Source organism: Lissotriton vulgaris, unplaced genomic scaffold (genome assembly GCF_964263255.1).
Source record: "Lissotriton vulgaris unplaced genomic scaffold, aLisVul1.2 SCAFFOLD_627, whole genome shotgun sequence".
Classification (NCBI taxonomy): domain Eukaryota; kingdom Metazoa; phylum Chordata; class Amphibia; order Caudata; family Salamandridae; genus Lissotriton; species Lissotriton vulgaris.
In genome coordinates, this window is record NW_028244603.1 from 736,224 (window position 1) to 880,402 (window position 144,179).

Genomic DNA, 144,179 nt, shown 5'->3' on the forward strand with positions numbered 1-144,179 from the left:
TGTTGTGTAATGATGTAACAATGGTTGCAAAATGACACAGCCTAGTTGTGTAATGGTGTAACAATGGTTGCAAAATGACACATCCTTGTTGTGTAATGATGTAACAATGGTTGCAAAATGACACAGCCTCTTGGCGTAATGGTGTAACAATGGTTACAAAATGACACAGCCTAGTTGTGTAATGGTGTAACAATGGTTGAAAAATGACACAGCCTAGTTGTGTAATGATGTAACAATGGTTTGTAAAATGACACAGCCTAGTTGTGTAATGATGTAACAATGGTTGAAAAATGACACAGCCTTGTTGTGTACTGATGTAACAATGGTTGCAAAATGACACAGCCTAGTTGTGTAATGGTGTAACAATGGTTGCAAAATGACACAGCCTAGTTGTGTATTGGTGTAACAATGGTTGCAAAATGACACAGCCTAGTTGTGTAATGATGTAACAATGGTTGCAAAATGACACAGCCTGGTTGTGTAATGGTGTAACAATGGTTGCAAAATGACACAGCCTAGTTGTGTAATGATGTAACAATGGTTTCAAAATGACACAGCCTAGTTGTGTAATGATGTAACAAAGGTTGAAAAATGACACAGCCTAGTTGTGTAATGATGTAACAATGGTTGAAAAATGACACAGCCTTGTTGTGTAATGATGTAACAATGGTTGCAAAATGACACAGCCTAGTTGTGTAATGGTGTAACAATGGTTACAAAATGACACATCCTTGTTGTGTAATGATGTAACAATGGTTGCAAAATGACACAGCCTCTTGGCGTAATGGTGTAACAATGGTTACAAAATGACACAGCCTAGTTGTGTAATGGTGTAACAATGGTTGAAAAATGACACAGCCTCTTGGCGTAATGGTGTAACAATGGTTGCAAAATGACACACCCAAGTTGTTTAATGGTTTAACAATGGTTACAAAATGACACAGCCACGTTGTATAATGATGTAACAATGGTTGCAAAATGACACAGCCTAGTTGTGTAATGATGTAACAATGGTTGAAAAATGACACAGCCTTGTTGTGTACTGATGTAACAATGGTTGCAAAATGACACAGCCTCTTGGCGTAATGGTGTAACAATGGTTGCAAAATGACACACCCAAGTTGTTTAATGGTGTAACAATGGTTACAAAATGACACAGCCACGTTGTATAATGATGTAACAATGGTTGCAAAATGGCACAGCCTAGTTGTGTAATGGTGTAACAATGGTTGCAAAATGACACAGCCTAGTTGTGTAATGATGTAACAATGGTTGCAAAATGACACAGCCTAGTTGTTTAATGGTGTAACAATGGTTGCAAAATGACACATCCTTGTTGTGTAATGATGTAACAATGGTTGCAAAATGACACAGCCTCTTGGCGTAATGGTGTAACAATGGTTACAAAATGACACAGCCTAGTTGTGTAATGGTGTAACAATGGTTGAAAAATGACACAGCCTAGTTGTGTAATGATGTAACAATGGTTGCAAAATGACACAGCCTAGTTGTGTAATGATGTAACAATGGTTGCAAAATGACACAGCCTAGTTGTGTAATGGTGTAACAATGGTTGCAAAATGACACAGCCTAGTTGATTAATGATGTAACAATGGTTGCAAAATGACACAGCCTAGTTGTGTAATGATGTAACAATGGTTGCAAAATGACACAGCCTAGTTGTGTAATGGTGTAACAATGGTTGCAAAATGAAACAGCCTAGTTGTGTAATGATGTAACAATGGTTGCAAAATGACACAGCCTAGTTGTGTAATGATGTAACAATGGTTGAAAAATGACACAGCCTTGTTGTGTACTGATGTAACAATGGTTGCAAAATGACACAGCCTAGTTGTGTAATGGTGTAACAATGGTTGCAAAATGACACAGCCTAGTTGTGTAATGATGTAACAATGGTTGAAAAATGACACAGCCTTGTTGTGTAATGATGTAACAATGGTTGCAAAATGACACAGCCTAGTTGTGTAATGGTGTAACAATGGTTACAAAATGACACATCCTTGTTGTGTAATGATGCAACAATGGTTGCAAAATGACACAGCCTCTTGGCGTAATGGTGTAACAATGGTTACAAAATGACACAGCCTAGTTGTGTAATGGTGTAACAATGGTTGAAAAATGACACAGCCTAGTTGTGTAATGATGTAACAATGGTTGCAAAATGAAACAGCCTAGTTGTGTAATGATGTAACAATGGTTGAAAAATGACACAGCCTAGTTGTGTAATGATGTAACAATGGTTGAAAAATGACACAGCCTTGTTGTGTAATGATGTAACAATGGTTGCAAAATGACACAGCCTAGTTGTGTAATGGTGTAACAATGGTTACAAAATGACACATCCTTGTTGTGTAATGATGCAACAATGGTTGCAAAATGACACAGCCTCTTGGCGTAATGGTGTAACAATGGTTACAAAATGACACAGCCTAGTTGTGTAATGGTGTAACAATGGTTGAAAAATGACACAGCCTAGTTGTGTAATGATGTAACAATGGTTGCAAAATGACACAGCCTAGTTGTGTAATGATGTAACAATGGTTGCAAAATGACACAGCCTAGTTGTGTAATGGTGTAACAATGGTTGCAAAATGACACAGCCTAGTTGTGTAATGATGTAACAGTGGTTGCAAAATGACACAGCCTAGTTGTGTAATGATGTAACAATGGTTGCAAAATGGCACAGCCTAGTTGTGTAATGGTGTAACAATGGTTGCAAAATGACACAGCCTAGTTGTGTAATGATGTAACAATGGTTGAAAAATGACACAGCCTTGTTGTGTAATGATGTAACAATGGTTGCAAAATGACACAGCCTAGTTGTGTAATGGTGTAACAATGGTTGCAAAATTACACATCCTTGTTGTGTAATGATGTAACAATGGTTGCAAAATGACACAGCCTCTTGGCGTAATGGTGTAACAATGGTTACAAAATGACACAGCCTAGTTGTGTAATGGTGTAACAATGGTTGAAAAATGACACAGCCTAGTTGTGTAATGATGTAACAATGGTTGCAAAATGACACAGCCTAGTTGTGTAATGATGTAACAATGGTTGCAAAATGACACAGTCTAGTTGTGTAATGGTGTAACAATGGTTGCAAAATGACACAGCCTAGTTGTGTAATGATGTAACAATGGTTGCAAAATGACACAGCCTAGTTGTGTAATGATGTAACAATGGTTGCAAAATGACACAGCCTAGTTGTGTAATGGTGTAACAATGGTTGCAAAATGAAACAGCCTAGTTGTGTAATGATGTAACAATGGTTGCAAAATGACACAGCCTAGTTGTGTAATGATGTAACAATGGTTGAAAAATGACACAGCCTTGTTGTGTACTGATGTAACAATGGTTGCAAAATGACACAGCCTAGTTGTGTAATGGTGTAACAATGGTTGCAAAATGACACAGCCTAGTTGTGTAATGATGTAACAATGGTTGCAAAATGACACAGCTTAGTTGTGTAATGGTGTAACAATGGTTGCAAAATGACACAGCCTAGTTGTCTAATGATGTAACAATGGTTGCAAAATGACACAGCCTAGTTGTGTAATGATGTAACAAAGGTTGGAAAATGACACAGCCTTGTTGTGTAATGATGTAACAATGGTTGCAAAATGACACAGCCTAGTTGTGTAATGATGTAACAAAGGTTGAAAAATGACACAGCCTAGTTGTGTAATGATGTAACAATGGTTGAAAAATGACACAGCCTTGTTGTGTAATGATGTAACAATGGTTGCAAAATGACACAGCCTAGTTGTGTAATGGTGTAACAATGGTTACAAAATGACACATCCTTGTTGTGTAATGATGTAACAATGGTTGCAAAATGACACAGCCTCTTGGCGTAATGGTGTGACAATGGTTACAAAATGACACAGCCTAGTTGTGTAATGGTGTAACAATGGTTGAAAAATGACACAGCCTAGTTGTGTAATGATGTAACAATGGTTGCAAAATGACACAGCCTAGTTGTGTAATGATATAACAATGGTTGCAAAATGACACAGCCTAGTTGTGTAATGGTGTAACAATGGTTGCAAAATGACACAGCCTAGTTGTGTAATGATGTAACAATGGTTGCAAAATGACACAGCCTAGTTGTGTAATGATGTAACAATGGTTGCACAATGACACAGCCTAGTTGTGTAATGGTGTAACAATGGTTGCAAAATGACACGGCCTAGTTGTGTAATGATGTAACAATGGTTGCAAAATGACACAGCCCTGTTGTGTACTGATGTAACAATGGTTGCAAAATGACACAGCCACGTTGTGTAATGGTGTAACAATTGTTGCAAAATGACACAGCCTAGTTGTGTAATGATGTAACAATGGTTGCAAAATGACACAGCCTAGTTGTGTAATGGTGTAACAATGGTTGCAAAATGACACAGCCTAGTTGTGTAATGATGTAACAATGGTTGCAAAATGACACAGCTTAGTTGTGTAATGGTGTAACAATGGTTGCAAAATGACACAGCCTAGTTGTGTAATGATGTAACAATGGTTGCAAAATGACACAGCCTAGTTGTGTAATGATGTAACAAATGTTGGAAAATGACACAGCCTTGTTGTGTAATGATGTAACAATGGTTGCAAAATGACACAGCCTACTTGTGTAATGATGTAACAATGGTTGAAAAATGACACAGCCTAGTTGTGTAATGATGTAACAATGGTTGAAAAATGACACAGCCTTGTTGTGTAATGATGTAACAATGGTTGCAAAATGACACAGCCTAGTTGTGTAATGGTGTAACAATGGTTACAAAATGACACATCCTTGTTGTGTAATGATGCAACAATGGTTGCAAAATGACACAGCCTCTTGGCGTAATGGTGTAACAATGGTTACAACATGACACAGCCTAGTTGTGTAATGGTGTAACAATGGTTGAAAAATGACACAGCCTAGTTGTGTAATGATGTAACAATGGTTGCAAAATGACACAGCCTAGTTGTGTAATGATGTAACAATGGTTGAAAAATGACACAGCCTAGTTGTGTAATGATGTAACAATGGTTGAAAAATGACACAGCCTTGTTGTGTAATGATGTAACAATGGTTGCAAAATGACACAGCCTAGTTGTGTAATGGTGTAACAATGGTTACAAAATGACACATCCTTGTTGTGTAATGATGCAACAATGGTTGCAAAATGACACAGCCTCTTGGCGTAATGGTGTAACAATGGTTACAAAATGACACAGCCTAGTTGTGTAATGGTGTAGCAATGGTTGAAAAATGACACAGCCTAGTTGTGTAATGATGTAACAATGGTTGCAAAATGACACAGCCTAGTTGTGTAATGATGTAACAATGGTTGCAAAATGACACAGCCTACTTGTGTAATGGTGTAACAATGGTTGCAAAATGACACAGCCTAGTTGTGTAATGATGTAACAGTGGTTGCAAAATGACACAGCCTAGTTGTGTAATGATGTAACAATGGTTGCAAAATGACACAGCCTAGTTGTGTAATGGTGTAACAATGGTTGCAAAATGACACAGCCTAGTTGTGTAATGATGTAACAATGGTTGAAAAATGACACAGCCTTGTTGTGTAATGATGTAACAATGGTTGCAAAATGACACAGCCTAGTTGTGTAATGGTGTAACAAGTGTTGCAAAATGACACATCCTTGTTGTGTAATGATGTAACAATGGTTGCAAAATGACACAGCCTCTTGGCGTAATGGTGTAACAATGGTTACAAAATGACACAGCCTAGTTGTGTAATGGTGTAACAATGGTTGAAAAATGACACAGCCTAGTTGTGTAATGATGTAACAATGGTTGCAAAATGACACAGCCTAGTTGTGTAATGATGTAACAATGGTTGCAAAATGACACAGCCTAGTTGTGTAATGGTGTAACAATGGTTGCAAAATGACACAGCCTAGTTGTGTAATGATGTAACAATGGTTGCAAAATGACACAGCCTAGTTGTGTAATGATGTAACAATGGTTGCAAAATGACACAGCCTAGTTGTGTAATGGTGTAACAATGGTTGCAAAATGAAACAGCCTAGTTGTGTAATGATGTAACAATGGTTGCAAAATGACACAGCCTAGTTGTGTAATGATGTAACAATGGTTGAAAAATGACACAGCCTAGTTGTGTACTGATGTAACAATGGTTGCAAAATGACACAGCCTAGTTGTGTAATGGTGTAACAATGGTTGCAAAATGACACAGCCTAGTTGTGTATTGGTGTAACAATGGTTGCAAAATGACACAGCCTAGTTGTGTAATGATGTAACAATGGTTGCAAAATGACACAGCCTAGTTGTGTAATGGTGTAACAATGGTTGCAAAATGACACAGCCTAGTTGTGTAATGATGTAACAATGGTTGCAAAATGACACAGCCTAGTTGTGTAATGATGTAACAAAGGTTGAAAAATGACACAGCCTAGTTGTGTAATGATGTAACAATGGTTGAAAAATGACACAGCCTTGTTGTGTAATGATGTAACAATGGTTGCAAAATGACACAGCCTAGTTGTGTAATGGTGTAACAATGGTTACAAAATGACACATCCTTGTTGTGTAATGATGTAACAATGGTTGCAAAATGACACAGCCTCTTGGCGTAATGGTGTAACAATGGTTACAAAATGACACAGCCTAGTTGTGTAATGGTGTAACAATGGTTGAAAAATGACACAGCCTAGTTGTGTAATGATGTAACAATGGTTGCAAAATGACACAGCCTAGTTGTGTAATGATATAACAATGGTTGCAAAATGACACAGCCTAGTTGTGTAATGGTGTAACAATGGTTGCAAAATGACACAGCCTAGTTGTGTAATGATGTAACAATGGTTGCAAAATGACACAGCCTAGTTGTGTAATGATGTAACAATGGTTGCACAATGACACGGCCTAGTTGTGTAATGGTGTAACAATGGTTGCAAAATGACACAGCCTAGTTGTGTAATGATGTAACAATGGTTGCAAAATGACACAGCCTAGTTGTGTAATGATGTAACAATGGTTGAAAAATGACACAGCCTTGTTGTGTACTGATGTAACAATGGTTGCAAAATGACACAGCCACGTTGTGTAATGGTGTAACAATTGTTGCAAAATGACACAGCCTAGTTGTGTAATGATGTAACAATGGTTGCAAAATGACACAGCCTAGTTGTGTAATGGTGTAACAATGGTTGCAAAATGACACAGCCTAGTTGTGTAATGATGTAACAATGGTTGCAAAATGACACAGCTTAGTTGTGTAATGGTGTAACAATGGTTGCAAAATGACACAGCCTAGTTGTGTAATGATGTAACAATGGTTGCAAAATGACACAGCCTAGTTGTGTAATGATGTAACAAAGGTTGGAAAATGACACAGCCTTGTTGTGTAATGATGTAACAATGGTTGCAAAATGACACAGCATACTTGTGTAATGATGTAACAATGGTTGAAAAATGACACAGCCTAGTTGTGTAATGATGTAACAATGGTTGAAAAATGACACAGCCTTGTTGTGTAATGATGTAACAATGGTTGCAAAATGACACAGCCTAGTTGTGTAATGGTGTAACAATGGTTACAAAATGACACATCCTTGTTGTGTAATGATGCAACAATGGTTGCAAAATGACACAGCCTCTTGGCGTAATGGTGTAACAATGGTTACAAAATGACACAGCCTAGTTGTGTAATGGTGTAACAATGGTTGAAAAATGACACAGCCTAGTTGTGTAATGATGTAACAATGGTTGCAAAATGACACAGCCTAGTTGTGTAATGATGTAACAATGGTTGAAAAATGACACAGCCTAGTTGTGTAATGATGTAACAATGGTTGAAAAATGACACAGCCTTGTTGTGTAATGATGTTACAATGGTTGCAAAATGACACAGCCTAGTTGTGTAATGGTGTAACAATGGTTACAAAATGACACATCCTTGTTGTGTAATGATGCAACAATGGCTGCAAAATGACACAGCCTCTTGGCGTAATGGTGTAACAATGGTTACAAAATGACACAGCCTAGTTGTGTAATGGTGTAGCAATGGTTGAAAAATGACACAGCCTAGTTGTGTAATGATGTAACAATGGTTGCAAAATGACACAGCCTAGTTGTGTAATGATGTAACAATGGTTGCAAAATGACACAGCCTAGTTGTGTAATGGTGTAACAATGGTTGCAAAATGACACAGCCTAGTTGTGTAATGATGTAACAGTGGTTGCAAAATGACACAGCCTAGTTGTGTAATGATGTAACAATGGTTGCAAAATGACACAGCCTAGTTGTGTAATGGTGTAACAATGGTTGCAAAATGACACAGCCTAGTTGTGTAATGATGTAACAATGGTTGAAAAATGACACAGCCTTGTTGTGTAATGATGTAACTATGGTTGCAAAATGACACAGCCTAGTTGTGTAATGGTGTAACAATGGTTGCAAAATGACACATCCTTGTTGTGTAATGATGTAACAATGGTTGCAAAATGACACAGCCTCTTGGCGTAATGGTGTAACAATGGTTACAAAATGACACAGCCTAGTTGTGTAATCGTGTAACAATGGTTGAAAAATGACACAGCCTAGTTGTGTAATGATGTAACAATGGTTGCAAAATGACACAGCCTAGTTGTGTAATGATATAACAATGGTTGAAAAATGACACAGCCTTGTTGTGTAATGATGTAACAATGGTTGCAAAATGACACAGCCTAGTTGTGTAATGGTGTAACAATGGTTGCAAAATGACACATCCTTGTTGTGTAATGATGTAACAATGGTTGCAAAATGACACAGCCTCTTGGCGTAATGAAGTAACAATGGTTACAAAATGACACAGCCTAGTTGTGTAATCGTGTAACAATGGTTGAAAAATGACACAGCCTAGTTGTGTAATGATGTAACAATGGTTGCAAAATGACACAGCCTAGTTGTGTAATGGTGTAACAATGGTTGAAAAATGACACAGCCTAGTTGTGTAATGATGTAACAATGGTTGCAAAATGACACAGCCTAGTTGTGTAATGATATAACAATGGTTGCAAAATGACACAGCCTAGTTGTGTAATGGTGTAACAATGGTTGCAAAATGACACAGCCTAGTTGTGTAATGATGTAACAATGGTTGCAAAATGACACCGCCTAGTTGTGTAATGATGTAACAATGGTTGCACAATGACACAGCCTAGTTGTGTAATGGTGTAACAATGGTTGCAAAATGACACAGCCTAGTTGTGTAATGATGTAACAATGGTTGCAAAATGACACAGCCCTGTTGTGTACTGATGTAACAATGGTTGCAAAATGACACAGCCACGTTGTGTAATGGTGTAACAATTGTTGCAAAATGACACAGCCTAGTTGTGTAATGATGTAACAATGGTTGCAAAATGACACAGCCTAGTTGTGTAATGGTGTAACAATGGTTGCAAAATGACACAGCCTAGTTGTGTAATGATGTAACAATGGTTGCAAAATGACACAGCTTAGTTGTGTAATGGTGTAACAATGGTTGCAAAATGACACAGCCTAGTTGTGTAATGATGTAACAATGGTTGCAAAATGACACAGCCTAGTTGTGTAATGATGTAACAAATGTTGGAAAATGACACAGCCTTGTTGTGTAATGATGTAACAATGGTTGCAAAATGACACAGCCTACTTGTGTAATGATGTAACAATGGTTGAAAAATGACACAGCCTAGTTGTGTAATGATGTAACAATGGTTGAAAAATGACACAGCCTTGTTGTGTAATGATGTAACAATGGTTGCAAAATGACACAGCCTAGTTGTGTAATGGTGTAACAATGGTTACAAAATGACACATCCTTGTTGTGTAATGATGCAACAATGGTTGCAAAATGACACAGCCTCTTGGCGTAATGGTGTAACAATGGTTACAACATGACACAGCCTAGTTGTGTAATGGTGTAACAATGGTTGAAAAATGACACAGCCTAGTTGTGTAATGATGTAACAATGGTTGCAAAATGACACAGCCTAGTTGTGTAATGATGTAACAATGGTTGAAAAATGACACAGCCTAGTTGTGTAATGATGTAACAATGGTTGAAAAATGACACAGCCTTGTTGTGTAATGATGTAACAATGGTTGCAAAATGACACAGCCTAGTTGTGTAATGGTGTAACAATGGTTACAAAATGACACATCCTTGTTGTGTAATGATGCAACAATGGTTGCAAAATGACACAGCCTCTTGGCGTAATGGTGTAACAATGGTTACAAAATGACACAGCCTAGTTGTGTAATGGTGTAGCAATGGTTGAAAAATGACACAGCCTAGTTGTGTAATGATGTAACAATGGTTGCAAAATGACACAGCCTAGTTGTGTAATGATGTAACAATGGTTGCAAAATGACACAGCCTACTTGTGTAATGGTGTAACAATGGTTGCAAAATGACACAGCCTAGTTGTGTAATGATGTAACAGTGGTTGCAAAATGACACAGCCTAGTTGTGTAATGATGTAACAATGGTTGCAAAATGACACAGCCTAGTTGTGTAATGGTGTAACAATGGTTGCAAAATGACACAGCCTAGTTGTGTAATGATGTAACAATGGTTGAAAAATGACACAGCCTTGTTGTGTAATGATGTAACAATGGTTGCAAAATGACACAGCCTAGTTGTGTAATGGTGTAACAAGTGTTGCAAAATGACACATCCTTGTTGTGTAATGATGTAACAATGGTTGCAAAATGACACAGCCTCTTGGCGTAATGGTGTAACAATGGTTACAAAATGACACAGCCTAGTTGTGTAATGGTGTAACAATGGTTGAAAAATGACACAGCCTAGTTGTGTAATGATGTAACAATGGTTGCAAAATGACACAGCCTAGTTGTGTAATGATGTAACAATGGTTGCAAAATGACACAGCCTAGTTGTGTAATGGTGTAACAATGGTTGCAAAATGACACAGCCTAGTTGTGTAATGATGTAACAATGGTTGCAAAATGACACAGCCTAGTTGTGTAATGATGTAACAATGGTTGCAAAATGACACAGCCTAGTTGTGTAATGGTGTAACAATGCTTGCAAAATGAAACAGCCTAGTTGTGTAATGATGTAACAATGGTTGCAAAATGACACAGCCTAGTTGTGTAATGATGTAACAATGGTTGAAAAATGACACAGCCTAGTTGTGTACTGATGTAACAATGGTTGCAAAATGACACAGCCTAGTTGTGTAATGGTGTAACAATGGTTGCAAAATGACACAGCCTAGTTGTGTATTGGTGTAACAATGGTTGCAAAATGACACAGCCTAGTTGTGTAATGATGTAACAATGGTTGCAAAATGACACAGCCTAGTTGTGTAATGGTGTAACAATGGTTGCAAAATGACACAGCCTAGTTGTGTAATGATGTAACAATGGTTGCAAAATGACACAGCCTAGTTGTGTAATGATGTAACAAAGGTTGAAAAATGACACAGCCTAGTTGTGTAATGATGTAACAATGGTTGAAAAATGACACAGCCTTGTTGTGTAATGATGTAACAATGGTTGCAAAATGACACAGCCTAGTTGTGTAATGGTGTAACAATGGTTACAAAATGACACATCCTTGTTGTGTAATGATGTAACAATGGTTGCAAAATGACACAGCCTCTTGGCGTAATGGTGTAACAATGGTTACAAAATGACACAGCCTAGTTGTGTAATGGTGTAACAATGGTTGAAAAATGACACAGCCTAGTTGTGTAATGATGTAACAATGGTTGCAAAATGACACAGCCTAGTTGTGTAATGATATAACAATGGTTGCAAAATGACACAGCCTAGTTGTGTAATGGTGTAACAATGGTTGCAAAATGACACAGCCTAGTTGTGTAATGATGTAACAATGGTTGCAAAATGACACAGCCTAGTTGTGTAATGATGTAACAATGGTTGCACAATGACACGGCCTAGTTGTGTAATGGTGTAACAATGGTTGCAAAATGACACAGCCTAGTTGTGTAATGATGTAACAATGGTTGCAAAATGACACAGCCTAGTTGTGTAATGATGTAACAATGGTTGAAAAATGACACAGCCTTGTTGTGTACTGATGTAACAATGGTTGCAAAATGACACAGCCACGTTGTGTAATGGTGTAACAATTGTTGCAAAATGACACAGCCTAGTTGTGTAATGATGTAACAATGGTTGCAAAATGACACAGCCTAGTTGTGTAATGGTGTAACAATGGTTGCAAAATGACACAGCCTAGTTGTGTAATGGTGTAACAATGGTTACAAAATGACACATCCTTGTTGTGTAATGATGCAACAATGGTTGCAAAATGACACAGCCTCTTGGCGTAATGGTGTAACAATGGTTACAAAATGACACAGCCTAGTTGTGTAATGGTGTAACAATGGTTGAAAAATGACACAGCCTAGTTGTGTAATGATGTAACAATGGTTGCAAAATGACACAGCCTAGTTGTGTAATGATGTAACAATGGTTGCAAAATGACACAGCCTAGTTGTGTAATGGTGTAACAATGGTTGCAAAATGACACAGCCTAGTTGTGTAATGATGTAACAGTGGTTGCAAAATGACACAGCCTAGTTGTGTAATGATGTAACAATGGTTGCAAAATGGCACAGCCTAGTTGTGTAATGGTGTAACAATGGTTGCAAAATGACACAGCCTAGTTGTGTAATGATGTAACAATGGTTGAAAAATGACACAGCCTTGTTGTGTAATGATGTAACAATGGTTGCAAAATGACACAGCCTAGTTGTGTAATGGTGTAACAATGGTTGCAAAATTACACATCCTTGTTGTGTAATGATGTAACAATGGTTGCAAAATGACACAGCCTCTTGGCGTAATGGTGTAACAATGGTTACAAAATGACACAGCCTAGTTGTGTAATGGTGTAACAATGGTTGAAAAATGACACAGCCTAGTTGTGTAATGATGTAACAATGGTTGCAAAATGACACAGCCTAGTTGTGTAATGATGTAACAATGGTTGCAAAATGACACAGCCTAGTTGTGTAATGGTGTAACAATGGTTGCAAAATGACACAGCCTAGTTGTGTAATGATGTAACAATGGTTGCAAAATGACACAGCCTAGTTGTGTAATGATGTAACAATGGTTGCAAAATGACACAGCCTAGTTGTGTAATGGTGTAACAATGGTTGCAAAATGAAACAGCCTAGTTGTGTAATGATGTAACAATGGTTGCAAAATGACACAGCCTAGTTGTGTAATGATGTAACAATGGTTGAAAAATGACACAGCCTTGTTGTGTACTGATGTAACAATGGTTGCAAAATGACACAGCCTAGTTGTGTAATGGTGTAACAATGGTTGCAAAATGACACAGCCTAGTTGTGTAATGATGTAACAATGGTTGCAAAATGACACAGCTTAGTTGTGTAATGGTGTAACAATGGTTGCAAAATGACACAGCCTAGTTGTCTAATGATGTAACAATGGTTGCAAAATGACACAGCCTAGTTGTGTAATGATGTAACAAAGGTTGGAAAATGACACAGCCTTGTTGTGTAATGATGTAACAATGGTTGCAAAATGACACAGCCTAGTTGTGTAATGATGTAACAAAGGTTGAAAAATGACACAGCCTAGTTGTGTAATGATGTAACAATGGTTGAAAAATGACACAGCCTTGTTGTGTAATGATGTAACAATGGTTGCAAAATGACACAGCCTAGTTGTGTAATGGTGTAACAATGGTTACAAAATGACACATCCTTGTTGTGTAATGATGTAACAATGGTTGCAAAATGACACAGCCTCTTGGCGTAATGGTGTGACAATGGTTACAAAATGACACAGCCTAGTTGTGTAATGGTGTAACAATGGTTGAAAAATGACACAGCCTAGTTGTGTAATGATGTAACAATGGTTGCAAAATGACACAGCCTAGTTGTGTAATGATATAACAATGGTTGCAAAATGACACAGCCTAGTTGTGTAATGGTGTAACAATGGTTGCAAAATGACACAGCCTAGTTGTGTAATGATGTAACAATGGTTGCAAAATGACACAGCCTAGTTGTGTAATGATGTAACAATGGTTGCACAATGACACAGCCTAGTTGTGTAATGGTGTAACAATGGTTGCAAAATGACACAGCCTAGTTGTGTAATGATGTAACAATGGTTGCAAAATGACACAGCCCTGTTGTGTACTGATGTAACAATGGTTGCAAAATGACACAGCCACGTTGTGTAATGGTGTAACAATTGTTGCAAAATGACACAGCCTAGTTGTGTAATGATGTAACAATGGTTGCAAAATGACACAGCCTAGTTGTGTAATGGTGTAACAATGGTTGCAAAATGACACAGCCTAGTTGTGTAATGATGTAACAATGGTTGCAAAATGACACAGCTTAGTTGTGTAATGGTGTAACAATGGTTGCAAAATGACACAGCCTAGTTGTGTAATGATGTAACAATGGTTGCAAAATGACACAGCCTAGTTGTGTAATGATGTAACAAATGTTGGAAAATGACACAGCCTTGTTGTGTAATGATGTAACAATGGTTGCAAAATGACACAGCCTACTTGTGTAATGATGTAACAATGGTTGAAAAATGACACAGCCTAGTTGTGTAATGATGTAACAATGGTTGAAAAATGACACAGCCTTGTTGTGTAATGATGTAACAATGGTTGCAAAATGACACAGCCTAGTTGTGTAATGGTGTAACAATGGTTACAAAATGACACATCCTTGTTGTGTCATGATGCAACAATGGTTGCAAAATGACACAGCCTCTTGGCGTAATGGTGTAACAATGGTTACAACATGACACAGCCTAGTTGTGTAATGGTGTAACAATGGTTGAAAAATGACACAGCCTAGTTGTGTAATGATGTAACAATGGTTGCAAAATGACACAGCCTAGTTGTGTAATGATGTAACAATGGTTGAAAAATGACACAGCCTAGTTGTGTAATGATGTAACAATGGTTGAAAAATGACACAGCCTTGTTGTGTAATGATGTAACAATGGTTGCAAAATGACACAGCCTAGTTGTGTAATGGTGTAACAATGGTTACAAAATGACACATCCTTGTTGTGTAATGATGCAACAATGGTTGCAAAATGACACAGCCTCTTGGCGTAATGGTGTAACAATGGTTACAAAATGACACAGCCTAGTTGTGTAATGGTGTAGCAATGGTTGAAAAATGACACAGCCTAGTTGTGTAATGATGTAACAATGGTTGCAAAATGACACAGCCTAGTTGTGTAATGATGTAACAATGGTTGCAAAATGACACAGCCTACTTGTGTAATGGTGTAACAATGGTTGCAAAATGACACAGCCTAGTTGTGTAATGATGTAACAGTGGTTGCAAAATGACACAGCCTAGTTGTGTAATGATGTAACAATGGTTGCAAAATGACACAGCCTAGTTGTGTAATGGTGTAACAATGGTTGCAAAATGACACAGCCTAGTTGTGTAATGATGTAACAATGGTTGAAAAATGACACAGCCTTGTTGTGTAATGATGTAACAATGGTTGCAAAATGACACAGCCTAGTTGTGTAATGGTGTAACAAGTGTTGCAAAATGACACATCCTTGTTGTGTAATGATGTAACAATGGTTGCAAAATGACACAGCCTCTTGGCGTAATGGTGTAACAATGGTTACAAAATGACACAGCCTAGTTGTGTAATGGTGTAACAATGGTTGAAAAATGACACAGCCTAGTTGTGTAATGATGTAACAATGGTTGCAAAATGACACAGCCTAGTTGTGTAATGATGTAACAATGGTTGCAAAATGACACAGCCTAGTTGTGTAATGGTGTAACAATGGTTGCAAAATGACACAGCCTAGTTGTGTAATGATGTAACAATGGTTGCAAAATGACACAGCCTAGTTGTGTAATGATGTAACAATGGTTGCAAAATGACACAGCCTAGTTGTGTAATGGTGTAACAATGGTTGCAAAATGAAACAGCCTAGTTGTGTAATGATGTAACAATGGTTGCAAAATGACACAGCCTAGTTGTGTAATGATGTAACAATGGTTGAAAAATGACACAGCCTAGTTGTGTACTGATGTAACAATGGTTGCAAAATGACACAGCCTAGTTGTGTAATGGTGTAACAATGGTTGCAAAATGACACAGCCTAGTTGTGTATTGGTGTAACAATGGTTGCAAAATGACACAGCCTAGTTGTGTAATGATGTAACAATGGTTGCAAAATGACACAGCCTAGTTGTGTAATGGTGTAACAATGGTTGCAAAATGACACAGCCTAGTTGTGTAATGATGTAACAATGGTTGCAAAATGACACAGCCTAGTTGTGTAATGATGTAACAAAGGTTGAAAAATGACACAGCCTAGTTGTGTAATGATGTAACAATGGTTGAAAAATGACACAGCCTTGTTGTGTAATGATGTAACAATGGTTGCAAAATGACACAGCCTAGTTGTGTAATGGTGTAACAATGGTTACAAAATGACACATCCTTGTTGTGTAATGATGTAACAATGGTTGCAAAATGACACAGCCTCTTGGCGTAATGGTGTAACAATGGTTACAAAATGACACAGCCTAGTTGTGTAATGGTGTAACAATGGTTGAAAAATGACACAGCCTAGTTGTGTAATGATGTAACAATGGTTGCAAAATGACACAGCCTAGTTGTGTAATGATATAACAATGGTTGCAAAATGACACAGCCTAGTTGTGTAATGGTGTAACAATGGTTGCAAAATGACACAGCCTAGTTGTGTAATGATGTAACAATGGTTGCAAAATGACACAGCCTAGTTGTGTAATGATGTAACAATGGTTGCACAATGACACGGCCTAGTTGTGTAATGGTGTAACAATGGTTGCAAAATGACACAGCCTAGTTGTGTAATGATGTAACAATGGTTGCAAAATGACACAGCCTAGTTGTGTAATGATGTAACAATGGTTGAAAAATGACACAGCCTTGTTGTGTACTGATGTAACAATGGTTGCAAAATGACACAGCCACGTTGTGTAATGGTGTAACAATTGTTGCAAAATGACACAGCCTAGTTGTGTAATGATGTAACAATGGTTGCAAAATGACACAGCCTAGTTGTGTAATGGTGTAACAATGGTTGCAAAATGACACAGCCTAGTTGTGTAATGATGTAACAATGGTTGCAAAATGACACAGCTTAGTTGTGTAATGGTGTAACAATGGTTGCAAAATGACACAGCCTAGTTGTGTAATGATGTAACAATGGTTGCAAAATGACACAGCCTAGTTGTGTAATGATGTAACAAAGGTTGGAAAATGACACAGCCTTGTTGTGTAATGATGTAACAATGGTTGCAAAATGACACAGCATACTTGTGTAATGATGTAACAATGGTTGAAAAATGACACAGCCTAGTTGTGTAATGGTGTAACAATTGTTGCAAAATGACACAGCCTAGTTGTGTAATGGTGTAACAATGGTTACAAAATGACACATCCTTGTTGTGTAATGATGCAACAATGGTTGCAAAATGACACAGCCTCTTGGCGTAATGGTGTAACAATGGTTACAAAATGACACAGCCTAGTTGTGTAATGGTGTAACAATGGTTGAAAAATGACACAGCCTAGTTGTGTAATGATGTAACAATGGTTGCAAAATGACACAGCCTAGTTGTGTAATGATGTAACAATGGTTGAAAAATGACACAGCCTAGTTGTGTAATGATGTAACAATGGTTGAAAAATGACACAGCCTTGTTGTGTAATGATGTTACAATGGTTGCAAAATGACACAGCCTAGTTGTGTAATGGTGTAACAATGGTTACAAAATGACACATCCTTGTTGTGTAATGATGCAACAATGGCTGCAAAATGACACAGCCTCTTGGCGTAATGGTGTAACAATGGTTACAAAATGACACAGCCTAGTTGTGTAATGGTGTAGCAATGGTTGAAAAATGACACAGCCTAGTTGTGTAATGATGTAACAAAGGTTGAAAAATGACACAGCCTAGTTGTGTAATGATGTAACAATGGTTGCAAAATGACACAGCCTTGTTGTGTAATGATGTAACAATGGTTGCAAAATGACACAGCCTAGTTGTGTAATGGTGTAACAATGGTTACAAAATGACACATCCTTGTTGTGTAATGATGTAACAATGGTTGCAAAATGACACAGCCTCTTGGCGTAATGGTGTAACAATGGTTACAAAATGACACAGCCTAGTTGTGTAATGGTGTAACAATGGTTGAAAAATGACACAGCCTAGTTGTGTAATGATGTAACAATGGTTGCAAAATGACACAGCCTAGTTGTGTAATGATATAACAATGGTTGCAAAATGACACAGCCTAGTTGTGTAATGGTGTAACAATGGTTGCAAAATGACACAGCCTAGTTGTGTAATGATGTAACAATGGTTGCAAAATGACACAGCCTAGTTGTGTAATGATGTAACAATGGTTGCACAATGACACGGCCTAGTTGTGTAATGGTGTAACAATGGTTGCAAAATGACACAGCCTAGTTGTGTAATGATGTAACAATGGTTGCAAAATGACACAGCCTAGTTGTGTAATGATGTAACAATGGTTTAAAAATGACACAGCCTTGTTGTGTACTGATGTAACAATGGTTGCAAAATGACACAGCCACGTTGTGTAATGGTGTAACAATTGTTGCAAAATGACACAGCCTAGTTGTGTAATGATGTAACAATGGTTGCAAAATGACACAGCCTAGTTGTGTAATGGTGTAACAATGGTTGCAAAATGACACAGCCTAGTTGTGTAATGGTGTAACAATGGTTACAAAATGACACATCCTTGTTGTGTAATGATGCAACAATGGTTGCAAAATGACACAGCCTCTTGGCGTAATGGTGTAACAATGGTTACAAAATGACACAGCCTAGTTGTGTAATGGTGTAACAATGGTTGAAAAATGACACAGCCTAGTTGTGTAATGATGTAACAATGGTTGCAAAATGACACAGCCTAGTTGTGTAATGATGTAACAATGGTTGCAAAATGACACAGCCTAGTTGTGTAATGGTGTAACAATGGTTGCAAAATGACACAGCCTAGTTGTGTAATGATGTAACAGTGGTTGCAAAATGACACAGCCTAGTTGTGTAATGATGTAACAATGGTTGCAAAATGGCACAGCCTAGTTGTGTAATGGTGTAACAATGGTTGCAAAATGACACAGCCTAGTTGTGTAATGATGTAACAATGGTTGAAAAATGACACAGCCTTGTTGTGTAATGATGTAACAATGGTTGCAAAATGACACAGCCTAGTTGTGTAATGGTGTAACAATGGTTGCAAAATTACACATCCTTGTTGTGTAATGATGTAACAATGGTTGCAAAATGACACAGCCTCTTGGCGTAATGGTGTAACAATGGTTACAAAATGACACAGCCTAGTTGTGTAATGGTGTAACAATGGTTGAAAAATGACACAGCCTAGTTGTGTAATGATGTAACAATGGTTGCAAAATGACACAGCCTAGTTGTGTAATGATGTAACAATGGTTGCAAAATGACACAGCCTAGTTGTGTAATGGTGTAACAATGGTTGCAAAATGACACAGCCTAGTTGTGTAATGATGTAACAATGGTTGCAAAATGACACAGCCTAGTTGTGTAATGATGTAACAATGGTTGCAAAATGACACAGCCTAGTTGTGTAATGGTGTAACAATGGTTGCAAAATGAAACAGCCTAGTTGTGTAATGATGTAACAATGGTTGCAAAATGACACAGCCTAGTTGTGTAATGATGTAACAATGGTTGAAAAATGACACAGCCTTGTTGTGTACTGATGTAACAATGGTTGCAAAATGACACAGCCTAGTTGTGTAATGGTGTAACAATGGTTGCAAAATGACACAGCCTAGTTGTGTAATGATGTAACAATGGTTGCAAAATGACACAGCTTAGTTGTGTAATGGTGTAACAATGGTTGCAAAATGACACAGCCTAGTTGTCTAATGATGTAACAATGGTTGCAAAATGACACAGCCTAGTTGTGTAATGATGTAACAAAGGTTGGAAAATGACACAGCCTTGTTGTGTAATGATGTAACAATGGTTGCAAAATGACACAGCCTAGTTGTGTAATGATGTAACAAAGGTTGAAAAATGACACAGCCTAGTTGTGTAATGATGTAACAATGGTTGAAAAATGACACAGCCTTGTTGTGTAATGATGTAACAATGGTTGCAAAATGACACAGCCTAGTTGTGTAATGGTGTAACAATGGTTACAAAATGACACATCCTTGTTGTGTAATGATGTAACAATGGTTGCAAAATGACACAGCCTCTTGGCGTAATGGTGTGACAATGGTTACAAAATGACACAGCCTAGTTGTGTAATGGTGTAACAATGGTTGAAAAATGACACAGCCTAGTTGTGTAATGATGTAACAATGGTTGCAAAATGACACAGCCTAGTTGTGTAATGATATAACAATGGTTGCAAAATGACACAGCCTAGTTGTGTAATGGTGTAACAATGGTTGCAAAATGACACAGCCTAGTTGTGTAATGATGTAACAATGGTTGCAAAATGACACAGCCTAGTTGTGTAATGATGTAACAATGGTTGCACAATGACACAGCCTAGTTGTGTAATGGTGTAACAATGGTTGCAAAATGACACAGCCTAGTTGTGTAATGATGTAACAATGGTTGCAAAATGACACAGCCCTGTTGTGTACTGATGTAACAATGGTTGCAAAATGACACAGCCACGTTGTGTAATGGTGTAACAATTGTTGCAAAATGACACAGCCTAGTTGTGTAATGATGTAACAATGGTTGCAAAATGACACAGCCTAGTTGTGTAATGGTGTAACAATGGTTGCAAAATGACACAGCCTAGTTGTGTAATGATGTAACAATGGTTGCAAAATGACACAGCTTAGTTGTGTAATGGTGTAACAATGGTTGCAAAATGACACAGCCTAGTTGTGTAATGATGTAACAATGGTTGCAAAATGACACAGCCTAGTTGTGTAATGATGTAACAAATGTTGGAAAATGACACAGCCTTGTTGTGTAATGATGTAACAATGGTTGCAAAATGACACAGCCTACTTGTGTAATGATGTAACAATGGTTGAAAAATGACACAGCCTAGTTGTGTAATGATGTAACAATGGTTGAAAAATGACACAGCCTTGTTGTGTAATGATGTAACAATGGTTGCAAAATGACACAGCCTAGTTGTGTAATGGTGTAACAATGGTTACAAAATGACACATCCTTGTTGTGTCATGATGCAACAATGGTTGCAAAATGACACAGCCTCTTGGCGTAATGGTGTAACAATGGTTACAACATGACACAGCCTAGTTGTGTAATGGTGTAACAATGGTTGAAAAATGACACAGCCTAGTTGTGTAATGATGTAACAATGGTTGCAAAATGACACAGCCTAGTTGTGTAATGATGTAACAATGGTTGAAAAATGACACAGCCTAGTTGTGTAATGATGTAACAATGGTTGAAAAATGACACAGCCTTGTTGTGTAATGATGTAACAATGGTTGCAAAATGACACAGCCTAGTTGTGTAATGGTGTAACAATGGTTACAAAATGACACATCCTTGTTGTGTAATGATGCAACAATGGTTGCAAAATGACACAGCCTCTTGGCGTAATGGTGTAACAATGGTTACAAAATGACACAGCCTAGTTGTGTAATGGTGTAGCAATGGTTGAAAAATGACACAGCCTAGTTGTGTAATGATGTAACAATGGTTGCAAAATGACACAGCCTAGTTGTGTAATGATGTAACAATGGTTGCAAAATGACACAGCCTACTTGTGTAATGGTGTAACAATGGTTGCAAAATGACACAGCCTAGTTGTGTAATGATGTAACAGTGGTTGCAAAATGACACAGCCTAGTTGTGTAATGATGTAACAATGGTTGCAAAATGACACAGCCTAGTTGTGTAATGGTGTAACAATGGTTGCAAAATGACACAGCCTAGTTGTGTAATGATGTAACAATGGTTGAAAAATGACACAGCCTTGTTGTGTAATGATGTAACAATGGTTGCAAAATGACACAGCCTAGTTGTGTAATGGTGTAACAAGTGTTGCAAAATGACACATCCTTGTTGTGTAATGATGTAACAATGGTTGCAAAATGACACAGCCTCTTGGCGTAATGGTGTAACAATGGTTACAAAATGACACAGCCTAGTTGTGTAATGGTGTAACAATGGTTGAAAAATGACACAGCCTAGTTGTGTAATGATGTAACAATGGTTGCAAAATGACACAGCCTAGTTGTGTAATGATGTAACAATGGTTGCAAAATGACACAGCCTAGTTGTGTAATGGTGTAACAATGGTTGCAAAATGACACAGCCTAGTTGTGTAATGATGTAACAATGGTTGCAAAATGACACAGCCTAGTTGTGTAATGATGTAACAATGGTTGCAAAATGACACAGCCTAGTTGTGTAATGGTGTAACAATGGTTGCAAAATGAAACAGCCTAGTTGTGTAATGATGTAACAATGGTTGCAAAATGACACAGCCTAGTTGTGTAATGATGTAACAATGGTTGAAAAATGACACAGCCTAGTTGTGTACTGATGTAACAATGGTTGCAAAATGACACAGCCTAGTTGTGTAATGGTGTAACAATGGTTGCAAAATGACACAGCCTAGTTGTGTATTGGTGTAACAATGGTTGCAAAATGACACAGCCTAGTTGTGTAATGATGTAACAATGGTTGCAAAATGACACAGCCTAGTTGTGTAATGGTGTAACAATGGTTGCAAAATGACACAGCCTAGTTGTGTAATGATGTAACAATGGTTGCAAAATGACACAGCCTAGTTGTGTAATGATGTAACAAAGGTTGAAAAATGACACAGCCTAGTTGTGTAATGATGTAACAATGGTTGAAAAATGACACAGCCTTGTTGTGTAATGATGTAACAATGGTTGCAAAATGACACAGCCTAGTTGTGTAATGGTGTAACAATGGTTACAAAATGACACATCCTTGTTGTGTAATGATGTAACAATGGTTGCAAAATGACACAGCCTCTTGGCGTAATGGTGTAACAATGGTTACAAAATGACACAGCCTAGTTGTGTAATGGTGTAACAATGGTTGAAAAATGACACAGCCTAGTTGTGTAATGATGTAACAATGGTTGCAAAATGACACAGCCTAGTTGTGTAATGATATAACAATGGTTGCAAAATGACACAGCCTAGTTGTGTAATGGTGTAACAATGGTTGCAAAATGACACAGCCTAGTTGTGTAATGATGTAACAATGGTTGCAAAATGACACAGCCTAGTTGTGTAATGATGTAACAATGGTTGCACAATGACACGGCCTAGTTGTGTAATGGTGTAACAATGGTTGCAAAATGACACAGCCTAGTTGTGTAATGATGTAACAATGGTTGCAAAATGACACAGCCTAGTTGTGTAATGATGTAACAATGGTTGAAAAATGACACAGCCTTGTTGTGTACTGATGTAACAATGGTTGCAAAATGACACAGCCACGTTGTGTAATGGTGTAACAATTGTTGCAAAATGACACAGCCTAGTTGTGTAATGATGTAACAATGGTTGCAAAATGACACAGCCTAGTTGTGTAATGGTGTAACAATGGTTGCAAAATGACACAGCCTAGTTGTGTAATGATGTAACAATGGTTGCAAAATGACACAGCTTAGTTGTGTAATGGTGTAACAATGGTTGCAAAATGACACAGCCTAGTTGTGTAATGATGTAACAATGGTTGCAAAATGACACAGCCTAGTTGTGTAATGATGTAACAAAGGTTGGAAAATGACACAGCCTTGTTGTGTAATGATGTAACAATGGTTGCAAAATGACACAGCATACTTGTGTAATGATGTAACAATGGTTGAAAAATGACACAGCCTAGTTGTGTAATGGTGTAACAATTGTTGCAAAATGACACAGCCTAGTTGTGTAATGGTGTAACAATGGTTACAAAATGACACATCCTTGTTGTGTAATGATGCAACAATGGTTGCAAAATGACACAGCCTCTTGGCGTAATGGTGTAACAATGGTTACAAAATGACACAGCCTAGTTGTGTAATGGTGTAACAATGGTTGAAAAATGACACAGCCTAGTTGTGTAATGATGTAACAATGGTTGCAAAATGACACAGCCTAGTTGTGTAATGATGTAACAATGGTTGAAAAATGACACAGCCTAGTTGTGTAATGATGTAACAATGGTTGAAAAATGACACAGCCTTGTTGTGTAATGATGTTACAATGGTTGCAAAATGACACAGCCTAGTTGTGTAATGGTGTAACAATGGTTACAAAATGACACATCCTTGTTGTGTAATGATGCAACAATGGCTGCAAAATGACACAGCCTCTTGGCGTAATGGTGTAACAATGGTTACAAAATGACACAGCCTAGTTGTGTAATGGTGTAGCAATGGTTGAAAAATGACACAGCCTAGTTGTGTAATGATGTAACAATGGTTGCAAAATGACACAGCCTAGTTGTGTAATGATGTAACAATGGTTGCAAAATGACACAGCCTAGTTGTGTAATGGTGTAACAATGGTTGCAAAATGACACAGCCTAGTTGTGTAATGATGTAACAGTGGTTGCAAAATGACACAGCCTAGTTGTGTAATGATGTAACAATGGTTGCAAAATGACACAGCCTAGTTGTGTAATGGTGTAACAATGGTTGCAAAATGACACAGCCTAGTTGTGTAATGATGTAAGAATGGTTGAAAAATGACACAGCCTTGTTGTGTAATGATGTAACTATGGTTGCAAAATGACACAGCCTAGTTGTGTAATGGTGTAACAATGGTTGCAAAATGACACATCCTTGTTGTGTAATGATGTAACAATGGTTGCAAAATGACACAGCCTCTTGGCGTAATGGTGTAACAATGGTTACAAAATGACACAGCCTAGTTGTGTAATCGTGTAACAATGGTTGAAAAATGACACAGCCTAGTTGTGTAATGATGTAACAATGGTTGCAAAATGACACAGCCTAGTTGTGTAATGATATAACAATGGTTGAAAAATGACACAGCCTTGTTGTGTAATGATGTAACAATGGTTGCAAAATGACACAGCCTAGTTGTGTAATGGTGTAACAATGGTTGCAAAATGACACATCCTTGTTGTGTAATGATGTAACAATGGTTGCAAAATGACACAGCCTCTTGGCGTAATGGTGTAACAATGGTTACAAAATGACACAGCCTAGTTGTGTAATCGTGTAACAATGGTTGAAAAATGACACAGCCTAGTTGTGTAATGATGTAACAATGGTTGCAAAATGACACAGCCTAGTTGTGTAATGGTGTAACAATGGTTGAAAAATGACACAGCCTAGTTGTGTAATGATGTAACAATGGTTGCAAAATGACACAGCCTAGTTGTGTAATGATATAACAATGGTTGCAAAATGACACAGCCTAGTTGTGTAATGGTGTAACAATGGTTGCAAAATGACACAGCCTAGTTGTGTAATGATGTAACAATGGTTGCAAAATGACACAGCCTAGTTGTGTAATGATGTAACAATGGTTGCACAATGACACAGCCTAGTTGTGTAATGGTGTAACAATGGTTGCAAAATGACACAGCCTAGTTGTGTAATGATGTAACAATGGTTGCAAAATGACACAGCCCTGTTGTGTACTGATGTAACAATGGTTGCAAAATGACACAGCCACGTTGTGTAATGGTGTAACAATTGTTGCAAAATGACACAGCCTAGTTGTGTAATGATGTAACAATGGTTGCAAAATGACACAGCCTAGTTGTGTAATGGTGTAACAATGGTTGCAAAATGACACAGCCTAGTTGTGTAATGATGTAACAATGGTTGCAAAATGACACAGCTTAGTTGTGTAATGGTGTAACAATGGTTGCAAAATGACACAGCCTAGTTGTGTAATGATGTAACAATGGTTGCAAAATGACACAGCCTAGTTGTGTAATGATGTAACAAATGTTGGAAAATGACACAGCCTTGTTGTGTAATGATGTAACAATGGTTGCAAAATGACACAGCCTACTTGTGTAATGATGTAACAATGGTTGAAAAATGACACAGCCTAGTTGTGTAATGATGTAACAATGGTTGAAAAATGACACAGCCTTGTTGTGTAATGATGTAACAATGGTTGCAAAATGACACAGCCTAGTTGTGTAATGGTGTAACAATGGTTACAAAATGACACATCCTTGTTGTGTAATGATGCAACAATGGTTGCAAAATGACACAGCCTCTTGGCGTAATGGTGTAACAATGGTTACAACATGACACAGCCTAGTTGTGTAATGGTGTAACAATGGTTGAAAAATGACACAGCCTAGTTGTGTAATGATGTAACAATGGTTGCAAAATGACACAGCCTAGTTGTGTAATGATGTAACAATGGTTGAAAAATGACACAGCCTAGTTGTGTAATGATGTAACAATGGTTGAAAAATGACACAGCCTTGTTGTGTAATGATGTAACAATGGTTGCAAAATGACACAGCCTAGTTGTGTAATGGTGTAACAATGGTTACAAAATGACACATCCTTGTTGTGTAATGATGCAACAATGGTTGCAAAATGACACAGCCTCTTGGCGTAATGGTGTAACAATGGTTACAAAATGACACAGCCTAGTTGTGTAATGGTGTAGCAATGGTTGAAAAATGACACAGCCTAGTTGTGTAATGATGTAACAATGGTTGCAAAATGACACAGCCTAGTTGTGTAATGATGTAACAATGGTTGCAAAATGACACAGCCTACTTGTGTAATGGTGTAACAATGGTTGCAAAATGACACAGCCTAGTTGTGTAATGATGTAACAGTGGTTGCAAAATGACACAGCCTAGTTGTGTAATGATGTAACAATGGTTGCAAAATGACACAGCCTAGTTGTGTAATGGTGTAACAATGGTTGCAAAATGACACAGCCTAGTTGTGTAATGATGTAACAATGGTTGAAAAATGACACAGCCTTGTTGTGTAATGATGTAACAATGGTTGCAAAATGACACAGCCTAGTTGTGTAATGGTGTAACAAGTGTTGCAAAATGACACATCCTTGTTGTGTAATGATGTAACAATGGTTGCAAAATGACACAGCCTCTTGGCGTAATGGTGTAACAATGGTTACAAAATGACACAGCCTAGTTGTGTAATGGTGTAACAATGGTTGAAAAATGACACAGCCTAGTTGTGTAATGATGTAACAATGGTTGCAAAATGACACAGCCTAGTTGTGTAATGATGTAACAATGGTTGCAAAATGACACAGCCTAGTTGTGTAATGGTGTAACAATGGTTGCAAAATGACACAGCCTAGTTGTGTAATGATGTAACAATGGTTGCAAAATGACACAGCCTAGTTGTGTAATGGTGTAACAATGGTTGCAAAATGAAACAGCCTAGTTGTGTAATGATGTAACAATGGTTGCAAAATGACACAGCCTAGTTGTGTAATGATGTAACAATGGTTGAAAAATGACACAGCCTAGTTGTGTACTGATGTAACAATGGTTGCAAAATGACACAGCCTAGTTGTGTAATGGTGTAACAATGGTTGCAAAATGACACAGCCTAGTTGTGTATTGGTGTAACAATGGTTGCAAAATGACACAGCCTAGTTGTGTAATGATGTAACAATGGTTGCAAAATGACACAGCCTAGTTGTGTAATGGTGTAACAATGGTTGCAAAATGACACAGCCTAGTTGTGTAATGATGTAACAATGGTTGCAAAATGACACAGCCTAGTTGTGTAATGATGTAACAAAGGTTGAAAAATGACACAGCCTAGTTGTGTAATGATGTAACAATGGTTGAAAAATGACACAGCCTTGTTGTGTAATGATGTAACAATGGTTGCAAAATGACACAGCCTAGTTGTGTAATGGTGTAACAATGGTTACAAAATGACACATCCTTGTTGTGTAATGATGTAACAATGGTTGCAAAATGACACAGCCTCTTGGCGTAATGGTGTAACAATGGTTACAAAATGACACAGCCTAGTTGTGTAATGGTGTAACAATGGTTGAAAAATGACACAGCCTAGTTGTGTAATGATGTAACAATGGTTGCAAAATGACACAGCCTAGTTGTGTAATGATATAACAATGGTTGCAAAATGACACAGCCTAGTTGTGTAATGGTGTAACAATGGTTGCAAAATGACACAGCCTAGTTGTGTAATGATGTAACAATGGTTGCAAAATGACACAGCCTAGTTGTGTAATGATGTAACAATGGTTGCACAATGACACGGCCTAGTTGTGTAATGGTGTAACAATGGTTGCAAAATGACACAGCCTAGTTGTGTAATGATGTAACAATGGTTGCAAAATGACACAGCCTAGTTGTGTAATGATGTAACAATGGTTGAAAAATGACACAGCCTTGTTGTGTACTGATGTAACAATGGTTGCAAAATGACACAGCCACGTTGTGTAATGGTGTAACAATTGTTGCAAAATGACACAGCCTAGTTGTGTAATGATGTAACAATGGTTGCAAAATGACACAGCCTAGTTGTGTAATGGTGTAACAATGGTTGCAAAATGACACAGCCTAGTTGTGTAATGATGTAACAATGGTTGCAAAATGACACAGCTTAGTTGTGTAATGGTGTAACAATGGTTGCAAAATGACACAGCCTAGTTGTGTAATGATGTAACAATGGTTGCAAAATGACACAGCCTAGTTGTGTAATGATGTAACAAAGGTTGGAAAATGACACAGCCTTGTTGTGTAATGATGTAACAATGGTTGCAAAATGACACAGCATACTTGTGTAATGATGTAACAATGGTTGAAAAATGACACAGCCTAGTTGTGTAATGATGTAACAATGGTTGAAAAATGACACAGCCTTGTTGTGTAATGATGTAACAATGGTTGCAAAATGACACAGCCTAGTTGTGTAATGGTGTAACAATGGTTACAAAATGACACATCCTTGTTGTGTAATGATGCAACAATGGTTGCAAAATGACACAGCCTCTTGGCGTAATGGTGTAACAATGGTTACAAAATGACACAGCCTAGTTGTGTAATGGTGTAACAATGGTTGAAAAATGACACAGCCTAGTTGTGTAATAATGTAACAATGGTTGCAAAATGACACAGCCTAGTTGTGTAATGATGTAACAATGGTTGAAAAATGACACAGCCTAGTTGTGTAATGATGTAACAATGGTTGAAAAATGACACAGCCTTGTTGTGTAATGATGTTACAATGGTTGCAAAATGACACAGCCTAGTTGTGTAATGGTGTAACAATGGTTACAAAATGACACATCCTTGTTGTGTAATGATGCAACAATGGCTGCAAAATGACACAGCCTCTTGGCGTAATGGTGTAACAATGGTTACAAAATGACACAGCCTAGTTGTGTAATGGTGTAGCAATGGTTGAAAAATGACACAGCCTAGTTGTGTAATGATGTAACAATGGTTGCAAAATGACACAGCCTAGTTGTGTAATGATGTAACAATGGTTGCAAAATGACACAGCCTAGTTGTGTAATGGTGTAACAATGGTTGCAAAATGACACAGCCTAGTTGTGTAATGATGTAACAGTGGTTGCAAAATGACACAGCCTAGTTGTGTAATGATGTAACAATGGTTGCAAAATGACACAGCCTAGTTGTGTAATGGTGTAACAATGGTTGCAAAATGACACAGCCTAGTTGTGTAATGATGTAACAATGGTTGAAAAATGACACAGCCTTGTTGTGTAATGATGTAACTATGGTTGCAAAATGACACAGCCTAGTTGTGTAATGGTGTAACAATGGTTGCAAAATGACACATCCTTGTTGTGTAATGATGTAACAATGGTTGCAAAATGACACAGCCTCTTGGCGTAATGGTGTAACAATGGTTACAAAATGACACAGCCTAGTTGTGTAATCGTGTAACAATGGTTGAAAAATGACACAGCCTAGTTGTGTAATGATGTAACAATGGTTGCAAAATGACACAGCCTAGTTGTGTAATGATATAACAATGGTTGAAAAATGACACAGCCTTGTTGTGTAATGATGTAACAATGGTTGCAAAATGACACAGCCTAGTTGTGTAATGGTGTAACAATGGTTGCAAAATGACACATCCTTGTTGTGTAATGATGTAACAATGGTTGCAAAATGACACAGCCTCTTGGCGTAATGGTGTAACAATGGTTACAAAATGACACAGCCTAGTTGTGTAATCGTGTAACAATGGTTGAAAAATGACACAGCCTAGTTGTGTAATGATGTAACAATGGTTGCAAAATGACACAGCCTAGTTGTGTAATGATGTAACAATGGTTGCAAAATGACACAGCCTAGTTGTGTAATGGTGTAACAATGGTTGCAAAATGACACAGCCTAGTTGTGTAATGATGTAACAATGGTTGCAAAATGACACAGCCTAGTTGTGTAATGATGTAACAATGGTTGCAAAATGACACAGCCTAGTTGTGTAATGGTGTAACAATGGTTGCAAAATGAAACAGCCTAGTTGTGTAATGATGTAACAATGGTTGCAAAATGACACAGCCTAGTTGTGTAATGATGTAACAATGGTTGAAAAATGACACAGCCTTGTTGTGTACTGATGTAACAATGGTTGCAAAATGACACAGCCTAGTTGTGTATTGGTGTAACAATGGTTGCAAAATGACACAGCCTAGTTGTGTATTGGTGTAACAATGGTTGCAAAATGACACCGCCTAGTTGTGTAATGATGTAACAATGGTTGCAAAATGACACAGCCTAGTTGTGTAATGATGTAACAAAGGTTGGAAAATGACACAGCCTTGTTGTGTAATGATGTAACAATGGTTGCAAAATGACACAGCCTACTTGTGTAATGATGTAACAATGGTTGAAAAATGACACAGCCTAGTTGTGTAATGATGTAACAATGGTTGAAAAATGACACAGCCTTGTTGTGTAATGATGTAACAATGGTTGCAAAATGACACAGCCTAGTTGTGTAATGGTGTAACAATGGTTACAAAATGACACATCCTTGTTGTGTAATGATGTAACAATGGTTGCAAAATGACACAGCCTCTTGGCGTAATGGTGTAACAATGGTTACAAAATGACACAGCCTAGTTGTGTAATGGTGTAACAATGGTTGAGAAATGACACAGCCTAGTTGTGTAATGATGTAACAATGGTTGCAAAATGACACAGCCTAGTTGTGTAATGATGTAACAATGGTTGCAAAATGACACAGCCCAGTTGTGTAATGGTGTAACAATGGTTGCAAAATGACACAGCCTAGTTGTGTAATGATGTAACAATGGTTGCAAAATGACACAGCCTAGTTGTGTAATGATGTAACAATGGTTGCACAATGACACAGCCTCTTGGCATAATGGTGTAACAATGGTTACAACATGACACAGCCTAGTTGTGTAATGGTGTAACAATGGTTGAAAAATGACACAGCCTAGTTGTGTAATGATGTAACAATGGTTGCAAAATGACACAGCCTAGTTGTGTAATGATGTAACAATGGTTGAAAAATGACACAGCCTAGTTGTGTAATGATGTAACAATGGTTGAAAAATGACACAGCCTTGTTGTGTAATGATGTAACAATGGTTGCAAAATGACACAGCCTAGTTGTGTAATGGTGTAACAATGGTTACAAAATGACACATCCTTGTTGTGTAATGATGCAACAATGGTTGCAAAATGACACAGCCTCTTGGCGTAATGGTGTAACAATGGTTACAAAATGACACAGCCTAGTTGTGTAATGGTGTAGCAATGGTTGAAAAATGACACAGCCTAGTTGTGTAATGATGTAACAATGGTTGCAAAATGACACAGCCTAGTTGTGTAATGATGTAACAATGGTTGCAAAATGACACAGCCTACTTGTGTAATGGTGTAACAATGGTTGCAAAATGACACAGCCTAGTTGTGTAATGATGTAACAGTGGTTGCAAAATGACACAGCCTAGTTGTGTAATGATGTAACAATGGTTGCAAAATGACACAGCCTAGTTGTGTAATGGTGTAACAATGGTTGCAAAATGACACAGCCTAGTTGTGTAATGATGTAACAATGGTTGAAAAATGACACAGCCTTGTTGTGTAATGATGTAACAATGGTTGCAAAATGACACAGCCTAGTTGTGTAATGGTGTAACAAGTGTTGCAAAATGACACATCCTTGTTGTGTAATGATGTAACAATGGTTGCAAAATGACACAGCCTCTTGGCGTAATGGTGTAACAATGGTTACAAAATGACACAGCCTAGTTGTGTAATGGTGTAACAATGGTTGAAAAATGACACAGCCTAGTTGTGTAATGATGTAACAATGGTTGCAAAATGACACAGCCTAGTTGTGTAATGATGTAACAATGGTTGCAAAATGACACAGCCTAGTTGTGTAATGGTGTAACAATGATTGCAAAATGACACAGCCTAGTTGTGTAATGATGTAACAATGGTTGCAAAATGACACAGCCTAGTTGTGTAATGATGTAACAATGGTTGCAAAATGACACAGCCTAGTTGTGTAATGGTGTAACAATGGTTGCAAAATGAAACAGCCTAGTTGTGTAATGATGTAACAATGGTTGCAAAATGACACAGCCTAGTTGTGTAATGATGTAACAATGGTTGAAAAATGACACAGCCTAGTTGTGTACTGATGTAACAATGGTTGCAAAATGACACAGCCTAGTTGTGTAATGGTGTAACAATGGTTGCAAAATGACACAGCCTAGTTGTGTATTGGTGTAACAATGGTTGCAAAATGACACAGCCTAGTTGTGTAATGATGTAACAATGGTTGCAAAATGACACAGCCTAGTTGTGTAATGGTGTAACAATGGTTGCAAAATGACACAGCCTAGTTGTGTAATGATGTAACAATGGTTGCAAAATGACACAGCCTAGTTGTGTAATGATGTAACAAAGGTTGAAAAATGACACAGCCTAGTTGTGTAATGATGTAACAATGGTTGAAAAATGACACAGCCTTGTTGTGTAATGATGTAACAATGGTTGCAAAATGACACAGCCTAGTTGTGTAATGGTGTAACAATGGTTACAAAATGACACATCCTTGTTGTGTAATGATGTAACAATGGTTGCAAAATGACACAGCCTCTTGGCGTAATGGTGTAACAATGGTTACAAAATGACACAGCCTAGTTGTGTAATGGTGTAACAATGGTTGAAAAATGACACAGCCTAGTTGTGTAATGATGTAACAATGGTTGCAAAATGACACAGCCTAGTTGTGTAATGATATAACAATGGTTGCAAAATGACACAGCCTAGTTGTGTAATGGTGTAACAATGGTTGCAAAATGACACAGCCTAGTTGTGTAATGATGTAACAATGGTTGCAAAATGACACAGCCTAGTTGTGTAATGATGTAACAATGGTTGCACAATGACACGGCCTAGTTGTGTAATGGTGTAACAATGGTTGCAAAATGACACAGCCTAGTTGTGTAATGATGTAACAATGGTTGCAAAATGACACAGCCTAGTTGTGTAATGATGTAACAATGGTTGAAAAATGACACAGCCTTGTTGTGTACTGATGTAACAATGGTTGCAAAATGACACAGCCACGTTGTGTAATGGTGTAACAATTGTTGCAAAATGACACAGCCTAGTTGTGTAATGATGTAACAATGGTTGCAAAATGACACAGCCTAGTTGTGTAATGGTGTAACAATGGTTGCAAAATGACACAGCCTAGTTGTGTAATGATGTAACAATGGTTGCAAAATGACACAGCTTAGTTGTGTAATGGTGTAACAATGGTTGCAAAATGACACAGCCTAGTTGTGTAATGATGTAACAATGGTTGCAAAATGACACAGCCTAGTTGTGTAATGATGTAACAAAGGTTGGAAAATGACACAGCCTTGTTGTGTAATGATGTAACAATGGTTGCAAAATGACACAGCATACTTGTGTAATGATGTAACAATGGTTGAAAAATGACACAGCCTAGTTGTGTAATGATGTAACAATGGTTGAAAAATGACACAGCCTTGTTGTGTAATGATGTAACAATGGTTGCAAAATGACACAGCCTAGTTGTGTAATGGTGTAACAATGGTTACAAAATGACACATCCTTGTTGTGTAATGATGTAACAATGGTTGCAAAATGACACAGCCTAGTTGTGTAATGATGTAACAATGGTTGCAAAATGACACAGCCTAGTTGTGTAATGGTGTAACAATGGTTGCAAAATGACACAGCCTAGTTGTGTAATGATGTAACAATGGTTGAAAAATGACACAGCCTAGTTGTGTAATGATGTAACAATGGTTGCAAAATGACACAGCCTAGTTGTGTAATGATGTAACAATGGTTGAAAAATGACACAGCCTAGTTGTGTAATGATGTAACAATGGTTGAAAAATGACACAGCCTTGTTGTGTAATGATGTTACAATGGTTGCAAAATGACACAGCCTAGTTGTGTAATGGTGTAACAATGGTTACAAAATGACACATCCTTGTTGTGTAATGATGCAACAATGGCTGCAAAATGACACAGCCTCTTGGCGTAATGGTGTAACAATGGTTACAAAATGACACAGCCTAGTTGTGTAATGGTGTAGCAATGGTTGAAAAATGACACAGCCTAGTTGTGTAATGATGTAACAATGGTTGCAAAATGACACAGCCTAGTTGTGTAATGATGTAACAATGGTTGCAAAATGACACAGCCTAGTTGTGTAATGGTGTAACAATGGTTGCAAAATGACACAGCCTAGTTGTGTAATGATGTAACAGTGGTTGCAAAATGACACAGCCTAGTTGTGTAATGATGTAACAATGGTTGCAAAATGACACAGCCTAGTTGTGTAATGGTGTAACAATGGTTGCAAAATGAAACAGCCTAGTTGTGTAATGATGTAACAATGGTTGAAAAATGACACAGCCTTGTTGTGTAATGATGTAACTATGGTTGCAAAATGACACAGCCTAGTTGTGTAATGGTGTAACAATGGTTGCAAAATGACACATCCTTGTTGTGTAATGATGTAACAATGGTTGCAAAATGACACAGCCTCTTGGCGTAATGGTGTAACAATGGTTACAAAATGACACAGCCTAGTTGTGTAATCGTGTAACAATGGTTGAAAAATGACACAGCCTAGTTGTGTAATGATGTAACAATGGTTGCAAAATGACACAGCCTAGTTGTGTAATGATATAACAATGGTTGAAAAATGACACAGCCTTGTTGTGTAATGATGTAACAATGGTTGCAAAATGACACAGCCTAGTTGTGTAATGGTGTAACAATGGTTGCAAAATGACACATCCTTGTTGTGTAATGATGTAACAATGGTTGCAAAATGACACAGCCTCTTGGCGTAATGGTGTAACAATGGTTACAAAATGACACAGACTAGTTGTGTAATCGTGTAACAATGGTTGAAAAATGACACAGCCTAGTTGTGTAATGATGTAACAATGGTTGCAAAATGACACAGCCTAGTTGTGTAATGATGTAACAATGGTTGCAAAATGACACAGCCTAGTTGTGTAATGGTGTAACAATGGTTGCAAAATGACACAGCCTAGTTGTGTAATGATGTAACAATGGTTGCAAAATGACACAGCCTAGTTGTGTAATGATGTAACAATGGTTGCAAAATGACACAGCCTAGTTGTGTAATGGTGTAACAATGGTTGCAAAATGAAACAGCCTAGTTGTGTAATGATGTAACAATGGTTGCAAAATGACACAGCCTAGTTGTGTAATGGTGTAACAATGGTTGAAAAATGACACAGCCTTGTTGTGTACTGATGTAACAATGGTTGCAAAATGACACAGCCTAGTTGTGTATTGGTGTAACAATGGTTGCAAAATGACACAGCCTAGTTGTGTATTGGTGTAACAATGGTTGCAAAATGACACCGCCTAGTTGTGTAATGATGTAACAATGGTTGCAAAATGACACAGCCTAGTTGTGTAATGATGTAACAAAGGTTGGAAAATGACACAGCCTTGTTGTGTAATGATGTAACAATGGTTGCAAAATGACACAGCCTACTTGTGTAATGATGTAACAATGGTTGAAAAATGACACAGCCTAGTTGTGTAATGATGTAACAATGGTTGAAAAATGACACAGCCTTGTTGTGTAATGATGTAACAATGGTTGCAAAATGACACAGCCTAGTTGTGTAATGGTGTAACAATGGTTACAAAATGACACATCCTTGTTGTGTAATGATGTAACAATGGTTGCAAAATGACACAGCCTCTTGGCGTAATGGTGTAACAATGGTTACAAAATGACACAGCCTAGTTGTGTAATGGTGTAACAATGGTTGAGAAATGACACAGCCTAGTTGTGTAATGATGTAACAATGGTTGCAAAATGACACAGCCACGTTGTATAATGATGTAACAATGGTTGCAAAATGACACAGCCTAGTTGTGTAATGATGTAACAATGGTTGAAAAATGACACAGCCTTGTTGTGTACTGATGTAACAATGGTTGCAAAATGACACAGCCTCTTGGCGTAATGGTGTAACAATGGTTGCAAAATGACACACCCAAGTTGTTTAATGGTGTAACAATGGTTACAAAATGACACAGCCACGTTGTATAATGATGTAACAATGGTTGCAAAATGGCACAGCCTAGTTGTGTAATGGTGTAACAATAGTTGCAAAATGACACAGCCTAGTTGTGTAATGATGTAACAATGGTTGAAAAATGACACAGCCTTGTTGTGTAATGATGTAACAATGGTTGCAAAATGACACAGCCTAGTTGTGTAATTGTGTAACAATGGTTGCAAAATGACACATCCTTGTTGTGTAATGATGTAACAATGGTTGCAAAATGACACAGCCTCTTGGCGTAATGGTGTAACAATGGTTACAAAATGACACAGCCTAGTTGTGTAATGGTGTAACAATGGTTGAAAAATGACACAGCCTAGTTGTGTAATGATGTAACAATGGTTGCAAAATGACACAGCCTAGTTGTGTAATGATGTAACAATGGTTGCAAAATGACACAGCCTAGTTGTGTAATGGTGTAACAATGGTTGCAAAATGACACAGCCTAGTTGTGTAATGATGTAACAATGGTTGCAAAATGACACAGCCTAGTTGTGTAATGATGTAACAATGGTTGCAAAATGACACAGCCTAGTTGTGTAATGGTGTAACAATGGTTGCAAAATGAAACAGCCTAGTTGTGTAATGATGTAACAATGGTTGCAAAATGACACAGCCTAGTTGTGTAATTATGTAACAATGGTTGAAAAATGACACAGCCTTGTTGTGTACTGATGTAACAATGGTTGCAAAATGACACAGCCTAGTTGTGTAATGGTGTAACAATGGTTGCAAAATGACACAGCCTAGTTGTGTATTGGTGTAACAATGGTTGCAAAATGACACAGCCTAGTTGTGTAATGATGTAACAATGGTTGCAAAATGACACAGCCTAGTTGTGTAATGATGTAACAAAGGTTGGAAAATGACACAGCCTTGTTGTGTAATGATGTAACAATGGTTGCAAAATGACACAGCCTACTTGTGTAATGATGTAACAATGGTTGAAAAATGACACAGCCTAGTTGTGTAATGATGTAACAATGGTTGAAAAATGACACAGCCTTGTTGTGTAATGATGTAACAATGGTTGCAAAATGACACAGCCTAGTTGTGTAATGGTGTAACAATGGTTACAAAATGACACATCCTTGTTGTGTAATGATGTAACAATGGTTGCAAAATGACACAGCCTCTTGGCGTAATGGTGTAACAATGGTTACAAAATGACACAGCCTAGTTGTGTAATGGTGTAACAATGGTTGAAAAATGACACAGCCTAGTTGTGTAATGATGTAACAATGGTTGCAAAATGACACAGCCTAGTTGTGTAATGATGTAACAATGGTTGCAAAATGACACAGCCTAGTTGTGTAATGGTGTAACAATGGTTGCAAAATGACACAGCCTAGTGGTGTAATGATGTAACAATGGTTGCAAAATGACACAGCCTTGTTGTGTAATGATGTAACAATGGTTGCAAAATGACACAGCCTAGTTGTGTAATGGTGTAACAATGGTTACAAAATGACACATCCTTGTTGTGTAATGATGTAACAATGGTTGCAAAATGACACAGCCTCTTGGCGTAATGGTGTAACAATGGTTACAAAATGACACAGCCTAGTTGTGTAATGGTGTAACAATGGTTGAAAAATGACACAGCCTAGTTGTGTAATGATGTAACAATGGTTGCAAAATGACACAGCCTAGTTGTGTAATGATGTAACAATGGTTGCAAAATGACACAGCCTAGTTGTGTAATGGTGTAACAATGGTTGCAAAATGACACAGCCTAGTTGTGTAATGATGTAAGAATGGTTGCAAAATGACACAGCCTAGTTGTGTGATGATGTAACGATGGTTGCAAAATGACACAGCCTCTTGGCGTAATGGTGTAACAATGGTTAGAAAATGACACAGCCAAGTTGTATAATGGTATAACAATGGATACAAATGGAAAGGGGCGACCACTCGGTCCCCCCGAACGTATGGTGGAGTGCCTCGATCCCCCCGGGAAGCCATTTTTGGGCGGGAGGCGTGTCTCGGCTGGTATGCCCGAAGCGGCGTAGCCGGGGCGCGCTTTTTCCCGCCCTAGAGTGGGCTGGCCTAGACACCGACGTAGCCAGCCCCGCCCTAGGGGCGGGCAGGGGCGGGTTCTCGCCCGCCCTGAAGACGGATAAAAAGAGACGCAAGACCAGAAGACGTCCTCTTGTTCTTGTGCTCCGAAGCTGCACCTCCTCGCTACACGTGAGCTCGGGACAGAACGAAGAGCCAATTTTGAGCGTATTGATCCTTTTCTTTGTCTTCTAGATACTTCCTCGGGGAGATGCCCAAGAAAGGCGCGAAGAGAATGACGACCGATCAGATGGTGCGGGCCCTTTGCAAAGAAGTGTCCGACATAAAGAAACGGTTGGCAGAACGGGACGGGGAGGAGGGTACGGGCCCTGCGCCGGCTGGAGGGAGACCTAAGAGGCCGAAAAGGGTTCCAGCCGGTGGAGACGTCCCGGTTCCCTCTACCCCGCTCGAGGCGCCGACCCCAGTACCGATCGAGGGGAATCCAATCCCTGTTGTCGTCAACCCGACACCCAAGGGAGACATGCCCCCCGAGCTGGCAGCACAGCTAGCAGCATGGTTGGGGGATAGTAGTGATGGCGCCGCGGCTGCCGAGGCACAGGCGCTGATAAAAGGACTTCGTGAGAAAAGGGAGGCGGCTAAAGACAAGCCGCAAGCGGCAGAAGTCGCGTCCGGTTCAGGTAAGCGGCCATTGCCGATTGCAAGGGACGAGTCAGCACCCTCTCGTAGAGAGAGACTGGGACAACATGTGCCTTTGGCTATAAAGGAAAAGATCTGGTCTGGGGAGTATGTGAATATTTTCTCCTTGCTTGTTGACCATTATGATATGGAGCATGTTAAAAGTCAGAAGGACTTAATGCATCCGAGTGTTTGGCGCGCAAAAATGGCCGCCTTTAAGGTGAATGAGACTATTGGCAACTGGGGCAATGCGTGGGGTATTTTCACATCGATTTTGGGGGGACGTAGGCCCGAGTTACTTCCTGAGTTTCCCGTTTATCAATCACGAATTATGGGGTACTCGACATCGTATCAAGGTAACCATTGGTTTTGTTATGACAACCTGTTCAGGAAAGAGAAGGAGCATAACAAGAGTTTGACTTGGGATTGTTATGATTCTGTAACATGGGATAAAATGAAAGAATCGGGAATGTTAAGAATGCCATTGGTTGGGAGCAATGTTATTGATTACTCCCGCCAAAATGTGGGGACGCCCTTTCGACCAAGTACGAGCACCGACGACCAGTCGAGGCCCGCAGGCAATACAGGGAGAAAGGGTTTCTGTTTTAATTTTAACAAAGGGAAATGTACCAGGCCTCCGGGATTGTGTAAATTCAAACACGAATGTAGTACGTGTGGGTCGTCCCATCCTGAGTCATCGTGCAGAGCCAGAACGGGTGAGAATGGGGGTAAGGGGGGCGCCAAACAGGTCTAAACTTGGCCGAGGGGCGCCGTTACCAACCCCGATTGATACCTTGGCAATGATTCCCTGGCTCAGCGAATACCCGAATCGTACTTCTGCCGGGGTGCTGCGGAACGGTTTTTCACATGGTTTCCGCATCCCGGTGGGGGACTTTCAGGGGGTAGGGATGTGCAAAAATCAACTTTCCGTGTTACAACATACATCTGTAGTGCATGAGAAAATTCAGAAAGAGGTTAGCCGGGGACGGGTTGCCGGCCCGTTTAGTGTACCCCCGGTACCGAATTTTGTTTGTTCTCCGTTAGGGGTGGTCCCCAAGAGGGACCCAGGTGAGTTCCGTTTGATCCATAATCTGTCTGCTCCACATGGTCTTTCGGTGAACAACGCAATTGATCCGGAAGTTTGTTCGGTGCGATACGCATCGTTTGATGAGGCAGTAGCCATCTTGAATCGCCTGGGGCCCGGGACGTTGATGGCGAAATCTGATATCGAGTCAGCGTTCCGGTTGCTCCCGGTACACCCAGACGATCAGCGTCTTTTGGGATTCGGGTTCCAGGGGTCATTTTACATGGATAGGTGTATGCCAATGGGTTGCTCTATATCATGTGCTTATTTTGAGCAATTCAGTACTTTCCTGCAATGGGTGTTTACTAAGAAAACGGGTTTTCGAAATGTAATGCATTACCTTGACGACTTTTTGTTCCTGGGCTCCGCCGGAAGTCCCGAATGTGCCCAGGCCTTAGATGAATTCTGTGTGTTGATGGGTCATTTTGGCGTGCCATTGGCACCAGGTAAGACTATGGGTCCCACGACTTGTCTCGAGTTTTTGGGGATCGAGTTGGACTCAAGGGAGGGGTGTTTCCGTTTACCAGCTAGCAAAGTGTTGAAATTCAGGACAACCCTCCAAGTATGTTTAAATGCACCTAAGGTTACACTGCACCAGTTGCAACAATTAGTGGGGAAGTTGAACTTTGCCTTGAGGGTGATCCCAATGGCTCGCCCGTTTTCCCGCTCGATTGCCCAATCAATGGTTGGCTTAAGAGAGGGGCATCATCGCACGAGATTATCGGCCGAAGTCCGCCAGGACATGCGGATTTGGTTAGCATTTTTGACGAACTTCAATGGCCGAGTCGTCTGGAACAAGCCAGCCGTGTCCTCCGAAGAGCTTGGGCTATGGACAGATTCAGCAGGAAGTATAGGTTTTGGCGCCATCTTCGGCACAAAATGGTCTGCACAAAAGTGGCCCCTATGGTGGCACGAGAAGGGGCTGACGGGTAATATAGCTTTCCTTGAACTATTTCCCATTCTGGTGGCCCTGAGAACATGGCCAGACGGGTTCAGAGATCATTCTGTCGTGTTCTGGTCCGACAATATGACCGTGGTAGAATGCATCAATAGTCAGGCAGCCCGTTGTAAATTGATTTTGAGGCTGCTCAAAGAAATTGTCTTACTGTGTATGCAACTGAACGTGATATTCAGAGCAAAACATGTCCCAGGGGTGATGAATCAGGCTGCTGATGCACTGTCTCGTTTTCACATGCAGGCTTTCTCGGGTTTCCTTCCTTCAGCGGACCCAGAGCCGGCACCCTTCCCCGAAGCTCTCTGGTCTCTCGGTGCCCCGAACTTCGTCACCTCGTGGGAGAGAGTCTAGCACCCAGGACAAGGAAGGCATATGAAGGGGCGTTTCAGGCCTATTTAGCCTTTTTGGGGGCAGAGAGAGGGGGACTGTGGGGGCAGGAAGAGGGTGTAGTACTTTTTCTGATGTCTTTACGTAGGGCTGGGAAATCGGTGGCTACGGCCCAAAGGCATCGTGCCGCCATTTCCTTTGTTGCCAAGGCCCATGGCATCCAGGACCCGACAGCGTCTTTTACAGTACAAAAAGCGCTGCGTGGGTGGCAACGCCTAGAGGGTCGCAGAGTAGACGTAAGACGACCGATAGGTCTGGATAGGTTGGCCCGGTTACTGGCCTCACTCCCTAACACGTGCTCGTCCCCTTTCGAGACCTGTTTGTTCCGGACTGCATTTACGCTGGCATTTCACGGGGCTATGAGAGTTAGTGAGCTGGTTGCAAGGAACAAACAGGATGTGTCGGGGGGCTTGTGCAGGGAACATGTCCAGATCAGGGGCGATGCGATGATTGTCTCCTTTCTCAGGTCCAAGTCCGACCAAGACGGGAGGGGGGACTGCACGATCATTCGCCGGACCCCCGGATCCTCCATGTGTCCGGTACAGTGCTTAGAAGACTACCTAGCACGAAGGGTGGCATCATGGGGGGGGACATTGTTGAGGCATGCAGACGCCACCCCACTGACGAGGTTTCAGTTTCAGCGGGTGCTTGCAATGGCCATTGCCGCAACGGGCTTGGACCCGGGCGAATTTGGGACCCATTCCTTTCGGATAGGGGCTGCCACTGAAGCTACAGCCAGGGGTCTTAATGTAGAACAAGTAAAACGTGTGGGGCGTTGGTCCTCCAATTGTTATAAGAGGTACGTGCGATTGCACATGTTGTGAAGCTGTAATCATGTACTCACGCCTCTTGTCTTTGTTTGTTTTCAGTTGCGCAAGCCTACGAGGCAGGGCGGACTGTGCAGTCGACCCAACACCAGGCCAGCGGTTGCACATCACCGGCTGTAAGGAAGGAGGTGTGGGTCGTGGGCCACTCATACGTGAGACGGGCCGCGGACGTATTCTAAGCAGGTGACATGATTCACGTACCTGGGGAATACGGGTACAGAGTGTCCTTCTACGGAAGGGGCGGTCTCTGTATTGACCAGTTTCAGGCATTTTTTGAGGGTTTGTTAGAGCGGATGAGGTCACCGCCGTCCATAGTCATAGTGCATTTAGGGGGTAATGATTTGGTCACTACCGGTAGACGACTTCTCCTGGAGACTATGCTTTCCACGGTAAGTTGGTTAGCAAGGAGAGTTCCGGGGTGCATAATTGCGTGGTCTCATATGATCCCACGAAAAGTATGGCGGGGGGCTATCTCGATCCCTGCTTTAAATCATTCTGTTAGAAAACTGAATAACAAAGTGAGTAGGTTGTTCCGTTCCAAGACATTGCATTCGATCTCGCATAGTTGTATTAATGATGACAGTATGTATCTGGGGGATGGTGTGCATTTGTCGAGGGTGGGGAATGAGTTACTCATAGGAGACTTCTTAGCCTGGTTAAAATCACTAAAACATGACCTTTAGGTAGGAGTTTTGTGGGGGGTCCGGATAGCCGGTCAACTATCCGGACCTGTGGCGGTAAGGTCATGATCGGTGAGCACTAATTGGTAGATCCCTATGAGTGGGCGTCACCCAACACGGATGGGAGCGCTCGGGAGAGGTGGCCATTGGCCCCTCAGTGGGGAGGCGGTCCCGTCTAAGGGCGGGTCGCCGGAAGTAAAGGAAAGGCGGTCAAGGCCCCTTCCTTTGTAGGAGGGGTTACAGCCCCCTCCTGGGGAATTTCCCGGGGCCAGGGTCATCTGCGACGGCAGATGCGGTAAGTTGTGTGGGATGGGGGGAGGTCCACGATACCTTCTAGATACCACACACAAGTCTTCGAACGACCTTTAAATGGCGTCGAGTCTTAAGTGCCCCCGTCAAGTCAAGGGAAATTGTTAGTAGTTGCACTTGAGGTAAGCCTCTGTGCTGTCGCCCCTCACAAGTGGGAGGGGTAAGTCTGGTTAGGGATCTTGACACCGGTTATGACCTTGCCGTTGGCCCTTAAACGTTAGGATGTACAATTTCAGTGTTTCTAGAGAATGTTTTGTTGGATGCTAGTTCGGCTAGGAGAAACTCTGTATTAGAGAATATGTTAAGATGAGCCAAACATCGCAATGTGATAATGAAATTGTACATAAAATGAAACGTTTAATGTTTTAATTTTTTGTTTTAATAAATACGGCCGGGGGAGGGTCACTCCCTCCCCACATCCAAAAACTTCAAGAACTGTTTCCGGTTTCCCTCCTTTTGGGGATTGTGTTGAGAGGGGGTGGCGGGTATCTCAGCCATATGGAAAGGGGCGACCACTCGGTCCCCCCGAACGTATGGTGGAGTGCCTCGATCCCCCCGGGAAGCCATTTTTGGGCGGGAGGCGTGTCTCGGCTGGTATGCCCGAAGCGGCGTAGCCGGGGCGCGCTTTTTCCCGCCCTAGAGTGGGCTGGCCTAGACACCGACGTAGCCAGCCCCGCCCTAGGGGCGGGCAGGGGCGGGTTCTCGCCCGCCCTGAAGACGGATAAAAAGAGACGCAAGACCAGAAGACGTCCTCTTGTTCTTGTGCTCCGAAGCTGCACCTCCTCGCTACACGTGAGCTCGGGACAGAACGAAGAGCCAATTTTGACCCACCCACCAGCCCCTGAGGACAGCAAGTTGTTGTGCAATAAAGTGAATTTATAAGTTTGTTTTTCCATTCCGTTTACAGGCTGTGAAAGTATCAGTTTGTTGTTGATCGTAATAAAGTATGGTGCGGTTTCCCTCCTTTTGGGGATTGTGTTGAGAGGGGGTGGCGGGTATCTCAGCCATAATGACACAGCCACGTTGTATAATGGTGTAACAATGGTTACAAAATGACACAGCCACGTTGTGTAATGGTGTTACAATAGTTACAAAATGACACAGCCATGTTGTGTAATGGTGTAATAATGATTGAAAAATTACACAGCCTTGTTGTGTAATGATGTAACAATGGTTGCAAAATGACACAGCCTAGTTGTGTAATGATGTAAAAATGGTTGCAAAATGACACAGCCTAGTTGTGTAATGATGTAACAATGGTTGCAAAATGACACAGCCTAGTTGTGTAATGATGTAACAATGGTTGCAAAATGACACAGCCTAGTTGTGTAATGATGTAACAATGGTTGCAAAATGACACAGCCTAGTTGTGTAATGATGTAACAATGGTTGGAAAATTACACAGCCTTGTTGTGTAATGGTGTAACAATGGTTACACAATGACAAGCCACATTGTGTAATGGTGTAACAATGGTTACAAAATGACACAGCCATGTTGTGTAATGGTGTAACAATGGTTGCAAAATGACACAGCCTAGTTGTGTAATGATGTAACAATGGTTGCAAAATGACACAGCCTAGTTGTGTAATGATGTAACAATGGTTGCAAAATGACACAGCCTAGTTGTGTAATGGTGTAACAATGGTTGCAAAATGACACAGCCTAGTTGTGTAATGATGTAACAATGGTTGCAAAATGACACAGCCTAGTTGTGTAATGATGTAACAATGGTTGAAAAATGACACAGCCTTGTTGTGTAATGATGTAACAATGGTTGCAAAATGACACAGCCTTGTTGTGTAATGATGTAACAATGGTTGAAAAATGACACAGCCTTGTTGTGTAATGATGTAACAATGGTTGCAAAATGACACAGCCTAGTTGTGTAATGGTGTAACAATGGTTACAAAATGACACATATTTGTTGTGTGATGATGTAACAATGGTTGCAAAATGACACAGCCTCTTGGCGTAATGGTGTAACAATGGTTAGAAAATGACACAGCCAAGTTGTATAATGGTGTAACAATGGTTACAAAATGACACAGCCACGTTGTATAATGGTGTAACAATGGTTACAAAATGACACAGCCACGTTGTGTAATGGTGTTACAATGGTTACAAAATGACACAGCCATGTTGTGTAATGGTGTAATAATGATTGAAAAATGACACAGCCTTGTTGTGTAATGATGTAACAATGGTTGCAAAATGACACAGCCTAGTTGTGTAATGATGTAAAAATGGTTGCAAAATGACACAGCCTAGTTGTGTAATGATGTAACAATGGTTGCAAAATGACACAGCCTAGTTGTGTAATGATGTAACAATGGTTGCAAAATGACACAGCCTAGTTGTGTAATGATGTAACAATGGTTGCAAAATGACACAGCCTAGTTGTGTAATGATGTAACAATGGTTGAAAAATTACACAGCCTTGTTGTGTAATGGTGTAACAATGGTTACACAATGACAAGCCACATTGTGTAATGGTGTAACAATGGTTACAAAATGACACAGCCATGTTGTGTAATGGTGTAACAATGGTTGCAAAATGACACAGCCTAGTTGTGTAATGATGTAACAATGGTTGCAAAATGACACAGCCTCTTGGCGTAATGGTGTAACAATGGTTACAAAAGGACACAGCCTAGTTGTGTAATGGTGTAACAATGGTTGAAAAATGACACAGCCTAGTTGTGTAATGATGTAACAATGGTTGCAAAATGACACAGCCTAGTTGTGTAATGATGTAACAATGGTTGCAAAATGACACAGCCTAGTTGTGTAATGGTGTAACAATGGTTGCAAAATGACACCGCCTAGTTGTGTAATGATGTAACAATGGTTGCAAAATGACACAGCCTAGTTGTGTAATGATGTAACAATGGTTGCAAAATGACACAGCCTAGTTGTGTAATGGTGTAACAATGGTTGCAAAATGACACAGCCTAGTTGTGTAATGATGTAACAATGGTTGCAAAATGACACAGCCTAGTTGTGTAATGATGTAACAATGGTTGAAAAATGACACAGCCTTGTTGTGTACTGATGTAACAATGGTTGCAAAATGACACAGCCTAGTTGTGTAATGATGTAACAATGGTTGAAAAATGACACAGCCTTGTTGAGTAATGATGTAACAATGGTTGCAAAATGACACAGCCTAGTTGTGTAATGGTGTAACAATGGTTACAAAATGACACATCCTTGTTGTGTAATGATGTAACAATGGTTGCAAAATGACACAGCCTCTTGGCGTAATGGTGTAACAATGGTTACAAAATGACACAGCCAAGTTGTATAATGGTGTAACAATGGTTACAAAATGACACAGCCACGTTCTATAATGGTGTAGCAATGGTTACAAAATGACACAGCCACGTTGTGTAATGGTGTAACAATGGTTACAAAATGACACAGCCATGTTGTGTAATGGTGTAACAATGATTGAAAAATGACACAGCCTTGTTGTGTAATGATGTAACAATGGTTGCAAAATGACACAGCCTAGTTGTGTAATGATGTAACAATGGTTGCAAAATGACACAGCCTAGTTGTTTAATGATGTAACAATGGTTGCAAAATGACACAGCCTAGTTGTGTAATGGTGTAACAATGGTTGCAAAATGACACAGCCTAGTTGTGTAATGATGTAACAATGGTTGCAAAATGACACAGCCTCTTGGCGTAATGGTGTAACAATGGTTGCAAAATGACACAGCCAAGTTGTATAATGGTGTAACAATGGTTACAAAATGGCACAGCCACGTTGTATAATGGTGTAACAATGGTTACAAAATGACACAGCCACGTTGTGTAATGGTGTAACAATGGTTACAAAATCACACAGCCTAGTTGTGTAATGATGTAACAATGGTTGCAAAATGACACAGCCACGTTGTGTAATGGTGTAACAATTGTTGCAAAATGACACAGCCTAGTTGTGTAATGATGTAACAATGGTTGCAAAATGACACAGCCTAGTTGTGTAATGGTGTAACAATGGTTGCAAAATGACACAGCCTAGTTGTGTATTAATGTAACAATGGTTGCAAAATGACACAGCCTAGTTGTGTAATGATGTAACAATGGTTGCAAAATGACACAGCCTAGTTGTGTAATGATGTAACAATGGTTGAAAAATGACACAGCCTTGTTGTATAATGATGTAACAATGGTTGCAAAATGACACAGCCTAGTTGTGTAATGGTGTAACAATGGTTACAAAATGACACATTCTTGTTGTGTAATGATGTAACAATGGTTGCAAAATGACACAGCCTCTTGGAGTAATGGTGTAACAATGGTTACAAAATGACACAGCCTAGTTGTGTAATGGTGTAACAATGGTTGAAAAATGACACAGCCTAGTTGTGTAATAATGTAACAATGGTTGCAAAATGACACAGCCTAGTTGTGTAATAATGTAACAATGGTTGCAAAATGACACAGCCTAGTTGTGTAATGGTGTAACACTGGTTGCAAAATGACACAGCCTAGTTGTGTAATGATGTAACAATGGTTGTAAAATGACACAGCCTAGTTGTGTAATGATGTAACAATGGTTGAAAAATGACACAGCCTAGTTGTGTAATGGTGTAACAATGGTTGCAAAATGACACAGCCTAGTTGTGTAATGATGTAACAATGGTTGCAAAATGACACAGCCTACTTGTGTAATGATGTAACAATGGTTGAAAAATGACACAGCCTTGTTGTGTACTGATGTAACAATGGTTGCAAAATGACACAGCCTCTTGGCGTAATGGTGTAACAATGGTTGCAAAATGACAAACCCAAGTTGTTTAATGGTGTAACAATGGTTACAAAATGACACAGCCACGTTGTATAATGGTGTAACAATGGTTACAAAATGACACAGCCACGTTGTGTAATGGTGTAACAATGGTTACAAAATGACACAGCCTAGTTGTGTAATGATGTAACAATGGTTGCAAAATGACACAGCCACGTTGTGTAATGGTGTAACAATTGTTGCAAAATGACACAGCCTAGTTGTGTAATGATGTAACAATGGTTGCAAAATGACACAGCCTAGTTGTGTAATGGTGTAACAATGGTTGCAAAATGACACAGCCTAGTTGTGTAATGATGTAACAATGGTTGCAAAATGACACAGCTTAGTTGTGTAATGGTGTAACAATGGTTGCAAAATGACACAGCCTAGTTGTGTAATGATGTAACAATGGTTGCAAAATGACACAGCCTAGTTGTGTAATGATGTAACAAAGGTTGGAAAATGACACAGCCTTGTTGTGTAATGATGTAACAATGGTTGCAAAATGACACAGCCTACTTGTGTAATGATGTAACAATGGTTGAAAAATGACACAGCCTAGTTGTGTAATGATGTAACAATGGTTGAAAAATGACACAGCCTTGTTGTGTAATGATGTAACAATGGTTGCAAAATGACACAGCCTAGTTGTGTAATGGTGTAACAATGGTTGCAAAATGACACATCCTTGTTGTGTAATGATGTAACAATGGTTGCAAAATGACACAGCCTCTTGGCGTAATGGTGTAACAATGGTTACAAAATGACACAGCCTAGTTGTGTAATGGTGTAACAATGGTTGAAAAATGACACAGCCTAGTTGTGTAATGATGTAACAATGGTTGCAAAATGACACAGCCTAGTTGTGTAATGATGTAACAATGGTTGCAAAATGACACAGCCTAGTTGTGTAATGGTGTAACAATGGTTGCAAAATGACACAGCCTAGTTGTGTGATGATGTAACAATGGTTGCAAAATGACACAGCCTAGTTGTGTAATGATGTAACAATGGTTGCAAAATGACACAGCCTAGTTGTGTAATGATGTAACAATGGTTGAAAAATGACACAGCCTTGTTGTGTACTGATGTAACAATGGTTGCAAAATGACACAGCCTAGTTGTGTAATGGTGTAACAATGGTTGCAAAATGACACAGCCTAGTTGTGTATTGGTGTAACAATGGTTGCAAAATGACACAGCCTAGTTGTGTAATGATGTAACAATGGTTGCAAAATGACACAGCCTAGATGTGTAATGATGTAACAAAGGTTGAAAAATGACATAGCCTAGTTGTGTAATGATGTAACAATGGTTGAAAAATGACACAGCCTTGTTGTGTAATGATGTAACAATGGTTGCAAAATGACACAGCCTAGTTGTGTAATGGTGTAACAATGGTTACAAAATGACACATCCTTGTTGTGTAATGATGTAACAATGGTTGCAAAATGACACAGCCTCTTGGCGTAATGGTGTAACAATGGTTACAAAATGACACAGCCTAGTTGTGTAATGGTGTAACAATGGTTGAAAAATGACACAGCCTAGTTGTGTAATGATGTAACAATGGTTGCAAAATGACACAGCCTAGTTGTGTAATGATGTAACAATGGTTGCACAATGACACAGCCTAGTTGTGTAATGGTGTAACAATGGTTGCAAAATGACACAGCCTAGTTGTGTAATGATGTAACAATGGTTGCAAAATGACACAGCCTAGTTGTGTAATGATGTAACAATGGATGAAAAATGACACAGCCTTGTTGTGTACTGATGTAACAATGGTTGCAAAATGACACAGCCTCTTGGCGTAATGGTGTAACAATGGTTGCAAAATGACACACCCAAGTTGTTTAATGGTGTAACAATGGTTACAAAATGACACAGCCACGTTGTATAATGGTGTAACAATGGTTACAAAATGACACAGCCACGTTGTGTAATGGTGTAACAATGGTTTCAAAATGACACAGCCTAGTTGTGTAATGATGTAACAATGGTTGCAAAATGACACAGCCACGTTGTGTAATGGTGTAACAATTGTTGCAAAATGACACAGCCTAGTTGTGTAATGATGTAACAATGGTTGCAAAATGACACAGCCTAGTTGTGTAATGGTGTAACAATGGTTGCAAAATGACACAGCCTAGTTGTGTAATGATGTAACAATGGTTGCAAAATGACACAGCTTAGTTGTGTAATGGTGTAACAATGGTTGCAAAATGACACAGCCTAGTTGTGTAATGATGTAACAATGGTTGCAAAATGACACAGCCTAGTTGTGTAATGATGTAACAAAGGTTGGAAAATGACACAGCCTTGTGTAATGATGTAACAATGGTTGCAAAATGACACAGCCTACTTGTGTAATGATGTAACAATGGTTGAAAAATGACACAGCCTAGTTGTGTAATGATGTAACAATGGTTGAAAAATGACACAGCCTTGTTGTGTAATGATGTAACAATGGTTGCAAAATGACACAGCCTAGTTGTGTAATGGTGTAACAATGGTTACAAAATGACACATCCTTGTTGTGTAATGATGCAACAATGGTTGCAAAATGACACAGCCTCTTGGCGTAATGGTGTAACAATGGTTACAAAATGACACAGCCTAGTTGTGTAATGGTGTAACAATGGTTGAAAAATGACACAGCCTAGTTGTGTAATGATGTAACAATGGTTGCAAAATGACACAGCCTAGTTGTGTAATGATGTAACAATGGTTGCAAAATGACACAGCCTAGTTGTGTAATGGTGTAACAATGGTTGCAAAATGACACAGCCTAGTTGTGTAATGATGTAACAGTGGTTGCAAAATGACACAGCCTAGTTGTGTAATGATGTAACAATGGTTGCAAAATGACACAGCCTAGTTGTGTAATGATGTAACAATGGTTGCAAAATGACTCAGCCTAGTTGTGTAATGATGTAACAATGGTTGAAAAATGACACAGCCTTGTTGTGTAATGATGTAACAATGGTTGCAAAATGACACAGCCTAGTTGTGTAATGATGTAACAATGGTTGCAAAATGACACAGCCTAGTTGTGTAATGGTGTAACAATGGTTGCAAAATGACTCAGCCTAGTTGTGTATTGATGTAACAATGGTTGAAAAATGACACAGCCTTGTTGTGTAATGATGTAACAATGGTTGCAAAATGACACAGCCTAGTTGTCTAATGGTGTAACAATGGTTCCAAAATGACACATCCTTGTTGTGTAATGATGTAACAATGGTTGCAAAATGACACAGCCTCTTGGCGTAATGGTGTAACAATGGTTACAAAATGACACAGCCTAGTTGTGTAATGGTGTAACAATGGTTGAAAAATGACACAGCCTAGTTGTGTAATGATGTAACATGGCTGAGATACCCGCCACCCCCTCTCAACACGATCCCAAAAGGAGGGAAACCGGAAACAGTTCTTAAAGTTTTTTGGATGTGGGAGGGAGTGACCCTCCCGCGGCCGTATTTATTAAAACAAAAAATTAAACATTAAACGTTTCATGTTATGTACAATTTCATTATCACATTGCGATGTTTGGCTAATCTTAACATATTCTCTAATACAGAGGTTCTCCTAGCCGAACTAGCATCCTACAAAAAACATTCTCTATAAAATTGAAATTGTACATCCTAACGTTTAAGGGCCAACGGCAAGGTCATAACCGGTGTCAAGATCCCTAACCAGACTTACCCCTCCCACTTGGGAAGGGCGACAGCACAGAGGCTTACCTCAAGTGCAACTACTAACAATTTCCCTTGACTTGTCGGGGGCACTTAAGACTCGACGCCATTTAAAGGTCGTTCGAATACTTGTGTGTGGTATCTAGAAGGTATCGTGGACCTCCCCCCACCCCACACAACTTACCGCATCTGCCGTCGCAGATGACCCTGGCCCCGGGAAATTCCTCAGGAGGGGGCTGTAACCCCTCCTACACAGGAAGGGGCCTTGACCGCCTTTCCTTAACTTCCGGCGACCCGCCCTTAGACGGGACCGCCTCCCCATTGAGGGGCCAATGGCCACCTCCCCCGAGCGCTCCCATCCGTGTTGGGTGACGCCCACTCATAGGGATCTACCAATTAGTGCTCACCGATCATGACCTTACCGCCTACCAAAAATAAATACGACAATTCTTACTCGAACCTTTGAAAACATTGGTCGCTACGACCGAAAGAGCATGCTTAAAATGCAACACTACATCAAGTCACTTTAATCGTAACAACCTAAACGATATTCACCATACTTTATTATGATAAACAACAACTGAAACTTTCACAACCTGTAAACGAAAACAGCAAAAACATACTTAGAAAATTCACTTTATTGCACAACAACTTGCTGTCCTCAGGGGCTGGTGGGTGGGTCAAAATTGGCTCTTCGTTCTGTCCCGAGCTCACGTGTAGCGAGGAGGTGCAGCTTCGGAGCACAAGAACAAGAGGACGTCTTCTGGTCTTGCGTCTCTTTTTATCCGTCTTCAGGGCGGGCGTAAACCCGCCCCTGCCCGTCCCGGGGGCGGGGCTGGTTACGTCGGTGTCTAGGCCAGCCCACTCTAGAGCGGGAAAAAGCGCGCCCCGGCTACGCCGCTTCGGGCATACCAGCCGAGACGCGCCTCCCGCCAAAAAATGGCTTCCCGGGGGGATCGAGGCACTCCGCCATACGTTCGGGGGGACCGAGTGGTCGCCCCTTTCCACAATGGTTGCAAAATGACACAGCCTAGTTGTGTAATGATGTAACAATGGTTGCAAAATGACACAGCCTAGTTGTGTAATGGTGTAACAATGGTTGCAAAATGACACAGCCTAGTTGTGTAATGATGTAACAATGGTTGCAAAATGACACAGCCTAGTTGTGTAATGATGTAACAACGGTTGCAAAATGACACAGCCTAGTTGTGTAATGGTGTAACAATGGTTGCAAAATGAAACAGCCTAGTTGTGTAATGATGTAACAATGGTTGCAAAATGACACAGCCTAGTTGTGTAATGATGTAACAATGGTTGAAAAATGACACAGCCTTGTTGTGTACTGATGTAACAATGGTTGCAAAATGACACAGCCTAGTTGTGTAATGGTGTAACAATGGTTGCAAAATGACACAGCCTATTTGTGTATTGGTGTAACAATGGTTGCAAAATGACACAGCCTAGTTGTGTAATGATGTAACAATGGTTGCAAAATGACACAGCCTAGTTGTGTAATGATGTAACAAAGGTTGGAAAATGACACAGCCTTGTTGTGTAATGATGTAACAATGGTTGCAAAATGACACAGCCTACTTGTGTAATGATGTAACAATGGTTGAAAAATGACACAGCCTAGTTGTGTAATGATGTAACAATGGTTGAAAAATGACACAGCCTTGTTGTGTAATGATGTAACAATGGTTGCAAAGTGACACAGCCTAGTTGTGTAATGGTGTAACAATGGTTACAAAATGACACATCCTTGTTGTGTAATGATGCAACAATGGTTGCAAAATGACACAGCCTCTTGGCGTAATGGTGTAACAATGGTTACAAAATGACACAGCCTAGTTGTGTAATGGTGTAACAATGGTTGAAAAATGACACAGCCTAGTTGTGTAATGATGTAACAATGGTTGCAAAATGACACAGCCTAGTTGTGTAATGATGTAACAATGGTTGCAAAATGACACAGCCTAGTTGTGTAATGGTGTAACAATGGTTGCAAAATGACAAAGCCTAGTTGTGTAATGATGTAACAATGGTTGCAAAATGACACAGCCTAGTTGTGTAAATATGTAACAATGGTTGCACAATGACACAGCCTAGTTGTGTAATGGTGTAACAATGGTTGCAAAATGACACAGCCTAGTTGTGTAATGATGTAACAATGGTTGCAAAATGACACAGCCTAGTTGTGTAATGATGTAACAATGGTTGAAAAATGACACAGCCTTGTTGTGTACTGATGTAACAATGGTTGCAAAATGACACAGCCTCTTGGCGTAATGGTGTAACAATGGTTGCAAAATGACACACCCAAGTTGTTTAATGGTGTAACAATGGTTACAAAATGACACAGCCACTTTGTATAATGATGTAAGAATGGTTGCAAAATGACACAGCCTAGTTGTGTAATGATGTAACAATGGTTGAAAAATGACACAGCCTTGTTGTGTACTGATGTAACAATGGTTGCAAAATGACACAGCCTCTTGGCGTAATGGTGTAACAATGGTTGCAAAATGACACACCCAAGTTGTTTAATGGTGTAACAATGGTTACAAAATGACACAGCCACGTTGTATAATGATGTAACAATGGTTGCAAAATGGCACAGCCTAGTTGTGTAATGGTGTAACAATGGTTGCAAAATGACACAGCCTAGTTGTGTAATGATGTAACAATGGTTGAAAAATGACACAGCCTTGTTGTGTAATGATGTAACAATGGTTGCAAAATGACACAGCCTAGTTGTGTAATGGTGTAACAATGGTTGCAAAATGACACATCCTTGTTGTGTAATGATGTAACAATGGTTGCAAAATGACACAGCCTCTTGGCGTAATGGTGTAACAATGGTTACAAAATGACACAGCCTAGTTGTGTAATGGTGTAACAATGGTTGAAAAATGACACAGCCTAGTTGTGTAATGATGTAACAATGGTTGCAAAATGACACAGCCTAGTTGTGTAATGATGTAACAATGGTTGCAAAATGACACAGCCTAGTTGTGTAATGGTGTAACAATGGTTGCAAAATGACACAGCCTAGTTGTGTAATGATGTAACAATGGTTGCAAAATGACACAGCCTAGTTGTGTAATGATGTAACAATGGTTGCAAAATGACACAGCCTAGTTGTGTAATGGTGTAACAATGGTTGCAAAATGAAACAGCCTAGTTGTGTAATGATGTAACAATGGTTGCAAAATGACACAGCCTAGTTGTGTAATGATGTAACAATGGTTGAAAAATGACACAGCCTTGTTGTGTACTGATGTAACAATGGTTGCAAAATGACACAGCCTAGTTGTGTAATGGTGTAACAATGGTTGCAAAATGACACAGCCTAGTTGTGTATTGGTGTAACAATGGTTGCAAAATGACACAGCCTAGATGTGTAATGATATAACAATGGTTGCAAAATGACACAGCCTAGTTGTGTAATGATGTAACAGAGGTTGGAAAATGACACAGCCTTGTTGTGTAATGATGTAACAATGGTTGCAAAATGACACAGCCTACTTGTGTAATGATGTAACAATGGTTGAAAAATGACACAGCCTAGTTGTGTAATGATGTAACAATGGTTGAAAAATGACACAGCCTTGTTGTGTAATGATGTAACAATGGTTGCAAAATGACACAGCCTAGTTGTGTAATGGTGTAACAATGGTTACAAAATGACACATCCTTGTTGTGTAATGATGTAACAATGGTTGCAAAATGACACAGCCTCTTGGCGTAATGGTGTAACAATGGTTACAAAATGACACAGCCTAGTTGTGTAATGGTGTAACAATGGTTGAAAAATGACACAGCCTAGTTATGTAATGATGTAACAATGGTTGCAAAATGACACAGCCTAGTTGTGTAATGATGTAACAATGGTTGCAAAATGACACAGTCTAGTTGTGTAATGGTGTAACAATGGTTGCAAAATGACACAGCCTAGTTGTGTAATGATGTAACAATGGTTGCAAAATGACACAGCCTAGTTGTGTAATGATGTAACAATGGTTGCACAATGACACAGCCTAGTTGTGTAATGGTGTAACAATGGTTGCAAAATGACACAGCCTAGTTGTGTAATGATGTAACAATGGTTGCAAAATGACACAGCCTAGTTGTGTAATGATGTAACAATGGTTGAAAAATGACACAGCCTTGTTGTGTACTGATGTAACAATGGTTGCAAAATGACACAGCCTCTTGGCGTAATGGTGTAACAATGGTTGCAAAATGACACACCCAAGTTGTTTAATGGTGTAACAATGGTTACAAAATGACACAGCCACGTTGTATAATGGTGTAACAATGGTTACAAAATGACACAGCCACGTTGTGTAATGGTGTAACAATGGTTAAAAAATGACACAGCCTAGTTGTGTAATGATGTAACAATGGTTGCAAAATGACACAGCCACGTTGTGTAATGGTGTAACAATTGTTGCAAAATGACACAGCCTAGTTGTGTAATGATGTAACAATGGTTGCAAAATGACACAGCCTAGTTGTGTAATGGTGTAACAATGGTTGCAAAATGACACAGCCTAGTTGTGTAATGATGTAACAATGGTTGCAAAATGACACAGCTTAGTTGTGTAATGGTGTAACAATGGTTGCAAAATGACACAGCCTAGTTGTGTAATGATGTAACAATGGTTGCAAAATGACACAGCCTAGTTGTGTAATGATGTAACAAAGGTTGGAAAATGACACAGCCTTGTTGTGTAATGATGTAACAATGGTTGCAAAATGACACAGCCTAGTTGTGTAATGATGTAACAAAGGTTGAAAAATGACACAGCCTAGTTGTGTAATGATGTAACAATGGTTGAAAAATGACACAGCCTTGTTGTGTAATGATGTAACAATGGTTGCAAAATGACACAGCCTAGTTGTGTAATGGTGTAATAATGGTTACAAAATGACTCATCCTTGTTGTGTAATGATGTAACAATGGTTGCAAAATGACACAGCCTCTTGGCGTAATGGTGTAACAATGGTTACAAAATGACACAGCCTAGTTGTGTAATGGTGTAACAATGGTTGAAAAATGACACAGCCTAGTTGTGTAATGATGTAACAATGGTTGCAAAATGACACAGCCTAGTTGTGTAATGATATAACAATGGTTGCAAAATGACACAGCCTAGTTGTGTAATGGTGTAACAATGGTTGCAAAATGACACAGCCTAGTTGTGTAATGATGTAACAATGGTTGCAAAATGACACAGCCTAGTTGTGTAATGATGTAACAATGGTTGCACAATGACACAGCCTAGTTGTGTAATGGTGTAACAATGGTTGCAAAATGACACAGCCTAGTTGTGTAATGATGTAACAATGGTTGCAAAATGACACAGCCTAGTTGTGTAATGATGTAACAATGGTTGAAAAATGACACAGCCTTGTTGTGTACTGATGTAACAATGGTTGCAAAATGACACAGCCTCTTGGCGTAATGGTGTAACAATGGTTGCAAAATGACACACCCAAGTTGTTTAATGGTGTAACAATGGTTACAAAATGACACAGCCACGTTGTATAATGGTGTAACAATAGTTACAAAATGACACAGCCACGTTGTGTAATGGTGTAACAATGGTTACAAAATGACACAGCCTAGTTGTGTAATGATGTAACAATGGTTGCAAAATGACACAAACACGTTGTGTAATGGTGTAACAATTGTTGCAAAATGACACAGCCTAGTTGTGTAATGATGTAACAATGGTTGCAAAATGACACAGCCTAGTTGTGTAATGGTGTAACAATGGTTGCAAAATGACACAGCCTAGTTGTGTAATGATGTAACAATGGTTGCAAAATGACACAGCTTAGTTGTGTAATGGTGTAACAATGGTTGCAAAATGACACAGCCTAGTTGTGTAATGATGTAACAATGGTTGCAAAATGACACAGCCTAGTTGTGTAATGATGTAACAAAGGTTGGAAAATGACACAGCCTTGTTGTGTAATGATGTAACAATGGTTGCAAAATGACACAGCCTACTTGTGTAATGATGTAACAATGGTTGAAAAATGACACAGCCTAGTTGTGTAATGATGTAACAATGGTTGAAAAATGACACAGCCTTGTTGTGTAATGATGTAACAATGGTTGCAAAATGACACAGACTAGTTGTGTAATGGTGTAACAATGGTTACAAAATGACACATCCTTGTTGTGTAATGATGCAACAATGGTTGCAAAACGACACAGCCTCTTGGCGTAATGGTGTAACAATGGTTACAAAATGACACAGCCTAGTTGTGTAATGGTGTAACAATGGTTGAAAAATGACACAGCCTAGTTGTGTAATGATGTAACAATGGTTGCAAAATGACACAGCCTAGTTGTGTAATGATGTAACAATGGTTGCAAAATGACACAGCCTAGTTGTGTAATGGTGTAACAATGGTTGCAAAATGACACAGCCTAGTTGTGTAATGATGTAACAGTGGTTGCAAAATGACACAGCCTAGTTGTGTAATGATGTAACAATGGTTGCAAAATGACACAGCCTAGTTGTTTAATGGTGTAACAATGGTTGCAAAATGACACAGCCTAGTTGTGTAATGATGTAACAATGGTTGAAAAATGACACAGCCTTGTTGTGTAATGATGTAACAATGGTTGCAAAATGACACAGCCTAGTTGTGTAATGGTGTAACAATGGTTGCAAAATGACACATCCTTGTTGTGTAATGATGTAACAAGGGTTGCAAAATGACACAGCCTCTTGGTGTAATGGTGTAACAATGGTTACAAAATGACACAGCCTCGTTGTGTAATGGTGTAACAATGGTTGAAAATGACACAGCCTAGTTGTGTAATGATGTAACAATGGTTGCAAAATGACACAGCCTAGTTGTGTAATGATGTAACAATGGTTGCAAAATGACACAGCCTAGTTGTGTAATGGTGTAACAATGGTTGCAAAATGACACAGCCTAGTTGTGTAATGATGTAACAATGGTTGCAAAATGACACAGCCTAGTTGTGTAATGATGTAACAATGGTTGCAAAATGACACAGCCTAGTTGTGTAATGGTGTAACAATGGTTGCAAAATGAAACAGCCTAGTTGTGTAATGATGTAACAATGGTTGCAAAATGACACAGCCTAGTTGTGTAATGATGTAACAATGGTTGAAAAATGACACAAACTTGTTGTGTACTGATGTAACAATGGTTGCAAAATGACACAGCCTAGTTGTGTAATGGTGTAACAATGGTTGCAAAATGACACAGCCTAGTTGTGTATTGGTGTAACAATGGTTGCAAAATGACACAGCCTAGTTGTGTAATGATGTAACAATGGTTGCAAAATGACACAGCCTAGTTGTGTAATGATGTAACAAAGGTTGGGAAATGACACAGCCTTGTTGTGTAATGATGTAACAATGGTTGCAAAATGACACAGCCTACTTGTGTAATGATGTAACAATGGTTGAAAAATGACACAGCCTAGTTGTGTAATGATATAACAATGGTTGAAAAATGACACAGCCTTGTTGTGTAATGATGTAACAATGGTTGCAAAATGTCACAGCCTAGTTGTGTAATGGTGTAACAATGGTTACAAAATGACACATCCTTGTTGTGTAATGATGCAACAATGGTTGCAAAATGACACAGCCTCTTGGCGTAATGGTGTAACAATGGTTACAAAATGACACAGCCTAGTTGTGTAATGGTGTAACAATGGTTGAAAAATGACACAGCCTAGTTGTGTAATGATGTAACAATGGTTGCAAAATGACACAGCCTAGTTGTGTAATGATGTAACAATGGTTGCAAAATGACACAGCCTAGTTGTGTAATGGTGTAACAATGGTTGCAAAATGACACAGCCTAGTTGTGTAATGATGTAACAATGGTTGCAAAATGACACAGCCTAGTTGTGTAAATATGTAACAATGGTTGCACAATGACACAGCCTAGTTGTGTAATGGTGTAACAATGGTTGCAAAATGACACAGCCTAGTTGTGTAATGATGTAACAATGGTTGCAAAATGACACAGCCTAGTTGTGTAATGATGTAACAATAGTTGAAAAATGACACAGCCTTGTTGTGTACTGATGTAACAATGGTTGCAAAATGACACAGCCTCTTGGCGTAATGGTGTAACAATGGTTGCAAAATGACACACCCAAGTTGTTTAATGGTGTAACAATGGTTACAAAATGACACAGCCACGTTGTATAATGGTGTAACAATGGTTACAAAATGACACAGCCACGTTGTGTAATGGTGTAACAATGGTTAAAAAATGACACAGCCTAGTTGTGTAATGATGTAACAATGGTTGCAAAATGACACAGCCACGTTGTGTAATGGTGTAACAATTGTTGCAAAATGACACAGCCTAGTTGTGTAATGATGTAACAATGGTTGCAAAATGACACAGCCTAGTTGTGTAATGGTGTAACAATGGTTGCAAAATGACACAGCCTAGTTGTGTAATGATGTAACAATGGTTGCAAAATGACACAGCTTAGTTGTGTAATGGTGTAACAATGGTTGCAAAATGACACAGCCTAGTTGTGTAATGATGTAACAATGGTTGCAAAATGACACAGCCTAGTTGTGTAATGATGTAACAAAGGTTGGAAAATGACACAGCCTTGTTGTGTAATGATGTAACAATGGTTGCAAAATGACACAGCCTAGTTGTGTAATGATGTAACAAAGGTTGAAAAATGACACAGCCTAGTTGTGTAATGATGTAACAATGGTTGAAAAATGACACAGCCTTGTTGTGTAATGATGTAACAATGGTTGCAAAATGACACAGCCTAGTTGTGTAATGGTGTAATAATGGTTACAAAATGACTCATCCTTGTTGTGTAATGATGTAACAATGGTTGCAAAATGACACAGCCTCTTGGCGTAATGGTGTAACAATGGTTACAAAATGACACAGCCTAGTTGTGTAATGGTGTAACAATGGTTGAAAAATGACACAGCCTAGTTGTGTAATGATGTAACAATGGTTGCAAAATGACACAGCCTAGTTGTGTAATGATATAACAATGGTTGCAAAATGACACAGCCTAGTTGTGTAATGGTGTAACAATGGTTGCAAAATGACACAGCCTAGTTGTGTAATGATGTAACAATGGTTGCAAAATGACACAGCCTAGTTGTGTAATGATGTAACAATGGTTGCACAATGACACAGCCTAGTTGTGTAATGGTGTAACAATGGTTGCAAAATGACACAGCCTAGTTGTGTAATGATGTAACAATGGTTGCAAAATGACACAGCCTAGTTGTGTAATGATGTAACAATGGTTGAAAAATGACACAGCCTTGTTGTGTACTGATGTAACAATGGTTGCAAAATGACACAGCCTCTTGGCGTAATGGTGTAACAATGGTTGCAAAATGACACACCCAAGTTGTTTAATGGTGTAACAATGGTTACAAAATGACACAGCCACGTTGTATAATGGTGTAACAATAGTTACAAAATGACACAGCCACGTTGTGTAATGGTGTAACAATGGTTACAAAATGACACAGCCTAGTTGTGTAATGATGTAACAATGGTTGCAAAATGACACAAACACGTTGTGTAATGGTGTAACAATTGTTGCAAAATGACACAGCCTAGTTGTGTAATGATGTAACAATGGTTGCAAAATGACACAGCCTAGTTGTGTAATGGTGTAACAATGGTTGCAAAATGACACAGCCTAGTTGTGTAATGATGTAACAATGGTTGCAAAATGACACAGCTTAGTTGTGTAATGGTGTAACAATGGTTGCAAAATGACACAGCCTAGTTGTGTAATGATGTAACAATGGTTGCAAAATGACACAGCCTAGTTGTGTAATGATGTAACAAAGGTTGGAAAATGACACAGCCTTGTTGTGTAATGATGTAACAATGGTTGCAAAATGACACAGCCTACTTGTGTAATGATGTAACAATGGTTGAAAAATGACACAGCCTAGTTGTGTAATGATGTAACAATGGTTGAAAAATGACACAGCCTTGTTGTGTAATGATGTAACAATGGTTGCAAAATGACACAGACTAGTTGTGTAATGGTGTAACAATGGTTACAAAATGACACATCCTTGTTGTGTAATGATGCAACAATGGTTGCAAAACGACACAGCCTCTTGGCGTAATGGTGTAACAATGGTTACAAAATGACACAGCCTAGTTGTGTAATGGTGTAACAATGGTTGAAAAATGACACAGCCTAGTTGTGTAATGATGTAACAATGGTTGCAAAATGACACAGCCTAGTTGTGTAATGATGTAACAATGGTTGCAAAATGACACAGCCTAGTTGTGTAATGGTGTAACAATGGTTGCAAAATGACACAGCCTAGTTGTGTAATGATGTAACAGTGGTTGCAAAATGACACAGCCTAGTTGTGTAATGATGTAACAATGGTTGCAAAATGACACAGCCTAGTTGTTTAATGGTGTAACAATGGTTGCAAAATGACACAGCCTAGTTGTGTAATGATGTAACAATGGTTGAAAAATGACACAGCCTTGTTGTGTAATGATGTAACAATGGTTGCAAAATGACACAGCCTAGTTGTGTAATGGTGTAACAATGGTTGCAAAATGACACATCCTTGTTGTGTAATGATGTAACAAGGGTTGCAAAATGACACAGCCTCTTGGTGTAATGGTGTAACAATGGTTACAAAATGACACAGCCTCGTTGTGTAATGGTGTAACAATGGTTGAAAATGACACAGCCTAGTTGTGTAATGATGTAACAATGGTTGCAAAATGACACAGCCTAGTTGTGTAATGATGTAACAATGGTTGCAAAATGACACAGCCTAGTTGTGTAATGGTGTAACAATGGTTGCAAAATGACACAGCCTAGTTGTGTAATGATGTAACAATGGTTGCAAAATGACACAGCCTAGTTGTGTAATGATGTAACAATGGTTGCAAAATGACACAGCCTAGTTGTGTAATGGTGTAACAATGGTTGCAAAATGAAACAGCCTAGTTGTGTAATGATGTAACAATGGTTGCAAAATGACACAGCCTAGTTGTGTAATGATGTAACAATGGTTGAAAAATGACACAAACTTGTTGTGTACTGATGTAACAATGGTTGCAAAATGACACAGCCTAGTTGTGTAATGGTGTAACAATGGTTGCAAAATGACACAGCCTAGTTGTGTATTGGTGTAACAATGGTTGCAAAATGACACAGCCTAGTTGTGTAATGATGTAACAATGGTTGCAAAATGACACAGCCTAGTTGTGTAATGATGTAACAAAGGTTGGGAAATGACACAGCCTTGTTGTGTAATGATGTAACAATGGTTGCAAAATGACACAGCCTACTTGTGTAATGATGTAACAATGGTTGAAAAATGACACAGCCTAGTTGTGTAATGATATAACAATGGTTGAAAAATGACACAGCCTTGTTGTGTAATGATGTAACAATGGTTGCAAAATGTCACAGCCTAGTTGTGTAATGGTGTAACAATGGTTACAAAATGACACATCCTTGTTGTGTAATGATGCAACAATGGTTGCAAAATGACACAGCCTCTTGGCGTAATGGTGTAACAATGGTTACAAAATGACACAGCCTAGTTGTGTAATGGTGTAACAATGGTTGAAAAATGACACAGCCTAGTTGTGTAATGATGTAACAATGGTTGCAAAATGACACAGCCTAGTTGTGTAATGATGTAACAATGGTTGCAAAATGACACAGCCTAGTTGTGTAATGGTGTAACAATGGTTGCAAAATGACACAGCCTAGTTGTGTAATGATGTAACAATGGTTGCAAAATGACACAGCCTAGTTGTGTAAATATGTAACAATGGTTGCACAATGACACAGCCTAGTTGTGTAATGGTGTAACAATGGTTGCAAAATGACACAGCCTAGTTGTGTAATGATGTAACAATGGTTGCAAAATGACACAGCCTAGTTGTGTAATGATGTAACAATAGTTGAAAAATGACACAGCCTTGTTGTGTACTGATGTAACAATGGTTGCAAAATGACACAGCCTCTTGGCGTAATGGTGTAACAATGGTTGCAAAATGACACACCCAAGTTGTTTAATGGTGTAACAATGGTTACAAAATGACACAGCCACGTTGTATAATGGTGTAACAATGGTTACAAAATGACACAGCCACGTTGTGTAATGGTGTAACAATGGTTAAAAAATGACACAGCCTAGTTGTGTAATGATGTAACAATGGTTGCAAAATGACACAGCCACGTTGTGTAATGGTGTAACAATTGTTGCAAAATGACACAGCCTAGTTGTGTAATGATGTAACAATGGTTGCAAAATGACACAGCCTAGTTGTGTAATGGTGTAACAATGGTTGCAAAATGACACAGCCTAGTTGTGTAATGATGTAACAATGGTTGCAAAATGACACAGCTTAGTTGTGTAATGGTGTAACAATGGTTGCAAAATGACACAGCCTAGTTGTGTAATGATGTAACAATGGTTGCAAAATGACACAGCCTAGTTGTGTAATGATGTAACAAAGGTTGGAAAATGACACAGCCTTGTTGTGTAATGATGTAACAATGGTTGCAAAATGACACAGCCTAGTTGTGTAATGATGTAACAAAGGTTGAAAAATGACACAGCCTAGTTGTGTAATGATGTAACAATGGTTGAAAAATGACACAGCCTTGTTGTGTAATGATGTAACAATGGTTGCAAAATGACACAGCCTAGTTGTGTAATGGTGTAATAATGGTTACAAAATGACTCATCCTTGTTGTGTAATGATGTAACAATGGTTGCAAAATGACACAGCCTCTTGGCGTAATGGTGTAACAATGGTTACAAAATGACACAGCCTAGTTGTGTAATGGTGTAACAATGGTTGAAAAATGACACAGCCTAGTTGTGTAATGATGTAACAATGGTTGCAAAATGACACAGCCTAGTTGTGTAATGATATAACAATGGTTGCAAAATGACACAGCCTAGTTGTGTAATGGTGTAACAATGGTTGCAAAATGACACAGCCTAGTTGTGTAATGATGTAACAATGGTTGCAAAATGACACAGCCTAGTTGTGTAATGATGTAACAATGGTTGCACAATGACACAGCCTAGTTGTGTAATGGTGTAACAATGGTTGCAAAATGACACAGCCTAGTTGTGTAATGATGTAACAATGGTTGCAAAATGACACAGCCTAGTTGTGTAATGATGTAACAATGGTTGAAAAATGACACAGCCTTGTTGTGTACTGATGTAACAATGGTTGCAAAATGACACAGCCTCTTGGCGTAATGGTGTAACAATGGTTGCAAAATGACACACCCAAGTTGTTTAATGGTGTAACAATGGTTACAAAATGACACAGCCACGTTGTATAATGGTGTAACAATAGTTACAAAATGACACAGCCACGTTGTGTAATGGTGTAACAATGGTTACAAAATGACACAGCCTAGTTGTGTAATGATGTAACAATGGTTGCAAAATGACACAAACACGTTGTGTAATGGTGTAACAATTGTTGCAAAATGACACAGCCTAGTTGTGTAATGATGTAACAATAGTTGCAAAATGACACAGCCTAGTTGTGTAATGGTGTAACAATGGTTGCAAAATGACACAGCCTAGTTGTGTAATGATGTAACAATGGTTGCAAAATGACACAGCTTAGTTGTGTAATGGTGTAACAATGGTTGCAAAATGACACAGCCTAGTTGTGTAATGATGTAACAATGGTTGCAAAATGACACAGCCTAGTTGTGTAATGATGTAACAAAGGTTGGAAAATGACACAGCCTTGTTGTGTAATGATGTAACAATGGTTGCAAAATGACACAGCCTACTTGTGTAATGATGTAACAATGGTTGAAAAATGACACAGCCTAGTTGTGTAATGATGTAACAATGGTTGAAAAATGACACAGCCTTGTTGTGTAATGATGTAACAATGGTTGCAAAATGACACAGACTAGTTGTGTAATGGTGTAACAATGGTTACAAAATGACACATCCTTGTTGTGTAATGATGCAACAATGGTTGCAAAACGACACAGCCTCTTGGCGTAATGGTGTAACAATGGTTACAAAATGACACAGCCTAGTTGTGTAATGGTGTAACAATGGTTGAAAAATGACACAGCCTAGTTGTGTAATGATGTAACAATGGTTGCAAAATGACACAGCCTAGTTGTGTAATGATGTAACAATGGTTGCAAAATGACACAGCCTAGTTGTGTAATGGTGTAACAATGGTTGCAAAATGACACAGCCTAGTTGTGTAATGATGTAACAGTGGTTGCAAAATGACACAGCCTAGTTGTGTAATGATGTAACAATGGTTGCAAAATGACACAGCCTAGTTGTTTAATGGTGTAACAATGGTTGCAAAATGACACAGCCTAGTTGTGTAATGATGTAACAATGGTTGAAAAATGACACAGCCTTGTTGTGTAATGATGTAACAATGGTTGCAAAATGACACAGCCTAGTTGTGTAATGGTGTAACAATGGTTGCAAAATGACACATCCTTGTTGTGTAATGATGTAACAAGGGTTGCAAAATGACACAGCCTCTTGGTGTAATGGTGTAACAATGGTTACAAAATGACACAGCCTCGTTGTGTAATGGTGTAACAATGGTTGAAAATGACACAGCCTAGTTGTGTAATGATGTAACAATGGTTGCAAAATGACACAGCCTAGTTGTGTAATGATGTAACAATGGTTGCAAAATGACACAGCCTAGTTGTGTAATGGTGTAACAATGGTTGCAAAATGACACAGCCTAGTTGTGTAATGATGTAACAATGGTTGCAAAATGACACAGCCTAGTTGTGTAATGATGTAACAATGGTTGCAAAATGACACAGCCTAGTTGTGTAATGGTGTAACAATGGTTGCAAAATGAAACAGCCTAGTTGTGTAATGATGTAACAATGGTTGCAAAATGACACAGCCTAGTTGTGTAATGATGTAACAATGGTTGAAAAATGACACAGCCTTGTTGTGTACTGATGTAACAATGGTTGCAAAATGACACAGCCTAGTTGTGTAATGGTGTAACAATGGTTGCAAAATGACACAGCCTAGTTGTGTATTGGTGTAACAATGGTTGCAAAATGACACAGCCTAGTTGTGTAATGATGTAACAATGGTTGCAAAATGACACAGCCTAGTTGTGTAATGATGTAACAAAGGTTGGAAAATGACACAGCCTTGTTGTGTAATGATGTAACAATGGTTGCAAAATGACACAGCCTACTTGTGTAATGATGTAACAATGGTTGAAAAATGACACAGCCTAGTTGTGTAATGATATAACAATGGTTGAAAAATGACACAGCCTTGTTGTGTAATGATGTAACAATGGTTGCAAAATGTCACAGCCTAGTTGTGTAATGGTGTAACAATGGTTACAAAATGACACATCCTTGTTGTGTAATGATGCAACAATGGTTGCAAAATGACACAGCCTCTTGGCGTAATGGTGTAACAATGGTTACAAAATGACACAGCCTAGTTGTGTAATGGTGTAACAATGGTTGAAAAATGACACGGCCTAGTTGTGTAATGATGTAACAATGGTTGCAAAATGACACAGCCTAGTTGTGTAATGATGTAACAATGGTTGCAAAATGACACAGCCTAGTTGTGTAATGGTGTAACAATGGTTGCAAAATGACACAGCCTAGTTGTGTAATGATGTAACAATGGTTGCAAAATGACACAGCCTAGTTGTGTAAATATGTAACAATGGTTGCACAATGACACAGCCTAGTTGTGTAATGGTGTAACAATGGTTGCAAAATGACACAGCCTAGTTGTGTAATGATGTAACAATGGTTGCAAAATGACACAGCCTAGTTGTGTAATGATGTAACAATAGTTGAAAAATGACACAGCCTTGTTGTGTACTGATGTAACAATGGTTGCAAAATGACACAGCCTCTTGGCGTAATGGTGTAACAATGGTTGCAAAATGACACACCCAAGTTGTTTAATGGTGTAACAATGGTTACAAAATGACACAGCCACGTTGTATAATGATGTAACAATGGTTGCAAAATGACACAGCCTAGTTGTGTAATGATGTAACAATGGTTGAAAAATGACACAGCCTTGTTGTGTACTGATGTAACAATGGTTGCAAAATGACACAGCCTCTTGGCGTAATGGTGTAACAATGGTTGCAAAATGACACACCCAAGTTGTTTAATGGTGTAACAATGGTTACAAAATGACACAGCCACGTTGTATAATGATGTAACAATGGTTGCAAAATGGCACAGCCTAGTTGTGTAATGGTGTAACAATGGTTGCAAAATGACACAGCCTAGTTGTGTAATGATGTAACAATGGTTGAAAAATGACACAGCCTTGTTGTGTAATGATGCAACAATGGTTGCAAAATGACACAGCCTAGTTGTGTAATGGTGTAACAATGGTTGCAAAATGACACATCCTTGTTGTGTAATGATGTAACAATGGTTGCAAAATGACACAGCCTCTTGGCGTAATGGTGTAACAATGGTTACAAAATGACACAGCCTAGTTGTGTAATGGTGTAACAATGGTTGAAAAATGACACGGCCTAGTTGTGTAATGATGTAACAATGGTTGCAAAATGACACAGCCTAGTTGTGTAATGATGTAACAATGGTTGCAACATGACACAGCCTAGTTGTGTAATGGTGTAACAATGGTTGCAAAATGACACAGCCTAGTTGTGTAATGATGTAACAATGGTTGCAAAATGACACAGCCTAGTTGTGTAATGATGTAACAATGGTTGCAAAATGACACAGCCTAGTTGTGTAATGGTGTAACAATGGTTGCAAAATGAAACAGCCTAGTTGTGTAATGATGTAACAATGGTTGCAAAATGACACAGCCTAGTTGTGTAATGATGTAACAATGGTTGAAAAATGACACAGCCTTGTTGTGTACTGATGTAACAATGGTTGCAAAATGACACAGCCTAGTTGTGTAATGGTGTAACAATGGTTGCAAAATGGCACAGCCTAGTTGTGTATTGGTGTAACAATGGTTGCAAAATGACACAGCCTTGTTGTGTAATGATGTAACAATGGTTGCAAAATGACACAGCCTTGTTGTGTAATGATGTAACAATGGTTGCAAAATGACACAGCCTAGTTGTGTAATTGTGTAACAATGGTTGCAAAATGACACATCCTTGTTGTGTAATGATGTAACAATGGTTGCAAAATGACACAGCCTCTTGGCGTAATGGTGTAACAATGGTTACAAAATGACACAGCCTAGTTGTGTATTGGTGTAACAATGGTTGCAAAATGACACAGCCTAGTTGTGTAATGATGTAACAATGGTTGCAAAATGACACAGCCTAGATGTGTAATGATGTAACAAAGGTTGAAAAATGACATAGCCTAGTTGTGTAATGATGTAACAATGGTTGAAAAATGACACAGCCTTGTTGTGTAATGATGTAACAATGGTTGCAAAATGACACAGCCTAGTTGTGTAATGGTGTAACAATGGTTACAAAATGACACATCCTTGTTGTGTAATGATGTAACAATGGTTGCAAAATGACACAGCCTCTTGGCGTAATGGTGTAACAATGGTTACAAAATGACACAGCCTAGTTGTGTAATGGTGTAACAATGGTTGAAAAATGACACAGCCTAGTTGTGTAATGATGTAACAATGGTTGCAAAATGACACAGCCTAGTTGTGTAATGATGTAACAATGGTTGCACAATGACACAGCCTAGTTGTGTAATGGTGTAACAATGGTTGCAAAATGACACAGCCTAGTTGTGTAATGATGTAACAATGGTTGCAAAATGACACAGCCTAGTTGTGTAATGATGTAACAATGGATGAAAAATGACACAGCCTTGTTGTGTACTGATGTAACAATGGTTGCAAAATGACACAGCCTCTTGGCGTAATGGTGTAACAATGGTTGCAAAATGACACACCCAAGTTGTTTAATGGTGTAACAATGGTTACAAAATGACACAGCCACGTTGTATAATGGTGTAACAATGGTTACAAAATGACACAGCCACGTTGTGTAATGGTGTAACAATGGTTTCAAAATGACACAGCCTAGTTGTGTAATGATGTAACAATGGTTGCAAAATGACACAGCCACGTTGTGTAATGGTGTAACAATTGTTGCAAAATGACACAGCCTAGTTGTGTAATGATGTAACAATGGTTGCAAAATGACACAGCCTAGTTGTGTAATGGTGTAACAATGGTTGCAAAATGACACAGCCTAGTTGTGTAATGATGTAACAATGGTTGCAAAATGACACAGCTTAGTTGTGTAATGGTGTAACAATGGTTGCAAAATGACACAGCCTAGTTGTGTAATGATGTAACAATGGTTGCAAAATGACACAGCCTAGTTGTGTAATGATGTAACAAAGGTTGGAAAATGACACAGCCTTGTGTAATGATGTAACAATGGTTGCAAAATGACACAGCCTACTTGTGTAATGATGTAACAATGGTTGAAAAATGACACAGCCTAGTTGTGTAATGATGTAACAATGGTTGAAAAATGACACAGCCTTGTTGTGTAATGATGTAACAATGGTTGCAAAATGACACAGCCTAGTTGTGTAATGGTGTAACAATGGTTACAAAATGACACATCCTTGTTGTGTAATGATGCAACAATGGTTGCAAAATGACACAGCCTCTTGGCGTAATGGTGTAACAATGGTTACAAAATGACACAGCCTAGTTGTGTAATGGTGTAACAATGGTTGAAAAATGACACAGCCTAGTTGTGTAATGATGTAACAATGGTTGCAAAATGACACAGCCTAGTTGTGTAATGATGTAACAATGGTTGCAAAATGACACAGCCTAGTTGTGTAATGGTGTAACAATGGTTGCAAAATGACACAGCCTAGTTGTGTAATGATGTAACAGTGGTTGCAAAATGACACAGCCTAGTTGTGTAATGATGTAACAATGGTTGCAAAATGACACAGCCTAGTTGTGTAATGATGTAACAATGGTTGCAAAATGACTCAGCCTAGTTGTGTAATGATGTAACAATGGTTGAAAAATGACACAGCCTTGTTGTGTAATGATGTAACAATGGTTGCAAAATGACACAGCCTAGTTGTGTAATGATGTAACAATGGTTGCAAAATGCACAGCCTAGTTGTGTAATGGTGTAACAATGGTTGCAAAATGACTCAGCCTAGTTGTGTATTGATGTAACAATGGTTGAAAAATGACACAGCCTTGTTGTGTAATGATGTAACAATGGTTGCAAAATGACACAGCCTAGTTGTGTAATGGTGTAACAATGGTTCCAAAATGACACATCCTTGTTGTGTAATGATGTAACAATGGTTGCAAAATGACACAGCCTCTTGGCGTAATGGTGTAACAATGGTTACAAAATGACACAGCCTAGTTGTGTAATGGTGTAACAATGGTTGAAAAATGACACAGCCTAGTTGTGTAATGATGTAACAATGGTTGCAAAATGACACAGCCTAGTTGTGTAATGATGTAACAATGGTTGCAAAATGACCCAGCCTAGTTGTGTAATGGTGTAACAATGGTTGCAAAATGACACAGCCTAGTTGTGTAATGATGTAACAATGGTTGCAAAATGACACAGCCTAGTTGTGTAATGATGTAACAACGGTTGCAAAATGACACAGCCTAGTTGTGTAATGGTGTAACAATGGTTGCAAAATGAAACAGCCTAGTTGTGTAATGATGTAACAATGGTTGCAAAATGACACAGCCTAGTTGTGTAATGATGTAACAATGGTTGAAAAATGACACAGCCTTGTTGTGTACTGATGTAACAATGGTTGCAAAATGACACAGCCTAGTTGTGTAGTGGTGTAACAATGGTTGCAAAATGACACAGCCTATTTGTGTATTGGTGTAACAATGGTTGCAAAATGACACAGCCTAGTTGTGTAATGATGTAACAATGGTTGCAAAATGACACAGCCTAGTTGTGTAATGATGTAACAAAGGTTGGAAAATGACACAGCCTTGTTGTGTAATGATGTAACAATGGTTGCAAAATGACACAGCCTACTTGTGTAATGATGTAACAATGGTTGAAAAATGACACAGCCTAGTTGTGTAATGATGTAACAATGGTTGAAAAATGACACAGCCTTGTTGTGTAATGATGGTACAATGGTTGCAAAATGACACAGCCTAGTTGTGTAATGGTGTAACAATGGTTACAAAATGACACATCCTTGTTGTGTAATGATGCAACAATGGTTGCAAAATGACACAGCCTCTTGGCGTAATGGTGTAACAATGGTTACAAAATGACACAGCCTAGTTGTGTAATGGTGTAACAATGGTTGAAAAATGACACAGCCTAGTTGTGTAATGATGTAACAATGGTTGCAAAATGACACAGCCTAGTTGTGTAATGATGTAACAATGGTTGCAAAATGACACAGCCTAGTTGTGTAATGGTGTAACAATGGTTGCAAAATGACAAAGCCTAGTTGTGTAATGATGTAACAATGGTTGCAAAATGACACAGCCTAGTTGTGTAAATATGTAACAATGGTTGCACAATGACACAGCCTAGTTGTGTAATGGTGTAACAATGGTTGCAAAATGACACAGCCTAGTTGTGTAATGATGTAACAATGGTTGCAAAATGACACAGCCTAGTTGTGTAATGATGTAACAATGGTTGAAAAATGACACAGCCTTGTTGTGTACTGATGTAACAATGGTTGCAAAATGACACAGCCTCTTGGCGTAATGGTGTAACAATGGTTGCAAAATGACACACCCAAGTTGTTTAATGGTGTAACAATGGTTACAAAATGACACAGCCACTTTGTATAATGATGTAAGAATGGTTGCAAAATGACACAGCCTAGTTGTGTAATGATGTAACAATGGTTGAAAAATGACACAGCCTTGTTGTGTACTGATGTAACAATGGTTGCAAAATGACACAGCCTCTTGGCGTAATGGTGTAACAATGGTTGCAAAATGACACACCCAAGTTGTTTAATGGTGTAACAATGGTTACAAAATGACACAGCCACGTTGTATAATGATGTAACAATGGTTGCAAAATGGCACAGCCTAGTTGTGTAATGGTGTAACAATGGTTGCAAAATGACACAGCCTAGTTGTGTAATGATGTAACAATGGTTGAAAAATGACACAGCCTTGTTGTGTAATGATGTAACAATGGTTGCAAAATGACACAGCCTAGTTGTGTAATGGTGTAACAATGGTTGCAAAATGACACATCCTTGTTGTGTAATGATGTAACAATGGTTGCAAAATGACACAGCCTCTTGGCGTAATGGTGTAACAATGGTTACAAAATGACACAGCCTAGTTGTGTAATGGTGTAACAATGGTTGAAAAATGACACAGCCTAGTTGTGTAATGATGTAACAATGGTTGCAAAATGACACAGCCTAGTTGTGTAATGATGTAACAATGGTTGCAAAATGACACAGCCTAGTTGTGTAATGATGTAACAATGGTTGCAAAATGACACAGCCTAGTTGTGTAATGGTGTAACAATGGTTGCAAAATGAAACAGCCTAGTTGTGTAATGATGTAACAATGGTTGCAAAATGACACAGCCTAGTTGTGTAATGATGTAACAATGGTTGAAAAATGACACAGCCTTGTTGTGTACTGATGTAACAATGGTTGCAAAATGACACAGCCTAGTTGTGTAATGGTGTAACAATGGTTGCAAAATGACACAGCCTAGTTGTGTATTGGTGTAACAATGGTTGCAAAATGACACAGCCTAGATGTGTAATGATATAACAATGGTTGCAAAATGACACAGCCTAGTTGTGTAATGATGTAACAGAGGTTGGAAAATGACACAGCCTTGTTGTGTAATGATGTAACAATGGTTGCAAAATGACACAGCCTACTTGTGTAATGATGTAACAATGGTTGAAAAATGACACAGCCTTGTTGTGTAATGATGTAACAATGGTTGCAAAATGACACAGCCTACTTGTGTAATGATGTAACAATGGTTGAAAAATGACACAGCCTAGTTGTGTAATGATGTAACAATGGTTGAAAAATGACACAGCCTTGTTGTGTAATGATGTAACAATGGTTGCAAAATTACACAGCCTAGTTGTGTAATGGTGTAACAATGGTTGCAAAATGACACATCCTTGTTGTGTAATGATGTAACAATGGTTGCAAAATGACACAGCCTCTTGGCGTAATGGTGTAACAATGGTTACAAAATGACACAGCCTAGTTGTGTAATGGTGTAACAATGGTTGAAAAATGACACAGCCTAGTTGTGTAATGATGTAACAATGGTTGCAAAATGACACAGCCTAGTTGTGTAATGATGTAACAATGGTTGCAAAATGACACAGCCTAGTTGTGTAATGGTGTAACAATGGTTGCAAAATGACACAGCCTAGTTGTGTGATGATGTAACAATGGTTGCAAAATGACACAGCCTAGTTGTGTAATGATGTAACAATGGTTGCAAAATGACACAGCCTAGTTGTGTAATGATGTAACAATGGTTGAAAAATGACACAGCCTTGTTGTGTACTGATGTAACAATGGTTGCAAAATGACACAGCCTAGTTGTGTAATGGTGTAACAATGGTTGCAAAATGACACAGCCTAGTTGTGTATTGGTGTAACAATGGTTGCAAAATGACACAGCCTAGTTGTGTAATGATGTAACAATGGTTGCAAAATGACACAGCCTAGATGTGTAATGATGTAACAAAGGTTGAAAAATGACATAGCCTAGTTGTGTAATGATGTAACAATGGTTGAAAAATGACACAGCCTTGTTGTGTAATGATGTAACAATGGTTGCAAAATGACACAGCCTAGTTGTGTAATGGTGTAACAATGGTTACAAAATGACACATCCTTGTTGTGTAATGATGTAACAATGGTTGCAAAATGACACAGCCTCTTGGCGTAATGGTGTAACAATGGTTACAAAATGACACAGCCTAGTTGTGTAATGGTGTAACAATGGTTGAAAAATGACACAGCCTAGTTGTGTAATGATGTAACAATGGTTGCAAAATGACACAGCCTAGTTGTGTAATGATGTAACAATGGTTGCACAATGACACAGCCTAGTTGTGTAATGGTGTAACAATGGTTGCAAAATGACACAGCCTAGTTGTGTAATGATGTAACAATGGTTGCAAAATGACACAGCCTAGTTGTGTAATGATGTAACAATGGATGAAAAATGACACAGCCTTGTTGTGTACTGATGTAACAATGGTTGCAAAATGACACAGCCTCTTGGCGTAATGGTGTAACAATGGTTGCAAAATGACACACCCAAGTTGTTTAATGGTGTAACAATGGTTACAAAATGGCACAGCCACGTTGTATAATGGTGTAACAATGGTTACAAAATGACACAGCCACGTTGTGTAATGGTGTAACAATGGTTTCAAAATGACACAGCCTAGTTGTGTAATGATGTAACAATGGTTGCAAAATGACACAGCCACGTTGTGTAATGGTGTAACAATTGTTGCAAAATGACACAGCCTAGTTGTGTAATGATGTAACAATGGTTGCAAAATGACACAGCCTAGTTGTGTAATGGTGTAACAATGGTTGCAAAATGACACAGCCTAGTTGTGTAATGATGTAACAATGGTTGCAAAATGACACAGCTTAGTTGTGTAATGGTGTAACAATGGTTGCAAAATGACACAGCCTAGTTGTGTAATGATGTAACAATGGTTGCAAAATGACACAGCCTAGTTGTGTAATGATGTAACAAAGGTTGGAAAATGACACAGCCTTGTGTAATGATGTAACAATGGTTGCAAAATGACACAGCCTACTTGTGTAATGATGTAACAATGGTTGAAAAATGACACAGCCTAGTTGTGTAATGATGTAACAATGGTTGAAAAATGACACAGCCTTGTTGTGTAATGATGTAACAATGGTTGCAAAATGACACAGCCTAGTTGTGTAATGGTGTAACAATGGTTACAAAATGACACATCCTTGTTGTGTAATGATGCAACAATGGTTGCAAAATGACACAGCCTCTTGGCGTAATGGTGTAACAATGGTTACAAAATGACACAGCCTAGTTGTGTAATGGTGTAACAATGGTTGAAAAATGACACAGCCTAGTTGTGTAATGATGTAACAATGGTTGCAAAATGACACAGCCTAGTTGTGTAATGATGTAACAATGGTTGCAAAATGACACAGCCTAGTTGTGTAATGGTGTAACAATGGTTGCAAAATGACACAGCCTAGTTGTGTAATGATGTAACAGTGGTTGCAAAATGACACAGCCTAGTTGTGTAATGATGTAACAATGGTTGCAAAATGACACAGCCTAGTTGTGTAATGATGTAACAATGGTTGCAAAATGACTCAGCCTAGTTGTGTAATGATGTAACAATGGTTGAAAAATGACACAGCCTTGTTGTGTAATGATGTAACAATGGTTGCAAAATGACACAGCCTAGTTGTGTAATGATGTAACAATGGTTGCAAAATGACACAGCCTAGTTGTGTAATGGTGTAACAATGGTTGCAAAATGACTCAGCCTAGTTGTGTATTGATGTAACAATGGTTGAAAAATGACACAGCCTTGTTGTGTAATGATGTAACAATGGTTGCAAAATGACACAGCCTAGTTGTGTAATGGTGTAACAATGGTTCCAAAATGACACATCCTTGTTGTGTAATGATGTAACAATGGTTGCAAAATGACACAGCCTCTTGGCGTAATGGTGTAACAATGGTTACAAAATGACACAGCCTAGTTGTGTAATGGTGTAACAATGGTTGAAAAATGACACAGCCTAGTTGTGTAATGATGTAACAATGGTTGCAAAATGACACAGCCTAGTTGTGTAATGATGTAACAATGGTTGCAAAATGACACAGCCTAGTTGTGTAATGGTGTAACAATGGTTGCAAAATGACACAGCCTAGTTGTGTAATGATGTAACAATGGTTGCAAAATGACACAGCCTAGTTGTGTAATGATGTAACAACGGTTGCAAAATGACACAGCCTAGTTGTGTAATGGTGTAACAATGGTTGCAAAATGAAACAGCCTAGTTGTGTAATGATGTAACAATGGTTGCAAAATGACACAGCCTAGTTGTGTAATGATGTAACAATGGTTGAAAAATGACACAGCCTTGTTGTGTACTGATGTAACAATGGTTGCAAAATGACACAGCCTAGTTGTGTAATGGTGTAACAATGGTTGCAAAATGACACAGCCTATTTGTGTATTGGTGTAACAATGGTTGCAAAATGACACAGCCTAGTTGTGTAATGATGTAACAATGGTTGCAAAATGACACAGCCTAGTTGTGTAATGATGTAACAAAGGTTGGAAAATGACACAGCCTTGTTGTGTAATGATGTAACAATGGTTGCAAAATGACACAGCCTACTTGTGTAATGATGTAACAATGGTTGAAAAATGACACAGCCTAGTTGTGTAATGATGTAACAATGGTTGAAAAATGACACAGCCTTGTTGTGTAATGATGTAACAATGGTTGCAAAATGACACAGCCTAGTTGTGTAATGGTGTAACAATGGTTACAAAATGACACATCCTTGTTGTGTAATGATGCAACAATGGTTGCAAAATGACACAGCCTCTTGGCGTAATGGTGTAACAATGGTTACAAAATGACACAGCCTAGTTGTGTAATGGTGTAACAATGGTTGAAAAATGACACAGCCTAGTTGTGTAATGATGTAACAATGGTTGCAAAATGACACAGCCTAGTTGTGTAATGATGTAACAATGGTTGCAAAATGACACAGCCTAGTTGTGTAATGGTGTAACAATGGTTGCAAAATGACAAAGCCTAGTTGTGTAATGATGTAACAATGGTTGCAAAATGACACAGCCTAGTTGTGTAAATATGTAACAATGGTTGCACAATGACACAGCCTAGTTGTGTAATGGTGTAACAATGGTTGCAAAATGACACAGCCTAGTTGTGTAATGATGTAACAATGGTTGCAAAATGACACAGCCTAGTTGTGTAATGATGTAACAATGGTTGAAAAATGACACAGCCTTGTTGTGTACTGATGTAACAATGGTTGCAAAATGACACAGCCTCTTGGCGTAATGGTGTAACAATGGTTGCAAAATGACACACCCAAGTTGTTTAATGGTGTAACAATGGTTACAAAATGACACAGCCACTTTGTATAATGATGTAAGAATGGTTGCAAAATGACACAGCCTAGTTGTGTAATGATGTAACAATGGTTGAAAAATGACACAGCCTTGTTGTGTACTGATGTAACAATGGTTGCAAAATGACACAGCCTCTTGGCGTAATGGTGTAACAATGGTTGCAAAATGACACAGCCTAGTTGTGTAATGGTGTAACAATGGTTTCAAAATGACACAGCCTAGTTGTGTAATGATGTAACAATGGTTGCAAAATGACACAGCCACGTTGTGTAATGGTGTAACAATTGTTGCAAAATGACACAGCCTAGTTGTGTAATGATGTAACAATGGTTGCAAAATGACACAGCCTAGTTGTGTAATGGTGTAACAATGGTTGCAAAATGACACAGCCTAGTTGTGTAATGATGTAACAATGGTTGCAAAATGACACAGCTTAGTTGTGTAATGGTGTAACAATGGTTGCAAAATGACACAGCCTAGTTGTGTAATGATGTAACAATGGTTGCAAAATGACACAGCCTAGTTGTGTAATGATGTAACAAAGGTTGGAAAATGACACAGCCTTGTGTAATGATGTAACAATGGTTGCAAAATGACACAGCCTACTTGTGTAATGATGTAACAATGGTTGAAAAATGACACAGCCTAGTTGTGTAATGATGTAACAATGGTTGAAAAATGACACAGCCTTGTTGTGTAATGATGTAACAATGGTTGCAAAATGACACAGCCTAGTTGTGTAATGGTGTAACAATGGTTACAAAATGACACATCCTTGTTGTGTAATGATGCAACAATGGTTGCAAAATGACACAGCCTCTTGGCGTAATGGTGTAACAATGGTTACAAAATGACACAGCCTAGTTGTGTAATGGTGTAACAATGGTTGAAAAATGACACAGCCTAGTTGTGTAATGATGTAACAATGGTTGCAAAATGACACAGCCTAGTTGTGTAATGATGTAACAATGGTTGCAAAATGACACAGCCTAGTTGTGTAATGGTGTAACAATGGTTGCAAAATGACACAGCCTAGTTGTGTAATGATGTAACAGTGGTTGCAAAATGACACAGCCTAGTTGTGTAATGATGTAACAATGGTTGCAAAATGACACAGCCTAGTTGTGTAATGATGTAACAATGGTTGCAAAATGACTCAGCCTAGTTGTGTAATGATGTAACAATGGTTGAAAAATGACACAGCCTTGTTGTGTAATGATGTAACAATGGTTGCAAAATGACACAGCCTAGTTGTGTAATGATGTAACAATGGTTGCAAAATGACACAGCCTAGTTGTGTAATGGTGTAACAATGGTTGCAAAATGACTCAGCCTAGTTGTGTATTGATGTAACAATGGTTGAAAAATGACACAGCCTTGTTGTGTAATGATGTAACAATGGTTGCAAAATGACACAGCCTAGTTGTGTAATGGTGTAACAATGGTTCCAAAATGACACATCCTTGTTGTGTAATGATGTAACAATGGTTGCAAAATGACACAGCCTCTTGGCGTAATGGTGTAACAATGGTTACAAAATGACACAGCCTAGTTGTGTAATGGTGTAACAATGGTTGAAAAATGACACAGCCTAGTTGTGTAATGATGTAACAATGGTTGCAAAATGACACAGCCTAGTTGTGTAATGATGTAACAATGGTTGCAAAATGACACAGCCTAGTTGTGTAATGGTGTAACAATGGTTGCAAAATGACACAGCCTAGTTGTGTAATGATGTAACAATGGTTGCAAAATGACACAGCCTAGTTGTGTAATGATGTAACAACGGTTGCAAAATGACACAGCCTAGTTGTGTAATGGTGTAACAATGGTTGCAAAATGAAACAGCCTAGTTGTGTAATGATGTAACAATGGTTGCAAAATGACACAGCCTAGTTGTGTAATGATGTAACAATGGTTGAAAAATGACACAGCCTTGTTGTGTACTGATGTAACAATGGTTGCAAAATGACACAGCCTAGTTGTGTAATGGTGTAACAATGGTTGCAAAATGACACAGCCTATTTGTGTATTGGTGTAACAATGGTTGCAAAATGACACAGCCTAGTTGTGTAATGATGTAACAATGGTTGCAAAATGACACAGCCTAGTTGTGTAATGATGTAACAAAGGTTGGAAAATGACACAGCCTTGTTGTGTAATGATGTAACAATGGTTGCAAAATGACACAGCCTACTTGTGTAATGATGTAACAATGGTTGAAAAATGACACAGCCTAGTTGTGTAATGATGTAACAATGGTTGAAAAATGACACAGCCTTGTTGTGTAATGATGTAACAATGGTTGCAAAATGACACAGCCTAGTTGTGTAATGGTGTAACAATGGTTACAAAATGACACATCCTTGTTGTGTAATGATGCAACAATGGTTGCAAAATGACACAGCCTCTTGGCGTAATGGTGTAACAATGGTTACAAAATGACACAGCCTAGTTGTGTAATGGTGTAACAATGGTTGAAAAATGACACAGCCTAGTTGTGTAATGATGTAACAATGGTTGCAAAATGACACAGCCTAGTTGTGTAATGATGTAACAATGGTTGCAAAATGACACAGCCTAGTTGTGTAATGGTGTAACAATGGTTGCAAAATGACAAAGCCTAGTTGTGTAATGATGTAACAATGGTTGCAAAATGACACAGCCTAGTTGTGTAAATATGTAACAATGGTTGCACAATGACACAGCCTAGTTGTGTAATGGTGTAACAATGGTTGCAAAATGACACAGCCTAGTTGTGTAATGATGTAACAATGGTTGCAAAATGACACAGCCTAGTTGTGTAATGATGTAACAATGGTTGAAAAATGACACAGCCTTGTTGTGTACTGATGTAACAATGGTTGCAAAATGACACAGCCTCTTGGCGTAATGGTGTAACAATGGTTGCAAAATGACACACCCAAGTTGTTTAATGGTGTAACAATGGTTACAAAATGACACAGCCACTTTGTATAATGATGTAAGAATGGTTGCAAAATGACACAGCCTAGTTGTGTAATGATGTAACAATGGTTGAAAATTGACACAGCCCTGTTGTGTACTGATGTAACAATGGTTGCAAAATGACACAGCCTCTTGGCGTAATGGTGTAACAATGGTTGCAAAATGACACACCCAAGTTGTTTAATGGTGTAACAATGGTTACAAAATGACACAGCCACGTTGTATAATGATGTAACAATGGTTGCAAAATGGCACAGCCTAGTTGTGTAATGGTGTAACAATGGTTGCAAAATGACACAGCCTAGTTGTGTAATGATGTAACAATGGTTGAAAAATGACACAGCCTTGTTGTGTAATGATGTAACAATGGTTGCAAAATGACACAGCCTAGTTGTGTAATGGTGTAACAATGGTTGCAAAATGACACATCCTTGTTGTGTAATGATGTAACAATGGTTGCAAAATGACACAGCCTCTTGGCGTAATGGTGTAACAATGGTTACAAAATGACACAGCCTAGTTGTGTAATGGTGTAACAATGGTTGAAAAATGACACAGCCTAGTTGTGTAATGATGTAACAATGGTTGCAAAATGACACAGCCTAGTTGTGTAATGATGTAACAATGGTTGCAAAATGACACAGCCTAGTTGTGTAATGGTGTAACAATGGTTGCAAAATGACACAGCCTAGTTGTGTAATGATGTAACAATGGTTGCAAAATGACACAGCCTAGTTGTGTAATGATGTAACAATGGTTGCAAAATGACACAGCCTAGTTGTGTAATGGTGTAACAATGGTTGCAAAATGAAACAGCCTAGTTGTGTAATGATGTAACAATGGTTGCAAAATGACACAGCCTAGTTGTGTAATGATGTACCAATGGTTGAAAAATGACACAGCCTTGTTGTGTACTGATGTAACAATGGTTGCAAAATGACACAGCCTAGTTGTGTAATGGTGTAACAATGGTTGCAAAATGACACAGCCTAGTTGTGTATTGGTGTAACAATGGTTGCAAAATGACACAGCCTAGATGTGTAATGATATAACAATGGTTGCAAAATGACACAGCCTAGTTGTGTAATGATGTAACAGAGGTTGGAAAATGACACAGCCTTGTTGTGTAATGATGTAACAATGGTTGCAAAATGACACAGCCTACTTGTGTAATGATGTAACAATGGTTGAAAAATGACACAGCCTAGTTGTGTAATGATGTAACAATGGTTGAAAAATGACACAGCCTTGTTGTGTAATGATGTAACAATGGTTGCAAAATGACACAGCCTCTTGGCGTAATGGTGTAACAATGGTTGCAAAATGACACACCCAAGTTGTTTAATGGTGTAACAATGGTTACAAAATGACACAGCCACGTTGTATAATGGTGTAACAATGGTTACAAAATGACACAGCCACGTTGTGTAATGGTGTAACAATGGTTAAAAAATGACACAGCCTAGTTGTGTAATGATGTAACAATGGTTGCAAAATGACACAGCCACGTTGTGTAATGGTGTAACAATTGTTGCAAAATGACACAGCCTAGTTGTGTAATGATGTAACAATGGTTGCAAAATGACACAGCCTAGTTGTGTAATGGTGTAACAATGGTTGCAAAATGACACAGCCTAGTTGTGTAATGATGTAACAATGGTTGCAAAATGACACAGCTTAGTTGTGTAATGGTGTAACAATGGTTGCAAAATGACACAGCCTAGTTGTGTAATGATGTAACAATGGTTGCAAAATGACACAGCCTAGTTGTGTAATGATGTAACAAAGGTTGGAAAATGACACAGCCTTGTTGTGTAATGATGTAACAATGGTTGCAAAATGACACAGCCTAGTTGTGTAATGATGTAACAAAGGTTGAAAAATGACACAGCCTAGTTGTGTAATGATGTAACAATGGTTGAAAAATGACACAGCCTTGTTGTGTAATGATGTAACAATGGTTGCAAAATGACACAGCCTAGTTGTGTAATGGTGTAATAATGGTTACAAAATGACTCATCCTTGTTGTGTAATGATGTAACAATGGTTGCAAAATGACACAGCCTCTTGGCGTAATGGTGTAACAATGGTTACAAAATGACACAGCCTAGTTGTGTAATGGTGTAACAATGGTTGAAAAATGACACAGCCTAGTTGTGTAATGATGTAACAATGGTTGCAAAATGACACAGCCTAGTTGTGTAATGATATAACAATGGTTGCAAAATGACACAGCCTAGTTGTGTAATGGTGTAACAATGGTTGCAAAATGACACAGCCTAGTTGTGTAATGATGTAACAATGGTTGCAAAATGACACAGCCTAGTTGTGTAATGATGTAACAATGGTTGCACAATGACACAGCCTAGTTGTGTAATGGTGTAACAATGGTTGCAAAATGACACAGCCTAGTTGTGTAATGATGTAACAATGGTTGCAAAATGACACAGCCTAGTTGTGTAATGATGTAACAATGGTTGAAAAATGACACAGCCTTGTTGTGTACTGATGTAACAATGGTTGCAAAATGACACAGCCTCTTGGCGTAATGGTGTAACAATGGTTGCAAAATGACACACCCAAGTTGTTTAATGGTGTAACAATGGTTACAAAATGACACAGCCACGTTGTATAATGGTGTAACAATAGTTACAAAATGACACAGCCACGTTGTGTAATGGTGTAACAATGGTTACAAAATGACACAGCCTAGTTGTGTAATGATGTAACAATGGTTGCAAAATGACACAAACACGTTGTGTAATGGTGTAACAATGGTTGCAAAATGACACAGCCTAGTTGTGTAATGATGTAACAATGGTTGCAAAATGACACAGCTTAGTTGTGTAATGGTGTAACAATGGTTGCAAAATGACACAGCCTAGTTGTGTAATGATGTAACAATGGTTGCAAAATGACACAGCCTAGTTGTGTAATGATGTAACAAAGGTTGGAAAATGACACAGCCTTGTTGTGTAATGATGTAACAATGGTTGCAAAATGACACAGCCTACTTATGTAATGATGTAACAATGGTTGAAAAATGACACAGCCTAGTTGTGTAATGATGTAACAATGGTTGAAAAATGACACAGCCTTGTTGTGTAATGATGTAACAATGGTTGCAAAATGACACAGACTAGTTGTGTAATGGTGTAACAATGGTTACAAAATGACACATCCTTGTTGTGTAATGATGCAACAATGGTTGCAAAACGACACAGCCTCTTGGCGTAATGGTGTAACAATGGTTACAAAATGACACAGCCTAGTTGTGTAATGGTGTAACAATGGTTGAAAAATGACACAGCCTAGTTGTGTAATGATGTAACAATGGTTGCAAAATGACACAGCCTAGTTGTGTAATGATGTAACAATGGTTGCAAAATGACACAGCCTAGTTGTGTAATGGTGTAACAATGGTTGCAAAATGACACAGCCTAGTTGTGTAATGATGTAACAGTGGTTGCAAAATGACACAGCCTAGTTGTGTAATGATGTAACAATGGTTGCAAAATGACACAGCCTAGTTGTTTAATGGTGTAACAATGGTTGCAAAATGACACAGCCTAGTTGTGTAATGATGTAACAATGGTTGAAAAATGACACAGCCTTGTTGTGTAATGATGTAACAATGGTTGCAAAATGACACAGCCTAGTTGTGTAATGGTGTAACAATGGTTGCAAAATGACACATCCTTGTTGTGTAATGATGTAACAAGGGTTGCAAAATGACACAGCCTCTTGGTGTAATGGTGTAACAATGGTTACAAAATGACACAGCCTCGTTGTGTAATGGTGTAACAATGGTTGAAAATGACACAGCCTAGTTGTGTAATGATGTAACAATGGTTGCAAAATGACACAGCCTAGTTGTGTAATGATGTAACAATGGTTGCAAAATGACACAGCCTAGTTGTGTAATGGTGTAACAATGGTTGCAAAATGACACAGCCTAGTTGTGTAATGATGTAACAATGGTTGCAAAATGACACAGCCTAGTTGTGTAATGATGTAACAATGGTTGCAAAATGACACAGCCTAGTTGTGTAATGGTGTAACAATGGTTGCAAAATGAAACAGCCTAGTTGTGTAATGATGTAACAATGGTTGCAAAATGACACAGCCTAGTTGTGTAATGATGTAACAATGGTTGAAAAATGACACAGCCTTGTTGTGTACTGATGTAACAATGGTTGCAAAATGACACAGCCTAGTTGTGTAATGGTGTAACAATGGTTGCAAAATGACACAGCCTAGTTGTGTATTGGTGTAACAATGGTTGCAAAATGACACAGCCTAGTTGTGTAATGATGTAACAATGGTTGCAAAATGACACAGCCTAGTTGTGTAATGATGTAACAAAGGTTGGAAAATGACACAGCCTTGTTGTGTAATGATGTAACAATGGTTGCAAAATGACACAGCCTACTTGTGTAATGATGTAACAATGGTTGAAAAATGACACAGCCTAGTTGTGTAATGATATAACAATGGTTGAAAAATGACACAGCCTTGTTGTGTAATGATGTAACAATGGTTGCAAAATGTCACAGCCTAGTTGTGTAATGGTGTAACAATGGTTACAAAATGACACATCCTTGTTGTGTAATGATGCAACAATGGTTGCAAAATGACACAGCCTCTTGGCGTAATGGTGTAACAATGGTTACAAAATGACACAGCCTAGTTGTGTAATGGTGTAACAATGGTTGAAAAATGACACAGCCTAGTTGTGTAATGATGTAACAATGGTTGCAAAATGACACAGCCTAGTTGTGTAATGATGTAACAATGGTTGCAAAATGACACAGCCTAGTTGTGTAATGGTGTAACAATGGTTGCAAAATGACACAGCCTAGTTGTGTAATGATGTAACAATGGTTGCAAAATGACACAGCCTAGTTGTGTAAATATGTAACAATGGTTGCACAATGACACAGCCTAGTTGTGTAATGGTGTAACAATGGTTGCAAAATGACACAGCCTAGTTGTGTAATGATGTAACAATGGTTGCAAAATGACACAGCCTAGTTGTGTAATGATGTAACAATAGTTGAAAAATGACACAGCCTTGTTGTGTACTGATGTAACAATGGTTGCAAAATGACACAGCCTCTTGGCGTAATGGTGTAACAATGGTTGCAAAATGACACACCCAAGTTGTTTAATGGTGTAACAATGGTTACAAAATGACACAGCCACGTTGTATAATGATGTAACAATGGTTGCAAAATGACACAGCCTAGTTGTGTAATGATGTAACAATGGTTGAAAAATGACACAGCCTTGTTGTGTACTGATGTAACAATGGTTGCAAAATGACACAGCCTCTTGGCGTAATGGTGTAACAATGGTTGCAAAATGACACACCCAAGTTGTTTAATGGTGTAACAATGGTTACAAAATGACACAGCCACGTTGTATAATGATGTAACAATGGTTGCAAAATGGCACAGCCTAGTTGTGTAATGGTGTAACAATGGTTGCAAAATGACACAGCCTAGTTGTGTAATGATGTAACAATGGTTGAAAAATGACACAGCCTTGTTGTGTAATGATGCAACAATGGTTGCAAAATGACACAGCCTAGTTGTGTAATGGTGTAACAATGGTTGCAAAATGACACATCCTTGTTGTGTAATGATGTAACAATGGTTGCAAAATGACACAGCCTCTTGGCGTAATGGTGTAACAATGGTTACAAAATGACACAGCCTAGTTGTGTAATGGTGTAACAATGGTTGAAAAATGACACGGCCTAGTTGTGTAATGATGTAACAATGGTTGCAAAATGACACAGCCTAGTTGTGTAATGATGTAACAATGGTTGCAACATGACACAGCCTAGTTGTGTAATGGTGTAACAATGGTTGCAAAATGACACAGCCTAGTTGTGTAATGATGTAACAATGGTTGCAAAATGACACAGCCTAGTTGTGTAATGATGTAACAATGGTTGAAAAATGACACAGCCTTGTTGTGTACTGATGTAACAATGGTTGCAAAATGACACAGCCTAGTTGTGTAATGGTGTAACAATGGTTGCAAAATGGCACAGCCTAGTTGTGTATTGGTGTAACAATGGTTGCAAAATGACACAGCCTTGTTGTGTAATGATGTAACAATGGTTGCAAAATGACACAGCCTTGTTGTGTAATGATGTAACAATGGTTGCAAAATGACACAGCCTAGTTGTGTAATTGTGTAACAATGGTTGCAAAATGACACATCCTTGTTGTGTAATGATGTAACAATGGTTGCAAAATGACACAGCCTCTTGGCGTAATGGTGTAACAATGGTTACAAAATGACACAGCCTAGTTGTGTATTGGTGTAACAATGGTTGCAAAATGACACAGCCTAGTTGTGTAATGATGTAACAATGGTTGCAAAATGACACAGCCTAGATGTGTAATGATGTAACAAAGGTTGAAAAATGACATAGCCTAGTTGTGTAATGATGTAACAATGGTTGAAAAATGACACAGCCTTGTTGTGTAATGATGTAACAATGGTTGCAAAATGACACAGCCTAGTTGTGTAATGGTGTAACAATGGTTACAAAATGACACATCCTTGTTGTGTAATGATGTAACAATGGTTGCAAAATGACACAGCCTCTTGGCGTAATGGTGTAACAATGGTTACAAAATGACACAGCCTAGTTGTGTAATGGTGTAACAATGGTTGAAAAATGACACAGCCTAGTTGTGTAATGATGTAACAATGGTTGCAAAATGACACAGCCTAGTTGTGTAATGATGTAACAATGGTTGCACAATGACACAGCCTAGTTGTGTAATGGTGTAACAATGGTTGCAAAATGACACAGCCTAGTTGTGTAATGATGTAACAATGGTTGCAAAATGACACAGCCTAGTTGTGTAATGATGTAACAATGGATGAAAAATGACACAGCCTTGTTGTGTACTGATGTAACAATGGTTGCAAAATGACACAGCCTCTTGGCGTAATGGTGTAACAATGGTTGCAAAATGACACACCCAAGTTGTTTAATGGTGTAACAATGGTTACAAAATGACACAGCCACGTTGTATAATGGTGTAACAATGGTTACAAAATGACACAGCCACGTTGTGTAATGGTGTAACAATGGTTTCAAAATGACACAGCCTAGTTGTGTAATGATGTAACAATGGTTGCAAAATGACACAGCCACGTTGTGTAATGGTGTAACAATTGTTGCAAAATGACACAGCCTAGTTGTGTAATGATGTAACAATGGTTGCAAAATGACACAGCCTAGTTGTGTAATGGTGTAACAATGGTTGCAAAATGACACAGCCTAGTTGTGTAATGATGTAACAATGGTTGCAAAATGACACAGCTTAGTTGTGTAATGGTGTAACAATGGTTGCAAAATGACACAGCCTAGTTGTGTAATGATGTAACAATGGTTGCAAAATGACACAGCCTAGTTGTGTAATGATGTAACAAAGGTTGGAAAATGACACAGCCTTGTGTAATGATGTAACAATGGTTGCAAAATGACACAGCCTACTTGTGTAATGATGTAACAATGGTTGAAAAATGACACAGCCTAGTTGTGTAATGATGTAACAATGGTTGAAAAATGACACAGCCTTGTTGTGTAATGATGTAACAATGGTTGCAAAATGACACAGCCTAGTTGTGTAATGGTGTAACAATGGTTACAAAATGACACATCCTTGTTGTGTAATGATGCAACAATGGTTGCAAAATGACACAGCCTCTTGGCGTAATGGTGTAACAATGGTTACAAAATGACACAGCCTAGTTGTGTAATGGTGTAACAATGGTTGAAAAATGACACAGCCTAGTTGTGTAATGATGTAACAATGGTTGCAAAATGACACAGCCTAGTTGTGTAATGATGTAACAATGGTTGCAAAATGACACAGCCTAGTTGTGTAATGGTGTAACAATGGTTGCAAAATGACACAGCCTAGTTGTGTAATGATGTAACAGTGGTTGCAAAATGACACAGCCTAGTTGTGTAATGATGTAACAATGGTTGCAAAATGACACAGCCTAGTTGTGTAATGATGTAACAATGGTTGCAAAATGACTCAGCCTAGTTGTGTAATGATGTAACAATGGTTGAAAAATGACACAGCCTTGTTGTGTAATGATGTAACAATGGTTGCAAAATGACACAGCCTAGTTGTGTAATGATGTAACAATGGTTGCAAAATGCACAGCCTAGTTGTGTAATGGTGTAACAATGGTTGCAAAATGACTCAGCCTAGTTGTGTATTGATGTAACAATGGTTGAAAAATGACACAGCCTTGTTGTATAATGATGTAACAATGGTTGCAAAATGACACAGCCTAGTTGTGTAATGGTGTAACAATGGTTCCAAAATGACACATCCTTGTTGTGTAATGATGTAACAATGGTTGCAAAATGACACAGCCTCTTGGCGTAATGGTGTAACAATGGTTACAAAATGACACAGCCTAGTTGTGTAATGGTGTAACAATGGTTGAAAAATGACACAGCCTAGTTGTGTAATGATGTAACAATGGTTGCAAAATGACACAGCCTAGTTGTGTAATGATGTAACAATGGTTGCAAAATGACACAGCCTAGTTGTGTAATGGTGTAACAATGGTTGCAAAATGACACAGCCTAGTTGTGTAATGATGTAACAATGGTTGCAAAATGACACAGCCTAGTTGTGTAATGATGTAACAACGGTTGCAAAATGACACAGCCTAGTTGTGTAATGGTGTAACAATGGTTGCAAAATGAAACAGCCTAGTTGTGTAATGATGTAACAATGGTTGCAAAATGACACAGCCTAGTTGTGTAATGATGTAACAATGGTTGAAAAATGACACAGCCTTGTTGTGTACTGATGTAACAATGGTTGCAAAATGACACAGCCTAGTTGTGTAATGGTGTAACAATGGTTGCAAAATGACACAGCCTATTTGTGTATTGGTGTAACAATGGTTGCAAAATGACACAGCCTAGTTGTGTAATGATGTAACAATGGTTGCAAAATGACACAGCCTAGTTGTGTAATGACGTAACAAAGGTTGGAAAATGACACAGCCTTGTTGTGTAATGATGTAACAATGGTTGCAAAATGACACAGCCTACTTGTGTAATGATGTAACAATGGTTGAAAAATGACACAGCCTAGTTGTGTAATGATGTAACAATGGTTGAAAAATGACACAGCCTTGTTGTGTAATGATGTAACAATGGTTGCAAAATGACACAGCCTAGTTGTGTAATGGTGTAACAATGGTTACAAAATGACACATCCTTGTTGTGTAATGATGCAACAATGGTTGCAAAATGACACAGCCTCTTGGCGTAATGGTGTAACAATGGTTACAAAATGACACAGCCTAGTTGTGTAATGGTGTAACAATGGTTGAAAAATGACACAGCCTAGTTGTGTAATGATGTAACAATGGTTGCAAAATGACACAGCCTAGTTGTGTAATGATGTAACAATGGTTGCAAAATGACACAGCCTAGTTGTGTAATGGTGTAACAATGGTTGCAAAATGACAAAGCCTAGTTGTGTAATGATGTAACAATGGTTGCAAAATGACACAGCCTAGTTGTGTAAATATGTAACAATGGTTGCACAATGACACAGCCTAGTTGTGTAATGGTGTAACAATGGTTGCAAAATGACACAGCCTAGTTGTGTAATGATGTAACAATGGTTGCAAAATGACACAGCCTAGTTGTGTAATGATGTAACAATGGTTGAAAAATGACACAGCCTTGTTGTGTACTGATGTAACAATGGTTGCAAAATGACACAGCCTCTTGGCGTAATGGTGTAACAATGGTTGCAAAATGACACACCCAAGTTGTTTAATGGTGTAACAATGGTTACAAAATGACACAGCCACTTTGTATAATGATGTAAGAATGGTTGCAAAATGACACAGCCTAGTTGTGTAATGATGTAACAATGGTTGAAAAATGACACAGCCTTGTTGTGTACTGATGTAACAATGGTTGCAAAATGACACAGCCTCTTGGCGTAATGGTGTAACAATGGTTGCAAAATGACACACCCAAGTTGTTTAATGGTGTAACAATGGTTACAAAATGACACAGCCACGTTGTATAATGATGTAACAATGGTTGCAAAATGGCACAGCCTAGTTGTGTAATGGTGTAACAATGGTTGCAAAATGACACAGCCTAGTTGTGTAATGATGTAACAATGGTTGAAAAATGACACAGCCTTGTTGTGTAATGATGTAACAATGGTTGCAAAATGACACAGCCTAGTTGTGTAATGGTGTAACAATGGTTGCAAAATGACACATCCTTGTTGTGTAATGATGTAACAATGGTTGCAAAATGACACAGCCTCTTGGCGTAATGGTGTAACAATGGTTACAAAATGACACAGCCTAGTTGTGTAATGGTGTAACAATGGTTGAAAAATGACACAGCCTAGTTGTGTAATGATGTAACAATGGTTGCAAAATGACACAGCCTAGTTGTGTAATGATGTAACAATGGTTGCAAAATGACACAGCCTAGTTGTGTAATGGTGTAACAATGGTTGCAAAATGACACAGCCTAGTTGTGTAATGATGTAACAATGGTTGCAAAATGACACAGCCTAGTTGTGTAATGATGTAACAATGGTTGCAAAATGACACAGCCTAGTTGTGTAATGGTGTAACAATGGTTGCAAAATGAAACAGCCTAGTTGTGTAATGATGTAACAATGGTTGCAAAATGACACAGCCTAGTTGTGTAATGATGTAACAATGGTTGAAAAATGACACAGCCTTGTTGTGTACTGATGTAACAATGGTTGCAAAATGACACAGCCTAGTTGTGTAATGGTGTAACAATGGTTGCAAAATGACACAGCCTAGTTGTGTATTGGTGTAACAATGGTTGCAAAATGACACAGCCTAGATGTGTAATGATATAACAATGGTTGCAAAATGACACAGCCTAGTTGTGTAATGATGTAACAGAGGTTGGAAAATGACACAGCCTTGTTGTGTAATGATGTAACAATGGTTGCAAAATGACACAGCCTCCTTGTGTAATGATGTAACAATGGTTGAAAAATGACACAGCCTAGTTGTGTAATGATGTAACAATGGTTGAAAAATGACACAGCCTTGTTGTGTAATGATGTAACAATGGTTGCAAAATGACACAGCCTAGTTGTGTAATGGTGTAACAATGGTTACAAAATGACACATCCTTGTTGTGTAATGATGTAACAATGGTTGCAAAATGACACAGCCTCTTGGCGTAATGGTGTAACAATGGTTACAAAATGACACAGCCTAGTTGTGTAATGGTGTAACAATGGTTGAAAAATGACACAGCCTAGTTATGTAATGATGTAACAATGGTTGCAAAATGACACAGCCTAGTTGTGTAATGATGTAACAATGGTTGCAAAATGACACAGCCTAGTTGTGTAATGGTGTAACAATGGTTGCAAAATGACACAGCCTAGTTGTGTAATGATGTAACAATGGTTGCAAAATGACACAGCCTAGTTGTGTAATGATGTAACAATGGTTGCACAATGACACAGCCTAGTTGTGTAATGGTGTAACAATGGTTGCAAAATGACACAGCCTAGTTGTGTAATGATGTAACAATGGTTGCAAAATGACACAGCCTAGTTGTGTAATGATGTAACAATGGTTGAAAAATGACACAGCCTTGTTGTGTACTGATGTAACAATGGTTGCAAAATGACACAGCCTCTTGGCGTAATGGTGTAACAATGGTTGCAAAATGACACACCCAAGTTGTTTAATGGTGTAACAATGGTTACAAAATGACACAGCCACGTTGTATAATGGTGTAACAATGGTTACAAAATGACACAGCCACGTTGTGTAATGGTGTAACAATGGTTAAAAAATTGAACACAGCCTAGTTGTGTAATGATGTAACAATGGTTGCAAAATGACACAGCCACGTTGTGTAATGGTGTAACAATTGTTGCAAAATGACACAGCCTAGTTGTGTAATGATGTAACAATGGTTGCAAAATGACACAGCCTAGTTGTGTAATGGTGTAACAATGGTTGCAAAATGACACAGCCTAGTTGTGTAATGATGTAACAATGGTTGCAAAATGACACAGCTTAGTTGTGTAATGGTGTAACAATGGTTGCAAAATGACACAGCCTAGTTGTGTAATGATCTAACAATGGTTGCAAAATGACACAGCCTAGTTGTGTAATGATGTAACAAAGGTTGGAAAATGACACAGCCTTGTTGTGTAATGATGTAACAATGGTTGCAAAATGACACAGCCTAGTTGTGTAATGATGTAACAAAGGTTGAAAAATGACACAGCCTAGTTGTGTAATGATGTAACAATGGTTGAAAAATGACACAGCCTTGTTGTGTAATGATGTAACAATGGTTGCAAAATGACACAGCCTAGTTGTGTAATGGTGTAATAATGGTTACAAAATGACTCATCCTTGTTGTGTAATGATGTAACAATGGTTGCAAAATGACACAGCCTCTTGGCGTAATGGTGTAACAATGGTTACAAAATGACACAGCCTAGTTGTGTAATGGTGTAACAATGGTTGAAAAATGACACAGCCTAGTTGTGTAATGATGTAACAATGGTTGCAAAATGACACAGCCTAGTTGTGTAATGATATAACAATGGTTGCAAAATGACACAGCCTAGTTGTGTAATGGTGTAACAATGGTTGCAAAATGACACAGCCTAGTTGTGTAATGATGTAACAATGGTTGCAAAATGACACAGCCTAGTTGTGTAATGATGTAACAATGGTTGCACAATGACACAGCCTAGTTGTGTAATGGTGTAACAATGGTTGCAAAATGACACAGCCTAGTTGTGTAATGATGTAACAATGGTTGCAAAATGACACAGCCTAGTTGTGTAATGATGTAACAATGGTTGAAAAATGACACAGCCTTGTTGTGTACTGATGTAACAATGGTTGCACAATGACACCGCCTAGTTGTGTAATGGTGTAACAATGGTTGCAAAATGACACAGCCTAGTTGTGTAATGATGTAACAATGGTTACAAAATGACACAGCCACGTTGTGTAATGGTGTAACAATGGTTACAAAATGACACAGCCTAGTTGTGTAATGATGTAACAATGGTTGCAAAATGACACAAACACGTTGTGTAATGGTGTAACAATTGTTGCAAAATGACACAGCCTAGTTGTGTAATGATGTAACAATGGTTGCAAAATGACACAGCCTAGTTGTGTAATGGTGTAACAATGGTTGCAAAATGACACAGCCTAGTTGTGTAATGATGTAACAATGGTTGCAAAATGACACAGCTTAGTTGTGTAATGGTGTAACAATGGTTGCAAAATGACACAGCCTAGTTGTGTAATGATGTAACAATGGTTGCAAAATGACACAGCCTAGTTGTGTAATGATGTAACAAAGGTTGGAAAATGACACAGCCTTGTTGTGTAATGATGTAACAATGGTTGCAAAATGACACAGCCTACTTGTGTAATGATGTAACAATGGTTGAAAAATGACACAGCCTAGTTGTGTAATGATGTAACAATGGTTGAAAAATGACACAGCCTTGTTGTGTAATGATGTAACAATGGTTGCAAAATGACACAGACTAGTTGTGTAATGGTGTAACAATGGTTACAAAATGACACATCCTTGTTGTGTAATGATGCAACAATGGTTGCAAAACGACACAGCCTCTTGGCGTAATGGTGTAACAATGGTTACAAAATGACACAGCCTAGTTGTGTAATGGTGTAACAATGGTTGAAAAATGACACAGCCTAGTTGTGTAATGATGTAACAATGGTTGCAAAATGAAACAGCCTAGTTGTGTAATGATGTAACAATGGTTGCAAAATGACACAGCCTAGTTGTGTAATGGTGTAACAATGGTTGCAAAATGACACAGCCTAGTTGTGTAATGATGTAACAGTGGTTGCAAAATGACACAGCCTAGTTGTGTAATGATGTAACAATGGTTGCAAAATGACACAGCCTAGTTGTTTAATGGTGTAACAATGGTTGCAAAATGACACAGCCTAGTTGTGTAATGATGTAACAATGGTTGAAAAATGACACAGCCTTGTTGTGTAATGATGTAACAATGGTTGCAAAATGACACAGCCTAGTTGTGTAATGGTGTAACAATGGTTGCAAAATGACACATCCTTGTTGTGTAATGATGTAACAAGGGTTGCAAAATGACACAGCCTCTTGGTGTAATGGTGTAACAATGGTTACAAAATGACACAGCCTCGTTGTGTAATGGTGTAACAATGGTTGAAAATGACACAGCCTAGTTGTGTAATGATGTAACAATGGTTGCAAAATGACACAGCCTAGTTGTGTAATGATGTAACAATGGTTGCAAAATGACACAGCCTAGTTGTGTAATGGTGTAACAATGGTTGCAAAATGACACAGCCTAGTTGTGTAATGATGTAACAATGGTTGCAAAATGACACAGCCTAGTTGTGTAATGATGTAACAATGGTTGCAAAATGACACAGCCTAGTTGTGTAATGGTGTAACAATGGTTGCAAAATGAAACAGCCTAGTTGTGTAATGATGTAACAATGGTTGCAAAATGACACAGCCTAGTTGTGTAATGATGTAACAATGGTTGAAAAATGACACAGCCTTGTTGTGTACTGATGTAACAATGGTTGCAAAATGACACAGCCTAGTTGTGTAATGGTGTAACAATGGTTGCAAAATGACACAGCCTAGTTGTGTATTGGTGTAACAATGGTTGCAAAATGACACAGCCTAGTTGTGTAATGATGTAACAATGGTTGCAAAATGACACAGCCTAGTTGTGTAATGATGTAACAAAGGTTGGAAAATGACACAGCCTTGTTGTGTAATGATGTAACAATGGTTGCAAAATGACACAGCCTACTTGTGTAATGATGTAACAATGGTTGAAAAATGACACAGCCTAGTTGTGTAATGATATAACAATGGTTGAAAAATGACACAGCCTTGTTGTGTAATGATGTAACAATGGTTGCAAAATGTCACAGCCTAGTTGTGTAATGGTGTAACAATGGTTACAAAATGACACATCCTTGTTGTGTAATGATGCAACAATGGTTGCAAAATGACACAGCCTCTTGGCGTAATGGTGTAACAATGGTTACAAAATGACGCAGCCTAGTTGTGTAATGGTGTAACAATGGTTGAAAAATGACACAGCCTAGTTGTGTAATGATGTAACAATGGTTGCAAAATGACACAGCCTAGTTGTGTAATGATGTAACAATGGTTGCAAAATGACACAGCCTAGTTGTGTAATGGTGTAACAATGGTTGCAAAATGACACAGCCTAGTTGTGTAATGATGTAACAATGGTTGCAAAATGACACAGCCTAGTTGTGTAAATATGTAACAATGGTTGCACAATGACACAGCCTAGTTGTGTAATGGTGTAACAATGGTTGCAAAATGACACAGCCTAGTTGTGTAATGATGTAACAATGGTTGCAAAATGACACAGCCTAGTTGTGTAATGATGTAACAATAGTTGAAAAATGACACAGCCTTGTTGTGTACTGATGTAACAATGGTTGCAAAATGACACAGCCTCTTGGCGTAATGGTGTAACAATGGTTGCAAAATGACACACCCAAGTTGTTTAATGGTGTAACAATGGTTACAAAATGACACAGCCACGTTGTATAATGATGTAACAATGGTTGCAAAATGACACAGCCTAGTTGTGTAATGATGTAACAATGGTTGAAAAATGACACAGCCTTGTTGTGTACTGATGTAACAATGGTTGCAAAATGACACAGCCTCTTGGCGTAATGGTGTAACAATGGTTGCAAAATGACACACCCAAGTTGTTTAATGGTGTAACAATGGTTACAAAATGACACAGCCACGTTGTATAATGATGTAACAATGGTTGCAAAATGGCACAGCCTAGTTGTGTAATGGTGTAACAATGGTTGCAAAATGACACAGCCTAGTTGTGTAATGATGTAACAATGGTTGAAAAATGACACAGCCTTGTTGTGTAATGATGCAACAATGGTTGCAAAATGACACAGCCTAGTTGTGTAATGGTGTAACAATGGTTGCAAAATGACACATCCTTGTTGTGTAATGATGTAACAATGGTTGCAAAATGACACAGCCTCTTGGCGTAATGGTGTAACAATGGTTACAAAATGACACAGCCTAGTTGTGTAATGGTGTAACAATGGTTGAAAAATGACACGGCCTAGTTGTGTAATGATGTAACAATGGTTGCAAAATGACACAGCCTAGTTGTGTAATGATGTAACAATGGTTGCAACATGACACAGCCTAGTTGTGTAATGGTGTAACAATGGTTGCAAAATGACACAGCCTAGTTGTGTAATGATGTAACAATGGTTGCAAAATGACACAGCCTAGTTGTGTAATGATGTAACAATGGTTGCAAAATGACACAGCCTAGTTGTGTAATGGTGTAACAATGGTTGCAAAATGAAACAGCCTAGTTGTGTAATGATGTAACAATGGTTGCAAAATGACACAGCCTAGTTGTGTAATGATGTAACAATGGTTGAAAAATGACACAGCCTTGTTGTGTACTGATGTAACAATGGTTGCAAAATGACACAGCCTAGTTGTGTAATGGTGTAACAATGGTTGCAAAATGGCACAGCCTAGTTGTGTATTGGTGTAACAATGGTTGCAAAATGACACAGCCTTGTTGTGTAATGATGTAACAATGGTTGCAAAATGACACAGCCTTGTTGTGTAATCATGTAACAATGGTTGCAAAATGACACAGCCTAGTTGTGTAATTGTGTAACAATGGTTGCAAAATGACACATCCTTGTTGTGTAATGATGTAACAATGGTTGCAAAATGACACAGCCTCTTGGCGTAATGGTGTAACAATGGTTACAAAATGACACAGCCTAGTTGTGTAATGGTGTAACAATGGTTGAAAAATGACACAGCCTAGTTGTGTAATGATGTAACAATGGTTGCAAAATGACACAGCCTAGTTGTGTAATGATGTAACAATGGTTGCAAAATGACACAGCCTAGTTGTGTAATGGTGTAACAATGGTTGCAAAATGACACAGCCTAGTTGTGTAATGATGTAACAATGGTTGCAAAATGACACAGCCTAGTTGTGTAATGATGTAACAATGGTTGCAAAATGACACAGCCTAGTTGTGTAATGGTGTAACAATGGTTGCAAAATGACACAGCCTAGTTGTGTAATGGTGTAACAATGGTTGCAAAATGACACAGCCTAGTTGTGTAATGATGTAACAGTGGTTGCAAAATGACACAGCCTAGTTGTGTAATGATGTAACAATGGTTGCAAAATGACACAGCCTAGTTGTTTAATGGTGTAACAATGGTTGCAAAATGACACAGCCTAGTTGTGTAATGGTGTAACAATGGTTGAAAAATGACACAGCCTAGATGTGTAATGATGTAACAATGGTTGCAAAATGACACAGCCTAGTTGTGTAATGGTGTAACAATGGTTGCAAAATGACACAGCCTAGTTGTGTAATGATGTAACAATGGTTGCAAAATGACACAGCTTAGTTGTGTAATGGTGTAACAATGGTTGCAAAATGACACAGCCTAGTTGTGTAATGATGTAACAATGGTTGCAAAATGACACAGCCTAGTTGTGTAATGATGTAACAAAGGTTGGAAAATGACACAGCCTTGTTGTGTAATGATGTAACAATGGTTGCAAAATGACTCAGCCTAGTTGTGTAATGATGTAACAAAGGTTGAAAAATGACACAGCCTAGTTGTGTAATGATGTAACAATGGTTGAAAAATGACACAGCCTTGTTGTGTAATGATGTAACAATGGTTGCAAAATGACACAGCCTAGTTGTGTAATGGTGTAATAATGGTTACAAAATGACTCATCCTTGTTGTGTAATGATGTAACAATGGTTGCAAAATGACACAGCCTCTTGGCGTAATGGTGTAACAATGGTTACAAAATGACACAGCCTAGTTGTGTAATGGTGTAACAATGGTTGAAAAATGACACAGCCTAGTTGTGTAATGATGTAACAATGGTTGCAAAATGACACAGCCTAGTTGTGTAATGATATAACAATGGTTGCAAAATGACACAGCCTAGTTGTGTAATGGTGTAACAATGGTTGCAAAATGACACAGCCTAGTTGTGTAATGATGTAACAATGGTTGCAAAATGACACAGCCTAGTTGTGTAATGATGTAACAATGGTTGCACAATGACACAGCCTAGTTGTGTAATGGTGTAACAATGGTTGCAAAATGACACAGCCTAGTTGTGTAATGATGTAACAATGGTTGCAAAATGACACAGCCTAGTTGTGTAATGATGTAACAATGGTTGAAAAATGACACAGCCTTGTTGTGTACTGATGTAACAATGGTTGCAAAATGACACAGCCTCTTGGCGTAATGGTGTAACAATGGTTGCAAAATGACACACCCAAGTTGTTTAATGGTGTAACAATGGTTACAAAATGACACAGCCACGTTGTATAATGGTGTAACAATAGTTACAAAATGACACAGCCACGTTGTGTAATGGTGTAACAATGGTTACAAAATGACACAGCCTAGTTGTGTAATGATGTAACAATGGTTGCAAAATGACACAGCCACGTTGTGTAATGGTGTAACAATTGTTGCAAAATGACACAGCCTAGTTGTGTAATGATGTAACAATGGTTGCAAAATGACACAGCCTAGTTGTGTAATGGTGTAACAATGGTTGCAAAATGACACAGCCTAGTTGTGTAATGATGTAACAATGGTTGCAAAATGACACAGCTTAGTTGTGTAATGGTGTAACAATGGTTGCAAAATGACACAGCCTAGTTGTGTAATGATGTAACAATGGTTGCAAAATGACACAGCCTAGTTGTGTAATGATGTAACAAAGGTTGGAAAATGACACAGCCTTGTTGTGTAATGATGTAACAATGGTTGCAAAATGACACAGCCTACTTGTGTAATGATGTAACAATGGTTGAAAAATGACACAGCCTAGTTGTGTAATGATGTAACAATGGTTGAAAAATGACACAGCCTTGTTGTGTAATGATGTAACAATGGTTGCAAAATGACACAGACTAGTTGTGTAATGGTGTAACAATGGTTACAAAATGACACATCCTTGTTGTGTAATGATGCAACAATGGTTGCAAAATGACACAGCCTCTTGGCGTAATGGTGTAACAATGGTTACAAAATGACACAGCCTAGTTGTGTAATGGTGTAACAATGGTTGAAAAATGACACAGCCTAGTTGTGTAATGATGTAACAATGGTTGCAAAATGACACAGCCTAGTTGTGTAATGATGTAACAATGGTTGCAAAATGACACAGCCTAGTTGTGTAATGGTGTAACAATGGTTGCAAAATGACACAGCCTAGTTGTGTAATGATGTAACAGTGGTTGCAAAATGTCACAGCCTAGTTGTGTAATGATGTAACAATGGTTGCAAAATGACACAGCCTAGTTGTTTAATGGTGTAACAATGGTTGCAAAATGACACAGCCTAGTTGTGTAATGATGTAACAATGGTTGAAAAATGACACAGCCTTGTTGTGTAATGATGTAACAATGGTTGCAAAATGACACAGCCTAGTTGTGTAATGGTGTAACAATGGTTGCAAAATGACACATCCTTGTTGTGTAATGATGTAACAATGGTTGCAAAATGACACAGCCTCTTGGTGTAATGGTGTAACAATGGTTACAAAATGACACAGCCTAGTTGTGTAATGGTGTAACAATGGTTGAAAATGACACAGCCTAGTTGTGTAATGATGTAACAATGGTTGCAAAATGACACAGCCTAGTTGTGTAATGATGTAACAATGGTTGCAAAATGACACAGCCTAGTTGTGTAATGGTGTAACAATGGTTGCAAAATGACACAGCCTAGTTGTGTAATGATGTAACAATGGTTGCAAAATGACACAGCCTAGTTGTGTAATGATGTAACAATGGTTGCAAAATGACACAGCCTAGTTGTGTAATGGTGTAACAATGGTTGCAAAATGAAACAGCCTAGTTGTGTAATGATGTAACAATGGTTGCAAAATGACACAGCCTAGTTGTGTAATGATGTAACAATGGTTGAAAAATGACACAGCCTTGTTGTGTACTGATGTAACAATGGTTGCAAAATGACACAGCCTAGTTGTGTAATGGTGTAACAATGGTTGCAAAATGACACAGCCTAGTTGTGTATTGGTGTAACAATGGTTGCAAAATGACACAGCCTAGTTGTGTAATGATGTAACAATGGTTGCAAAATGACACAGCCTAGTTGTGTAATGATGTAACAAAGGTTGGAAAATGACACAGCCTTGTTGTGTAATGATGTAACAATGGTTGCAAAATGACACAGCCTACTTGTGTAATGATGTAACAATGGTTGAAAAATGACACAGCCTAGTTGTGTAATGATATAACAATGGTTGAAAAATGACACAGCCTTGTTGTGTAATGATGTAACAATGGTTGCAAAATGACACAGCCTAGTTGTGTAATGGTGTAACAATGGTTACAAAATGACACATCCTTGTTGTGTAATGATGCAACAATGGTTGCAAAATGACACAGCCTCTTGGCGTAATGGTGTAACAATGGTTACAAAATGACACAGCCTAGTTGTGTAATGGTGTAACAATGGTTGAAAAATGACACAGCCTAGTTGTGTAATGATGTAACAATGGTTGCAAAATGACACAGCCTAGTTGTGTAATGATGTAACAATGGTTGCAAAATGACACAGCCTCTTGGCGTAATGGTGTAACAATGGTTACAAAATGACACAGCCTAGTTGTGTAATGGTGTAACAATGGTTGAAAAATGACACAGCCTAGTTGTGTAATGATGTAACAATGGTTGCAAAATGACACAGCCTAGTTGTGTAATGATGTAACAATGGTTGCAAAATGACACAGCCTAGTTGTGTAATGGTGTAACAATGGTTGCAAAATGACACAGCCTAGTTGTGTAATGATGTAACAATGGTTGCAAAATGACACAGCCTAGTTGTGTAATGATGTAACAACGGTTGCAAAATGACACAGCCTAGTTGTGTAATGGTGTAACAATGGTTGCAAAATGAAACAGCCTAGTTGTGTAATGATGTAACAATGGTTGCAAAATGACACAGCCTAGTTGTGTAATGGTGTAACAATGGTTGCAAAATGACACAGCCTATTTGTGTATTGGTGTAACAATGGTTGCAAAATGACACAGCCTAGTTGTGTAATGATGTAACAATGGTTGCAAAATGACACAGCCTAGTTGTGTAATGATGTAACAAAGGTTGGAAAATGACACAGCCTTGTTGTGTAATGATGTAACAATGGTTGTAAAATGACACAGCCTACTTGTGTAATGATGTAACAATGGTTGAAAAATGACACAGCCTAGTTGTGTAATGATGTAACAATGGTTGAAAAATGACACAGCCTTGTTGTGTAATGATGTAACAATGGTTGCAAAATGACACAGCCTAGTTGTGTAATGGTGTAACAATGGTTACAAAATGACACATCCTTGTTGTGTAATGATGCAACAATGGTTGCAAAATGACACAGCCTCTTGGCGTAATGGTGTAACAATGGTTACTAAATGACACAGCCTAGTTGTGTACTGGTGTAACAATGGTTGAAAAATGACACAGCCTAGTTGTGTAATGATGTAACAATGGTTGCAAAATGACACAGCCTAGTTGTGTAATGATGTAACAATGGTTGCAAAATGACACAGCCTAGTTGTGTAATGGTGTAACAATGGTTGCAAAATGACAAAGCCTAGTTGTGTAATGATGTAACAATGGTTGCAAAATGACACAGCCTAGTTGTGTAAATATGTAACAATGGTTGCACAATGACACAGCCTAGTTGTGTAATGGTGTAACAATGGTTGCAAAATGACACAGCCTAGTTGTGTAATGATGTAACAATGGTTGCAAAATGACACAGCCTAGTTGTGTAATGATGTAACAATGGTTGAAAAATGACACAGCCTTGTTGTGTACTGATGTAACAATGGTTGCAAAATGACACAGCCTCTTGGCGTAATGGTGTAACAATGGTTGCAAAATGACACACCCAAGTTGTTTAATGGTGTAACAATAGTTACAAAATGACACAGCCACTTTGTATAATGATGTAAGAATGGTTGCAAAATGACACAGCCTAGTTGTGTAATGATGTAACAATGGTTGAAAAATGACACAGCCTTGTTGTGTACTGATGTAACAATGGTTGCAAAATGACACAGCCTCTTGGCGTAATGGTGTAACAATGGTTGCAAAATGACACACCCAAGTTGTTTAATGGTGTAACAATGGTTACAAAATGACACAGCCACGTTGTATAATGATGTAACAATGGTTGCAAAATGGCACAGCCTAGTTGTGTAATGGTGTAACAATGGTTGCAAAATGACACAGCCTAGTTGTGTAATGATGTAACAATGGTTGAAAAATGACACAGCCTTGTTGTGTAATGATGTAACAATGGTTGCAAAATGACACAGCCTAGTTGTGTAATGGTGTAACAATGGTTGCAAAATAACACATCCTTGTTGTGTAATGATGTAACAATGGTTGCAAAATGACACAGCCTCTTGGCGTAATGGTGTAACAATGGTTACAAAATGACACAGCCTAGTTGTGTAATGGTGTAACAATGGTTGAAAAATGACACAGCCTAGTTGTGTAATGATGTAACAATGGTTGCAAAATGACACAGCCTAGTTGTGTAATGATGTAACAATGGTTGCAAAATGACACAGCCTAGTTGTGTAATGGTGTAACAATAGTTGCAAAATGACACAGCCTAGTTGTGTAATGATGTAACAATGGTTGCAAAATGACACAGCCTAGTTGTGTAATGATGTAACAATGGTTGCAAAATGACACAGCCTAGTTGTGTAATGGTGTAACAATGGTTGCAAAATGAAACAGCCTAGTTGTGTAATGATGTAACAATGGTTGCAAAATGACACAGCCTAGTTGTGTAATGATGTAACAATGGTTGAAAAATGACACAGCCTTGTTGTGTACTGATGTAACAATGGTTGCAAAATGACACAGCCTAGTTGTGTAATGGTGTAACAATGGTTGCAAAATGACACAGCCTAGTTGTGTATTGGTGTAACAATGGTTGCAAAATGACACAGCCTAGATGTGTAATGATATAACAATGGTTGCAAAATGACACAGCCTAGTTGTGTAATGATGTAACAGAGGTTGGAAAATGACACAGCCTTGTTGTGTAATGATGTAACAATGGTTGCAAAATGACACAGCCTACTTGTGTAATGATGTAACAATGGTTGAAAAATGACACAGCCTAGTTGTGTAATGATGTAACAATGGTTGAAAAATGACACAGCCTTGTTGTGTAATGATGTAACAATGGTTGCAAAATGACACAGCCTAGTTGTGTAATGGTGTAACAATGGTTACAAAATGACACATCCTTGTTGTGTAATGATGTAACAATGGTTGCAAAATGACACAGCCTCTTGGCGTAATGGTGTAACAATGGTTACAAAATGACACAGCCTAGTTGTGTAATGGTGTAACAATGGTTGAAAAATGACACAGCCTAGTTATGTAATGATGTAACAATGGTTGCAAAATGACACAGCCTAGTTGTGTAATGATGTAACAATGGTTGCAAAATGACACAGCCTAGTTGTGTAATGGTGTAACAATGGTTGCAAAATGACACAGCCTAGTTGTGTAATGATGTAACAATGGTTGCAAAATGACACAGCCTAGTTGTGTAATGATGTAACAATGGTTGCACAATGACACAGCCTAGTTGTGTAATGGTGTAACAATGGTTGCAAAATGACACAGCCTAGTTGTGTAATGATGTAACAATGGTTGCAAAATGACACAGCCTAGTTGTGTAATGATGTAACAATGGTTGAAAAATGACACAGCCTTGTTGTGTACTGATGTAACAATGGTTGCAAAATGACACAGCCTCTTGGCGTAATGGTGTAACAATGGTTGCAAAATGACACACCCAAGTTGTTTAATGGTGTAACAATGGTTACAAAATGACACAGCCACGTTGTATAATGGTGTAACAATGGTTACAAAATGACACAGCCACGTTGTGTAATGGTGTAACAATGGTTAAAAAATGACACAGCCTAGTTGTGTAATGATGTAACAATGGTTGCAAAATGACACAGCCACGTTGTGTAATGGTGTAACAATTGTTGCAAAATGACACAGCCTAGTTGTGTAATGATGTAACAATGGTTGCAAAATGACACAGCCTAGTTGTGTAATGGTGTAACAATGGTTGCAAAATGACACAGCCTAGTTGTGTAATGATGTAACAATGGTTGCAAAATGACACAGCTTAGTTGTGTAATGGTGTAACAATGGTTGCAAAATGACACAGCCTAGTTGTGTAATGATGTAACAATGGTTGCAAAATGACACAGCCTAGTTGTGTAATGATGTAACAAAGGTTGGAAAATGACACAGCCTTGTTGTGTAATGATGTAACAATGGTTGCAAAATGACACAGCCTAGTTGTGTAATGATGTAACAAAGGTTGAAAAATGACACAGCCTAGTTGTGTAATGATGTAACAATGGTTGAAAAATGACACAGCCTTGTTGTGTAATGATGTAACAATGGTTGCAAAATGACACAGCCTAGTTGTGTAATGGTGTAATAATGGTTACAAAATGACTCATCCTTGTTGTGTAATGATGTAACAATGGTTGCAAAATGACACAGCCTCTTGGCGTAATGGTGTAACAATGGTTACAAAATGACACAGCCTAGTTGTGTAATGGTGTAACAATGGTTGAAAAATGACACAGCCTAGTTGTGTAATGATGTAACAATGGTTGCAAAATGACACAGCCTAGTTGTGTAATGATATAACAATGGTTGCAAAATGACACAGCCTAGTTGTGTAATGGTGTAACAATGGTTGCAAAATGACACAGCCTAGTTGTGTAATGATGTAACAATGGTTGCAAAATGACACAGCCTAGTTGTGTAATGATGTAACAATGGTTGCACAATGACACAGCCTAGTTGTGTAATGGTGTAACAATGGTTGCAAAATGACACAGCCTAGTTGTGTAATGATGTAACAATGGTTGCAAAATGACACAGCCTAGTTGTGTAATGATGTAACAATGGTTGAAAAATGACACAGCCTTGTTGTGTACTGATGTAACAATGGTTGCAAAATGACACAGCCTCTTGGCGTAATGGTGTAACAATGGTTGCAAAATGACACACCCAAGTTGTTTAATGGTGTAACAATGGTTACAAAATGACACAGCCACGTTGTATAATGGTGTAACAATAGTTACAAAATGACACAGCCACGTTGTGTAATGGTGTAACAATGGTTACAAAATGACACAGCCTAGTTGTGTAATGATGTAACAATGGTTGCAAAATGACACAAACACGTTGTGTAATGGTGTAACAATTGTTGCAAAATGACACAGCCTAGTTGTGTAATGATGTAACAATGGTTGCAAAATGACACAGCCTAGTTGTGTAATGGTGTAACAATGGTTGCAAAATGACACAGCCTAGTTGTGTAATGATGTAACAATGGTTGCAAAATGACACAGCTTAGTTGTGTAATGGTGTAACAATGGTTGCAAAATGACACAGCCTAGTTGTGTAATGATGTAACAATGGTTGCAAAATGACACAGCCTAGTTGTGTAATGATGTAACAAAGGTTGGAAAATGACACAGCCTTGTTGTGTAATGATGTAACAATGGTTGCAAAATGACACAGCCTACTTGTGTAATGATGTAACAATGGTTGAAAAATGACACAGCCTAGTTGTGTAATGATGTAACAATGGTTGAAAAATGACACAGCCTTGTTGTGCAATGATGTAACAATGGTTGCAAAATGACACAGACTAGTTGTGTAATGGTGTAACAATGGTTACAAAATGACACATCCTTGTTGTGTAATGATGCAACAATGGTTGCAAAACGACACAGCCTCTTGGCGTAATGGTGTAACAATGGTTACAAAATGACACAGCCTAGTTGTGTAATGGTGTAACAATGGTTGAAAAATGACACAGCCTAGTTGTGTAATGATGTAACAATGGTTGCAAAATGACACAGCCTAGTTGTGTAATGATGTAACAATGGTTGCAAAATGACACAGCCTAGTTGTGTAATGGTGTAACAATGGTTGCAAAATGACACAGCCTAGTTGTGTAATGATGTAACAGTGGTTGCAAAATGACACAGCCTAGTTGTGTAATGATGTAACAATGGTTGCAAAATGACACAGCCTAGTTGTTTAATGGTGTAACAATGGTTGCAAAATGACACAGCCTAGTTGTGTAATGATGTAACAATGGTTGAAAAATGACACAGCCTTGTTGTGTAATGATGTAACAATGGTTGCAAAATGACACAGCCTAGTTGTGTAATGGTGTAACAATGGTTGCAAAATGACACATCCTTGTTGTGTAATGATGTAACAAGGGTTGCAAAATGACACAGCCTCTTGGTGTAATGGTGTAACAATGGTTACAAAATGACACAGCCTCGTTGTGTAATGGTGTAACAATGGTTGAAAATGACACAGCCTAGTTGTGTAATGATGTAACAATGGTTGCAAAATGACACAGCCTAGTTGTGTAATGATGTAACAATGGTTGCAAAATGACACAGCCTAGTTGTGTAATGGTGTAACAATGGTTGCAAAATGACACAGCCTAGTTGTGTAATGATGTAACAATGGTTGCAAAATGACACAGCCTAGTTGTGTAATGATGTAACAATGGTTGCAAAATGACACAGCCTAGTTGTGTAATGGTGTAACAATGGTTGCAAAATGAAACAGCCTAGTTGTGTAATGATGTAACAATGGTTGCAAAATGACACAGCCTAGTTGTGTAATGATGTAACAATGGTTGAAAAATGACACAGCCTTGTTGTGTACTGATGTAACAATGGTTGCAAAATGACACAGCCTAGTTGTGTAATGGTGTAACAATGGTTGCAAAATGACACAGCCTAGTTGTGTATTGGTGTAACAATGGTTGCAAAATGACACAGCCTAGTTGTGTAATGATGTAACAATGGTTGCAAAATGACACAGCCTAGTTGTGTAATGATGTAACAAAGGTTGGAAAATGACACAGCCTTGTTGTGTAATGATGTAACAATGGTTGCAAAATGACACAGCCTACTTGTGTAATGATGTAACAATGGTTGAAAAATGACACAGCCTAGTTGTGTAATGATATAACAATGGTTGAAAAATGACACAGCCTTGTTGTGTAATGATGTAACAATGGTTGCAAAATGTCACAGCCTAGTTGTGTAATGGTGTAACAATGGTTACAAAATGACACATCCTTGTTGTGTAATGATGCAACAATGGTTGCAAAATGACACAGCCTCTTGGCATAATGGTGTAACAATGGTTACAAAATGACACAGCCTAGTTGTGTAATGGTGTAACAATGGTTGAAAAATGACACAGCCTAGTTGTGTAATGATGTAACAATGGTTGCAAAATGACACAGCCTAGTTGTGTAATGATGTAACAATGGTTGCAAAATGACACAGCCTAGTTGTGTAATGGTGTAACAATGGTTGCAAAATGACACAGCCTAGTTGTGTAATGATGTAACAATGGTTGCAAAATGACACAGCCTGGTTGTGTAAATATGTAACAATGGTTGCACAATGACACAGCCTAGTTGTGTAATGGTGTAACAATGGTTGCAAAATGACACAGCCTAGTTGTGTAATGATGTAACAATGGTTGCAAAATGACACAGCCTAGTTGTGTAATGATGTAACAATAGTTGAAAAATGACACAGCCTTGTTGTGTACTGATGTAACAATGGTTGCAAAATGACACAGCCTCTTGGCGTAATGGTGTAACAATGGTTGCAAAATGACACACCCAAGTTGTTTAATGGTGTAACAATGGTTACAAAATGACACAGCCACGTTGTATAATGATGTAACAATGGTTGCAAAATGACACAGCCTAGTTGTGTAATGATGTAACAATGGTTGAAAAATGACACAGCCTTGTTGTGTACTGATGTAACAATGGTTGCAAAATGACACAGCCTCTTGGCGTAATGGTGTAACAATGGTTGCAAAATGACACACCCAAGTTGTTTAATGGTGTAACAATGGTTACAAAATGACACAGCCACGTTGTATAATGATGTAACAATGGTTGCAAAATGGCACAGCCTAGTTGTGTAATGGTGTAACAATGGTTGCAAAATGACACAGCCTAGTTGTGTAATGATGTAACAATGGTTGAAAAATGACACAGCCTTGTTGTGTAATGATGCAACAATGGTTGCAAAATGACACAGCCTAGTTGTGTAATGGTGTAACAATGGTTGCAAAATGACACATCCTTGTTGTGTAATGATGTAACAATGGTTGCAAAATGACACAGCCTCTTGGCGTAATGGTGTAACAATGGTTACAAAATGACACGGCCTAGTTGTGTAATGATGTAACAATGGTTGCAAAATGACACAGCCTAGTTGTGTAATGATGTAACAATGGTTGCAAAATGACACAGCCTAGTTGTGTAATGATGTAACAATGGTTGCAACATGACACAGCCTAGTTGTGTAATGGTGTAACAATGGTTGCAAAATGACACAGCCTAGTTGTGTAATGATGTAACAATGGTTGCAAAATGACACAGCCTAGTTGTGTAATGATGTAACAATGGTTGCAAAATGACACAGCCTAGTTGTGTAATGGTGTAACAATGGTTGCAAAATGAAACAGCCTAGTTGTGTAATGATGTAACAATGGTTGCAAAATGACACAGCCTAGTTGTGTAATGATGTAACAATGGTTGAAAAATGACACAGCCTTGTTGTGTACTGATGTAACAATGGTTGCAAAATGACACAGCCTAGTTGTGTAATGGTGTAACAATGGTTGCAAAATGGCACAGCCTAGTTGTGTATTGGTGTAACAATGGTTGCAAAATGACACAGCCTTGTTGTGTAATGATGTAACAATGGTTGCAAAATGACACAGCCTTGTTGTGTAATGATGTAACAATGGTTGCAAAATGACACAGCCTAGTTGTGTAATTGTGTAACAATGGTTGCAAAATGACACATCCTTGTTGTGTAATGATGTAACAATGGTTGCAAAATGACACAGCCTCTTGGCGTAATGGTGTAACAATGGTTACAAAATGACACAGCCTAGTTGTGTAATGGTGTAACAATGGTTGAAAAATGACACAGCCTAGTTGTGTAATGATGTAACAATGGTTGCAAAATGACACAGCCTAGTTGTGTAATGATGTAACAATGGTTGCAAAATGACACAGCCTAGTTGTGTAATGGTGTAACAATGGTTGCAAAATGACACAGCCTAGTTGTGTAATGATGTAACAATGGTTGCAAAATGACACAGCCTAGTTGTGTAATGATGTAACAATGGTTGCAAAAGGACACAGCCTAGTTGTGTAATGGTGTAACAATGGTTGCAAAATGACACAGCCTAGTTGTGTAATGGTGTAACAATGGTTGCAAAATGACACAGCCTAGTTGTGTAATGATGTAACAGTGGTTGCAAAATGACACAGCCTAGTTGTGTAATGATGTAACAATGGTTGCAAAATGACACAGCCTAGTTGTTTAATGGTGTAACAATGGTTGCAAAATGACACAGCCTAGTTGTGTAATGGTGTAACAATTGTTGAAAAATGACACAGCCTAGATGTGTAATGATGTAACAATGGTTGCAAAATGACACAGCCTAGTTGTGTAATGGTGTAACAATGGTTGCAAAATGACACAGCCTAGTTGTGTAATGATGTAACAATGGTTGCAAAATGACACAGCTTAGTTGTGTAATGGTGTAACAATGGTTGCAAAATGACACAGCCTAGTTGTGTAATGATGTAACAATGGTTGCAAAATGACACAGCCTAGTTGTGTAATGATGTAACAAAGGTTGGAAAATGACACAGCCTTGTTGTGTAATGATGTAACAATGGTTGCAAAATGACTCAGCCTAGTTGTGTAATGATGTAACAAAGGTTGAAAAATGACACAGCCTAGTTGTGTAATGATGTAACAATGGTTGAAAAATGACACAGCCTTGTTGTGTAATGATGTAACAATGGTTGCAAAATGACACAGCCTAGTTGTGTAATGGTGTAATAATGGTTACAAAATGACTCATCCTTGTTGTGTAATGATGTAACAATGGTTGCAAAATGACACAGCCTCTTGGCGTAATGGTGTAACAATGGTTACAAAATGACACAGCCTAGTTGTGTAATGGTGTAACAATGGTTGAAAAATGACACAGCCTAGTTGTGTAATGATGTAACAATGGTTGCAAAATGACACAGCCTAGTTGTGTAATGATATAACAATGGTTGCAAAATGACACAGCCTAGTTGTGTAATGGTGTAACAATGGTTGCAAAATGACACAGCCTAGTTGTGTAATGATGTAACAATGGTTGCAAAATGACACAGCCTAGTTGTGTAATGATGTAACAATGGTTGCACAATGACACAGCCTAGTTGTGTAATGGTGTAACAATGGTTGCAAAATGACACAGCCTAGTTGTGTAATGATGTAACAATGGTTGCAAAATGACACAGCCTAGTTGTGTAATGATGTAACAATGGTTGAAAAATGACACAGCCTTGTTGTGTACTGATGTAACAATGGTTGCAAAATGACACAGCCTCTTGGCGTAATGGTGTAACAATGGTTGCAAAATGACACACCCAAGTTGTTTAATGGTGTAACAATGGTTACAAAATGACACAGCCACGTTGTATAATGGTGTAACAATAGTTACAAAATGACACAGCCACGTTGTGTAATGGTGTAACAATGGTTACAAAATGACACAGCCTAGTTGTGTAATGATGTAACAATGGTTGCAAAATGACACAGCCACGTTGTGTAATGGTGTAACAATTGTTGCAAAATGACACAGCCTAGTTGTGTAATGATGTAACAATGGTTGCAAAATGACACAGCCTAGTTGTGTAATGGTGTAACAATGGTTGCAAAATGACACAGCCTAGTTGTGTAATGATGTAACAATGGTTGCAAAATGACACAGCTTAGTTGTGTAATGGTGTAACAATGGTTGCAAAATGACACAGCCTAGTTGTGTAATGATGTAACAATGGTTGCAAAATGACACAGCCTAGTTGTGTAATGATGTAACAAAGGTTGGAAAATGACACAGCCTTGTTGTGTAATGATGTAACAATGGTTGCAAAATGACACAGCCTACTTGTGTAATGATGTAACAATGGTTGAAAAATGACACAGCCTAGTTGTGTAATGATGGAACAATGGTTGAAAAATGACACAGCCTTGTTGTGTAATGATGTAACAATGGTTGCAAAATGACACAGACTAGTTGTGTAATGGTGTAACAATGGTTACAAAATGACACATCCTTGTTGTGTAATGATGCAACAATGGTTGCAAAATGACACAGCCTCTTGGCGTAATGGTGTAACAATGGTTACAAAATGACACAGCCTAGTTGTGTAATGGTGTAACAATGGTTGAAAAATGACACAGCCTAGTTGTGTAATGATGTAACAATGGTTGCAAAATGACACAGCCTAGTTGTGTAATGATGTAACAATGGTTGCAAAATGACACAGCCTAGTTGTGTAATGGTGTAACAATGGTTGCAAAATGACACAGCCTAGTTGTGTAATGATGTAACAGTGGTTGCAAAATGACACAGCCTAGTTGTGTAATGATGTAACAATGGTTGCAAAATGACACAGCCTAGTTGTTTAATGGTGTAACAATGGTTGCAAAATGACACAGCCTAGTTGTGTAATGATGTAACAATGGTTGAAAAATGACACAGCCTTGTTGTGTAATGATGTAACAATGGTTGCAAAATGACACAGCCTAGTTGTGTAATGGTGTAACAATGGTTGCAAAATGACACATCCTTGTTGTGTAATGATGTAACAATGGTTGCAAAATGACACAGCCTCTTGGTGTAATGGTGTAACAATGGTTACAAAATGACACAGCCTAGTTGTGTAATGGTGTAACAATGGTTGAAAATGACACAGCCTAGTTGTGTAATGATGTAACAATGGTTGCAAAATGACACAGCCTAGTTGTGTAATGATGTAACAATGGTTGCAAAATGACACAGCCTAGTTGTGTAATGGTGTAACAATGGTTGCAAAATGACACAGCCTAGTTGTGTAATGATGTAACAATGGTTGCAAAATGACACAGCCTAGTTGTGTAATGGTGTAACAATGGTTGCAAAATGAAACAGCCTAGTTGTGTAATGATGTAACAATGGTTGCAAAATGACACAGCCTAGTTGTGTAATGATGTAACAATGGTTGAAAAATGACACAGCCTTGTTGTGTACTGATGTAACAATGGTTGCAAAATGACACAGCCTAGTTGTGTAATGGTGTAACAATGGTTGCAAAATGACACAGCCTAGTTGTGTATTGGTGTAACAATGGTTGCAAAATGACACAGCCTAGTTGTGTAATGATGTAACAATGGTTGCAAAATGACACAGCCTAGTTGTGTAATGATGTAACAAAGGTTGGAAAATGACACAGCCTTGTTGTGTAATGATGTAACAATGGTTGCAAAATGACACAGCCTACTTGTGTAATGATGTAACAATGGTTGAAAAATGACACAGCCTAGTTGTGTAATGATATAACAATGGTTGAAAAATGACACAGCCTTGTTGTGTAATGATGTAACAATGGTTGCAAAATGACACAGCCTAGTTGTGTAATGGTGTAACAATGGTTACAAAATGACACATCCTTGTTGTGTAATGATGCAACAATGGTTGCAAAATGACACAGCCTCTTGGCGTAATGGTGTAACAATGGTTACAAAATGACACAGCCTAGTTGTGTAATGGTGTAACAATGGTTGAAAAATGACACAGCCTAGTTGTGTAATGATGTAACAATGGTTGCAAAATGACACAGCCTAGTTGTGTAATGATGTAACAATGGTTGCAAAATGACACAGCCTAGTTGTGTAATGGTGTAACAATGGTTGCAAAATGACACAGCCTAGTTGTGTAATGATGTAACAATGGTTGCAAAATGACACAGCCTAGTTGTGTAAATATGTAACAATGGTTGCACAATGACACAGCCTAGTTGTGTAATGGTGTAACAATGGTTGCAAAATGACACAGCCTAGTTGTGTAATGATGTAACAATGGTTGCAAAATGACACAGCCTAGTTGTGTAATGATGTAACAATAGTTGAAAAATGACACAGCCTTGTTGTGTACTGATGTAACAATGGTTGCAAAATGACACAGCCTCTTGGCGTAATGGTGTAACAATGGTTGCAAAATGACACACCCAAGTTGTTTAATGGTGTAACAATGGTTACAAAATGACACAGCCACGTTGTATAATGATGTAACAATGGTTGCAAAATGACACAGCCTAGTTGTGTAATGATGTAACAATGGTTGAAAAATGACACAGCCTTGTTGTGTACTGATGTAACAATGGTTGCAAAATGACACAGCCTCTTGGCGTAATGGTGTAACAATGGTTGCAAAATGACACACCCAAGTTGTTTAATGGTGTAACAATGGTTACAAAATGACACAGCCACGTTGTATAATGATGTAACAATGGTTGCAAATGGCACAGCCTAGTTGTGTAATGGTGTAACAATGGTTGCAAAATGACACAGCCTAGTTGTGTAATGATGTAACAATGGTTGAAAAATGACACAGCCTTGTTGTGTAATGATGCAACAATGGTTGCAAAATGACACAGCCTAGTTGTGTAATGGTGTAACAATGGTTGCAAAATGACACATCCTTGTTGTGTAATGATGTAACAATGGTTGCAAAATGACACAGCCTCTTGGCGTAATGGTGTAACAATGGTTACAAAATGACACAGCCTAGTTGTGTAATGGTGTAACAATGGTTGAAAAATGACACGGCCTAGTTGTGTAATGATGTAACAATGGTTGCAAAATGACACAGCCTAGTTGTGTAATGATGTAACAATGGTTGCAAAATGACACAGCCTAGTTGTGTAATGGTGTAACAATGGTTGCAAAATGACACAGCCTAGTTGTGTAATGATGTAACAATGGTTGCAAAATGACACAGCCTAGTTGTGTAATGATGTAACAATGGTTGCAAAATGACACAGCCTAGTTGTGTAATGGTGTAACAATGGTTGCAAAATGAAACAGCCTAGTTGTGTAATGATGTAACAATGGTTGCAAAATGACACAGCCTAGTTGTGTAATGATGTAACAATGGTTGAAAAATGACACAGCCTTGTTGTGTACTGATGTAACAATGGTTGCAAAATGACACAGCCTAGTTGTGTAATGGTGTAACAATGGTTGCAAAATGGCACAGCCTAGTTGTGTATTGGTGTAACAATGGTTGCAAAATGACACAGCCTTGTTGTGTAATGATGTAACAATGGTTGCAAAATGACACAGCCTTGTTGTGTAATGATGTAACAATGGTTGCAAAATGACACAGCCTAGTTGTGTAATTGTGTAACAATGGTTGCAAAATGACACATCCTTGTTGTGTAATGATGTAACAATGGTTGCAAAATGACACAGCCTCTTGGCGTAATGGTGTAACAATGGTTACAAAATGACACAGCCTAGTTGTGTAATGGTGTAACAATGGTTGAAAAATGACACAGCCTAGTTGTGTAATGATGTAACAATGGTTGCAAAATGACACAGCCTAGTTGTGTAATGATGTAACAATGGTTGCAAAATGACACAGCCTAGTTGTGTAATGATGTAACAATGGTTGCAAAATGACACAGCCTAGTTGTGTAATGATGTAACAATGGTTGCAAAATGACACAGCCTAGTTGTGTAATGGTGTAACAATGGTTGCAAAATGACACAGCCTATTTGTGTAATGGTGTAACAATGGTTGCAAAATGACACAGCCTAGTTGTGTAATGATGTAACAGTGGTTGCAAAATGACACAGCCTAGTTGTGTAATGATGTAACAATGGTTGCAAAATGACACAGCCTAGTTGTTTAATGGTGTAACAATGGTTGCAAAATGACACAGCCTAGTTGTGTAATGATGTAACAATGGTTGAAAAATGACACAGCCTTGTTGTGTAATGATGTAACAATGGTTGCAAAATGACACAGCCTAGTTGTGTAATGGTGTAACAATGGTTGCAAAATGACACATCCTTGTTGTGTAATGATGTAACAATGGTTGCAAAATGACACAGCCTCTTGGTGTAATGGTGTAACAATGGTTACAAAATGACACAGCCTAGTTGTGTAATGGTGTAACAATGGTTGAAAATTACACAGCCTAGTTGTGTAATGATGTAACAATGGTTGCAAAATGACACAGCCTAGTTGTGTAATGATGTAACAATGGTTGCAAAATGACACAGCCTAGTTGTGTAATGGTGTAACAATGGTTGCAAAATGACACAGCCTAGTTGTGTAATGATGTAACAATGGTTGCAAAATGACACAGCCTAGTTGTGTAATGATGTAACAATGGTTGCAAAATGACACAGCCTAGTTGTGTAATGGTGTAACAATGGTTGCAAAATGAAACAGCCTAGTTGTGTAATGATGTAACAATGGTTGCAAAATGACACAGCCTAGTTGTGTAATGATGTAACAATGGTTGAAAAATGACACAGCCTTGTTGTGTACTGATGTAACAATGGTTGCAAAATGACACAGCCTAGTTGTGTAATGGTGTAACAATGGTTGCAAAATGACACAGCCTAGTTGTGTATTGGTGTAACAATGGTTGCAAAATGACACAGCCTAGTTGTGTAATGATGTAACAATGGTTGCAAAATGACACAGCCTAGTTGTGTAATGATGTAACAAAGGTTGGAAAATGACACAGCCTTGTTGTGTAATGATGTAACAATGGTTGCAAAATGACACAGCCTACTTGTGTAATGATGTAACAATGGTTGAAAAATGACACAGCCTAGTTGTGTAATGATATAACAATGGTTGAAAAATGACACAGCCTTGTTGTGTAATGATGTAACAATGGTTGCAAAATGACACAGCCTAGTTGTGTAATGGTGTAACAATGGTTACAAAATGACACATCCTTGTTGTGTAATGATGCAACAATGGTTGCAAAATGACACAGCCTCTTGGCGTAATGGTGTAACAATGGTTACAAAATGACACAGCCTAGTTGTGTAATGGTGTAACAATGGTTGAAAAATGACACAGCCTAGTTGTGAAATGATGTAACAATGGTTGCAAAATGACACAGCCTAGTTGTGTAATGATGTAACAATGGTTGCAAAATGACACAGCCTAGTTGTGTAATGATGTAACAATGGTTGCAAAATGACACAGCCTTGTTGTGTAATGATGTAACAATGGTTGCAAAATGACACAGCCTTGTTGTGTAATGGTGTAACAATGGTTGCAAAATGACACAGCCTAGTTGTGTAATTGTGTAACAATGGTTGCAAAATGACACATCCTTGTTGTGTAATGATGTAACAATGGTTGCAAAATGACACAGCCTCTTGGCGTAATGGTGTAACAATGGTTACAAAATGACACAGCCTAGTTGTGTAATGGTGTAACAATGGTTGAAAAATGACACAGCCTAGTTGTGTAATGATGTAACAATGGTTGCAAAATGACACAGCCTAGTTGTGTAATGATGTAACAATGGTTGCAAAATGACACAGCCTAGTTGTGTAATGGTGTAACAATGGTTGCAAAATGACACAGCCTAGTTGTGTAATGATGTAACAAGGGTTGCAAAATGACACAGCCTAGTTGTGTAATGATGTAACAATGGTTGCAAAATGACACAGCCTAGTTGTGTAATGGTGTAACAATGGTTGCAAAATGACACAGCCTAGTTGTGTAATGGTGTAACAATGGTTGCAAAATGACACAGCCTAGTTGTGTAATGATGTAACAGTGGTTGCAAAATGACACAGCCTAGTTGTGTAATGATGTAACAATGGTTGCAAAATGACACAGCCTAGTTGTTTAATGGTGTAACAATGGTTGCAAAATGACACAGCCTAGTTGTGTAATGATGTAACAATGTTTGAAAAATGACACAGCCTTGTTGTGTAATGATGTAACAATGGTTGCAAAATGACACAGCCTAGTTGTGTAATGGTGTAACAATGGTTGCAAAATGACACATCCTGGTTGTGTAATGATGTAACAATGGTTGCAAAATGACACAGCCTCTTGGTGTAATGGTGTAACAATGGTTACAAAATGACACAGCCTAGTTGTGTAATGGTGTAACAATGGTTGAAAATGACACAGCCTAGTTGTGTAATGATGTAACAATGGTTGCAAAATGACACAGCCTAGTTGTGTAATGATGTAACAATGGTTGCAAAATGACACAGCCTAGTTGTGTAATGGTGTAACAATGGTTGCAAAATGACACAGCCTAGTTGTGTAATGATGTAACAATGGTTGCAAAATGACACAGCCTAGTTGTGTAATGATGTAACAATGGTTGCAAAATGACACAGCCTAGTTGTGTAATGGTGTAACAATGGTTGCAAAATGAAACAGCCTAGTTGTGTAATGATGTAACAATGGTTGCAAAATGACACAGCCTAGTTGTGTAATGATGTAATAATGGTTGAAAAATGACACAGCCTTGTTGTGTACTGATGTAACAATGGTTGCAAAATGACACAGCCTAGTTGTGTAATGGTGTAACAATGGTTGCAAAATGACACAGCCTAGTTGTGTATTGGTGTAACAATGGTTGCAAAATGACACAGCCTAGTTGTGTAATGATGTAACAATGGTTGCAAAATGACACAGCCTAGTTGTGTAATGATGTAACAAAGGTTGGAAAATGACACAGCCTTGTTGTGTAATGATGTAACAATGGTTGCAAAATGACACAGCCTACTTGTGTAATGATGTAACAATGGTTGAAAAATGACACAGCCTAGTTGTGTAATGATATAACAATGGTTGAAAAATGACACAGCCTTGTTGTGTAATGATGTAACAATGGTTGCAAAATGTCACAGCCTAGTTGTGTAATGGTGTAACAATGGTTACAAAATGACACATCCTTGTTGTGTAATGATGCAACAATGGTTGCAAAATGACACAGCCTCTTGGCGTAATGGTGTAACAATGGTTACAAAATGACACAACCTAGTTGTGTAATGGTGTAACAATGGTTGAAAAATGACACAGCCTAGTTGTGTAATGATGTAACAATGGTTGCAAAATGACACAGCCTAGTTGTGTAATGATGTAACAATGGTTGCAAAATGACACAGCCTAGTTGTGTAATGGTGTAACAATGGTTGCAAAATGACACAGCCTAGTTGTGTAATGATGTAACAATGGTTGCAAAATGACACAGCCTAGTTGTGTAAATATGTAACAATGGTTGCACAATGACACAGCCTAGTTGTGTAATGGTGTAACAATGGTTGCAAAATGACACAGCCTAGTTGTGTAATGATGTAACAATGGTTGCAAAATGACACAGCCTAGTTGTGTAATGATGTAACAATAGTTGAAAAATGACACAGCCTTGTTGTGTACTGATGTAACAATGGTTGCAAAATGACACAGCCTCTTGGCGTAATGGTGTAACAATGGTTGCAAAATGACACACCCAAGTTGTTTAATGGTGTAACAATGGTTACAAAATGACACAGCCACGTTGTATAATGATGTAACAATGGTTGCAAAATGACACAGCCTAGTTGTGTAATGATGTAACAATGGTTGAAAAATGACACAGACTTGTTGTGTACTGATGTAACAATGGTTGCAAAATGACACAGCCTCTTGGCGTAATGGTGTAACAATGGTTGCAAAATGACACACCCAAGTTGTTTAATGGTGTAACAATGGTTACAAAATGACACAGCCACGTTGTATAATGATGTAACAATGGTTGCAAAATGGCACAGCCTAGTTGTGTAATGGTGTAACAATGGTTGCAAAATGACACAGCCTAGTTGTGTAATGATGTAACAATGGTTGAAAAATGACACAGCCTTGTTGTGTAATGATGCAACAATGGTTGCAAAATGACACAGCCTAGTTGTGTAATGGTGTAACAATGGTTGCAAAATGACACATCCTTGTTGTGTAATGATGTAACAATGGTTGCAAAATGACACAGCCTCTTGGCGTAATGGTGTAACAATGGTTACAAAATGACACAGCCTAGTTGTGTAATGGTGTAACAATGGTTGAAAAATGACACGGCCTAGTTGTGTAATGATGTAACAATGGTTGTAAAATGACACAGCCTAGTTGTGTAATGATGTAACAATGGTTGCAAAATGACACAGCCTAGTTGTGTAATGGTGTAACAATGGTTGCAAAATGACACAGCCTAGTTGTGTAATGATGTAACAATGGTTGCAAAATGACACAGCCTAGTTGTGTAATGATGTAACAATGGTTGCAAAATGACACAGCCTAGTTGTGTAATGGTGTAACAATGGTTGCAAAATGAAACAGCCTAGTTGTGTAATGATGTAACAATGGTTGCAAAATGACACAGCCTAGTTGTGTAATGATGTAACAATGGTTGAAAAATGACACAGCCTTGTTGTGTACTGATGTAACAATGGTCCAAAATGACACAGCCTAGTTGTGTAATGGTGTAACAATGGTTGCAAAATGGCACAGCCTAGTTGTGTATTGGTGTAACAATGGTTGCAAAATGACACAGCCTTGTTGTGTAATGATGTAACAATGGTTGCAAAATGACACAGCCTTGTTGTGTAATGATGTAACAATGGTTGCAAAATGACACAGCCTAGTTGTGTAATTGTGTAACAATGGTTGCAAAATGACACATCCTTGTTGTGTAATGATGTAACAATGGTTGCAAAATGACACAGCCTCTTGGCGTAATGGTGTAACAATGGTTACAAAATGACACAGCCTAGTTGTGTAATGGTGTAACAATGGTTGAAAAATGACACAGCCTAGTTGTGTAATGATGTAACAATGGTTGCAAAATGACACAGCCTAGTTGTGTAATGATGTAACAATGGTTGCAAAATGACACAGCCTAGTTGTGTAATGGTGTAACAATGGTTGCAAAATGACACAGCCTAGTTGTGTAATGATGTAACAATGGTTGCAAAATGACACAGCCTAGTTGTGTAATGATGTAACAATGGTTGCAAAATGACACAGCCTAGTTGTGTAATGGTGTAACAATGGTTGCAAAATGACACAGCCTAGTTGTGTAATGGTGTAACAATGGTTGCAAAATGACACAGCCTAGTTGTGTAATGATGTAACAGTGGTTGCAAAATGACACAGCCTAGTTGTGTAATGATGTAACAATGGTTGCAAAATGACACAGCCTAGTTGTTTAATGGTGTAACAATGGTTGCAAAATGACACAGCCTAGTTGTGTAATGGTGTAACAATGGTTGAAAAATGACACAGCCTAGTTGTGTAATGATGTAACAATGGTTGCAAAATGACACAGCCTAGTTGTTTAATGGTGTAACAATGGTTGCAAAATGACACAGCCTAGTTGTGTAATGGTGTAACAATGGTTGCAAAATGACACAGCCTAGTTGTGTAATGGTGTAACAATGGTTGCAAAATGACACAGCCTAGTTGTGTAATGATGTAACAATGGTTGCAAAATGACACAGCTTAGTTGTGTAATGGTGTAACAATGGTTGCAAAATGACACAGCCTAGTTGTGTAATGATGTAACAATGGTTGCAAAATGACACAGCCTAGTTGTGTAATGATGTAACAAAGGTTGGAAAATGACACAGCCTTGTTGTGTAATGATGTAACAATGGTTGCAAAATGACACAGCCTAGTTGTGTAATGATGTAACAAAGGTTGAAAAATGACACAGCCTAGTTGTGTAATGATGTAACAATGGTTGAAAAATGACACAGCCTTGTTGTGTAATGATGTAACAATGGTTGCAAAATGACACAGCCTAGTTGTGTAATGGTGTAATAATGGTTACAAAATGACTCATCCTTGTTGTGTAATGATGTAACAATGGTTGCAAAATGACACAGCCTCTTGGCGTAATGGTGTAACAATGGTTACAAAATGACACAGCCTAGTTGTGTAATGGTGTAACAATGGTTGAAAAATGACACAGCCTAGTTGTGTAATGATGTAACAATGGTTGCAAAATGACACAGCCTAGTTGTGTAATGATATAACAATGGTTGCAAAATGACACAGCCTAGTTGTGTAATGGTGTAACAATGGTTGCAAAATGACACAGCCTAGTTGTGTAATGATGTAACAATGGTTGCAAAATGACACAGCCTAGTTGTGTAATGATGTAACAATGGTTGCACAATGACACAGCCTAGTTGTGTAATGGTGTAAAAATGGTTGCAAAATGACACAGCCTAGTTGTGTAATGATGTAACAATGGTTGCAAAATGACACAGCCTAGTTGTGTAATGATGTAACAATGGTTGAAAAATGACACAGCCTTGTTGTGTACTGATGTAACAATGGTTGCAAAATGACACAGCCTCTTGGCGTAATGGTGTAACAATGGTTGCAAAATGACACACCCAAGTTGTTTAATGGTGTAACAATGGTTACAAAATGACACAGCCACGTTGTATAATGGTGTAACAATAGTTACAAAATGACACAGCCACGTTGTGTAATGGTGTAACAATGGTTACAAAATGACACAGCCTAGTTGTGTAATGATGTAACAATGGTTGCAAAATGACACAGCCACGTTGTGTAATGGTGTAACAATTGTTGCAAAATGACACAGCCTAGTTGTGTAATGATGTAACAATGGTTGCAAAATGACACAGCTTAGTTGTGTAATGGTGTAACAATGGTTGCAAAATGACACAGCCTAGTTGTGTAATGATGTAACAATGGTTGCAAAATGACACAGCCTAGTTGTGTAATGATGTAACAAAGGTTGGAAAATGACACAGCCTTGTTGTGTAATGATGTAACAATGGTTGCAAAATGACACAGCCTACTTGTGTAATGATGTAACAATGGTTGAAAAATGACACAGCCTAGTTGTGTAATGATGTAACAATGGTTGAAAAATGACACAGCCTTGTTGTGTAATGATGTAACAATGGTTGCAAAATGACACAGACTAGTTGTGTAATGGTGTAACAATGGTTACAAAATGACACATCCTTGTTGTGTAATGATGCAACAATGGTTGCAAAATGACACAGCCTCTTGGCGTAATGGTGTAACAATGGTTACAAAATGACACAGCCTAGTTGTGTAATGGTGTAACAATGGTTGAAAAATGACACAGACTAGTTGTGTAATGATGTAACAATGGTTGCAAAATGACACAGCCTAGTTGTGTAATGATGTAACAATGGTTGCAAAATGACACAGCCTAGTTGTGTAATGGTGTAACAATGGTTGCAAAATGACACAGCCTAGTTGTGTAATGATGTAACAGTGGTTGCAAAATGACACAGCCTAGTTGTGTAATGATGTAACAATGGTTGCAAAATGACACAGCCTAGTTGTTTAATGGTGTAACAATGGTTGCAAAATGACACAGCCTAGTTGTGTAATGATGTAACAATGGTTGAAAAATGACACAGCCTTGTTGTGTAATGATGTAACAATGGTTGCAAAATGACACAGCCTAGTTGTGTAATGGTGTAACAATGGTTGCAAAATGACACATCCTTGTTGTGTAATGATGTAACAATGGTTGCAAAATGACACAGCCTCTTGGTGTAATGGTGTAACAATGGTTACAAAATGACACAGCCTAGTTGTGTAATGGTGTAACAATGGTTGAAAATGACACAGCCTAGTTGTGTAATGATGTAACAATGGTTGCAAAATGACACAGCCTAGTTGTGTAATGATGTAACAATGGTTGCAAAATGACACAGCCTAGTTGTGTAATGGTGTAACAATGGTTGCAAAATGACACAGCCTAGTTGTGTAATGATGTAACAATGGTTGCAAAATGACACAGCCTAGTTGTGTAATGATGTAACAATGGTTGCAAAATGACACAGCCTAGTTGTGTAATGGTGTAACAATGGTTGCAAAATGAAACAGCCTAGTTGTGTAATGATGTAACAATGGTTGCAAAATGACACAGCCTAGTTGTGTAATGATGTAACAATGGTTGAAAAATGACACAGCCTTGTTGTGTACTGATGTAACAATGGTTGCAAAATGACACAGCCTAGTTGTGTAATGGTGTAACAATGGTTGCAAAATGACACAGCCTAGTTGTGTATTGGTGTAACAATGGTTGCAAAATGACACAGCCTAGTTGTGTAATGATGTAACAATGGTTGCAAAATGACACAGCCTAGTTGTGTAATGATGTAACAAAGGTTGGAAAATGACACAGCCTTGTTGTGTAATGATGTAACAATGGTTGCAAAATGACACAGCCTACTTGTGTAATGATGTAACAATGGTTGAAAAATGACACAGCCTAGTTGTGTAATGATATAACAATGGTTGAAAAATGACACAGCCTTGTTGTGTAATGATGTAACAATGGTTGCAAAATGACACAGCCTAGTTGTGTAATGGTGTAACAATGGTTACAAAATGACACATCCTTGTTGTGTAATGATGCAACAATGGTTGCAAAATGACACAGCCTCTTGGCGTAATGGTGTAACAATGGTTACAAAATGACACAGCCTAGTTGTGTAATGGTGTAACAATGGTTGAAAAATGACACAGCCTAGTTGTGTAATGATGTAACAATGGTTGCAAAATGACACAGCCTAGTTGTGTAATGATGTAACAATGGTTGCAAAATGACACAGCCTAGTTGTGTAATGGTGTAACAATGGTTGCAAAATGACACAGCCTAGTTGTGTAATGATGTAACAATGGTTGCAAAATGACACAGCCTAGTTGTGTAAATATGTAACAATGGTTGCACAATGACACAGCCTAGTTGTGTAATGGTGTAACAATGGTTGCAAAATGACACAGCCTAGTTGTGTAATGATGTAACAATGGTTGCAAAATGACACAGCCTAGTTGTGTAATGATGTAACAATAGTTGAAAAATGACACAGCCTTGTTGTGTACTGATGTAACAATGGTTGCAAAATGACACAGCCTCTTGGCGTAATGGTGTAACAATGGTTGCAAAATGACACACCCAAGTTGTTTAATGGTGTAACAATGGTTACAAAATGACACAGCCACGTTGTATAATGATGTAACAATGGTTGCAAAATGACACAGCCTAGTTGTGTAATGATGTAACAATGGTTGAAAAATGACACAGCCTTGTTGTGTACTGATGTAACAATGGTTGCAAAATGACACAGCCTCTTGGCGTAATGGTGTAACAATGGTTGCAAAATGACACACCCAAGTTGTTTAATGGTGTAACAATGGTTACAAAATGACACAGCCACGTTGTATAATGATGTAACAATGGTTGCAAAATGGCACAGCCTAGTTGTGTAATGGTGTAACAGTGGTTGCAAAATGACACAGCCTAGTTGTGTAATGATGTAACAATGGTTGAAAAATGACACAGCCTTGTGTAATGATGCAACAATGGTTGCAAAATGACACAGCCTAGTTGTGTAATGGTGTAACAATGGTTGCAAAATGACACATCCTTGTTGTGTAATGATGTAACAATGGTTGCAAAATGACACAGCCTCTTGGCGTAATGGTGTAACAATGGTTACAAAATGACACAGCCTAGTTGTGTAATGGTGTAACAATGGTTGAAAAATGACACGGCCTAGTTGTGTAATGATGTAACAATGGTTGCAAAATGACACAGCCTAGTTGTGTAATGATGTAACAATGGTTGCAAAATGACACAGCCTAGTTGTGTAATGGTGTAACAATGGTTGCAAAATGACACAGCCTAGTTGTGTAATGATGTAACAATGGTTGCAAAATGACACAGCCTAGTTGTGTAATGATGTAACAATGGTTGCAAAATGACACAGCCTAGTTGTGTAATGGTGTAACAATGGTTGCAAAATGAAACAGCCTAGTTGTGTAATGATGTAACAATGGTTGCAAAATGACACAGCCTAGTTGTGTAATGATGTAACAATGGTTGAAAAATGACACAGCCTTGTTGTGTACTGATGTAACAATGGTTGCAAAATGACACAGCCTAGTTGTGTAATGGTGTAACAATGGTTGCAAAATGGCACAGCCTAGTTGTGTATTGGTGTAACAATGGTTGCAAAATGACACAGCCTTGTTGTGTAATGATGTAACAATGGTTGCAAAATGACACAGCCTTGTTGTGTAATGATGTAACAATGGTTGCAAAATGACACAGCCTAGTTGTGTAATTGTGTAACAATGGTTGCAAAATGACACATCCTTGTTGTGTAATGATGTAACAATGGTTGCAAAATGACACAGCCTCTTGGCGTAATGGTGTAACAATGGTTACAAAATGACACAGCCTAGTTGTGTAATGGTGTAACAATGGTTGAAAAATGACACAGCCTAGTTGTGTAATGATGTAACAATGGTTGCAAAATGACACAGCCTAGTTGTGTAATGATGTAACAATGGTTGCAAAATGACACAGCCTAGTTGTGTAATGGTGTAACAATGGTTGCAAAATGACACAGCCTAGTTGTGTAATGATGTAACAATGGTTGCAAAATGACACAGCCTAGTTGTGTAATGATGTAACAATGGTTGCAAAATGACACAGCCTAGTTGTGTAATGGTGTAACAATGGTTGCAAAATGACACAGCCTAGTTGTGTAATGGTGTAACAATGGTTGCAAAATGACACAGCCTAGTTGTGTAATGATGTAACAGTGGTTGCAAAATGACACAGCCTAGTTGTGTAATGATGTAACAATGGTTGCAAAATGACACAGCCTAGTTGTTTAATGGTGTAACAATGGTTGCAAAATGACACAGCCTAGTTGTGTAATGATGTAACAATGGTTGAAAAATGACACAGCCTTGTTGTGTAATGATGTAACAATGGTTGCAAAATGACACAGCCTAGTTGTGTAATGGTGTAACAATGGTTGCAAAATGACACATCCTTGTTGTGTAATGATGTAACAATGGTTGCAAAATGACACAGCCTCTTGGTGTAATGGTGTAACAATGGTTACAAAATGACACAGCCTAGTTGTGTAATGGTGTAACAATGGTTGAAAATTACACAGCCTAGTTGTGTAATGATGTAACAATGGTTGCAAAATGACACAGCCTAGTTGTGTAATGATGTAACAATGGTTGCAAAATGACACAGCCTAGTTGTGTAATGGTGTAACAATGGTTGCAAAATGACACAGCCTAGTTGTGTAATGATGTAACAATGGTTGCAAAATGACACAGCCTAGTTGTGTAATGATGTAACAATGGTTGCAAAATGACACAGCCTAGTTGTGTAATTGTGTAACAATGGTTACAAAATGACACATCCTTGTTGTGTAATGATGTAACAATGGTTGCAAAATGACACAGCCTCTTGGCGTAATGGTGTAACAATGGTTACAAAATGACACAGCCTAGTTGTGTAATGGTGTAACAATGGTTGAAAAATGACACAGCCTAGTTGTGTAATGATGTAACAATGGTTGCAAAATGACACAGCCTAGTTGTGTAATGATGTAACAATGGTTGCAAAATGACACAGCCTAGTTGTGTAATGGTGTAACAATGGTTGCAAAATGACACAGCCTAGTTGTGTAATGATGTAACAATGGTTGCAAAATGACACAGCCTAGTTGTGTAATGATGTAACAATGGTTGCAAAATGACACAGCCTAGTTGTGTAATTGTGTAACAATGGTTACAAAATGACACATCCTTGTTGTGTAATGATGTAACAATGGTTGCAAAATGACACAGCCTCTTGGCGTAATGGTGTAACAATGGTTACAAAATGACACAGCCTAGTTGTGTAATGGTGTAACAATGGTTGAAAAATGACACAGCCTAGTTGTGTAATGATGTAACAATGGTTGCAAAATGACACAGCCTAGTTGTGTAATGATGTAACAATGGTTGCAAAATGACACAGCCTAGTTGTGTAATGGTGTAACAATGGTTGCAAAATGACACAGCCTAGTTGTGTAATGATGTAACAATGGTTGCAAAATGACACAGCCTAGTTGTGTAATGATGTAACAATGGTTGCAAAATGACACAGCCTAGTTGTGTAATGGTGTAACAATGGTTGCAAAATGACACAGCCTAGTTGTGTAATGGTGTAACAATGGTTGCAAAATGACACAGCCTAGTTGTGTAATGATGTAACAATGGTTGCAAAATGACACAGCCTAGTTGTGTAATGGTGTAACAATGGTTGCAAAATGACACAGCCTAGTTGTGTAATGATGTAACAATGGTTGCAAAATGACACAGCCTAGTTGTGTAAATATGTAACAATGGTTGCACAATGACACAGCCTAGTTGTGTAATGGTGTAACAATGGTTGCAAAATGACACAGCCTAGTTGTGTAATGATGTAACAATGGTTGCAAAATGACACAGCCTAGTTGTGTAATGATGTAACAATAGTTGAAAAATGACACAGCCTTGTTGTGTACTGATGTAACAATGGTTGCAAAATGACACAGCCTCTTGGCGTAATGGTGTAACAATGGTTGCAAAATGACACACCCAAGTTGTTTAATGGTGTAACAATGGTTACAAAATGACACAGCCACGTTGTATAATGATGTAACAATGGTTGCAAAATGACACAGCCTAGTTGTGTAATGATGTAACAATGGTTGAAAAATGACACAGCCTTGTTGTGTACTGATGTAACAATGGTTGCAAAATGACACAGCCTCTTGGCGTAATGGTGTAACAATGGTTGCAAAATGACACACCCAAGTTGTTTAATGGTGTAACAATGGTTACAAAATGACACAGCCACGTTGTATAATGATGTAACAATGGTTGCAAAATGGCACAGCCTAGTTGTGTAATGGTGTAACAGTGGTTGCAAAATGACACAGCCTAGTTGTGTAATGATGTAACAATGGTTGAAAAATGACACAGCCTTGTGTAATGATGCAACAATGGTTGCAAAATGACACAGCCTAGTTGTGTAATGATGTAACAATGGTTGCAAAATGACACAGCCTCTTGGTGTAATGGTGTAACAATGGTTACAAAATGACACAGCCTAGTTGTGTAATGATGTAACAATGGTTGCAAAATGACACAGCCTAGTTGTGTAATGGTGTAACAATGGTTGCAAAATGACACAGCCTAGTTGTGTAATGATGTAACAATGGTTGCAAAATGACACAGCCTAGTTGTGTAATGATGTAACAATGGTTGCAAAATGACACAGCCTAGTTGTGTAATGGTGTAACAATGGTTGCAAAATGAAACAGCCTAGTTGTGTAATGATGTAACAATGGTTGCAAAATGACACAGCCTAGTTGTGTAATGATGTAACAATGGTTGAAAAATGACACAGCCTTGTTGTGTACTGATGTAACAATGGTTGCAAAATGACACAGCCTAGTTGTGTAATGGTGTAACAATGGTTGCAAAATGGCACAGCCTAGTTGTGTATTGGTGTAACAATGGTTGCAAAATGACACAGCCTTGTTGTGTAATGATGTAACAATGGTTGCAAAATGACACAGCCTTGTTGTGTAATGATGTAACAATGGTTGCAAAATGACACAGCCTAGTTGTGTAATTGTGTAACAATGGTTGCAAAATGACACATCCTTGTTGTGTAATGATGTAACAATGGTTGCAAAATGACACAGCCTCTTGGCGTAATGGTGTAACAATGGTTACAAAATGACACAGCCTAGTTGTGTAATGGTGTAACAATGGTTGAAAAATGACACAGCCTAGTTGTGTAATGATGTAACAATGGTTGCAAAATGACACAGCCTAGTTGTGTAATGATGTAACAATGGTTGCAAAATGACACAGCCTAGTTGTGTAATGGTGTAACAATGGTTGCAAAATGACACAGCCTAGTTGTGTAATGATGTAACAATGGTTGCAAAATGACACAGCCTAGTTGTGTAATGATGTAACAATGGTTGCAAAATGACACAGCCTAGTTGTGTAATGGTGTAACAATGGTTGCAAAATGACACAGCCTAGTTGTGTAATGGTGTAACAATGGTTGCAAAATGACACAGCCTAGTTGTGTAATGATGTAACAGTGGTTGCAAAATGACACAGCCTAGTTGTGTAATGATGTAACAATGGTTGCAAAATGACACAGCCTAGTTGTTTAATGGTGTAACAATGGTTGCAAAATGACACAGCCTAGTTGTGTAATGATGTAACAATGGTTGAAAAATGACACAGCCTTGTTGTGTAATGATGTAACAATGGTTGCAAAATGACACAGCCTAGTTGTGTAATGGTGTAACAATGGTTGCAAAATGACACATCCTTGTTGTGTAATGATGTAACAATGGTTGCAAAATGACACAGCCTCTTGGTGTAATGGTGTAACAATGGTTACAAAATGACACAGCCTAGTTGTGTAATGGTGTAACAATGGTTGAAAATTACACAGCCTAGTTGTGTAATGATGTAACAATGGTTGCAAAATGACACAGCCTAGTTGTGTAATGATGTAACAATGGTTGCAAAATGACACAGCCTAGTTGTGTAATGGTGTAACAATGGTTGCAAAATGACACAGCCTAGTTGTGTAATGATGTAACAATGGTTGCAAAATGACACAGCCTAGTTGTGTAATGATGTAACAATGGTTGCAAAATGACACAGCCTAGTTGTGTAATTGTGTAACAATGGTTACAAAATGACACATCCTTGTTGTGTAATGATGTAACAATGGTTGCAAAATGACACAGCCTCTTGGCGTAATGGTGTAACAATGGTTACAAAATGACACAGCCTAGTTGTGTAATGGTGTAACAATGGTTGAAAAATGACACAGCCTAGTTGTGTAATGATGTAACAATGGTTGCAAAATGACACAGCCTAGTTGTGTAATGATGTAACAATGGTTGCAAAATGACACAGCCTAGTTGTGTAATGGTGTAACAATGGTTGCAAAATGACACAGCCTAGTTGTGTAATGATGTAACAATGGTTGCAAAATGACACAGCCTAGTTGTGTAATGATGTAACAATGGTTGCAAAATGACACAGCCTAGTTGTGTAATTGTGTAACAATGGTTACAAAATGACACATCCTTGTTGTGTAATGATGTAACAATGGTTGCAAAATGACACAGCCTCTTGGCGTAATGGTGTAACAATGGTTACAAAATGACACAGCCTAGTTGTGTAATGGTGTAACAATGGTTGAAAAATGACACAGCCTAGTTGTGTAATGATGTAACAATGGTTGCAAAATGACACAGCCTAGTTGTGTAATGATGTAACAATGGTTGCAAAATGACACAGCCTAGTTGTGTAATGGTGTAACAATGGTTGCAAAATGACACAGCCTAGTTGTGTAATGATGTAACAATGGTTGCAAAATGACACAGCCTAGTTGTGTAATGATGTAACAATGGTTGCAAAATGACACAGCCTAGTTGTGTAATGGTGTAACAATGGTTGCAAAATGACACAGCCTAGTTGTGTAATGGTGTAACAATGGTTGCAAAATGACACAGCCTAGTTGTGTAATGATGTAACAATGGTTGCAAAATGACACAGCCTAGTTGTGTAATGGTGTAACAATGGTTGCAAAATGACACAGCCTAGTTGTGTAATGATGTAACAATGGTTGCAAAATGACACAGCCTAGTTGTGTAAATATGTAACAATGGTTGCACAATGACACAGCCTAGTTGTGTAATGGTGTAACAATGGTTGCAAAATGACACAGCCTAGTTGTGTAATGATGTAACAATGGTTGCAAAATGACACAGCCTAGTTGTGTAATGATGTAACAATAGTTGAAAAATGACACAGCCTTGTTGTGTACTGATGTAACAATGGTTGCAAAATGACACAGCCTCTTGGCGTAATGGTGTAACAATGGTTGCAAAATGACACACCCAAGTTGTTTAATGGTGTAACAATGGTTACAAAATGACACAGCCACGTTGTATAATGATGTAACAATGGTTGCAAAATGACACAGCCTAGTTGTGTAATGATGTAACAATGGTTGAAAAATGACACAGCCTTGTTGTGTACTGATGTAACAATGGTTGCAAAATGACACAGCCTCTTGGCGTAATGGTGTAACAATGGTTGCAAAATGACACACCCAAGTTGTTTAATGGTGTAACAATGGTTACAAAATGACACAGCCACGTTGTATAATGATGTAACAATGGTTGCAAAATGGCACAGCCTAGTTGTGTAATGGTGTAACAGTGGTTGCAAAATGACACAGCCTAGTTGTGTAATGATGTAACAATGGTTGAAAAATGACACAGCCTTGTGTAATGATGCAACAATGGTTGCAAAATGACACAGCCTAGTTGTGTAATGGTGTAACAATGGTTGCAAAATGACACATCCTTGTTGTGTAATGATGTAACAATGGTTGCAAAATGACACAGCCTCTTGGCGTAATGGTGTAACAATGGTTACAAAATGACACAGCCTAGTTGTGTAATGGTGTAACAATGGTTGAAAAATGACACGGCCTAGTTGTGTAATGATGTAACAATGGTTGCAAAATGACACAGCCTAGTTGTGTAATGATGTAACAATGGTTGCAAAATGACACAGCCTAGTTGTGTAATGGTGTAACAATGGTTGCAAAATGACACAGCCTAGTTGTGTAATGATGTAACAATGGTTGCAAAATGACACAGCCTAGTTGTGTAATGATGTAACAATGGTTGCAAAATGACACAGCCTAGTTGTGTAATGGTGTAACAATGGTTGCAAAATGAAACAGCCTAGTTGTGTAATGATGTAACAATGGTTGCAAAATGACACAGCCTAGTTGTGTAATGATGTAACAATGGTTGAAAAATGACACAGCCTTGTTGTGTACTGATGTAACAATGGTTGCAAAATGACACAGCCTAGTTGTGTAATGGTGTAACAATGGTTGCAAAATGGCACAGCCTAGTTGTGTATTGGTGTAACAATGGTTGCAAAATGACACAGCCTTGTTGTGTAATGATGTAACAATGGTTGCAAAATGACACAGCCTTGTTGTGTAATGATGTAACAATGGTTGCAAAATGACACAGCCTAGTTGTGTAATTGTGTAACAATGGTTGCAAAATGACACATCCTTGTTGTGTAATGATGTAACAATGGTTGCAAAATGACACAGCCTCTTGGCGTAATGGTGTAACAATGGTTACAAAATGACACAGCCTAGTTGTGTAATGGTGTAACAATGGTTGAAAAATGACACAGCCTAGTTGTGTAATGATGTAACAATGGTTGCAAAATGACACAGCCTAGTTGTGTAATGATGTAACAATGGTTGCAAAATGACACAGCCTAGTTGTGTAATGGTGTAACAATGGTTGCAAAATGACACAGCCTAGTTGTGTAATGATGTAACAATGGTTGCAAAATGACACAGCCTAGTTGTGTAATGATGTAACAATGGTTGCAAAATGACACAGCCTAGTTGTGTAATGGTGTAACAATGGTTGCAAAATGACACAGCCTAGTTGTGTAATGGTGTAACAATGGTTGCAAAATGACACAGCCTAGTTGTGTAATGATGTAACAGTGGTTGCAAAATGACACAGCCTAGTTGTGTAATGATGTAACAATGGTTGCAAAATGACACAGCCTAGTTGTTTAATGGTGTAACAATGGTTGCAAAATGACACAGCCTAGTTGTGTAATGATGTAACAATGGTTGAAAAATGACACAGCCTTGTTGTGTAATGATGTAACAATGGTTGCAAAATGACACAGCCTAGTTGTGTAATGGTGTAACAATGGTTGCAAAATGACACATCCTTGTTGTGTAATGATGTAACAATGGTTGCAAAATGACACAGCCTCTTGGTGTAATGGTGTAACAATGGTTACAAAATGACACAGCCTAGTTGTGTAATGGTGTAACAATGGTTGAAAATTACACAGCCTAGTTGTGTAATGATGTAACAATGGTTGCAAAATGACACAGCCTAGTTGTGTAATGATGTAACAATGGTTGCAAAATGACACAGCCTAGTTGTGTAATGGTGTAACAATGGTTGCAAAATGACACAGCCTAGTTGTGTAATGATGTAACAATGGTTGCAAAATGACACAGCCTAGTTGTGTAATGATGTAACAATGGTTGCAAAATGACACAGCCTAGTTGTGTAATTGTGTAACAATGGTTACAAAATGACACATCCTTGTTGTGTAATGATGTAACAATGGTTGCAAAATGACACAGCCTCTTGGCGTAATGGTGTAACAATGGTTACAAAATGACACAGCCTAGTTGTGTAATGGTGTAACAATGGTTGAAAAATGACACAGCCTAGTTGTGTAATGATGTAACAATGGTTGCAAAATGACACAGCCTAGTTGTGTAATGATGTAACAATGGTTGCAAAATGACACAGCCTAGTTGTGTAATGGTGTAACAATGGTTGCAAAATGACACAGCCTAGTTGTGTAATGATGTAACAATGGTTGCAAAATGACACAGCCTAGTTGTGTAATGATGTAACAATGGTTGCAAAATGACACAGCCTAGTTGTGTAATGGTGTAACAATGGTTGCAAAATGACACAGCCTAGTTGTGTAATGGTGTAACAATGGTTGCAAAATGACACAGCCTAGTTGTGTAATGATGTAACAGTGGTTGCAAAATGACACAGCCTAGTTGTGTAATGATGTAACAATGGTTGCAAAATGACACAGCCTAGTTGTTTAATGGTGTAACAATGGTTGCAAAATGACACAGCCTAGTTGTGTAATGATGTAACAATGGTTGAAAAATGACACAGCCTTGTTGTGTAATGATGTAACAATGGTTGCAAAATGACACAGCCTAGTTGTGTAATGGTGTAACAATGGTTGCAAAATGACACATCCTTGTTGTGTAATGATGTAACAATGGTTGCAAAATGACACAGCCTCTTGGCGTAATGGTGTAACAATGGTTACAAAATGACACAGCCTAGTTGTGTAATGGTGTAACAATGGTTGAAAAATGACACGGCCTAGTTGTGTAATGATGTAACAATGGTTGCAAAATGACACAGCCTAGTTGTGTAATGATGTAACAATGGTTGCAAAATGACACAGCCTAGTTGTGTAATGGTGTAACAATGGTTGCAAAATGACACAGCCTAGTTGTGTAATGATGTAACAATGGTTGCAAAATGACACAGCCTAGTTGTGTAATGATGTAACAATGGTTGCAAAATGACACAGCCTAGTTGTGTAATGGTGTAACAATGGTTGCAAAATGAAACAGCCTAGTTGTGTAATGATGTAACAATGGTTGCAAAATGACACAGCCTAGTTGTGTAATGATGTAACAATGGTTGAAAAATGACACAGCCTTGTTGTGTACTGATGTAACAATGGTTGCAAAATGACACAGCCTAGTTGTGTAATGGTGTAACAATGGTTGCAAAATGGCACAGCCTAGTTGTGTATTGGTGTAACAATGGTTGCAAAATGACACAGCCTTGTTGTGTAATGATGTAACAATGGTTGCAAAATGACACAGCCTTGTTGTGTAATGATGTAACAATGGTTGCAAAATGACACAGCCTAGTTGTGTAATTGTGTAACAATGGTTGCAAAATGACACATCCTTGTTGTGTAATGATGTAACAATGGTTGCAAAATGACACAGCCTCTTGGCGTAATGGTGTAACAATGGTTACAAAATGACACAGCCTAGTTGTGTAATGGTGTAACAATGGTTGAAAAATGACACAGCCTAGTTGTGTAATGATGTAACAATGGTTGCAAAATGACACAGCCTAGTTGTGTAATGATGTAACAATGGTTGCAAAATGACACAGCCTAGTTGTGTAATGGTGTAACAATGGTTGCAAAATGACACAGCCTAGTTGTGTAATGATGTAACAATGGTTGCAAAATGACACAGCCTAGTTGTGTAATGATGTAACAATGGTTGCAAAATGACACAGCCTAGTTGTGTAATGGTGTAACAATGGTTGCAAAATGACACAGCCTAGTTGTGTAATGGTGTAACAATGGTTGCAAAATGACACAGCCTAGTTGTGTAATGATGTAACAGTGGTTGCAAAATGACACAGCCTAGTTGTGTAATGATGTAACAATGGTTGCAAAATGACACAGCCTAGTTGTTTAATGGTGTAACAATGGTTGCAAAATGACACAGCCTAGTTGTGTAATGATGTAACAATGGTTGAAAAATGACACAGCCTTGTTGTGTAATGATGTAACAATGGTTGCAAAATGACACAGCCTAGTTGTGTAATGGTGTAACAATGGTTGCAAAATGACACATCCTTGTTGTGTAATGATGTAACAATGGTTGCAAAATGACACAGCCTCTTGGTGTAATGGTGTAACAATGGTTACAAAATGACACAGCCTAGTTGTGTAATGGTGTAACAATGGTTGAAAATTACACAGCCTAGTTGTGTAATGATGTAACAATGGTTGCAAAATGACACAGCCTAGTTGTGTAATGATGTAACAATGGTTGCAAAATGACACAGCCTAGTTGTGTAATGGTGTAACAATGGTTGCAAAATGACACAGCCTAGTTGTGTAATGATGTAACAATGGTTGCAAAATGACACAGCCTAGTTGTGTAATGATGTAACAATGGTTGCAAAATGACACAGCCTAGATGTGTAATTGTGTAACAATGGTTGCAAAATGACACATCCTTGTTGTGTAATGATGTAACAATGGTTGCAAAATGACACAGCCTCTTGGCGTAATGGTGTAACAATGGTTACAAAATGACACAGCCTAGTTGTGTAATGGTGTAACAATGGTTGAAAAATGACACAGCCTAGTTGTGTAATGATGTAACAATGGTTGCAAAATGACACAGCCTAGTTGTGTAATGGTGTAACAATGGTTGCAAAATGACACAGCCTAGTTGTGTAATGATGTAACAATGGTTGCAAAATGACACAGCCTAGTTGTGTAATGATGTAACAATGGTTGCAAAATGACACAGCCTAGTTGTGTAATGGTGTAACAATGGTTGCAAAATGACACAGCCTAGTTGTGTAATGGTGTAACAATGGTTGCAAAATGACACAGCCTAGTTGTGTAATGATGTAACAGTGGTTGCAAAATGACACAGCCTAGTTGTGTAATGATGTAACAATGGTTGCAAAATGACACAGCCTAGTTGTTTAATGGTGTAACAATGGTTGCAAAATGACACAGCCTAGTTGTGTAATGATGTAACAATGGTTGAAAAATGACACAGCCTTGTTGTGTAATGATGTAACAATGGTTGCAAAATGACACAGCCTAGTTGTGTAATGGTGTAACAATGGTTGCAAAATGACACATCCTTGTTGTGTAATGATGTAACAATGGTTGCAAAATGACACAGCCTCTTGGTGTAATGGTGTAACAATGGTTACAAAATGACACAGCCTAGTTGTGTAATGGTGTAACAATGGTTGAAAATTACACAGCCTAGTTGTGTAATGATGTAACAATGGTTGCAAAATGACACAGCCTAGTTGTGTAATGATGTAACAATGGTTGCAAAATGACACAGCCTAGTTGTGTAATGGTGTAACAATGGTTGCAAAATGACACAGCCTAGTTGTGTAATGATGTAACAATGGTTGCAAAATGACACAGCCTAGTTGTGTAATGATGTAACAATGGTTGCAAAATGACACAGCCTAGTTGTGTAATGGTGTAACAATGGTTGCAAAATGAAACAGCCTAGTTGTGTAAGGATGTAACAATGGTTGCAAAATGACACAGCCTAGTTGTGTAATGATGTAACAATGGTTGAAAAATGACACAGCCTTGTTGTGTACTGATGTAACAATGGTTGCAAAATGACACAGCCTAGTTGTGTAATGGTGTAACAATGGTTGCAAAATGACACAGCCTAGTTGTGTATTGGTGTAACAATGGTTGCAAAATGACACAGCCTAGTTGTGTAATGATGTAACAATGGTTGCAAAATGACACAGCCTAGTTGTGTAATGATGTAACAAAGGTTGGAAAATGACACAGCCTTGTTGTGTAATGATGTAACAATGGTTGCAAAATGACACAGCCTACTTGTGTAATGATGTAACAATGGTTGAAAAATGACACAGCCTAGTTGTGTAATGATATAACAATGGTTGAAAAATGACACAGCCTTGTTGTGTAATGATGTAACAATGGTTGCAAAATGACACAGCCTAGTTGTGTAATGGTGTAACAATGGTTACAAAATGACACATCCTTGTTGTGTAATGATGCAACAATGGTTGCAAAATGACACAGCCTCTTGGCGTAATGGTGTAACAATGGTTACAAAATGACACAGCCTAGTTGTGTAATGGTGTAACGATGGTTGAAAAATGACACAGCCTAGTTGTGTAATGATGTAACAATGGTTGCAAAATGACACAGCCTAGTTGTGTAATGATGTAACAATGGTTGCAAAATGACTCAGCCTAGTTGTGTAATGATGTAACAATGGTTGCAAAATGACACAGCCTTGTTGTGTAATGATGTAACAATGGTTGCAAAATGACACAGCCTTGTTGTGTAATGATGTAACAATGGTTGCAAAATGACACAGCCTAGTTGTGTAATTGTGTAACAATGGTTGCAAAATGACACATCCTTGTTGTGTAATGATGTAACAATGGTTGCAAAATGACACAGCCTCTTGGCGTAATGGTGTAACAATGGTTACAAAATGACACAGCCTAGTTGTGTAATGGTGTAACAATGGTTGAAAAATGACACAGCCTAGTTGTGTAATGATGTAACAATGGTTGCAAAATGACACAGCCTAGTTGTGTAATGATGTAACAATGGTTGCAAAATGACACAGCCTAGTTGTGTAATGGTGTAACAATGGTTGCAAAATGACACAGCCTAGTTGTGTAATGATGTAACAAGGGTTGCAAAATGACACAGCCTAGTTGTGTAATGATGTAACAATGGTTGCAAAATGACACAGCCTAGTTGTGTAATGGTGTAACAATGGTTGCAAAATGACACAGCCTAGTTGTGTAATGGTGTAACAATGGTTGCAAAATGACACAGCCTAGTTGTGTAATGATGTAACAGTGGTTGCAAAATGACACAGCCTAGTTGTGTAATGATGTAACAATGGTTGCAAAATGACACAGCCTAGTTGTTTAATGGTGTAACAATGGTTGCAAAATGACACAGCCTAGTTGTGTAATGATGTAACAATGGTTGAAAAATGACACAGCCTTGTTGTGTAATGATGTAACAATGGTTGCAAAATGACACAGCCTAGTTGTTTAATGGTGTAACAATGGTTACAAAATGACACAGCCACGTTGTATAATGATGTAACAATGGTTGCAAAATGACACAGCCTAGTTGTGTAATGATGTAACAATGGTTGAAAAATGACACAGCCTTGTTGTGTACTGATGTAACAATGGTTGCAAAATGACACAGCCTCTTGGCGTAATGGTGTAACAATGGTTGCAAAATGACACACCCAAGTTGTTTAATGGTGTAACAATGGTTACAAAATGACACAGCCACGTTGTATAATGATGTAACAATGGTTGCAAATGGCACAGCCTAGTTGTGTAATGGTGTAACAATGGTTGCAAAATGACACAGCCTAGTTGTGTAATGATGTAACAATGGTTGAAAAATGACACAGCCTTGTTGTGTAATGATGCAACAATGGTTGCAAAATGACACAGCCTAGTTGTGTAATGGTGTAACAATGGTTGCAAAATGACACATCCTTGTTGTGTAATGATGTAACAATGGTTGCAAAATGACACAGCCTCTTGGCGTAATGGTGTAACAATGGTTACAAAATGACACAGCCTAGTTGTGTAATGGTGTAACAATGGTTGAAAAATGACACGGCCTAGTTGTGTAATGATGTAACAATGGTTGCAAAATGACACAGCCTAGTTGTGTAATGATGTAACAATGGTTGCAAAATGACACAGCCTAGTTGTGTAATGGTGTAACAATGGTTGCAAAATGACACAGCCTAGTTGTGTAATGATGTAACAATGGTTGCAAAATGACACAGCCTAGTTGTGTAATGATGTAACAATGGTTGCAAAATGACACAGCCTAGTTGTGTAATGGTGTAACAATGGTTGCAAAATGAAACAGCCTAGTTGTGTAATGATGTAACAATGGTTGCAAAATGACACAGCCTAGTTGTGTAATGATGTAACAATGGTTGAAAAATGACACAGCCTTGTTGTGTACTGATGTAACAATGGTTGCAAAATGACACAGCCTAGTTGTGTAATGGTGTAACAATGGTTGCAAAATGGCACAGCCTAGTTGTGTATTGGTGTAACAATGGTTGCAAAATGACACAGCCTTGTTGTGTAATGATGTAACAATGGTTGCAAAATGACACAGCCTTGTTGTGTAATGATGTAACAATGGTTGCAAAATGACACAGCCTAGTTGTGTAATTGTGTAACAATGGTTGCAAAATGACACATCCTTGTTGTGTAATGATGTAACAATGGTTGCAAAATGACACAGCCTCTTGGCGTAATGGTGTAACAATGGTTACAAAATGACACAGCCTAGTTGTGTAATGGTGTAACAATGGTTGAAAAATGACACAGCCTAGTTGTGTAATGATGTAACAATGGTTGCAAAATGACACAGCCTAGTTGTGTAATGATGTAACAATGGTTGCAAAATGACACAGCCTAGTTGTGTAATGATGTAACAATGGTTGCAAAATGACACAGCCTAGTTGTGTAATGATGTAACAATGGTTGCAAAATGACACAGCCTAGTTGTGTAATGGTGTAACAATGGTTGCAAAATGACACAGCCTATTTGTGTAATGGTGTAACAATGGTTGCAAAATGACACAGCCTAGTTGTGTAATGATGTAACAGTGGTTGCAAAATGACACAGCCTAGTTGTGTAATGATGTAACAATGGTTGCAAAATGACACAGCCTAGTTGTTTAATGGTGTAACAATGGTTGCAAAATGACACAGCCTAGTTGTGTAATGATGTAACAATGGTTGAAAAATGACACAGCCTTGTTGTGTAATGATGTAACAATGGTTGCAAAATGACACAGCCTAGTTGTGTAATGGTGTAACAATGGTTGCAAAATGACACATCCTTGTTGTGTAATGATGTAACAATGGTTGCAAAATGACACAGCCTCTTGGTGTAATGGTGTAACAATGGTTACAAAATGACACAGCCTAGTTGTGTAATGGTGTAACAATGGTTGAAAATTACACAGCCTAGTTGTGTAATGATGTAACAATGGTTGCAAAATGACACAGCCTAGTTGTGTAATGATGTAACAATGGTTGCAAAATGACACAGCCTAGTTGTGTAATGGTGTAACAATGGTTGCAAAATGACACAGCCTAGTTGTGTAATGATGTAACAATGGTTGCAAAATGACACAGCCTAGTTGTGTAATGATGTAACAATGGTTGCAAAATGACACAGCCTAGTTGTGTAATGGTGTAACAATGGTTGCAAAATGAAACAGCCTAGTTGTGTAATGATGTAACAATGGTTGCAAAATGACACAGCCTAGTTGTGTAATGATGTAACAATGGTTGAAAAATGACACAGCCTTGTTGTGTACTGATGTAACAATGGTTGCAAAATGACACAGCCTAGTTGTGTAATGGTGTAACAATGGTTGCAAAATGACACAGCCTAGTTGTGTATTGGTGTAACAATGGTTGCAAAATGACACAGCCTAGTTGTGTAATGATGTAACAATGGTTGCAAAATGACACAGCCTAGTTGTGTAATGATGTAACAAAGGTTGGAAAATGACACAGCCTTGTTGTGTAATGATGTAACAATGGTTGCAAAATGACACAGCCTACTTGTGTAATGATGTAACAATGGTTGAAAAATGACACAGCCTAGTTGTGTAATGATATAACAATGGTTGAAAAATGACACAGCCTTGTTGTGTAATGATGTAACAATGGTTGCAAAATGACACAGCCTAGTTGTGTAATGGTGTAACAATGGTTACAAAATGACACATCCTTGTTGTGTAATGATGCAACAATGGTTGCAAAATGACACAGCCTCTTGGCGTAATGGTGTAACAATGGTTACAAAATGACACAGCCTAGTTGTGTAATGGTGTAACAATGGTTGAAAAATGACACAGCCTAGTTGTGAAATGATGTAACAATGGTTGCAAAATGACACAGCCTAGTTGTGTAATGATGTAACAATGGTTGCAAAATGACACAGCCTAGTTGTGTAATGATGTAACAATGGTTGCAAAATGACACAGCCTTGTTGTGTAATGATGTAACAATGGTTGCAAAATGACACAGCCTTGTTGTGTAATGGTGTAACAATGGTTGCAAAATGACACAGCCTAGTTGTGTAATTGTGTAACAATGGTTGCAAAATGACACATCCTTGTTGTGTAATGATGTAACAATGGTTGCAAAATGACACAGCCTCTTGGCGTAATGGTGTAACAATGGTTACAAAATGACACAGCCTAGTTGTGTAATGGTGTAACAATGGTTGAAAAATGACACAGCCTAGTTGTGTAATGATGTAACAATGGTTGCAAAATGACACAGCCTAGTTGTGTAATGATGTAACAATGGTTGCAAAATGACACAGCCTAGTTGTGTAATGGTGTAACAATGGTTGCAAAATGACACAGCCTAGTTGTGTAATGATGTAACAAGGGTTGCAAAATGACACAGCCTAGTTGTGTAATGATGTAACAATGGTTGCAAAATGACACAGCCTAGTTGTGTAATGGTGTAACAATGGTTGCAAAATGACACAGCCTAGTTGTGTAATGGTGTAACAATGGTTGCAAAATGACACAGCCTAGTTGTGTAATGATGTAACAGTGGTTGCAAAATGACACAGCCTAGTTGTGTAATGATGTAACAATGGTTGCAAAATGACACAGCCTAGTTGTTTAATGGTGTAACAATGGTTGCAAAATGACACAGCCTAGTTGTGTAATGATGTAACAATGTTTGAAAAATGACACAGCCTTGTTGTGTAATGATGTAACAATGGTTGCAAAATGACACAGCCTAGTTGTGTAATGGTGTAACAATGGTTGCAAAATGACACATCCTGGTTGTGTAATGATGTAACAATGGTTGCAAAATGACACAGCCTCTTGGTGTAATGGTGTAACAATGGTTACAAAATGACACAGCCTAGTTGTGTAATGGTGTAACAATGGTTGAAAATGACACAGCCTAGTTGTGTAATGATGTAACAATGGTTGCAAAATGACACAGCCTAGTTGTGTAATGATGTAACAATGGTTGCAAAATGACACAGCCTAGTTGTGTAATGGTGTAACAATGGTTGCAAAATGACACAGCCTAGTTGTGTAATGATGTAACAATGGTTGCAAAATGACACAGCCTAGTTGTGTAATGATGTAACAATGGTTGCAAAATGACACAGCCTAGTTGTGTAATGGTGTAACAATGGTTGCAAAATGAAACAGCCTAGTTGTGTAATGATGTAACAATGGTTGCAAAATGACACAGCCTAGTTGTGTAATGATGTAATAATGGTTGAAAAATGACACAGCCTTGTTGTGTACTGATGTAACAATGGTTGCAAAATGACACAGCCTAGTTGTGTAATGGTGTAACAATGGTTGCAAAATGACACAGCCTAGTTGTGTATTGGTGTAACAATGGTTGCAAAATGACACAGCCTAGTTGTGTAATGATGT